At 38.8% G+C, this 144,179-nt stretch overlaps 1 protein-coding gene and 1 non-coding gene across 2 annotated transcripts; one reads left to right on the forward strand and one right to left on the reverse strand.

Annotated features, from left to right (window-relative positions):
- Window positions 1–12,037: 12,037 nt before the first annotated feature.
- PXDN (peroxidasin) lies at window positions 12,038–107,456 on the forward strand. Its single transcript, XM_075747251.1, has 23 exons — window positions 12,038–12,392; window positions 42,745–42,816; window positions 44,419–44,490; window positions 51,398–51,469; window positions 58,401–58,472; window positions 59,063–59,134; window positions 62,064–62,233; window positions 63,580–63,697; window positions 65,793–65,962; window positions 66,871–67,143; window positions 68,479–68,595; window positions 69,773–69,931; window positions 73,302–73,414; window positions 74,383–74,539; window positions 78,280–78,388; window positions 78,826–78,983; window positions 84,040–85,543; window positions 86,345–86,479; window positions 88,802–89,010; window positions 99,706–99,826; window positions 102,342–102,474; window positions 103,725–103,838; window positions 104,491–107,456. The coding sequence occupies exons 1-23, from the start codon at window positions 12,166–12,168 to the stop codon at window positions 104,611–104,613; spliced, it is 4,470 nt and encodes a 1,489-aa protein (XP_075603366.1). The 5' UTR covers window positions 12,038–12,165; the 3' UTR covers window positions 104,614–107,456.
- TRNAK-CUU (transfer RNA lysine (anticodon CUU)) lies at window positions 72,762–72,837 on the reverse strand. Its single transcript has one exon. It is a non-coding gene; the product is annotated as a tRNA-Lys (tRNA).
- Window positions 107,457–144,179: the final 36,723 nt, after the last annotated feature.

The following is a 144,179-nucleotide window of genomic DNA, read 5'->3' on the forward strand; positions in this document are numbered from 1 at the left end:
TGGGACATGTGCAATCAGTTATTCACTTAACACTTTTTGTGGAGAAAATCAGATCTACGTGTGTGAGTTTTCATTGCAGACACTTTTTTCAATGGAGGCATTGATGTCTAAACAGAACATTTAACCCTGACAACAATAGACTTGATTTTCTTAACTACCTCTCATGGACTGCTAGGAATAATTTTTGGATTCTGTGGGGTTCACTGACTGCACATTGACAATCACTGCTCTTGCAAATGCTCCCAAAGAGCACCATCGGTCAAACTGCCTGTGGAAAGGATCAAAAAAGAAGAATCAAAAGCTGCAGAACAAGTACCCAGGATAAGTAAAAAACAAAAGATATAGGACAGAGTCAGACCATCAAAAATGCAGACATTTAAACTGGAGAAAGTAACAAAGCAGATAGGAACAGTTGTACTGTGGTATCACAACTATTCCAAGAAGAAAAAGGATGTGTGGTACTGTGGAGCTGGAGGATGCAGGCATGCCCAGGGGAAGTTGCTCAGAAGCCATTTTGTTTTTCTGAGATTCACGTATTAGCACTTGCATTTATTCCTTGTTTTTGCATTAGGCTCTGGGCTCTACCCTGTCTGAAAATTTTGCTCCTTTTGCTATATGATTTAGGCTGTCAACAAGAGAAGCTTTAATCTTAAATTAGCTTCAAATATGTGTTCCTTTTATGATCTGAAAATAAGAAATTCTTAACACTAAGAAGTCAACCAATGTTTCATTGAAAAAAACAAAATTCGGTCTCCTACTGCACACCAAATGTTAGGGCGACACACATGTCCCATTGAGCACGTCTGAGAAGCAACCAACTGTACTGTTGTGATTACTGATCAAGTTTCTTTCTCCAGCCCAAAAACACTCTGTGTGTTGCATGACCTATATTTGTGGACACCCATATTTTTGCTCAAGCACGCAATTTTAACCTTAAATAAAGAGTGAATATCCCCCTGAAGAACAGAGCCTTGGGCCACATTATCTTCTTTGTCAGATCTTGCAGCCTCACATGAGGATGTCCCTTGCTCCTGACTCCTCTGGTGATGCTTGTCCTGCTGTGCCTCACCAGTAGCTCTGGGGCTGCAGGCACTGAGTGGTCCCAGGGGTGGTGGGACCTGCAGCAGCTTCAGGGACACCAGAAACTGCAGCAGAGAGGTCACTGGCATGACTGCAGCACTAACTGCTTCAAACTACGCTTTAGAGAACACTTCTGGTTTAGGTTCTTTCTATGGTTATTTGTCATGAAAATGTGGCATTAATTTATATGCAGCAATTACTTATAATGGGAACAGTACAAGTAGCTGCATGTTTTTTCCATTTTTGTGGTGATCACGTGCTGGCTGCGGTTATTTTTAAATGGTTTTGTTACTTGAATTAATATAAGTAAATGTGCTGTATTCAATAGGATCTGAGCAGTGTGCAGTGTTAGTAAATAATATGGTTTATAAAGAACGAGCTATTCAGTGACCTTCCTAACATATGGGATTGCTTCTACTGCATTCTTCACTGTTCATAGATTTTACAAAGAGAGAACAGAAGTGCACAAGTCATTACTGGATTTATGCATTAAGGAAATGTAACAGAATGAAAACAGGATTTTCATACATTTAAATCTTTCTCTGTATGGACCACGTTGTCCTTGTTTGAGACATTGTTCCTAAAGAGATCTATTCTCTACATGCATGAAACCTTAGATTTTTTTTTTTATTTTTTATTTCTAACATTAACACAAAAGACTAGTTTGTGCATACGTGCACATAGTCTTGAATTGTGAAGTGTGCTGCCTCACAAAATCCCTGGCCATGCCCCGAGCCCTCAGGCGCTGCCCAGATGGATGCCCAAGGTATGTGAGCCACATTCATATTTAATCAGCTCCATGTTAACACCTCCACCAACAGACATGTTTAAGCCTGGGTAGAAGTAAGGTCTCCACTCTGATATGAGTAATATCTGACCCTTGTTACTAAAATAGACATTTCAGCTCTTCTGACTACACACAACACAATACCTATTCACCTCTCATGTCTATGTTTTTAGCGCTAATCTCCTCTGATTAAAAATGCTGATACCCCAAAACTTCATGTTTCCTAGGAAAAGATGGATCAGGAGACCCTTTCTGTGGTATGCCTCTTGGACCAAGGTCTTTTAGCTCACATTTGACTAACACTTCCAGCAAACTGCAAAAAGAAAAGTTCACACTAAAATCTAGATTTGCTGCTCCGTCCAGGAAACTAGCATGTCAACAGTAATAGCAGCACATTTAACTAATTCAAGCAAATGTAACTAATCCAACCCTGTTTACGAGAAATTTATTTCTGTCAGGTGTCAGTTTTTCTTATTCTCACCTCCTTAGTTACATGCTACTTTCTTGAAAAAAAAAAAAGTTTTTAATCTTTTGAAGTTCACTTCCAGTTATTCCACCCTTTCTCATTTGCACCATCTATGGTTATCAGAATGTATGTGAGGACAGTTCCTGAAAATAACTTAAGTTGAATTTCCTTATCAGGAAGCAGGTCTGGAATACACTGTCTGGAAGAATAATTCATTCCAGGAAAAAGGAAGGAGTGATCTTTTTAAGCAATTGCATTTACTGTAGGACACCTGATGCAAAATATTTAAAATTAAGAGCAAAACTGTCATGTGTCTAAAAACAGATATTACATGATCACCTGAACTGCTAAGTTTTTGTAGTCATAACTTCTACGGCTGTGTATGATTATAAGCCATTCTGAACTGACTGGCATAAAAAGAGAATCTTTTTAAGGGTAGGTGAATAAATAAGCAAGAGGTGATAGCAATATTCATGGCAAAGGTTGTACATCTAATTGGACATGCTGATTCAGGTGAGGCTGTTAGCATTACACATGCGTGATCTTATCTATAGATAGGGATCATGCAAGTCAACCCATGGTGCATCTTGTCTACACATGATCAGAAGCTGTCTGAACAGAGGTGCTCAGCGGCCTGGAAAACTACTGTTCTTACATGCTTCAGTTTGAAAATCATGGCTAAACCTTGATTTTTTTCAAAATGCAATTTGAATTCACCCACTATTTGCTAAGGAATCTGATACGCATAGTTAAATGCTGATTACAAACAAATCCATAGATAAAAGGTAAAATATATGTATGTTACCTGTTATTATTAATACTCCTCTATTAAATGGTCTGGTTTAAACATTCCAAGTGTGATCCCTCAAAATCTCACTGAAGTCAAAAGAAACTAGGAGCAGGACTTCAAAATGTGAGTGTGACAAGGTCCTCAGCTGGCTTTGAAGAGGATCTGCCTAGGTGTTCTCACAGTAAGATCTCCAAAGATGACAAAAAGTATTTGAAACACAAAATGACAGGTTTTGAACAAAAGTAGTTTTATTTTTTAAACAAGGAAGGGTCAGAGCAGCTAGAAGAGAAATAAAAAAGATTGTCCAGATGTCCCCATGTGCTCCTTGCAAGTATGTCCTTACTTCCAAGCTAACCAATGACCTTCTGAGTCGCTGACAGCCCGTGCTTGCTCCCCTTGGTCCCAGGAGTCTCTTTGAACCTTCTCTGAGATGTGACTCCCACCTCTCTGCTGCGACTCTCTTAACCTCTAACTGCTCCGGGCCGCAACGTTCACGCAAAGGAGGAACCCTTCTGCTTCTGTGCCATTGGGTTTCACCTTCCTCGATATTTTTTTAATAACAAAAAATTATAACGATCAAATAAAATGAACACCATGAGTGAAAAATAGAAAATGGAATTAGGAATCACTCAAGCACCTTCTAATGTTCTGGGTTTTAAATCTAAGACCTAAAAACTTTGTGCCTTGGAGAGAAAGGGCAGGGAAAACATTAAGAAGAAGGATGAAAAAGAAAGACTGAAATAAAGAATTAATGACTGTGTCCTTTTAATTCTGATGTCTCTGCAAAAGTTACAAACTAAAATACTGAAAGTATGTTGTTCATGACGATCTTACAAATGATACTGATATTTATTTTTTTATTTCAAGGGCTAGTATTTTGTACTAAAACGCCAGTCAACTGTTGGTTTGCCAATAGATTCCTGTTAAAGAGGACAAGGTCTTTTCTTGTCTGTTTGTTTTTATTGTAAAGCTATCACCACTTCCAGTCAGAACTGGATGGGAATCATTTTGCTTTCCACAAGCTATGCAAAAAGAAACAAAGGAGACCAAACCAGCCAAATGTCCATTTTGTGGGTGAGTGTAGGACAGAATAATTAGTGAAGGATGCACATCAAGGATTGCTGAGAATATAATTACTGTCCATGTAGCTGAAGAGAATTGTATATTATGTTGATTTGCATGCAAAAGGAACCAGTATTACCACAGGTTTTAGTAGTGGGTTTTTTTCTTCATTTGTTTCTTAAGTGGGCTGTCTCTTGCTTACTCTTATCTAAGCCTTGCATCTGGGAAGACTGTTTTGCTCTCTGATGGGTCATTCTAAAATTCAAGGGCCAATATGAAGAGAACATAGACCGTGGACATGAAATTTTAGTCATGAAACAATAACCTGAGTTACAAATCAAGACCTCTGATTTCACTGCTACTGTGACTGAAATGTCGTAATTCAGGGTTGGCCACCTGAAGCAAAAAACACCCATTATTGTTTTGTTCTCTTTTTAGTACTTATTTGTCTGTATTCCCTTCTCAGGAATGTCTTACTGTCTAAAATTACTGAATCCTAACCAGAGATCCTGTAACAAACAACAACAGAACATCAAAGGTGACTAAAGGAGAAAGATCAAACAGGAATTAGCAATCCAGGGAGCAATTAGAGGACATCAAAACTACCCTCAGGGAGAGAACAGGACTGAGCTAGCCCACCCTAGTTGAAAAGTCCTATTGAGTTTGATCAGCCAGGAAAACATGGATGAGTTGAGGGAGGTCCGTTGATAGCCCAAATCTCAGACAACGTAGCTGAACACACCTTCTTGCCTCTTAGTGTACTTTGGTATCTAACCTGAAAGTTTGAGGAACTTTATCTTTCCGGTTTAAACATAAAAATTTATGTGGAAAAAAATTTTTTTTTTCTTCTGAATATCCTGTTAAAGTATCAGTTTACACTCTGCTTTTGCAACATACTTCCTTTAACTTTTACTCTAATGAAACTATGATAAGTTGATTTTGCTCCACAACTGTTGCATTTCACTGTAAACTAAAGCCAGGACAACTACAGCAGACCATTCCTGTCCCAGATTGTGTCATACTGGTAAAGTTGCTAATGACTCACCTTTTAGGCTCATGAGGCATCTTATCCAAGCCAGTCACCTAGGCTCACGCTATTGTTAACAGTGAGATGGACATTTCCAAAGGGCAAGTCAGCTGATGACAAAACCACAGAGATGTTGGCTGGAGGGGATGTCTGAAGGCTTCTTGGTCAGCCTTCTGCTCAGACAAGACTATTGCTAGCACTATCTCAGATCATCTCTGGCTTTGTCTAATCTCTCTTTGAGAGAGAATCTTTGAGAATCTCTCAGAATGCAGCGTGCCAGTGCCACACTACCATCCTGGTGAAAAATATTTTTATCGAATGTCCAACCTAAGCTTTTCAAGTCACAATTTACAACCATTGTATATATATATCATCTGCCACTGCAAAGCATTATTTTGCTTTATTGTTAGGTTGGGGTTTTTTTAGTTTCTCCTCAAGGTGTCATAGGTCTCTGTTGGACCACACCTTGCCCCCACTTCACCAGATGAAACAAGCCCAGATCCCTCAGCTTATGACCATAAATCATGTACTTGAGGCCCTTGGGCATCCTGGTGGTCATCTGCTTGGCTCCTTCCAGTTTCTCATAATCCCCTTTGATATGGAGAGCCCAGAACGGGATGTGTCCTTCCAGGCAGGACCTCACATGCACTAGCAGAGGAGGAAAGCAGCTTCCCTTGATCTGCTGATTATGTTTCTCCTGATGACACACATTCTTTTAAAATTAAGAACAGAAAATGTTTACAGTGCTCTGGAGAGTTCAACAGGGCTTGTCCAACACTGCCTAAAGGACCCTTCCTAGGATTTGGTATCGCCTTGGCTGGGAGCTACAGGGTGTCCCCAAGGTGGCAGGTCAGGTACTCGCAGCCAGGGCCTGTCCCGACTTGCAGCCAGGGCCTCTCCCACCCCTCAGCCAGTAGCAGAGCAGACGGAAGCACCGGGACAGCCCCAGACCTGTGCATCAGGCACCTCCCTGGGGACAGGGACAGGCCAAGGCTGGGCTGGGTTTTTGACCTGTGGGTTGGGATCAGGCCCACTGGGGGAACCAAGGTCTGACACGGCCCTCGGATAAGATGGCTGGACAGGGCCGTGGGGATGGGGCTGGGCTGGAAATGGCAATTAGCTTAAAAAGTGGTGCTGTTTGCCCTCACAGGGGGCCCTAGCTTTCCTCACAGCATCTCCCTCTCCTCAGGGACCAGCTCTGCTCTTCCCCAGCTGGCCCTGCACCTCAGTCTCCAGGTTCCCAGGCTCAGGGCACCCAGGACCCCAACGGTACTCATCTGGGAAATGGGTACAGTCCTACCGAGTTTGTCTGTCTTCAGAGAAGGAACCGTTTTTTATTTATGTCTGTAAAACATGTGGCTGGGTGGCTCTGATCCTGGCTGAGGCCCCCAGGCACAGCTGTAGTACAAATGATAGCCTGGAATCTCTTCTGAGTGAGGTATTTCCTCAGTGTAGGCAAGGGATTAAACTAATAGCACCCAGTTTCCCCTTATACTGATATTAAGGAAAATTACTCTGTTGGAAACCAGGAGCTCATTGGTTCGAGTACACTTTCCTTTGGGCAAGTCTCTTCAGGGAGTTTTCTTATTCTCCTTTATCATTACAGGCTAACTCTTCCACTAGGTACACCAGCTGGCTATTGAGCAAGGACTATGGTTTCCTATGTTGTAAGCAGCTTGCCAAAGCAGGGTTTAATATTATTTTTCATTTTTATTTAATATTCTTTTTCAAGCATATCATTTTAAAGACTAGAAAGATAAAAAGTGGGTCATCCTGTTATGCTATCTACTTGTCAAGCCAAGCTTCACTAGCCAATGTAGGATTTACCCTAAATAATGGGTTAGCAAGGTCCATTTCCTATAGCTACACCTAACAAACTCTCTCTTTGAAAGGGGGGACACATTAAAACACGTTATCCAAAATAACAGAAATATCTGGCAAGTATAAGTTATACCGGCTAATTTCAGATATGGTAAGCATCTTTCCTTGGACACATACACTAGCACCAGGTAGCCTGACTGAGGTGAAAACTCAAAGTTACTTTGGAAGACAACCTTTTCTCTTTTTGCCAGTTTATATAGAACCTATCCCAGGAATTTCTCATTATAAAGAAACTAACAATGCATGTTCAGGTGATCTGCAAGACACAAGGCATGTTCCAGAGAAAGGTATGTTCTTGTTTGAACTTGGAAGAAACCTTTTTCATAATGTAACCAGTGAAGGAGTAATTTTCCCTGTAGATTCATACTATATTCAGGAAAGGAGCATGGCAGCTTTTAAAGACATCAACAACAATCACTTTCCCAACTGAGAGGAAGAAGGATATGTGAGTCTGGCTTCTGTGGAGACTATATCCACAATCTTTGCTGGGCTAGCAGGTGTCATAACCTTTTGAATGCCCTTGGTCAGAGAAGTTGTTACATTGCCTCTGATTGATCTATTTACTTTGCATATATAATAGCAATAAAAGGCACAACTATATGCTTTCAAAACAAATCTGAGTTTTGCTTCTGCCTTTAAAAAAATAAAGATCAGGTGTGTTTAAGCTTTAGAGTCCCATGCTGGTAAGTTATAAATTATAATAAAAGCACTTTAAATAAAAGTTTTTATGATTCTTTTCCATCAGTTATTTTGACAATCTGTTCCTCTTAACTGTTACTGTTACTGTTGACAAAAATGGTCTTAAATAATAAACTGGGTCATGATTCTGTGTCTGCCAAAGTCAATGCAAAGCGTTTCCACTGTCAGGTATCTAAAGACACATTGAAATGTCTTGAATGCCTCATTTTATATCCAGAGATACAATGTTAACATGGAGATATAAAATCAGCTGGAGAGGATTTGAGCTTATCTTTCTTTTATCTGAATTTTTAGCAAAAGAAGATATAAAAGTATTAACTATTTGATCTTTTAGAAAGCTTTTTTTAATTACTTCAGCAAAGCAAAAACTATAAAACTAAATTACTGGTATGGAATAAAACCAGCAAGTGGCAGTATTTGACAAAAATCTGAGAGGTAAGTAGGAAACTTTTAAAAGCAAATGGAGATTTACACTCTATCTAACTATAAGGTAAGCACTTCTCCTAGCATTCAGAAAGAGCTCTCATTTCCAGCATAAATATCTTATTTTTCTGTTAGGTCAACTCCTCAAGCAGAGAAATTGGAAACAGAAGACAAATTTCCCATGGATATTTATATGCAGGGTCAACAAAAATGACCCTCCACATTTTAGAAAAATTCTTCTATGTAAACTGGCTAAGAATAGAAAGATATATCAAACCCATTTGGAAATCTTATTTATCAGAACTCTTCCCTGCCACCAATTTAGAATAGTATGTAATCGATATAAAAATCATTATACGGGGTTTTTTGCAGTGCATTTTATAAAAGCAAATAAGATGTAGATAAACCAGGGGAAAAAAGAGACAAAAGTAATTTTAAATAATAACAGAGGTGCCAGAAGCCAAAAAGGATGCTAGCATTATTGAAAAGTATAATTATGGAGTGATGTCTATATTTTCACAACAAAAACATGCAAGGACCGGAAAACCAAGAGTTAAATTAAATTCATAGCAGAAGTTTTTCTCCCATCTTTAAAATGTACAGTTTCATGAATACTATGAAATATCACACAGAAGAAGCCTTTGGGACTGATTTCCTACTTACTGAAGTCACTGAACTCTTTTTCATTGATTTCAGCTATGGTAGCCCTGAACAGTTTGTGATTCAAGTTTGCTGAAGACAGATTTCTTACTCCTATTATTTTATTACACAAAATCTCTTTGTGGGTGAAAAAAAAAAGAAATAGAAAAGATTTGAGGATGTAAAAAAATCAATAAAAAAACCAGGAAACACCAGAAATTTGCCTTCCCCCTTGTGCAACTGCATTAAAATAGTCTTCAGTTACTTAATAAAAGACTTTTTCCACAAGTTTACTACTTTATTTAGTTCAAAGAACTAGTCATAATCTGGGGATGAAAACTCTCTTATTCCAGAAAGTTTGTGAAGAACAGTTAAGAAACTGTGAGGATTTCCAAAAGTTAGCTTAACTTACAACACACAATAACGCGAATACCTTTCCTATGCAGCTTTAAGTAAAATGGATTTTCTTTTTAACCCACTCTCTAAGCATCTTTTTAAACTCCCCCTTTACTATTGGAGAAAATATCTTGAAAGCTTTTTTGGATCTTCTTATTCACCTCTGTGAAGACTTTTCAATCTACCCATGTTTCTCTCCTCTCTTCCTTGCCAAGCTAGCATTTTACAGACTGAAAACAAGACGCAGTTCTTGGCCTCAGAAAATGTAGCCTTGACTCTAATCAGTGCACTGACAAGGAAGGAACTGACTGCTGTCTCAGCATCTCAATGAATGTCAAGTTGATCTGCATTATATTTTAATTAGAAGCATTAATATTCTATCCAGTGTCTAGTACTGAGCTAATTGGACGCCACCTCACACCCTACCAGATTCCACAGGGCATGAAAAAAGTCTGCCTTCAATGACTTATGAGGCATTAATAATATATTAACCAAGAGCCTGGAGGTTACATGTAACTTCAAGTAAATGGCAAGAATGTTATATAGCATGTTAAGGCTAAATTGCCTAATTAGAGTGAAAATATCTATGCACTTTTAATCTCATTCTCAGAATTACATACGTATAGCATAGATACTTCTACTGCATAGTAGAATAGTCTAGCAAGTCACCAAATGCTAAAAACTTTTCAGAAAGAATTTAATTCCTTATAGAAAACATAATTTTGACTACGTATTTTATTTTTGAAAAGAATCATCATAAAGCACCAAAATGCCACAAAATAAACCACCATCCTATTTTCCTAAATGCTGTGAATATCCCAGTTTAGTGATATCCCTAAATTACTATGTTTAATTATCTAACCTCAGATGTTCTGCTGCTTTTAGTATGGGTGCTGCAGGATGACAGATTTACAGCCATCAAGATGCTCTAATGTGAGTGGCATTTCCGGGACAAAAACTCACTTGTGTCAACACTTGCACTTTGTAGGTCAAAAGTGCCCTAGCTTTTCCTGGACCAGGAAACAAATTGAATTTTCAGATTAAGACATACATATATCCCAACACTGATTACAAATGCAGACGAGGTGATACACATAGCTGCTGCTTGCTGAATTGACATTGAGGTGATGCTCATTTTAATCTGATTCTTCTGAAAACTCCCTTCTCCATCAGACTGGTACCCTTCACTGTAAAACAGGTGACATGTATATGAGTTTCTCAGCAACTTCGTGTGTTGAAATAGCAGAATAAGCCTAGCTCTGCAACAGTATTTAGAAATGTACCTAATTTAGAAGTGTGTCTAAATGGTAAAATTCTTCTAGGAGTCTGTGACTATCCGAGAAACTGTGTAATCACACTAGTGATGGCACGTCAGTCAGCCTCCCCTATCTCCAGGCACAGATTGAGCCCTTAGGCTCCCAGTTAGCCAGCCTCCAGCTCACTGGGAGGTTGAAGGGTGTTTTAAAGGACTCCTTAGAACAAGAAAAACATTTCTATGCTTCCATTAGCTAGCTCCTTTTTAAGATATAAGCAGACATGACATGCTTTAGAGTGGAGAGACATAGTGACTCAGGAAAAACGTAGTCAAAGAGTACTTCAGAAAGTTACAGATAATGACTCATCTCAGCATACTTTGATCCTGGGCCCATTAGTGATTTCCAGCACTTGTAGCACACTTCCAGGCTCTGATTTCCTACATGAGGCATTTGACTTGGTGGTAAAAAAATATGCTCATATGCTAAACCCAAGTTTTCACAGTGAAATTCCGAGTTAGAATTACTATAGTTATGCTTTAGGCAAGAATGGCCTCTACATTGTTCCTTGAAGAAAAAGACACACAAGCAACCCTGCAGAAGTGCTGTGGTTTATTTCTGGGGTGCAACAAGGGGTGCCTACACCCATCATTTGTAAGAGAATGTGGTGTTGTTACACTTAATAGGTTAGTTGTGATCATTGTTATTGTCATCATAGAAATGGCATTCCAATGTTTTCACCTGGGATAGTCAAAGCACGGAGAAGGTTGGAGAAAAAGTTTATACTTTGGACGTGACATCACAGAGGAATGACAACATATTTAGGGCAATGTTAGAAAACCCAAAGGTAATCTAGTTTTGTGTTCTCATGCAGGATTTGTTTGAGAACGTGCTGAGAACGTGGGAGCTAAGGCTGCAACCAATTATTCTTATAAGTACTAGTTCCATATTCTAGTGGTCCTCTCACACCTCCTTGCCAGCATACACACCTACCCAGAAACATCAACTGAATGTAATTCAGGAGAATTCGACAGATTTTTCTGGTTTGGCAGTAAAAGTTGCAGCATTAATAGTCCAGGGATTGTGTACGTGAGTCTTTCAGACCAGGACAAAAACGGGACTTAAATTTGTCGAGCTTGCTTCTTCCCTAAGGGTTTCTTTTCGTTCTCTTTTTTCTTCATCTCTCCTCTTTGCTTTCTGTTCTCTTTTCCACTCCTTTCCTTTATCTTTCCCTTTCTTTTCCCTTCTCCACTCCTCTCACTTCCCTTCATTTCCCCCTCCTTCTCTCCTCTCCCGGGATGCACGCAGTCGCCTGTCTCAGGGGGTACCTTCACTCCCTCCCTTCCCGGGGATGGAGGCGAGGGCCGGGGAGCAGCAGCCCGGGGCGGGGGGGGGCGGGAGCGGCCGGGCCCCTCGCTCCGGGGCGCAGCGCTGCCCCGCGGTGCGTGCGCAGGGCGGCGCGGAGCCACCGCGGCACGGCGGCCGCCCAGCCCGCCGCCGGCCGGGGCGGGCCCACCGCCGTCCCCTCCTCCAGCCTGCGCGGGGGGACCGGATCGCCCCGCCGCCGACCAGAGCAGCAGCCGCGGCCGGGGAGCGGAGCGGAGTGGGCGCGACGCGGACCTGCCGGAGCCCCTCTCCTCCTCCTGCCCCGCGCCCTGCAGCATGGCCCGGCGAGAAGCGGCGGCCGCCCCCGGCCTCTGCCTCCTGCTCCTGCTGCTGCTCCGCAGCGGGGGGTTCGCCCCCCCCGCCGCCGCGCAGCCCCCGCCGCCGCCGCAGCAGCGCGGGAGCGTGTGGTGCCCCAGCCGCTGCCTCTGCTTCCGCACCACGGTGCGCTGCATGCATCTGATGCTGGAGAGCGTCCCCGCCGTGTCCCCCCAAACCACCATCCTGTGAGTAGCCGGGCGGGGGCTGCCGCGCCGGCTGTTCGGCAGGGCGAGCGGCGGGCCGGCGGGCAGGGAGAGGGGCGGAGGGAAGGCAGTGGAGGAGGAGGGGATACCTGCGGTGGGAGGCACTTTGGGTGGCGGTGGAGCCTGAGCCCTTTGTCTGCGGTCGGGGGAGGGGGGTTGGACCCGCGGCGGTGCCTCTGCCCGGGCGCCCCCCTCGTTGCTGGCGGGGCTCCTCGGGGAGCGCCGGCGGGGCGGCCCGGGGCTGCCCGCGGCTCGGCGGGGCTGGGCTGGGCTCAGCTGAGCTCGCCGCCCCGGCCCCGGTGCCCCCTCGGCCCCGCGGCCGGTCCCGGGGGGTGGCGGTGCCCCCGCGCGCTCCTGCCCGGCTTGGGCAGCTGGGGGGGGGGGGGGCAGGGGGGGCGGGAGGGGGTTCTGGCCGGCGACCCTGGTTTTGGGGGCGCATTTAGAGGTGGGTATTCTGGTTAACCTGCGGGCATTGTGTCTCCAGCTTAATCGTCCCTAGAAGGATTTAGCTGCTTCCTTAGTATCCTGCTTGAAAACATACTCACTTGGCAGGAGGATCAGCATCTGTAGCACTTTCTGTTCAGTCCTGAGACACGGTGGGGATGTATGAGCAAACCGGGACCCAAACCCTGGGCTTACCGAAGACTAACTCGGTTCACGTTCCTGCAAAGGACTGAGGACATGCGAACTTAAGAGTTCTCTGACCTGTTTTTTAATCCAGACGCTAATGTGTCGTTGAAGTGCCCGGCCATTCCTCCATAGGGTCTGGTCGCTGTTCTGAGCAGGATTATGTCGGTAATAAAATTCAGTATTGACAAGGATTAACATTTATTTCGTTCACATTGATTTTACTGAAACGGTGACCTTTCCAGGCATATTTGCCTGTAATAAATTCAAAGATCTAAACGAACATCACACACTATTTTGTTTCAAGGCTTACTGTGAGGAACGGATTTGTTCCACTGACCTGCTTATATGTTACTTGGGCTCAGAAAGCTCTTGGCACCAGCCCCGTCCTTCCCTTACACACACACACAGCCGTGGAAGCTGAGCAGAGCTTGGCCCTGGGAATTTTCTGCGGGGCCTCCTGTAATAAATTGACTTGTGACTTTGTCAGTATTTTCAAAAGGGATCTATAAAGCCTTGGTGTGTTTCGGCTTCCAAGTATTATTTAATGTGAAGAGTTCAGTCATTTAACATTAACTGAGTCCCTCTTTGGCAAGAAGCGCAGCCTTTTGGCAGAATGGGATTAGTCCTGCAGTACTTGTAAACCTTTTAGGGAACAATACAGGAAGTGGGTGGTTAATGTTTCTTACATTTGAAACAAAGTACATTTACAGAACACCTTTTGCCTTGAGATTACAGGAAACTGTAAAACTAGTTTTGTGAATCATTTTAATGGTTAAAAAAAAAAAAAGAAAAAAGAAAGTCTTTAGATTATGGAGTCAATTCTTAATGGTTTGGTTTCATGCTAAAGGTAGAAGGGCCTGCAACAGCAGCAAGTATTAGATTAAACCTAGCCAGGGTGGAGCTCCCCTTACGGTGGGTATTTATAATCTTGCAGTGAGTCAGAGGAGAATGTGTGAACAATGCAAGCATTATACTTGCCTAACCCCACTAATATATCAAATTGTCTAGTATTCCACATCTGAATTATCATTCTGGTATAATGCAAGCTACAATGCAGCAGAAGTAATGCAAAAGAAGTTAAAAACATTTTTTTCAGCTTAACAAAGAACAATAATTCTCAAAATACTCCTGTGGATAACCAGCATTCTTCAAAACATAGTGGTGCCCTTACTTCTCATCTAGTAATGGGTATTCTGCTTTTTCACCAACTAGGGGACTGTTAGAATAAGTAATACTATGTCTGTAAATGCACAACTTCTCCTTCTGCTACAGTTCTACAGAAGGGCTGTGAATGGGGAGAAGACGGGCCAGAAGATGGTCAGGCAACATGAATCTCTGGGACAAAGAACAATGGTACAAATTATTTAGTAATCAAGAGTTTGAAGGTACCAATTATACGTACACAGCTTTCCTATTGTATAGGAATTGCCTACCTCTAGCTGTAGGAAGTACTTTCAGAATAATTATTACATGTGTGAGGTACTTATTGAATTACCAGATGGTTTACCACTCATTTTTACCTTATGCTATCTAGAACTGCAGTTCTGCACAGCAGTGTTATGCTTCATGGAGGTAGCCCATCACCCACAGAAGACTTTCTACACTCAATAGTTTTTTTAAACATGAAAATAAGAAGCAGTTATTTTATCTCTGCTTTGACTCTCACAGTTTGTCTTTTACGAGGAGCCTGTATATTAAATGTATTTTCTTTAGTAGCTAATTAGAAGTAATGAATTAATTTCAGTTGAATACCTTCCCCTTTAAAACATGGGCTTCCGAAATCCTGCAAAGTGTGCTGGTGGGTTAAGCCCATTTTTACTGGCATTGGTAAATTCCACATTCTTTTCTGTTTTATTTCTTTCTTAGGACACAGACTGACCATGCAGAGTAATTTTGTGGAAAAACATCACCATAAGTTTTTCCTCCTTTATAAGTATATAGTTATATTGTTTTTTGCTGAGCACTGGTTCTGAAAACTGTCCCATTTTGGAAGCTGAGTTGACTTTGCTCTACTTCACATATAATTTGTTATATGGATTAAAACAGCATGGGGCCCAGACCAACAGTGCAGCCAAATGTTTTTCCCCACATATCAAAAATGTCTACTCCTAATCTCAGGCTCTCTTTTGAAAACTGTTCATAACATTACTAGTTGCTGACCTTGCCAGTGCTACTTCTGGCTGTACATTTTCTCACTCTCTCCTGCTTCCCCCACTTTCTGGCACTTCTCCCTTCTCTGCTGCAGGCTGGGATCCACGGCTTAGATTTCTTCTGCAGGGTGGATTCTGCCAGCTTCAAAAGTGCTCGTGGAGCCTTGCGTGAGCATGTGGTTTCACCCAAGATGAGATTATTACCCAGGCTCTTTGTAGGACTAGGGCCGGTATCCCAGTCAGCAGGTCCTGTGCTGGCTTCCCTTAAGAATGGAGACCCACCTCCAAAGCAGTTTGCAAAACTACTTCATGCCTTAAGTACAGTCCTGGAAGTTTCCTTTCATGTCTGACTAAATATAGAGTGCTCCTGTAGGTTCGGAAATTGCTGAAACATATTTATATTAGACCATTGAAATGATTGAGGAATGTAAAATTCTGCATACAGTACTATTGCTGTCCTTTCTTGCCTGAATTGTATCCTATTTACATTTATTGATGGGATTTTTGTGTTTTATAGCCATTTCTAATTCATGGTGTCTATAATTCTGACAGGGGTCCTTTGAGTATGGATGCAATATGTTACTATTTGTATCTTGCCTAAACATAACCAAAGTTCAAACCTGTCTGCAGGGCTAGTTATGCATATTCTGACCAATACTAAAATTTGTTCAAAGTTTTTCTTGGCAGCACCTGGATGCTCTCTGATTTTTTGCTAGCTGTACAAGCATAAATGCATTCACTGTAGTTGGGTCTCAAGCACTGAACAAGAATAGAAACTAACGTTCTATTGTAAGCAGAAAAGGTAAAAATTGACAAAAAATAAATGTCACAAAAGAAAGTAGACTTGATTTGCACTAACAATGGCATGCAAATTATTGAGGAAAAAATATTTTTAAATAAGTCACTCATAATAATATTTGCTATGGGTAATTATTACTTTGGCTCTCCTCTATGTCTGTTAGGAATAAAACATCTTTTTAATATGCGACTGTAATTTGAAGTGATCAGATCTTAATAGGACTTTTTAAATTGCAATCATTCCAGGTGACTGTCTTTTGAAGGTAGTCACTGAAATTAAATTGAAGGCAACAGTCTCAGTGTTGCTCATTACTGGTTTTGTTTACATGCTTCCAACATTCTACAAATTGGCCTGTTTACAGTGCATACATATTTATTTATTTTAATTTCTGGTTTATAGTGTAAATGTCAGGGATCCACCCAAAGGGAAAGGAAAAATTGTTAATTGTTTAATTCTATGGTAGCTTTCTGGACAAGTGTAAGAGGTACTTACATTTTTTTCATAGCTCCATGACAATTTTTGTGGAATCTGGTGAGCACTCACAACGCCAGTGAAAAGCATTACTGATGCTTTTCAAGAGCATCTATCTTAATACAATTTAAAAAAAAACAACCACCAACTTAATTACACAAATCACACATTTGTTTGGAGTGTACATGAATTACCAAGAGGTGGGGTAATGGAAACATAATGACATTTTGCATTTCAGTGTTGATTTGTGATAACGTTATGTCTCTTAACAGAGGCATTTAGGGAAAAGAAATGGGTGATATGCATGAATTCTGTCAGTTCAGGAGTCTCTGGGCTATCATAGCAGAAGGATGCATGCTATTTGCAGATCTGCTGTTTGCAAATGATGCACTATCAGTCAGCAGACCACCATTCTCATCTGAAGAATGCAGGATCCGTGCTTCCGATCAGATCTTTGAAACCCTTTTAGAAAACTTCCTGTAGATTAAGCAATTAAGACAGCAAATAAATACACCTTGACACTGTGAAGGACAAAGGATTGTAGTCTCAAATCTATGAGTACGCTTGATCATTGCTGAGCATCAATTTACATATATGAGGTAGTAGAGAGATACAACACTGGTATAAGATTTTAGTTAAGACACAGAGGTTTGTACATATTTAGTGTTCAGAAAAGAACAGATACTGAAGGTTTATTTGAAGTGTTTGAGAATAACTGAGTACAGACACAAGTCTTGACAGACTCATGGCGGGGCAGCAAACTGCATTAGTGATGATTTGCTTGAATTACGCAAAGCAGGAGGAAAGCATGAGATTATTTCAATAAAAATTATCTTAGGTCTCTTCCTTCATGGAAGTTTTATGACCAAGTGCAGACTTCAATTTGAGATTAAACCACCTACGTTTAGGTCTCTATACACAGGAGCCTACAGCCATGTTTGGTGTCTGAGCTTCCCTTCTAGTGAGTAGCAACTTAGCCAATACAGTGGCTCACCTGAAAGGGGACACCTAGGATTCAATTCATTTGTTAACTATAGTATCTTGCACCATTTGAATTCCTTTGAGAAAATAATTTCTAGCCCCCAGCTGCCTCATCAAAAAGGACACAGGCCTCCCATTGGGCCTGTGTGATACCTGCTTGCTCCCAACCGATGTCTCAGATAGCCTAGGACATCTAAACCCACAGCAGGCACCACTGTTTGGACAACTGAATTAAGCTGCTACTGTTTGGGCAGTTTATTCATTCTCCAGCCTTCTCCAACATAAGTGTGTTGACTAGTCTTCTGTTGACAATAAAAGGAGTTTAAACATCCGTATGTCTATGTTGATATTTATTTGTCTAAACAAAGGCTTAAAATGTTTTTCAGAAGAGAATGTTTTCATAGTATTTTTGACAGAAAGAAACTACTTGCAAAAATCAGGCTAAGGAGATATACACAATACAGAAAGTAACTTACTTTCAAGTATGCTAATTGTTGCTAAAAGGAGAATATTTCTCCTCCATTAAGCTCTATTCTCTGAGTACCAACAAATCAAATGGATACTGCAAAAGATATCAAACCTCCCCAGTAAAGCAACTTTGGATGGTGTGTAGGATGTGAACCCTGCTAAAGCCACTCCCAGGCAATCTGTCTGTACCGCTGATGGAACTAGCCAGAACCAAGGCATGAATGCATTAAGGAGACATTTGTAGAGCTTGCAGAATGTGCTTGGTCGTTAGCAGGGGGCAGAAGGGCACAACATTGAGGGAGTGTTTGGTATATACTGGGAGACATTAGGCAAAGCTGCTGAGGGATGCAGCAGAAGGCCCAGACGAGTCTTCATTTCAAGAACGTATCTGCGAGTCGCTAGATCCACTGGTGGGAAAGTATTTTTATCATCTCAGCAGCAAGTTAACCCTCATCAAATCCTTTGCTGAGGAATGGGAAAACGTGGAGCAAAATCATACCCGTCATTTCCTGCAAGCATCTTACTGTATATTTAACACACCGTCACCAGAGGAATACATTGCCTTAATTAATAAACAAAATTTCTGGGTTTCATCTTTTTTTACTAAGATATATTTTTGACCAGTAAATACTTAATTTCAGTGTTAAAATGTTAAATATGTATTTATTTACATAAAGATGCCCATAATGAGTAAAACCAAATATCCATTTGACCTAATATCTGTTCTCTGAGAGTGACTGAAAGTGCAGCTTATAAGCAAGTAGAGCAGCATATAGTGGTTCATACCTATAATAATTTGCAGCTTAGGGATTTTCTGAGCTAAAGATTATTTCTGTATTATATGTAAATCTTGATGGATTTCTCCTCTACAAACTCTTTAACCTTTTTTTTTCAACTTATTTCACTGTTACTTGCACTGATAACTTTTGGTGACAAGGCGTACTACACAAACTACATGGTGTAAATCGCTCTCTTCTTTTATTTGAAGCCTGCAAGTTGCTAGCTTCACTTGATGTCCCCCGTTTCTTCAGTTGGAAGAGACAGCAAATACTCGATCCCTCTCTATTGTCTCAATTCCAGCCATGATTTTATGACCTTTGATCCTAAGCCTCTCCATTCATTTCTTTTTAAAGTTGAGGAGTCTTCTCACTGAAAGGTCAGTGTTCTTAACCCCTCATCATCTGAATTGCTCCTTCCCGACTCTGCTGCATTTTGAGGTGAGGGAATTGTAACTTTCTCTAGTATTTGCATGGACAGATCTGGTATGTGGGCTAACTGGGGATTTATAGAGCAGCATTAGGATGGCCTCTTGATTTTATTTTCTGCTCCTTTCCTAATAATTCCCAACATCATATTTCCTTTTCTTGAACTTTAGTTTTAATGGAATTATCAAGGGTAGCTTAAGGTCTTGTCCAAATGTAGTAATGCTGAGTTCTAGTCACACCATTTTATTTGTAAAGTTTGGTTTTCTCCGTATACATGACTTTGTACTAATATGCATTAGTTCTGCACTTTAATAGCCATTCATGGACTGTTGACAGGTCCTTCTGCTGTTCTTCCTAGTCAGACTTTGTTAAAATAGATAAATTTCATAACCAAAACTTTGTTGTCTCTGTTGTTCATCCCTCTTCCACTTATGAATAAATCGAACAATGCAGAACCAGCACAACTCTGTGAAACTGGTGACCTTCCCTCACTATGAAAATTCACCATTTACTACCAGCATCTCTTTATATGCTCATCTGCACTGTGTAGGATATTTCCTTTCTAGCTGTTTCAAAGCTTTGGGAGTTTGGACTGTGGTCAGCACAAGATTTTTTTTTTGTTTATTCTACTGAAATGTTTTAGAAAGCCATGAAGATTATATAAATCAGTGGATTGCTTGGTATTGTTGTCTAGGCTCCCAGTTGAAAATCACAGTTTTAAATGTTTTTCTGGCTTCCTGATTCTGCTGGCAGATAGCTTCAGTGCCTCTGCTGTTACTCAGTCTTCCCAAACAGCAGCAAAATTAAAAGTGACGAGTTATATCAATTTTCAGCATTACTTTGGGGAATTTAGGGGCATGAGGGACATTGAATAAGAAGTAATTTTTGAGTAGCAGAGACAAACATGGGATTACTCACTGCAAAGAGTAAGAAATGGTTGCTTGGACATAAGTAAATAGACTCTTTCCCAAAGAACACTGGTAAAAAAAATAACAGGGAGATGCCTATCCCTTGCATCATCAGGAGGGTCTGGATTGGAGACGCAAGGAGAAGGGTGAGTGTCTTGTCTAACATTGTGGTAAACACATGCCTAAGAGAAAAAATATGACTAATAAATATTCCAACCACCTTCATTTTTCTGAGTAGTTCTTACTGACTTGTCTCTCAGGCAAGGTCAGTGCTCATTAAGATGTGAGATGAGGATGTGTGTTGGTTTTGCATGGCAAGGTTTTGGTAGTGGGGGGGCTACAGGGGTGGCTTCTGTGAGAAGCTGCTAGAAGCTTCCCCTGTGTCTGATAGAGCCAATGCCAGCGGGCTCCAAGATGGACCCGCCACTGGCCAAGGTCAAGCCAATCAGCGCCTCTGTGATAACATATTTAAGAAAGAGAAAAACAGTTAGAGCTTTTTTGCAGCCAGAGAGAGGAGTGAGGAGAAGATGTAAGAAACTCTGCAGACACCCAGGTCAGTGCAGAAGGAGGGGCAGGAGGTGCTCCAGGCACCGGAGCAGAGATCCCCCTGCAGCCCGTGGTGAAGACCATGGTGAAGCAGGCTGTCCCCCTGCAGCCCATGGAGGGAGGATGAGGTGCGATTCCACCTGCAGCCCGTGGAGGACCCCACGCCGGAGCATGTGGAGACACCCAAAGGAGGCTGTGGCCCGTGGGAAGCCCACGCTGGAGCAAGCTCCTGGAAGGACCTGTGGCCCTGTGGAGAGAGGAGCCCTTGCTGGAGCAGATTTGCTGACAGGACTTGTGACCCCGTGGGGGACCCACGCTGGAGCAGTTTGCTCCTGAAGGTCTGCACCCCATGGGAGAAAGCCACGCTGGAGCAGTTTGTGAAGGACTGTAGCCCGTGGGAGAGACTCACGTTGGAGAAGTTTGTGAAGGACTGTCTCCCGTGAGAGGGACTCCATGCTGGAGCAGGGGAACGATGAGAGGAGTCCTCCCCCTGAGGATGAAGAAGCGGCAGAAACACTGTGTGATGAACTGACCGTAACCCCCATTCCCCGTCCCCCTGTGCTGCTGGGGGGGGCGGAGGTTGAAGCCGGGAGTGAAGTTGAGCCCGGGAAGATGGGAGGGGTGGGGGGAGGTGTTTTAAGATTTGGTCTTATTTCTCATTGCTGTACTCTGTTTTGCCTAGTAATAGATTAGATGAATTTCCTCTCTCAGTTCAGTCTGTTTTGCTTGTGACGATAATCAGTGAATGATCTCTCCCTCTCCTTATCTCGACCCATAAGCTTTTCGTTGTACCTTTTCTCCCCTGTCTGAAGAAGGAGGGGAGTGATAGAGCAGCTCTGGTGGGCACCTGGCCTTCAGCCAGGGTCAACCCACCACAGGATGTCATTAGCCAGCGGAAAACTTGGTCATTTACATATTAAATAACTGTCCGGCTGTCCATATGTGCTTGTGGATTGGCTTGTGATTAAACTAAGTTTCAACTAAAAAGCTGAAAGTCTAGGAGAAAAGAAAAATAGAAAGTATAGCCAGTAAAGAAGAGAACTCCGGTAAGAGAACTTAGTAAAGAAGAGAACTCAGGCTCAGGGTAAAGATAGAAGGAAGCTGTGGAAAGAAAACAACATAATATAATAGAAGAAATTGCTGTTGCTGTTATGACATGAAAAAATAGCAGACAACTATTCAGAAAATAACAAAAGAAGAAGAGAAATAGTGCATGATGTGTAAAATTGCATAATATTTTATTTTTTGAATTACAAAATGTCCTTTTACAGGAATATTTTATTGTGCATAATGGGTAAAACGAGAATGCTAGATTAATGTTTTCAGGCCTCAATTCTATTTTAAGCAATTGAAAAGCAAACTAAATTTTCACCCATCTTGACTCATCTCTCAAAACGATATTTTTTCAATTGTTTCTTTTCGGATTCGTATTTCTGAGACTTTCAAAGCTTATTGTAGTTTGTTTTCAGTATTTTTCTCCACTTCATATATTATTTTGTGATCAAATAGTTTGTACACTCTAAATCTCATCTTGCAAATGTGAACTTAAGCTTAGCTTTGTATACATGAGTAATCCCCAAGCTTCTGATTCTTCCTGGGCTTGGACATTTGCTCAGTCTCTTTCCAGCAAGCCAAAGTGTTTACAGCCTTATAGGCTAAGGCTTCACTTACAGAAAAGGTCCATTTATCAAGGTGACATTTAAAATCTATATCACACAAGCTAAATATTTATAGTTGGTTGTCTTTCTGGAGAAGTTTATGTATAAAAATAAGTTAATATTTTAAATACTTGTGTGTATGTCTGGGTTTATATATACATACACATGCTATACATATTGTGTATGTGTGTGTGTGTGTGTGTGTATATACACATAGCAAAATGGGAACAACTGAGCCAAAAATGTCTATCATTTGTTCCATTTGGATTTGATGAGAAAAAACAAAACCAAAACAAAAATAGCTTTACAGGCTTTATTATTGCAAACATAGGCAGAGTTTCAAGACAATCCAAAGAGATGGTGCAATGAGAGCTGGCTGGGCTGGAATAGAATGACTCAAATATTTCCTTTTCCTTCCTTTGCTTATCAGGCTGCCAAATTTGATTTTGGTACGAATTTATTACTGTTGCTAATGAAAGTCAAGTGATTCCTTTAAAAAGAAAACTGAATGTTTAATTTTTTGCAAATAACAAAGATTCTCAGACTTCTTAAGAAAGACAGATGAGGAAGAGACCAGTGTGGACTGTCAGCTTCCTGTCTTTTTGTTTAATCTGTGTTTACAAAGATTAGCAAAGATTAGGACATTGAGGAGTTTGTGCCTGGCATGGCTTCTTGAACCTTGTGAAAGTTCGTAGAATGAGAACTCTGAAGTTTGGTGCAATGTAGTGTTCTCTCTTGTTTTTTGTTTTCCTGAATTGTTTTCTAAGTTTTGCTAAGCAAAACAATGAGCATACGTATTTAACTCTAAAATTAGTTTTAATAACTGTGACATTGTTCCCTTTTTTGTCGTGATCTGTTGCTGTTCAGACTTTCAGATCTTTTATTCTCTTTCCAATTGCCGCTCCCTGGATCTTTCAGAAACATTTTCTTTCAGCATTCTTTCCCCTTAAATCACTTATTACAACAGTCTGCTCATTGCCTGGCTGATCTAAATAAGGAAAAGAATATTACTTTGTACACAGCATTACCTTAACTAATGCCTGGTTTTGTTAAGCAGGATGGTGACTGCTAAGTGTCAAGTTATTTGCGTTGTATTAGCCAGACTGATGGATTTAATAGCCTTTTATTAGTCATATGGCTGCTGATTTCCTTCACAGGAGAAAGAAAGGTAGAATAAGCACTACCGTGATTGCTTTGACTTATCTCCAGGCAGTGTGAGCATCATACGTAGCTGGGGCAGCATGAAATTCGGTGCAGACTTCCCAAAACAGTTAAATTCAGAGGCTTACATAGCCTCTGTCCAAGGTCCACTGTGCTCTACAGAAGGTAAATATTTTGTTTTTACATGGTTTTGGTTGGCCACTTCAATATAAAATCTCACTCTCTGATATCTTGTGGTGGCTTCTATTTAATGACTGATTATCATGATAATCAGATAAATTTAATCATAATCAGATGAAATCTATCATCAATATTCCAATCTTTAAAGTGTATCTGAATCAAAGTCTTATAATGTTTTAATGGTGGGTGAGGAAACATTTTTTTTCCAATTTTTCAAAAATATTTTTGAAAATATGTGGGGCAGTGCGTGATCTGGTGCACGGATATCTCTAGTGAGCCATTCAAAACTCAGAATAAATACCAATAAATGCCGCATTACATTGTCTGCTGAGCTAATGTAACAAACTGGAGCAGCAGTGTGATGGTGTGGCATAAAAAATAAATAAAAGATAAACAGTGATTGATTTGCTGCTGGGAATCTACCTATCAAAGCAAGATGCCTTTTAAGGGATATTTTTTCACTCTTTGGGATAACAGCTAATATGGGCTCAAGAAAAGAGTTCTGGTTTGATGGCGTTTTGATAAACTCTCTGAGAAATTTGAAAGGTGGGAGTATTTTAAGCTATTTTTAAAGGCATAGACTGAATCATAAAATTCAGATCTTTGACTGCGGTAACATTCTCAGTCCAATAAAAAAGGCCCAGGCATTTGGTTTAAAGTGCCAGAGGAAGGACAGACTTTGTCAGGCAGGAAGAGCTGCAGAGCTGCGACAGGGCTGCAGAGCCAACAAGAGCAATTTGATTATGCAAGTAGGTGGTTTGCTCTGGCCAGATTCAAGTCATTAACTTTCTGATTTAATTTTATTGGCCTGGGCAAAGCTTAAGTAACTGTAACAGCACCTATGTAGCGGGTAGAATCAGCTAAAATAAATCAATTAAAATGTTCACTAGTTAGACTTTTATGTATAGATAAAGCTTGTTTTATGTGTAGATTGAAGACCTAGTTGTCCAGAGTGTAAATAATTGCTACCAGGCAATTATGGAAAGTTTATAAAGACCTTTCTTCATACAGAAACACCTCCTACACTTTTTTAAAGGCAATTTTTAAAGCTCAGGCTATTCTTTTTCCTGAGTTCTTTATGAATAAGCTCAATCACTTGAAAATCCTAACATTTTGATACGTGCCAAAACATCTTTCTTGATTCAGTGGACAGTTTTGAGTCTTAGCCAGAAAATATTCCAAGCTTCCTATGAGTGTTTTCTGAAATGTTTTGTACTGTGACAACTCCATGTTTTTTCTGGAGTAGATGTTTTCTTTTTGACATCTTTTATTTTCCTTATGCAGTTTGGATACATCTTGCATGTGAAGAATTGCATAAAAGTAGTGGAAACAGAAGAAATATTGTCTAAAATGTAAAAATAGTCTGAGACACAATATTCATTGGAGATTTCCAACTGAATACTTTGGCAAAGTAATTTAAGTGGCAGAAAGTGAGATTGATAATAAAAAAGATGTAACTATCTTTTGAAGAATTTTGTGGGTATGCCAAACACTTTAGATTGTACAGGGGAAGTTTTCCATTTTTGCTGAACTGCAATGTGATCAACACTTAGAAAACAGATATAAGAGGGAAGTAGATAACTTGTGGACAGCCCACACACTCAGGTACTCCCGTGTATTATGTAGGTCAGTTCTGTAACTCCGCAGCATGTGTTTATAAACCCTTATTCATCAAAGAAAGAAACTAGTTGTGGTTTGGCACTCATCATTCAACAATATCAAGTTGAATTCAAACTAGTTTCGTCTTTTCAATATTGGTAACATTTTGAATTCCCACAATATATATGAAACCAGTAATATCTGTGCAACCCAGATTCTTCAGGTAACAGTTTTCTGTGACCTTTTATTTACTTTTTTTTTTTCCTGTGGTTATCCATGAGGAATTGCTTTGTAATAGCATTAGCTTAGAGAAAGCTGTCTTGCTTGTCAGACATTGTGACAGAATTTGTATCCTGTTTCTTTTTTGTTTGTTGGGTTGGGGTTTTTTTGTTGTGGTTGGTTTTGGGTTTGTTTTTTTTTTTTAGCCATAACTACCTTCCCAAACTGTTTTCCTGAAAATCAGAAAAAATACATATCTCAACATTAGTCTATAATAATAAATACTTCTTAGTGTGTTACCTGAAGTAGAACTTGCATTTATAGGATCCTTAAATATTAAAATATCTTTTATTTTCTTATTCACTTTTGCAGGTTGACTTTGCTTTGAAAATATCCTTATTTCTCTGAAGGGATATTTCATTTTTCAGAAGCCAATCTTCTGCACAGTACAAACAAAAAATTGCTTTTAAAACAAGCTGATTATTAGAGTGGAATTAATTTATTTTTTAACTTTGAACTTTGGACATAATTGGACGTGATGGTAGATGCCCATAAAATAAATTCTTTTTAAGATCTGGACTGACATGTAAGAAACTTCCAATAGCATCAGGATTCAAAAAAACTTGTTGCATGCCACTGTGGATTTAAAATTTGCTTTTTTTTTTCTCTTGGTTTGTGTCTCTTTCGTTCCGTAAATCTGCTGGTTTTAACTGCATAGTGACAAAGCTTCAGTGGGTGGGAAATATCTATTCAGCTCAGCCTTATCTTTAGCCCTATGGTTTGCACATAGGAAGGATTTGTCCCTCCAGAGACCAGAGCATGTGTATAATCTCTCAGGAGAGATTTCAACCATGACACTACTGTAGTAGCACAGTGTCTGATGCCTGAGGAAACTTTGCCAGCAGAAATTAATGTGCTTAAGAGGTTAAGTGCTGGGTTGGTGGCTTGCAGTCCTCAGTCTCTTAAATTCTACTTAAAATGTCTTTAGTATTTGTGAAAATCCCAGCCATAAATTGGTATTTGTATGCCTGTGGATCAGAGGGTATATTTGTACTTCTGACCAGTCTTACAGCAATGCTGGTTTAGCTGTGGGTCCAAGTGGATCCTTTTTTCAGGTGAACTTAAAATTTGGTAAATAATATTTGTGGGAAAGAATTTTTTCACTGGCTTTTAAGCCATATGTATGGCAGTGTTCTTAGTCAAGCGGAATACTAGTAGTTTATACATTTCCAAGACATGTAAATATGTATTTTTGTGTAGTAGAGACATTCTAAGAATCTGTTATTGAAAGCTGAAAAGTAATTAGTAGATATATCTACTTACTGAAACTAAAAATTTTTTTAACTTTTGGTTGCAAATAGTACTCAAATTTCTTTTTTTGAGATGACTATACTGTATATTAAAAGAAAATAGTAATGTATTTAAGTAGCTGGTCTACTCAGTATATTAATGCTAGTACGTACCTAGTTGTTTTGTTGCAAATTTCTGTTTTAATTTGCAAAATAGAGACTGTATCCTTTGGCAGTTAAAAAATCCCCACCCAGCAACACCCTGTGAGTTGTACTTGGGTTTCTTTTGGCTTCTGGGTGCCAACAGTAGTGGCTTGTTCCTGCCCTGGCTCTTCTCAGTTGGTTCTCAAAGTTAGCTGAAAAATAAACAAGAGAAAAACATTTGGTTTCCCTTGAATCATTTCCCTGATTTTGTGGCCTGTGATGTGGTGTCCGTGGCCACTCGTATTGGCCCCAGTGAAGCGGTGGCCTGACAGGCGGTGGGGGGGAGGAACTGTTTCCTGAGGGAACCTGTCAGCTGGCCCCTGGGGCCTCACCAAAATAGGCCTGTGCTCAGGGAAAAACTGTAAAAATAAGCCAAGTTTGTGATACACCTTGAAGGGCCAGGTTCTGCACATGCAGGAGACTGTAAATGCCCCTGCTGAGACCTCCTTGCAGAAAAAAGTCCCCTTCCACTTTCCCTCCTTGCCAGGGAAGTGAGAGCCACCTGCCCCCGCTCCCTGCTTCCCCGGGCATGCTGATCCCACCCAGCAGCAAAAGCAAAAGTCTTTCTTTGGAAACTTTTAGAATTTTGTCTTTCCTGAATTCATTTTTAATTAATCTCCCATGTATTGAGTTGTCATGCTAAGTGTTTATTTTAAAACATTTGATTTTTCTAAAAGGCAGCTTTGTATTTAATTTATGTTTGAGAGATATTTCTAGGGTGGGGTTTGTGGGGTTTTTTTTCATTTGACTTTGGAAAGACTAATCAAATGTTTTAACTTCTCCCCATTTTTTGCACGCACACGTGGTTGAAAGCATTTTCCTTTCTGTTTGAACACTTGAGAGCCCATGTTAGCTCTAATGTCTTACTGGGAAGCCTGTGAGGTTGCTCTCCACGTGGCCCAAATGGTATTTATATGGCCTGAGTGATAGCTAGTTTCTAACTGATAAGGTGTTGTGGTGGGTTGACCCTGGCTGAGGGCCAGGTGCCCACCAGAGCCGCTCTATCGCTCCCCTCTTTCATTAGACAGGGGAGAAAAGGTACAATGAAAAAAAAACTTACGGGTCGAGATAAGGACAGGGAGAGATCATTCTCTAATTATCATCATGAGCAAAACAGACCGAACTTAGAGAGGGAATTCATCTTATTTATTACTAAGCAAAACAGAGTAGAGGAATGAGAAATAAAACCAAATCTTAAAACACCTCCCCCCACCCCTCCCATCTTCCCGGGCTCAACTTCACTCCCGGCTTCAACCTCCGCCCCCCCCCAGCGGCACAGGGGGACGGGGAGTGGGGGTTACGGTCAGTTCATCATGCGGTGTTTCTGCCGCTTCTTCATCCTCAGGGGGAGGACTCCTCTCATCATTCCCCTGCTCCAGCATGGAGTCCCTCTCACGGGAGACAGTCCTTCACGGCCTTCTCCAACGTGAGTCTCCTCCACGGGGTGCAGACCTTCGGGAGCAAACTGCTCCAGCGTGGGTCCCCCACGGGGTCACAAGTCCTGTCAGCAAACCTGCTCTGGCGTGGGCTCCTCTCTCCACGGATCCACAGGTCCTGCCAGGAGCTTGCTCCAGCGCGGGCTTCCCACGGGGTCACAGCCTCCTTCAGGTGTCTCCACCTGCTCCAGCGTGGGGTCCTCCACGGGCTGCAGGTGGAATCTCTACACCCCCTCATCCTCCCTCCATGGGCTGCAGGGGAACAGCCTGCTTCACCATGGTCTTCACCACGGGCTGCAGGGGGATCTTGCTCCGGCGCCTGGAGCACCTCCTCCCCCTCCTTCTTCACTGACCTTGGTGTCTGCAGATGTTCTTACATCTTCTCACTCCTCTCTCTGGCTGCAAAAGCCCTCTCTAACTGTTTTTGTCTTTCTTAAATATGTTATCACAGAGGCGCTGATTGGCTTGGCCTTGGCCAGCGGCGGGTCCGTCTTGGAGCCGGCTGGCATTGGCTCTATCAGACACAGGGGTAGCTTCTAGCAGCTTCTCACAGAAGCCACCCCTGTAGCCCCCCCGCTACCAAAACCTTGCCACGCAAAACCAACACATTCCACCCCTCGCCTCTGTGAATCACATATTTAAGAATTACCATTAAAATATACATTCAACACAAAACTTCACAAACACTAATCACATCAACAAAGAAAAAGAAAAAAAAAAGAATTCCCCACACCAACATCAAAACAACACTATCAAAACACCAAACAAGAGTGGACAATCTACACACAAAATCTATCTCTAGTCCCTTCACAAATATATCACTCTCAAGTTACGTTCAGTCAATGTTTTGCCCGTTACCTCTTCCAATTACTATCCTTATCTCGAGTCTCTCGTGCCCCACGTTGGGCGCCAAAAAGGACTGTGGTGGGTTGACCCTGGCTGAGGGCCAGGTGCCCACCAGAGCCGCTCTATCGCTCCCCTCTTTCATTAGACAGGGGAGAAAAGGTACAATGAAAAAAAAACTTACGGGTCGAGATAAGGACAGGGAGAGATCATTCTCTAATTATCATCATGAGCAAAACAGACCGAACTTAGAGAGGGAATTCATCTTATTTATTACTAAGCAAAACAGAGTAGAGGAATGAGAAATAAAACCAAATCTTAAAACACCTCCCCCCACCCCTCCCATCTTCCCGGGCTCAACTTCACTCCCGGCTTCAACCTCCGCCCCCCCCCAGCGGCACAGGGGGACGGGGAGTGGGGGTTACGGTCAGTTCATCATGCGGTGTTTCTGCCGCTTCTTCATCCTCAGGGGGAGGACTCCTCTCATCATTCCCCTGCTCCAGCATGGAGTCCCTCTCACGGGAGACAGTCCTTCACGGCCTTCTCCAACGTGAGTCTCCTCCACGGGGTGCAGACCTTCGGGAGCAAACTGCTCCAGCGTGGGTCCCCCACGGGGTCACAAGTCCTGTCAGCAAACCTGCTCTGGCGTGGGCTCCTCTCTCCACGGATCCACAGGTCCTGCCAGGAGCTTGCTCCAGCGCGGGCTTCCCACGGGGTCACAGCCTCCTTCAGGTGTCTCCACCTGCTCCAGCGTGGGGTCCTCCACGGGCTGCAGGTGGAATCTCTACACCCCCTCATCCTCCCTCCATGGGCTGCAGGGGAACAGCCTGCTTCACCATGGTCTTCACCACGGGCTGCAGGGGGATCTTGCTCCGGCGCCTGGAGCACCTCCTCCCCCTCCTTCTTCACTGACCTTGGTGTCTGCAGATGTTCTTACATCTTCTCACTCCTCTCTCTGGCTGCAAAAGCCCTCTCTAACTGTTTTTGTCTTTCTTAAATATGTTATCACAGAGGCGCTGATTGGCTTGGCCTTGGCCAGCGGCGGGTCCGTCTTGGAGCCGGCTGGCATTGGCTCTATCAGACACAGGGGTAGCTTCTAGCAGCTTCTCACAGAAGCCACCCCTGTAGCCCCCCCGCTACCAAAACCTTGCCACGCAAAACCAACACAGGTGTGATGAAAACAAGGCTGTAAGTTGAAACATGTTCAAAAATGGAAAAATCAGATTTAATTATTACTTTAAAAATGGCATTAAACTGTGAAGAGTGAGGTAGCACAGAATTGTCTTCGCTTATATGTAGAAATGAACTTTTTGGCCTTGGGAACAACATGTAAGTGTGTAAAAACATTTTCTGTCTAAAAGTGTTTCATGCTTCTTTCTGGTATTTTTAGTACTTTGTTACTACAGAGATATTCAAAAGTGCTTTCTAATTAACTGTTAATTTAATACTGCCAATATTAGAAGTGCTAAGAAGAGGATGCATGACATAAAGCAAAATAGATGTGAGGCCACTGGAATTTTAAATAACTAACGAACACACACAAGACCAGTAACATTTATCTGGAAATTTCAGACACATCTGTAATTTGCAACAATCCAATTTTCCAAGGTTGTTTTGTTGTTTTGTTTTTTTAATCTGGTCAATCCAGCTTTACTTTGAGTAGAGAAAAAAGAAAAGAAGTATCCAGAAATGTGCAGGGAAAGAAGTTGTAGGCATTTTATTTAGTTCAATCCTAGTTTTGGCATGTGAGATAAAATGAGCTGGGTGTTGATTGATTCTACATGTTGTAGGATATGATTAAAATATATAAAGCATAATATTTATTATTATATTTTATTTATTCTCTTGATGCGTTCTGTAAGATAACTTTTTCCCTAATGGGTAGGAAGTGGGAACAGGAAATTAGTAGCTCTAAAATGACTTTTATTTGTTTGTTTATAATTTTGATACTGATGTTAGGATGGATATAGCAAGAAGAAAAAGGAAGGAATAATCTGTTCCCAGAGATTGCCTTCACCAAAAGTCATTCAGTGGGCACTTCAAGGTTGAATGTCTTTCAGTAGCTGCTTCTGTTGCTCTTTGTAGGCAGAAAGCAGCTTCTCTCCTCCCAAGAGACAGGAACGCACCAATGCCTGCGCTGAGGCTGTCTGCACTGGTGAGGAACGAGCAGATGAATATCGGAGGAATCCTAATGCAGCCCCGTCACTCCCAGTTCTTGATCTGAGTTTGGTTTGCCAGGAGCAGGAGGAGCTGGAGGCAGAGCAAAAAAATAGCTAACTTATCTGCTCTAGCAGCCCGTCATTAACCTCAGGAAGCAGAAAATACGATTCCAAGAGCTGCAGCCTTTTCAGTGAGGTGACCTGGGATTTTCCATAAAGTAGAAGGAAGAGCTGTTGCTTTGTCTGAAACCAGGAAGCCGATCTGCAGCCAAGTGACAGAGTACCTGAATTTTTGTGTTTGCACTTTATACGCACCACTAGTGCTTTCCATACTAATAGTATAATGTCCTTGGCATTCTGTAAGAACATGTTTCCAGATAAATAGTAACAACACCTCTGAGTCCATTTGAATCCAACATGGCAATCTCTGTATTGGAAATAACTGGAAAGTACATAACAGTTGGAAATATGTTCCAATAAAATTCTCCTAGTAGAGAGGGAAGAGTGACGCATAGATTTTCAATGAATAAAGGCTTTTGATTCAAATTTAGATGTTATTTTTAGGTGCAGTAATTCCTTCAATTTTCCACATCCTTTGGCTTGATGTTGATTCTTTTTGAATTGAAGGAGACAAAATGGGCATTTTTTAGTAAGGTCATTGGCATTGTAGATGCTGGATGTTATTTATTAGTATAATAAATATAATGCAAGCTCACATGCACTGTACCAATGAGGAAAGAAAAGCCCCCAACACTGCACTGATGGGGAAATCACACTTCCATACTAGTATATTAGCCCAGTCTGTTACTGCTTTCCCAGCCCTCGCTCACATCCCTGTGATCCCAGGATCTTCTGCTGCTGAGAGCTCATTGCCCTCAGCTCTGGGCTGATACTCGCCTAGTGTGCAGGGTGTACCCAGCTGGATCAGAGCTAGAAGGAGGCTTAAGAAGTGATCTGAGCTCCAGCACTCCAGTAAAATGCAGGTGACTCTTCTGCATCACTGTGTATTTTCTTCTATGAATATGCATGCTCATTTTCTTGCATTGCACCTGCATTCATTTTCCTAACAGTAAAGAAAAAAAGGAACTAATCTGACATAGAACAAAATTAGAAAAATTACAAAGAATTGTGAGTATATTTTCCTGCCCACTCACATTTTTAAAGAATTAATTAATTAATTAATTAATTAACGTCCAAATCTTTAACAACTGCTGCAAAAAAAAATTGTGTATGAACTTCAGTGCTTAACTCCTGTGGACTTGTTTGAAGAGAAATGGTCAATGCTACTCCTTAGTTTCAGCTGTTTACTTCTAGTGAGCAGAAACTGAGATGAACACGCTCAAGCTGGAAGCAGGGTGAGACTATCCCATTTTTAACAGTGAACGTAGTTAACTACTAGAATGACTAGCAAGTCATTAGGTTTTGCTTGATTCATGGTCTTTCTGAATCACAGTTTTATATTTTTCTCAAAGGGATGGTTCAGCTCTGACGGCAATAATTGCCTTAAGACAGGAACTTCTGTACTGTGGTGTGACTTGTCCCTTGTGGGAGGCCAGGGGATGATAATATTTCTGGCTTTCGGTTCTTTCCTCTGAGAATATCAATATTTCATGGATACAGAGTTTAGACTTAAGCATCCCTGTGAGACAGAGAGGTACGGAAACATTATTTATTTAGCAAAATGGTAGATGGGTGTGGGGGGGAAGATTTAGTTTATGACTAGCATAAAAGCAGTATTTCTGTGGGGTTTTTCACAGTAGTAATTCACACGACTATTAACTACAAAACCAAATGAAGCTGTTACCGCATTTGTTTCAGTAGTTCATGGTATGCCGTAAACTAGTCAAATTCACTTTTTGGTGTCTTCTTTAGCCTACTATAGACGAGAAACTCTTTTTTTAATTGAAAAGTACATTTGAAACAATAAATATTGAGAAGGAAAGTGAGAAGAGGTTTCATCTCCAACTGTCACTAATCCTCTAAAAATATTTCGATGTATCAGTAGCTCTTTACAATACAGACTGTGCCAACCATTAGTTCACTCTTTGCTTGATCCAAGACCTTAACCGTCATGTATTTGCATTAGCACAGCACTCATGCACAGCTATCGTGCCTGATTTTATTGGGCATGGCACAAATGCAGAACAAGAAAAGCAGCCCTTTCCCAAGGATATTTCTGTCAGAAATAATCAGTAAGGTATCATATGGCTGTACTGTCGACAGCCTTTTCATTGTTTGGTTTTAGAAACAGATCCTTCTGAGAGGAATAAAGACAGATTTCGCCTTTTCTTGTTATTTCTTCAGACTGTAGAAATAGCATTACATCTCTTTGAATTCTACCCATACTGTTAAAAGGAGATTTTTTTGGTTCTGTGTTTTGTTTTTGTTTAAGATAGCATGAGATTTAGAAACAATTATAAAATAAAATTTCAAATTTTAAAATACAATATTTCTGTAGTGGATGGATTTTGGAAGACTCTGAAGATGGATAAGACAAAGAGCCATGATCATACCAGAGTAAAATTTCCATGTATAATTCTTGACAGTTAAGCCTACATGCCTAAAACTTTGAACCAGCAAATCCTGCTTGAGTCCTATTAATGGCACTGCATAGCTGGTTGGAAAAATTGGCAACAAAGGCAGCAGAGGGATCTACAGACTTAGTAAGACAATACTCTATTGCTTTTCATTGAGTTCACATTTAAATGTTTTCCTTTCAACTCTAATGGCAAAATAATTGTTAGTTAAAACAAATCCTTAGCTCTTGGAGAAGGCTCTGTCATAAGCTCTCCACTCACCAAAGCTGTATCTGATAAACATATTTTTTAAGACTTATAAACTCAAAGTCCCTTTCAACAAATCTTACATATTTGTGCAAATTAGGCGTTATTTTAATTAGATAGTTGATGGATCATCCAGATGTAATTCTTTATATTTTTGTAAGCATCGTTTTATGATCAAGGTGAGTACTGCCGAATGTTCGGCATCCTGTTCTACAGATTTCAATATTTTTTGTGATCTTACCATTTACTTTTGTTACTAAAATTATGGTATGCTAAATATTATTGACTATGATATACCCATTCACCATGTAAGAATTATGTTTTAGTTTCCTATTTAAAAATGCAGTGGCTTTATTTTATGTGCTGAGTACTGATGTACAGATAATAAAAATCAATGTAAATTAGAGAAAATCACATATTGTATCTAGTAATCAGACTGGGGAAGAATTCATCCAGTAAATGAATTGCCAAGAAAAAGGAGAACAATGTAATTTTGTTTGTAAAAGAATCACTAGGACCAAATCTTAAAATCAGGCAAAAAAAAATCTTGGTTCCTCTGGTCGTCTAGAAAATGTTACGCTTCCAGCCATGAGGATTACTATAAGTAATGCTATAGCTGAAAGTGGGGTTTGGTTTTATTTTTTTAAAGTGATGGCCTTCTTTTTGTTTGTTCAACAGTGACACATTTTTTTACAGGGCAGTAGTTAAAGCAGCATTAAAGTGCCATTGACATCATCCAGTTACTGCACTGACTTGATTATATAACCTCTTTTGTGCAATTTTCATGCTCTGCTCTGTTTGAATGTTTTTACTATGCTGATGGCTGTTTTTCATTTCCTGGTGGGATGACCTTGAATAAAAAAAGAATAAGAATAAAGTAGACATAAGCAATGTAGTCTTGCTGGCATTTGCAGATCTTTTGTTCTGTGTTGAGATACGTAGTAGTTTGTCATTTATGGTATAGGTAATTTCTGCTGGGTACTAATTAATCTTCAACAGTCAGAAAAACACTAAAGTTTTTCTCTTATTTTATTCTTTTGAATTTGCCAATGGCAAAGCGATCCAGTTATGACAATTCCTACCTTATTAAAACATCTGAAGAGAGTTAAACAAATTATAAATACAATGGTCATTATTTAACTTAGATTATTAATTTAACCTGTTAAAGCTAATAGATCTATGAATCTATTAAATTGCTCCCTCTGTTTTTAAAGAAAAATAAGATTAACTAGTTTGCACTTTTTCCCTTCATACAGCTGAAGGAATTGTTATTTTTCTGTTTTAGCACTTCTTGTTGTCAGTCAACATTTCATAACTAGCTGTACAGAAGAATAAGAGAGTGCGTTGTCTTTCACATCTACATCTTTTTCAGCCTTTTAATATCTCTCAGTATCAGAGCGATTATACCAATGAGAAATCTATCCTTTCAAAGTCATTTGCATTATTCCTGCTGATTCTTACCAAACCAAAGCCACTGCCTCCTTTTAATTTGTCGAATTAAAGTAATAAAGGTTATATTACCATTACAGTCACACGCAGAGGAAGAATTTTAGCTTTAAATAGTTTTCAATGGAGCTTTTAAAAGAGTCTACATTTGGGGCAGGGAGTTGGGCACGGGGCTAGTTCTTTTATGGTCCACACTTAACATTTGAGAACCTTTCAGTTTTAAAGATACTTAAGACAGTAGTATCGTTTCAGATATTTCCATTTTGCTGCTGTGGTGATTTTGCTTTTCAGAGGAAATATCTCTGAATTTAAGTTAATTCATGTTCTAAATCAATGCTGAAGTGCTGGTTAACCCTTGAAACAAGGTAATGAGATACTTACCTTCACTACTAATAAAAATAAAGATTTAATTTCATTGGCAAATGTTTCAGTATTTTTCTTTGTAATGAAGATTGACAATAGAAGTCATTAGTGTGTCGACATCATGCTTCAAACATCAATGTATTATATGACTACTTTGATTTCATCCACATTGCCTTTTTCTTGTCCAAAGCTAAAACACACACAAACATTTTCAATTTAAAGTATGAACTCAGATGCTTTCAATATGATGGGCTATTACAAATGCATATCTTCTAAACTTGAGTTTAAATGCATTGTTCTGTTTTGCCAATGGTAAAATCTGATGCTTTGGCTTTGTTCTGTCTTGATGGATACTGTTTTTGGAGAAACTTGGCAGTCCTACTTTTTTTGGAATTCTTTTTGTTTGTTTGTTTCACCTAGTCTGATTTTCATGTAGTGTTTTCATGACCACATGAATGTGATCTACTATATCTGAGAGCAATACACTGGAAAATAGTCCTCCAAAGGAAATTTAATAAGTGTAAGTGTAATGCAGTGTTTGGTTTGTTAAGTTGATTGCTTCTAACATTATTAAGCAAATTAACAGAATATTTTCAGTTTTGGACAAGAAAAAGTTATGACAAGTGCCGGGAGATTACCAAATGATTAAAGGGATGTCCTAAAGTTCAGAAATACAGGTGATGCGCAACAGCAGATCTACCCAAAAAGTACTAAGTAAGACATAGTCTCATGTCACAGAATTATTTGGGGTTTGTACAAGCAATGAATGCTTGGTTAGGCTAGCTACTTGTCCTCCTCAGCCTCAACAGTAAAACCAGTAACAAATAAATGTATTATTTAAAGTTTATTCTTTAATCTGAGAGGGAAATAGGATTGAAAGCCTATTTTTGCATTGACCTTTATAGAAATCAAGTGGGCTATAAAAAGAAGATGAAATTACACATCATGCCTAAAATTTTTCATTTGCATATAGAGTTCTCCTCTCAAGCAGTTTTTAATAATAGAACAAAAAGTGGATGGGGCTTTGAACAACCTGGTCTAGTGGAGGATGTCCCTGCCCATGGCAGTGGGGGTTGGAACTAGATGATCTTTGAAGGTCCCTTTCAACTGAAACCATCCTATGATTCTATGATTCTATCCACAACGATCTGCAGGCTGCCACCTTTTGAGGTGCAGGACAGGAATACATGATATTGTCTCGGAAGACCTACTTTTAATCATTTTTATTTAGAATAGTTCATGACTTTTCTCAGTTTGATGCAGCAACAGAATCTTTACAAGTTGAACATTTGGGAAAAGGAATCTGAAGTAAGATCATTAAAGTACACCAAGTCTAATCTTTTATAAAAGTAATGAAATGTAAAGCCTTAACTCTCCTCCCCATATGTTGTTTTGCAATAATTAGAAAGCAAAAGAATAAATGAAAACTGTACTTACTGTATTTTCTATTAAAAAGTTTCAGTTTTAATTTCAGTGCATGGCTTGTTCTGAGAAAAACAGTCCCTTCTCTAAGAGGGATTCCTGTACTTCAAACAGAGTGATAAGAAACTGATTTAATTGGCTGTTCTTTTAAGTTGCTTAATGTTTAAGTTGAATATATTTGAAAGCTGTACAGTTTGCTGTATATCCTTTGTAATGTTCGTACTCCAAATGTTTATAATGCCTTTTAGTGTTATTGCTTTATTTATTTTAAAAAATATTTTTTGTAAACCTGCAATAAATTTATGTGCCCAAATGTTGTCTTGTCCTATGAGGTTGTTAAAAGAGAACCCACAGTTTTCATTACTGCGCACTATCAATGCAAACTTTAAATAGGGCGTTCTGGAGTGCCAGGAGATGCCACGGGAGCTTTGGATTGTACAGGACAGTAACAGCTGCTTAATGGTTTTTAGTATTTATATATTTAGAACTTTTCACTGTGTTTAATTAGATAAAAATATTGTTAAGAGTTAATTTTCAATGCTAAATTGGAAATAATATAAGTAAGTTTACTGTTAAGAATGGACAATTTGAGGGCGGGACACTAATGGACACAGTTCAAATAAGGATTTTATTAGGAACAGAATTTATTTTTGTCCAGACAAAAAGTATCCATAGCACAGCTCGTTTGCTTTGTCACGGAAAAGAAAGCATATGAATATTGTATTTATTTATACACCATACATCTAGATCTTACAGGTTCACATAAAACCTCGTTCACATAACGGCGCATAGGAAGCCTGCTAAGCAACTGTGCACCCCATACTGCCTGGCATGCTTCCTGACCCACGGCCGTTTGCCGTGCTGTGGGATCCCAACGGTTCCCAGGCACTGGAATACGACTCTCAGGGACATCCAGTTGCTAAATTGTCGGCGTGCTCCCTGGCACGTTCTTGGCCCACGCAGCCTTGCGCTCTGCCGAACATTTCCTGGTCGCGCTCCATGAATTAGCACAGACCAGATGATACGAGGCCAGGAAAATAATCCTGAGAGTATTCAGTTTACTTGGTATTGTCGACATGTTGTTTCATTTGTGTTATTCAGGAGAGATGTAATGCTTCAATGTGACGGGCTTAGCTTCTCTGGAATCCTGTATGGCTGAAGTATATTTTTATAACGTAAATTGTTAAGCTGTGGAGGGTTGCAAGAAGGAGGAAAATGGTAACCATTAGTATCTAGGATGTTTTTGTGAATTGACAGAAAGACGAGTTTTAGGGCTTTATGTAGAAGGGAAAGTTCATTTTCATTGTAATGACTCTCCTTTTTTAAAATATGTATGTACATGTGGCTGTGTTTGAGAACATGAGCTAAGAGATAACACCATTAGCAGTGTTTTGGGAGGTCAGGAAGAATTTCTCTGAAGGAAGATGCTTAGGTACAGGACCACAAGCTAAGAGAATTCAATACAAGGAAACAGCAGTAGCATACTCTTCACTAAAAGTATTATTACATTGTTTAGGTATAATTTTAAAGAGTAAATATTTTCAGTGTGAAACCATAATAAAGGAGGCAATCTGAATTAGGAGTTAGGTGTACTCAATTTTTATCTGAAAAACTGAATGCATGACATTTAGGTTTGGATTATTATGCAAAAGTTATTACAATACCCTAAAATCTCATGCCATCATCTTAAGTGATTGCATAATTTTTATTGGTCATTTCATTTATTATTTAGAGATTAGGAAAGGGGAAAATGACAGTCAGCAACTGGGGTGGACTCCCTCAGTCTGCCGTTTTAACCTTCTGATGTATTCTGGCCGGTCAGTGGAAGTCAGGCTCGCTGAGCCCCAAAGCACAGCCAGGATGTAGTCAGTTTGTACGAGCGAAATGGGGAACAACAAAAAAGGTGAAAGAGAAATGAATGGGCAGGGAATAGGTTTTTGTGAGTAAAAAGTCATGTGGCAGCATGGTTGGGCAGGAACTAGTCTGAAAAAAAGGGACAAGAAACCTCATCATGCTGATTAATCACACATTATTTCAGCAACACAAAATGTCTTTGAAGATCTGGATCATAATGGCCTGCTTGAGCTACCAATACTCATTTTTCAGTCTAACACAGTCCTCATTCCTGCCGTTCACTCTCCGTGGGGATGTTTCCCTGCTCTCCGGTTGCTGTTACGCTTTTGCTCTGAGCTCTTCTTCTGTCCCCTGAAATACAGTCCATTCCCATAAGCTGGATGTGGGGTCTGTGCCTTGGGAGGACGACATTTCAAGCTTGAGAAATGGTGCTCCTGTTCAGTATGGAATATTTTTTTTTCTACAATGGTCTGGCAGTGGTGACTGAGACTTTTTAAAATTTTTTTTCATCATCTACTGAAACCTTAATTAGCTTAGAAAGAACTGATGGCTGTCTGGTTCTTCCCTGTCTTGTTGCTGTTCAGTTAATTATGTCCACTTCTCAGGGATTTACAACTTCAGGCTTGTTTCTGATCTCAAACATCCTCCAGAATAATTGCAGCCATTCCAAACTTGCCAACATCTGCATCCTTAATAAGCTTTTTTCTTTTTTGCTACCAACCTTGTCTTAAAATATTTAATACTTTTTGGCAGATTTCTGCCCAATTCTACTCGGTACAATCTTTCAGTTCAATAACTAGTCTTTGCTTATCTTTTTCCCTACTGGTCGAACACTCGGTTTACAGAAATTTCCTCTAAACCATATTTCTCTGGTTTGTTTATGTGAATGGCCTGTATCAAAACCCTTAAACTAAGGTGTGCAATGTGTATTCTATTTCCTTTATCCACTTGGCTTATTATCCCGTGACATAAGGATATTAATGTAGAAGAAAACTCCCAGTAAAGTGGAATGACATGTCCAATGATGCTTACATGAGGGATCTGCTGTGTCTTCTCTCCACACACGCTATGACATTCAGTGCTTGTTTAGAGAATCTTGGCACCTGAGATTCCGTGATTCATAGGCAGCATCTCTTTCTCATCAGGGACACGTGTGTTTTGTGGGTGGTAAGTGAGTATTTCTTGTGTGAGTGATGAGCAAAATGTAATGCTGTTTGGCTATAACTAAAGAAGGTGCTTTTGTAAAGAACAAATTCAAGCTATGATAATTTGGGCTTCTCAATCTGGAAGTCCTCAGTTCATCTGGGAGTTGAGTAAGGGGCATGTCTACAGGTAGTTTAACTACACATCTAAATAAGTGATAGCAGTTTGCATATCTCATTTATTCCAGTCACTGATCAAATATTTTGATGGAGTGTGATGCAAACAGAACCACATGTGTGATCCTTTCCTTACCAATGAACAGTAGGCCACATCCTAAACCACTGATGGGCTGATTCATGAGGAACGATGCTTAAGTATGTACTTCGCAGAAGATTTCAGGCAACTATACCCCCCCATTATCTACAACCTCAGCCGGTGGGGTTGTACGGGATTAGTATGCAGCTGACTTTTTGTCTGCTTTTCTATGTTTCCTCTGACTAAATACCTAAGTCTAGAGAGACTTCCTGATAACATATTACCTGTTAAAATGCAGTGCATATTTATGTTTTAATTAGGACAGGTTTTGGTGCTAAGGTTGAAGTTAAGACATGTTTATGTCCTACTTTTTGGAAGCAATTGGTAAGTGTGTGTTCTAGAAATGACAGTGCAATAAGTGTGATCGTAGTCTTTCAGATTTTACTTTCCATTTGCTTCCCTTCTGTTCGCTCGTCACAGACTATAAGGTCCTGGTGCCCTTGGTCTGCTTCTAGGGAAGAGGACAGACCTACTGCCCTCCTTCCTTTCCCCTTGTCCCCATCTTTCCTCACAGTCCCTGTCTCACCTGTGTGGCCTCCCAGGAAGCCTGTTCAGTTTGCTAATCAAGCTGAAAATTGTTTCCTGTTTTTTTGGTTTTGTTTTGGTTTTGGTTTTTTGCATGAGTTCATTGCTAGTCCAGTTGAGTTGATTAAATCAGTTTCTGAGCCGCTGAGAACACAAAAGCCAGTGTCAGCAAAGCAGCAAGATGGTGCAACTTGGGGCCAGGGAGGGAAAGGAGAAGGGCAGAGATGGAAAACACTGCTGCTTCTTTCAGCTGGAGAGACATGTGAGACTGGCACAGCCATGGTGTTTCCCAACATCCCTGCGCTGCTGCCACCTCTCTCCCTGTCCCTGCTTGCTCTGCAGCACCTCACTTGAGAAGTTGGAGTTTTCCTCTTCTTGAAGAAGTTCTCATTAAGCTATGGATATGATGGGAAATTGTGGATGGTAGAAACAAGTAAGAGAAAATAAATAAGAAAATCAATAGCTTCATGCAGCTAGATTTACAGGTTCTAAAAGCAGGCCAACATAAGGCACTTAAGCCTCCTTACCCAAAACAGTAGAATGGAATAGCTTAAAAGTCTTGAAAGCTGTCTCTTTTTTCCTGAGCTTTTTTCTGATCCCAGTTTTTCTCTATCTGTTTCACTGCATTATTTACAAGCAACTGTTAAAATATGAAGACAGTTCAATGTAGTGAAATACAATTCAACATCCCATTACAAGATGCTTCACTGTGGAAGAGAACATCCTTCATGATTGTCCTGGTTTTGGCTAGGATAGAGTTAATTTTCTTTCTAGTAGCTGGGATAGTGCTGTGTTTTGGATTTAGGGTGAGAATAATGTTGATAACACACTGATGGTTTAGTTGTTGCTAGGTAGTTGTAGTGCCTACACTAAGTCAAGGACTTTTCAGCTTCTCGCTGTGCCCTGCCAGGTGCACAAGAAGTGGGAAAGCACAGCCAGGACAGCTGACCCAGACTGGCCAAAGGGACATTCCCTGCCATAGAACGTCTTGCTCCAGATAGAACTGGGGAAGCTAGCCGGGAGGCGGGATCGCTGCTTGGAAACAGACTGGGCATGGGGTTTTTTTCCCACCTGTGGTGAGCAGTGCATTTGTGCATCACTTGTTTTGTATCATAGAGTGGTTTGGGTTGGAAGGGACCTTAAAGATCAATCTAGTTCCAACCATATGATTATGATAATGATTATTCTCTTCCTTTGATATCCTATTAAACTGTCTTTATCTCAGCCCACGAGTTTTTTTTCCATTCTCCCCTCCATCCCACTGGGGGTGGGGAGGGGTGAGCGAGCGACTGCATGTTGCTCAGTTACTGTCTGAGTTTAAACCATGACAATGACCGCAGGTTCAACTTAGATACAGTCTTCAGCATTGACTGCTGAGGCTGGATTTGGTAAATCCTCTACCTAAACTTGTCAAACAGTGTTCGGATTTGTTTTGCCTTCTCCTTTGGTCAAAAGCTGTGGTTCATGGATGGAAGCTAGTCATAGTGGTCACAAGAGACTTGTGCTTAGTTCGGTTTTCATATGAAGAAATACATAGACTTTTTTTATAACATGATTCTTCTTTCTTTATTCTACAGAGACCTAAGATTTAATAGGATTAAAGAAATCCAGCCTGGAGAGTTTAGACGGCTTAAAAACCTGAACACACTGTAAGTTCTTTTTCAACCCTACTGCCCTTTCCCCTTTTGATTTAATATGATTAATTTGATAATATGCCAAATTTGCTCATTTATCATAGGTAAGTAGTCTCACAAATTTCAGCTTTAATATTTATACATATGAGGGAAGTGGGGTTTAAGTCCAAAGTATTTGAAAGCAAGACAGGTATGTGTCTATTAAAATAAAAAAGGAAATTATTTACATCCTAATGTTTTATTAACATTCTTTAATTGGAGGTAGGAAAAATACAGACATTTACGGTGTATTTTTTTCCAAATTGTGATAAATGACTTTGGTGGAATATCACATAATAAATCATGGAGTTAAAAAAAAGCTGTTCAAAGGCTCAGATGTGCAAATGTGTTGCAGTTACAAAGTATTTGACAAACTCTATAATGTTTTCAACTTTCCTATTCTAATGTGTTGACCAGGACTGGCAGAAGTTGGAAGACTTTGTTCCTACTGAACTGCCTTTTACATAGGTCTTCGTTACCATATATGTTTGTGAAGAAAAGTCCATGTTTTCTAAGACTTTTTACAAACTCACAAAGCAAATACTATAGTGTGTTATAGTTTTAACTTAGTATCTCCTCTGTCATTCCTTCAAACATCACTTTTGAAACAAAGGTATGCATGTTTCTCTTCTCTATATTAGCAGACATGAGGAGGAATTAAGATAGACCGTTATTTTTACTTTTAAATGTACATAATTTATGATTGCAAATTTGACTGTTTTCTAGAACACAAGTACTGTGTGAACTAAAATACAATAGTGATATCGGTGGGCTTTGGATCGCTATTATCCATTTATTCTGCAAGCACATAACCACAAACCTATTGAGATATCTTGTATTGTACATTCATACTAGAAGAAATGATAGTACTTTCCTTCAAAAGTATATTGTCCAAATCTGTGCTACCGAGTCATTTTTACTAACTAGTCCTACTTCCAGTCACTTTTGATCATACCTCTGTTTGCAGCTGATCCCCAGTTTTGAATTACAATTTCTGTCAGATAGCAAGTTTTAACTGTCCAAATCACTGATCTGAGATCCACAAGTACTGAATAAACACAGGATTCATTAAGTTTGAATTCCCTTCTCTTCATAAAACCAGTATATGAGGGATGAATGCAAATCTGTGAATCTGTTGGGTTTCTCTATGATGTAAAGGGCCCAGTACACAGAATATTGCTAAGAAGCATCTAGGAAAAGTCACTTTAATGCACCTGTTAATGACAAATCTTTATTAATACCAATTTTATCAATTTCAAACCTATGTGTAGACTTGGGACCAAGATTTTTTTCCCTTCATCTCAGATACCTACAAAAAGCCACGTTATTTCAGTTTATAGATTTTTTTTCCTTTTTTTCTTTCTGTCTATAATTTTTTCAGAGTTTTCTCCTGCTAGGTAGGAGCAGCTGTAAGCACATCACTTTTTTCTTCTTACAGTTACTGTTAGGGGAAAAAGCATTTTGTTTTGTTATTTATTTAAGTTTTCCTTTTAATGCTGTGTTACACCTTCTGTTCCACTTTTTTCCCCCTACTGTTCCTGTATGTTAAAATAAACAGGTGTTTTTCTTTTTTTATAGGCTTCTAAACAACAATCAGATCAAAAGAATACCTAGTGGGGCATTTGAAGACCTTGAAAATCTGAAATATCTGTAAGTTAAATGAATGTCATTTTTTGCATCAATGTGTAAATGAACTTCTTCAATAGAAAAGTGTTTTAATCTGAGATTGTGTTTTATTCTGACTCACTATATCAGGAGATAAACTGCTTTGAAAATCTGTGAAATTAATTTATGGGGTGGGGAACCATGAATCCTTGTTTCTGTAAGTAGATGCTTTGAGATTTGCTAATATAAGACTCTGATATCTATAGGCAGTAGATTTTAAAGGACTTTCTAGTTGCTGCTTACTATATGCAGCTTAAAAGATAATTTAGAAAGGGATATGTTTTAAGGTTTAGGAAGTCACCTCTTTAAAGGTTCACTGAGGCCTTCATACAGGTACTTTTTAAGTTTGTGTTTTGAAAAGTGTTTTAAAACCCACTAGTCCAAGATTTGTGTCTGCAGAAGCTTGTAACCTATATAAGCTTTTTAACTACTCCTAAATTATTCACTGAATGCAGTATAAATTCATAAGAGAAAAATTAAGTCAAACACAACATAGACAAATACCTATATGATTTGCCATAAGTTCTATGTCTTCAGGCACCCTGTATATTTTAAGACTAACTTCTCCCATTTTTAACAAACATATCAAGTGTATTAATTATCCAAATACACAGAAGACATCAAAAATGTTACTTTTATCTGTATAAAAGACTAAAGCTGAATAGTAGGTTGTCATGGATTCTCAGCTGTAGTCTCTGGAATCCACCTTATGTAGTGTCATGTAGAAAAGTTTCCCTCTATTGTCTTGGAAAATTGATCATTGCTTAAATGCTGTACAGATAAAAATGGTCACTTTGAGATTTCATTGTTTTGGAAACAATTCAGAAGCTTAATTTTTCATCTAGTTTTCATGACTGCAGCCTGAATAGCTCTAAGGAGGAAGGAGAAGGGAGGAAAATAAAAATCACATAAATTTGTGCACACACATTACCTGGTTTTCCAAGCTGTGTTTGATTACATTTCCTGGTCTTGTTTTTATGTGTATTGTCTTTCAGTAATAAAATTGTTTAATCTATATACAACAAGAGGAAAAAGAATATTGAACAGACTATCCCCAATGAATTATATAAAGTCCATGACGATTGTGTTTGTTAGAAGATGTGTTTGCATGGTGGATCTGGTAGTGGAGTACGTAAGGTCTGCTAACTCAGGATGGCTAAGCCTCTTTTCATAGTCAGCAACTGTGCAGAAATACTACTTCATTCTTACTAGTTCTTTGTTTTCACATGCTTGCCTTTGTCTAGCTGTAGTAAACCTGAGATAAAACTCAGCTATGCGCTCTGTTCAGTTCAATGAAAGAGTAAAAAGACATAATTGAACCGTGATTTGTTTTCATATATGTGTAGTAATGTTTATCTACATTTATCTTGTTAAGAGGAAGATCTTTTTCTTTTCCTCTTGTTCCCTGGAAAATTTGAGTATAAAGTTCAGTGTGGTAGTTCATTTAACTGCAGAGAGCTCTTCTTTAAAACCATCCCTTGTTTTGCTAAAATAAACTTTAGGGAGATCTTTTTTTCTTATTTCAATGGCTGTGATAGAAAAGTTTAGCTTTAAACTGTACAGTCTTAAAGTTATAAAAATGCTCATACTGGTCAGATATCAATACAAAAGGCTTAAATGTACCAAATAAACACAGTTCAGCTGTGAAAAATTCAGCTGAGTAAGTACATGGTAATTGTATTCTGTGGAACAAAGGGAACAAAACAGACCATTTTTTCCCAATAGGATCAACTCAAGTAGAAATTAGTGGTGAGAGATTGTACCAAAGTTAGAAATATTGTTCAGAATTTAATACTATAAAGCCAAATCATCTGGAATAATTGAGGTTTTGTGCGGCCTGATCCTATGGATATTTGCAAACCTAACTTGTATTGCCGTGTTTCATAAAATGAGATCATTGGTCCATGATGTTACTTGTGTTCTTATGAGAACTCAAGTACTGGATTGCGGATCAGTCTGAAAATCTATAATTCACAGAGTAATTTTAGAAAACCTGCCATTTCTCAGTGGCTTTGATTTAGCAAAATATAAGGAGATATAAAATGTGTAACTATTAGTAAATATGAACATATAACTATGTGTAAAAGTGCTTGTAACTATATAGGTATATATAAAATATGCAATTACAAAACACAATACAGTATATTTATATTAAAGAAGCCAGTGTCTGAGGGAGAGATGTCAAGGCCAATTCCTGTATCTCTGCTGCAGATCAGTTTTTGTACTTTCAGACAAAACTTTTTTCCAGCAAGTCAAAGAAGCATTAGAATTTTCATATGCTTCTTTGTACTATTTCTTTCTGAAATTGAGCTTAGAGTTTTATGAGGTATATATGTTTTCAGAATTGTCTGTCTGAAGAACAAATTTTGACAAAGAGTAATGATATTTTCTCAATTTTCTATACATTAAAAATATTCATAATTGTAAAAGTTGGTCTTTACATTATAAAAAGAAAATTATGCACATATGATTTTTTGAAGCTTATTTTTAGCAATATTTTTTATCTTGTTCTTTATGTAATTGAAATGTTGACAGTTCTATAAACAATTTTGCGTGATCTTACTGTCTGTGATAATAATTTGTCTTTGAATTCATATACTAAAAGTTGGAAAGTAAGAAATGTAATTATTGTTTTGCTATGAAACCAAGAGGATACTTTTTTTTTTCTGCCTTTCTGCCTGCCTGTCTTTATTTCATATACCTTAGTGTTGGCAATATGGCTCTTTAGTAAGAATCAAAATGGCATTAGTAGCTTGGACCTCATCCATCATATAGTTTCTTTCTACACTTCAGTGATTCTGTATAATTTTGGGGTCTTATGTTCCCCCTTCTGCAAAGGATACTGTAAACATTCCTGTCTAAAATAAGCATTAAAAGTTGTCTTCATATGAGCAAAATAATTGGTAACATGTTTGTAATTTGTTGCTGCTGATACAAGATGTATGTGTATACCTGATGTGTATGGTACACTGAATATATTTAATTGACTTCCTGTGAGTTATTCAGTTTACTGCCTAGAGGTGGTAGTACAGAAAGATGAGAAAGAAAATCTTCCTGACCTTATAATATAGATGCAGGCAGATTTGGGGAAACTTGATAGGATAATCCTTCTTGATCCTGAAAGTCAGCAGTTTATTCTCCAAGATAGAAGATAATTGGGCATTGAAGGTAGACCCTACTACAGTTTTAACATGTATAATAATAGAAGATTTGGCATCAGCAGTGGAAAAAATGAGGTTAAGTTAAAAAGAAAGAATTTAGGGAGGAGATATGGGAAAATATAAAATACAGATTAGCATTTAAAAAAAACCTTTCCAGATAAAGAGAAGGTACTTGGTATTTACAGGGCAGTAAACTAGAAGCTAGTGTGAAGGAAGTGAAGGAAATAAAAATGGAGATTGAAAACAACTTTGGCGACAGCACTGATACATGTTCACTTAGTAAGAAATGGAGAGGTGAGGAATCAGACGTGACAACATTGCAATAAGCATATGATAAACGGAAATTAAGACTGTATGAAATGTATCAGTTCTGGAAATACTAAAAGGCGACATACCAGATTTGTTTTGCCTTTTGTGAATGAAGTAATAGTGGTAGAAGATAGGTTGTAGGTTTGCCAAAGAGCTGAGTTGCTGACCTCACTCTTCCAGAAATGGGATTAGGTCACATTTCCTTCTGTGTCTTCTGCCACTGTTGCTGTCATGGTCATGTTACTTTGTGCTTTGAACACCTCCAGTGATTCCGGATCTCATTTCTTTGCAACTCACATTGCTGATTCCACCATCTCCTTTATGTTTCTATATAAATGTCTCTTTGCTGTATTTATTTACATGTCAGGTTTAACTCACAATGCCTGATATTGCTATTACTTTTTACCTTTTTTTATGACCGGTTCCAGACAAATATGTCTGGATCTTACTTTCCTTAATTCACATGACTTTTAATACAGGCCATAAAAAACCACAAACAAACAAAAAATATCCTCATAGGAGATCTAGCAAACTTTTAAATTAAACCTCCTTTTTTTCTAATTTTCTCATAACTGGTTACCTATTTGTTTGTTCATTTCCCAAGTGTATGACTGGTCCTTCTGGCCTCTATCACCCTTGCTTGCACTTCTGGAAAATGGTATTTTTTTACTCTTCTGAAAACAGTTAGTAGTAGTTGCCAGAAAATAATTTAATGTCTTAATAGAATATATCCCCTTGTCATCTTAATCCACTGTTTATTCATCCTTTGAAAAATTCTAATGGTTCAGTTGTGTAAGAGAGCTTTTAGGTAAAACAAATGAGAAATTACTTTTTCCCTAATTATACTTTAAGTCTGTTTTCTGCTAATGTAACTGGGATAAATTTTGAAAATGTTTTTGTTAAAGATTAGTGCCATATTTACAAAGTTTTACTTGTTAGGCACAGCAGCATTTTAGAAAGACATAAATACTTTTTGTGAGTGCTACTTATTTGTATCTTGTATTCTGTCATCTCTCTCTTCATTAGGCAAATATTTATATATTTTTCTTTCTGTTAATATCCTCAGGGAAATATCTACACAACTAAATGAAAGTCTGGTTAAATTATCTGTTGTAGGACGTACAATTTTGTAGCCTTGGGGTTGCTGCGGTTTCTCTGTGGAGGAGGGACATGATGGACTGAGGTCATTTGTGTCCTGCAGCTGAGGGTTTTCTAATCAGCGTGGAAAAAGTTGTAGTTTAAAGTTGAATCCCAAAGAAAGTCCCACCACAGTGGCTTGGTAAGAGCTCCAAAAGGGGACATGAAAGGCTACTCCCTTCCCTGCAGTGTGGTGGTAAAAGTCTGCAAAGCTTCAAAGTCATTATCCCAGTCTTCCTCTAACCCACCTGCCTTACTTTGTCTGCAGAAAGTAATTAAAAGTTACATGAGTTATTCTGGTAAAACTTGTTTTAAAAAGTTGGATTAATTCAGATTTCTTGAATAAAATTATTCAAATGCCCACAAGAGATACTTAGCTGAGGTTGATTATTAAAAGCCTCCTAGTCCACTCTGGTGCACTGGTCCGATCAGAAGTTTCGTACTCAAAGGAATAAGAGGAATTTCAACACTGCCAACTGGAGTGTATTAAGAAAGGTAAATAACACTTTAGCTGTTCAGTCCTTGAAATTTTCTAAGGAGTGAGAAGAAATGGTGCATTTAAAATTCTTGCTGGAAAATAAGATAGGAATTTAATATCATACAGAGAGGAAAATTAAGGAAAGATGAAATTGTAATGACTATGATCCTCAAATTAACTGGTAAATTTGAGGCAAAACAAATATTTGAATACCCTTGAAATAATAGTGTTTTTCAAATAGAATAAAAACCAATTCCTCATCCAAAATAAGAGTGATACATCTATTATCTGTCTTTTCAGATTATTTTTTTACAGTAATTCTACATGACTATTTTTTTTCCAGTTAAATTTGTTCAGAATTTTGAGCATTTTAAAAACCTCAGAAATTTTTGCTTACTTTTTATTCTGTTATTGGAGGAACTCTGCTCTTTGTTCAGATGCGTATCTATGTTAATTAAGCACACCCAAGTCTCTGTATATTAATGTTTTGGAATCTCAGCAAGCAATGCACTGGAAAACTAAATTTAGGCTCAAGGGAAAGATACTACTCCATATTGTTCCCCAAAGTTGTCATGAGTTGAACATCAGATACCTACAACTTTTTTCCTTGTTAGGGCCTATCATGAAATGTTGCCCATTGTCAAGTCAGTGTAAAAACTGCCACCAACTCCAGCAGAACCAGTATTTTATCTGTTGCATCAGAAGAAGTTTGCAATACTTCCTTCCAGTAAGTTACTGAAAACTGTAATAATAGAAAACCCAAAACCACTACTAATAAAATGCCTGCTAATAAAGTCATTTTTAGTCCAAAGTCTCTTCATATCTTTTTCATAGAAATCCATGCCTGATTAGCTGAGTTACACATCATTTGTCAAATAATTGTTAGAAAGTTCTTACTGCAGACCTGTTCCTAACCTAACACAAAAAGAGAGACTGACACTGAATCCCAACAGTATTTTTGTTTGCTGCCTCCATGCAGAAACCGCGGTCATCAGCTAAACTGTGATTTTTCTCCAACACCCTCTCACTAAACCATCCTTACTGTTAAAAGCATGATGAACATGAGCACATACACTGATCCATCCTGATTTGTTTTAATTCTGTAGAAAAGGTATAGACAGCACACGTGAACATACTGGTACTCTGCATATGTTTATTTTTATTCTGTTTATATTATACAGTATCAATGGGGACCTAATGTCCGTCTTCTACACAGTGATAAAACAAATATACAATGATGTTTTATGGATGCGATACCAATATTCTAACTTGTATTTTTTTGTAAATATTCAAAAGGTGACACAGGTGGAGCTATAGAAATTCTCACTGTTTGTTCTCCAAGTCCAGTAAAAAGACTAATTCCATCATAATTTGAATATTTGTACCAGTATCCAGAAGAGATATTTTAAAGAAAGTAAGAGGCCGATGGCATCCCCAGTGTGTCCTGCTAAAGGCACTCTGATGCAATTCTGTCCCATTAAGTTGAATTTATTTTGTCTTTTGGCAAGCCCATCAAGAAACTGAGGGGCAAAGAAACAGTAAGTAACAGTGAGCACTGGGAAGCCCAAACCATCTGGGTGACAGCCTCAGGGCCTACACGGCCCTAGGCTTTTATCTTTCCTGGCAAACATTTGGGATGAAATCTTAATGACAAAGTATTTTTATGTGTATGTGTTTAGTTTTTGTTTTGTATTTTTTTCCTAATATGTAGTTGAAAAACTGTCTTCACGTTCAACTTAATTCTTCTTTTCCACCTTCATGTAGCTCTCGTTTGTGTACTAATATTACTGATTGTTTCTTGTTTCAGCTATTTGTACAAGAATGAAATCCAGTCAATTGACAGGCAAGCATTTAAAGGACTTGCCTCTCTAGAACAACTGTAAGTGCCTTTTCTCTTCTGTGCTGTCATCTCCAAGGTTCCCCTGCAGAGGAAAAGTGCACGCCTTGATCCGTACATCCTGCCTGCATGCTCTGCATGTCTGCACTCCCTGGGTTGTTAGGCAGAAAACCCCATAATCATTTGCATGTGGAAAAACAAAATTGATCTCTGTGTCAAATTCCTCATTTCTGTGTTTGTCTTTTATTTGTGATTTGCATTCCCGGTGTCCCTATACATTGTTACATAGCTTTGATGAAGAAGCAGCATTATTGTGGAAAATGTTGAAAATGAATGTGTATTGCCTAGAGAGAGATTCTGATTTCATTTCTGTAGGTTTTATAACATTGCAATTCCTCTGACTGCAGCAGTTACTCTATTTTATGCCAGCATAACTAGAGCCGAATTAGTCTCTTGAAGTTTAACTCAGTTTCGTAATATTTTAAAACAAGAAGAGATTTAAAAATTAAAACCTTACTATTATTGATACATGTTAATCATTGCCATATACAGATGTTTAAAAACTAAGAAGGTTTATTGCTTGTAATGTAGTTGTTTTGGTAATGTCTTCTAGAAAGGATGATTAAAACCATACTCCACCACACATCATAATGACCGAAGATTAATTTCTATTGAAAAAGAATGAAAAATGCAGTTATTAGCATAACAGAACCTGATTGTATTGATTCTATGAAGTTTAAGTATGTTTTCTTTTATAATCAGAAAGCATTGCTATACATTCATTTTGGTTATGTTTAGAAAAATGGAAAGAGTTATAAACTCATAACTATTTCAGTTTGACTGCTAAATAACAATACTAGACCAATGAGTTTTGTAGCATATAAATTTTGGGGGCTGAACATCTTTCTTCTAGGACCAATATAAATTTTGAAACTCCTGACATTTATCAGTGTATTACAAATTTTCTGTAATATGTACCAGTTTCCCTGTTACTATAAACGTCTAGTGGACATTAATGGACACGGTGTGTATCTGAAATAAAACGGTGCTTCAGATGGGTACAATATCATACAAGCTCATTTCAGAGGGCAATAGATGCCTTTTGAAGGAAGAAATTTTATACAAAACAAAAGTGATAATTATCAAACATATATAAATATGTCATTTGTTTCCTTAATGTCTTTCTCTTCCTCTTCCTCCTCCTCTAGAAATGATTACTGCAGCATATTGACAGCAACTGGTAGGGCTTACTTGCATGCTAATAGCAATTCTTTTTTTCTGTGTAGAAATTGAAATATTGAGGCCCATTTATTGAATTACTAATGCTTCCAAAATAATATTCTTCCCCGTGCCGCAAGCCTGATATGCTGCAAGTGGCAACAGTTGCCCTTTTTTCTTTTGCTCTATTTCCTGTTGATCTATGTCATGACTGAAGAACATAAATCATTCTGGAATATTAACGCCTTCTGAATGTACATTTCCACTAGGTTGCAGTTAAGCCTCTCTGCCTGCAGTGATACCATGCTGTATCAGCTTCAGCTCTAACTTGAGACATCAGCATTATTCTGTATGAAATTAAGTTTTCAATAAGGATTGAGTCTCATGGCTAGCTCGGAAGTATGGAAGCGGAACCTGGCACCTTGCTGCTTAGTGACTGCCCTTGTGTCGTGGCATCAGTTGGCACAAGCAGCGCCCGCGGCTGGTCTGGTGAGCTGCTGGGAGGGTTGCTGCCCTGCTGCATGCTCATCAGAAAACTCTCGCTTCTTTTAGAGCCCGTCTCCTGGGCAGATCTGAAAAAGAAGGGTCGCCAGGTGGGAAAATGGGAGCATAGGATCACAGGCCTGGAAATAAATTGAATAGAGTGTATTCATTAAGGTTTTAGTTTATAAGAGTTTGAGGGAGATTTGTCATTTATACATCTTTAGCATAAAAATAAGTTCTGACTCTACAGGGTCTGTTTTATCACACTATCTCTGGAGAAAGACTGTTCACAAGATAAAAATCAGACATTGCAAACAAATTTTCAAGTCCTCTGACCTCAGTTTGGGACTGTATTGACTGCTCAGTACAATGTTTCTGCATTTGAGGCTTCCACAACCTCAAGTTATCAAACACATTTTGCTACTGGATGTGTTGACTCAGCCAAATGCTTTCTCAATGCTTAGCAGAGTTCTCAGAAGGAGATGCTGCTGTCCACGTCTCGGAAGACTTTGATTCACAGCAATTTCTTGTACTCCAATGAAGCATAATGACACTGATAGTTGCTTTTTTGGTTTTTTGTGGGTTTTTTTGTGGGTTTTTTTGTGGGTTTTTTTGTGGGTTTTTTTGTGGGTTTTTTTTAACTGAACAGAAAAGCAAACATTTTTCTGGTTTTGTTTTATTTTTGGTTTTGGGGGTTTTTAAAGATAAACTGTAAATGTTGTTTGATTTAGGAGGCCTGTTGCATGTGTAAGGGAGGAAAAAACCCAGTATGTGCTGCTGCTGGCAGGATCCTGCTTAAACCTCTGCGGAAGAATTCTTAGCTGCTGATGTAGTAGAAATATCTTTTCTTCAGAAATTTCTGCCAAGGGAATACAATCTTTGAATCAGATCTTGAAACTTGCTTGTGCTAGAGTAAATTCTGAAAAAAACTTGGCAGTTTTAGATGCTTGAACACACTGAGCCATACATGTTTCATCACCTAACTCTTCAGTCATGGCAGGGCATGAAGGGAGAAAATCAGCTGATTAAAAGTAGCCGCTAAGTACCAGCTTAGACCCTGTTGAATCTGCAAAACATATGTTTGGGTCTGGCAAATGCGACACATACCAGCAGGAAAGTTGCATTTTTTCGGAGCAGCAACTGGAAGGCAGCCAGAGCACCCGAAAGGCAGCGAAAGCTGCCTCTGTATGCTTGCGCTTAGACAACCGCTATATTATGCCTCTGTATGCCTGTGCTTAGACAACTGAATCCCACCTGAAATACCTGGCTTGGGAGGTCCTGAGTTTGCTGTATCTGGATCCCAAGATCGAGCTCTAAATGCAGATGTACATGTTTGTTTTTACAATATTTTTCTTCCAAATATCTACTATATTTTTTGAGATGTCCTCTTAAGAGCTATATGTATCAGGGACAAAAAGTGTTCTCTGCAGTCCTTAACTAGTGGCATCCCCCAAATACTAATGGAATTATTTAAATCTGTTTACATAATCTTAGTGGAATACTAATTATGTGTTTTCTTTTAACTTTCATATTAACATACTAATTTTGCTCTTTATAAGCTGTTACTAGAGTTATTCTGTAGTTTGTGTATGTATATATGAACATATATACATATTTTGGGGGAAATTAATAGATAAAAATTCTATCTTACATATAGTGATGCAACTTGTTATATTAATTTTATTTCTCTCAATTCAATTTTCAGTAGCTTTGAAATGTTGCTATGATTTTTTTAAGTTTTATAGTACAAAGGGTTCCTGGTTTTTGCATAAATGTATGTGAACAGTTATGCACATTTAACACAGTGGAGTCTGATTAAAGTCTCATTGCTGCTGAAAATACCTATGGTATACTCTTTAAAGAGAGGATTCCATAATCTTCTTACATACCCTGTTGCAGTATTTTAGATTGTTACCATAACATCTAATTTAAATCTCTTTCCTTGGGGTTTAAGCCTGTTACTTCTTTTCATAGCCCTGGGCAGGGAACGATCTTTGATAAATGTGGGAAAAATCTATTTGTTCATTGTCTTTCAAATAATTGCAAATGGCAAACATACTATTTAAATATTTAGAATTTTACTGTACATGTTCATCCTCCAAAATTAATAATAACAAAGGTAAAATCTGAACCATGCTTATTTGATCAAATCTGTATATTCCTGTAGGTGTGTTTGGTCTGGACTTTTTTTCTCTCTAAATATTTCCTTTCCTTCTGTTTCATCCTTGATAATGAATTCAGAATTAAATAGGAAGACACAGGAGTCTTTAAAAATCATTCTTACATGCTTTGTCTTTTAATTTCCAATATGAAAGTCTTTTTAATATGAATTTTATTACTTCATACTACTTTTTTTAGGAATGTTTTATACTCCGAACATAGAAGATGTCTATAAAAACATGTCAGTGTGAGATTATTTCCTGAATATCATTACCTTTAAAGTGAATTTCCAGCCCAAGAAATTATCATATTAATTAAAATATTAAAAATCCTTAAAAAAAGCATTAATGGGGTTCATACAAGAAAAGAATGTAAGTGATAAACCTAAGTGATAAAATGTGATTAAAATGTAGGTCGTAAAGCCAAGGATTTTTTTATTGTTTTTATTGCAGACTTACAATGCAATCTGGTTTCTGCATCTATTTTTTTACAATTACACATGTTGCTAATTACTTTGACCACATATTTAACACCTTGTTCTGTTCATGAATTGCCTGACCAAGTTGCTCAGGACTTTTTTGAGGTCATAATTTAAAGACCTGCAAACCCCAAATAATTTGTAATATGAAGCAGTTATGAGTATTTTCCAGTTGGATTTCATTATCTGATTTTTTTGAGCTACTTTAGGCAGCGTGATTTCTGATGAGGTAACAACTGTTACAATGTGGTTCCGTGCCTGAATTATTGTCGTTGTATCTGTGATGATTTGAGGTTGTAAACAAGGCAAAGTTTATAACAGAAATACTGTTTTAATTAGAACCGATTAATTTGGTTGGAAAAACAAGATGAGTTTTCAGGCACATGAACGATTATTTACATCTGTAATTATAGTAGTCCTGAATACTAAAGCGCAGTTACGAGCTGTTGCTTTGAGTTTAATGATGTATACATCACTTAAACTGTTTTAGAGAGGTGTCCTCTCTTTTTCTGTCTTTGCTAATCTCACCTCTAATCCATGGACCAGAGGAAGGGATTGTGTGCCTCAATGTGCCTGCTGTTCCCAACCTTATTTGTTGCTCTAGTAAGAGGTATTACTTGTACATACAAATCTTGCCTTGTCAATGCCAAAGAAGTTCAAGAGATTAGTTTATTGGGAAGATAAGGAGATAGATTTGCAAGGTACTTATGCATCATAAAAATGCAAGAAGAATTAACAAAGTTAAAAAGAAAAAAAATCCCTGTTGGCAAGAAGTGGTGTATGTAATTTTTTCCAAAATCAAGGCTGCTTCAGAAGAAGTAACAAACCCTATAGTTGTGTCTGGTTTTTCCCTTTGTCCTCTTTCACTGCAGTGATCCCCACCTTGCTTTGCCCTCCCCCATATGCTGCTGATGCTGGGAAGGTGGGAAAACAGAGCCCCAACTCCTTGGGAGCCGTGCCTTCCCACCGTGCAGCTGGGCCCATCCTGCCTCTCCTTCCTCAGGGCTGGACCTGACTGAGGTCTCTCTTCTCTCTGCTGGCGATTTGAATGAACCTTGCAGGAAATATCTGCTTTTGAGATGTCTGTCTTTCTAATTTAGATGAAATTGGCCTGTACTTTCGAAAGGGAGATGAAGACTGGCAGGCACAGTGCTTCTTGTTTCCTTATGCAAACAGGATCATACTCTATGCTCACTGCAATTTGTGGCCACGCGTTGCACTGGCAGTAAGCAGACTTGACACTCCGATGTGCCTGATCACATCCGTGCTGATTTATTGGCTTTTTCTGTGGTCCCCATTCATTGCTCCCTGGCATTGCTCGCTGGCTCGTGCTTGGGCCGTGCTGCTGCTGACGGGGGATCTGGGAGACTGCCAGGCACATGCCTGGCTTCCCCGCCGCACGCGCCTTCCAGGGCTCGTTGCAACACCTCTCTGCTGTAATCGCCACTTCTTCCCGCTTTCCTCTCTCTGCGGCGACCATTCAGCTCAGGGCAGGGAGTAGAGCACATGCAGTGTTTCAGTGCAAGGGAGTTTCTGTGTCTTTTTACTTTTCATGCTGAAGGTGTGATTTTTCAGGAGGTTTGGAGAGGCTGAGATTTTCTCTTTGTTTTTGAATGATGGGCTTTTTTATTCTCCAGCCTACAGTGATTTCTATTCATGCACATCCTCCAGGTGTTCCTAAGTTTGTCAGAGGTCAGATAGGAAACTTTAGGAGATTTGGATACATTTGGATATCATCAGCATCCAAAGTCTGCAAGGTTATGGTGTATCTCCACAACATAATCAAGATTTGAAGTTGTGGAGGTACTGCCTCTGCAGTCCATTTTCACAGCAGCTACAAATTAATAATCTGGTTATTGTCTTGTTACATTAGATTTTTTTTCAGTTTTACAGGATTGACTGCTGTGTAATATTTGTTGCTGTGTAATATTAATAGCTTACATAAGCATCAACAGAGCATCAAACAGAGCACAGATGTGGTGGTTAATTGTATGCCAATTGCTGGGAAGCCCTTTGTCTAAAAACAATTACATCAAGCTTGGTTTTATGTTATGAATTTGTTTGGCTTTTGAGAGCATTCATAGCTTTAAATGCCAGGATTCATGAACTAGAGCAGGTTACTTCTCAACATCTTTGAAATTTTCACTTAATGTGATAGCAATGAAAACAGTTGTCCACTAAAAATGTTATTCTGCTGGAAACTGTAAATGTTTTCTAAACAACCTGCAACATTTTCCTGTAAAAAATAATCATTTTCTTTTTTTACATATATATGTATTCAAGTACACATACAAATGAAAATTGGACTTGGCAAAAGAGGATTCAAGGTACTATCTCTAAAATCTCCAAAGTAATGGTTTTCAAACAATTTTTTTTTTGCAGATACATGTACACACACACACACACACACACTCTCTATAGTGTGATCTACAAATCCTTCTTGTTTGTCACATCTTGTATCTCTCATATTCAAGTACAGGATTCAGATGATAGCAGAAAAAAGTTAAGCCACTACACCACTATCACCATTTAGAGGTGTAAACAGGATGTAAATAATAACCAATGTTTTATAATATTTAAGCTTCATTAAGAAAAATGTTTCAGTATTTTTCTTTTTGTTTAACATATTTTCAGGTATCTGCACTTTAATCAAATAGAAACGTTGGAACCTGAATCCTTTACCCATCTTCCAAAACTTGAAAGGCTGTAAGTTTGTTTTTCTTGGGGTAAGATTCAGAAGAGTCAGCTTACTTCTTTGTTTGAATTAAATAAAATGTTTGAAACTAGAAAATAATATTTTTATCATTCTCATAGGTTATTTTTAATCTAAATTTTGTATTGTAACTACTATGTAGTCTTTGCCAAGAACACCTTGGTCAGGATGACCTTATAGGCGTGCAGAAATGAGCATTGCATACGGTGTATTTTTCTGTTGCAAAACTATTTTCCAAAGAGCTGTGATCAATGTTTGGCCTAAAATAAATGTTATGAATGAAGAAGTAGGCGATTTATATTATGACTTTTTTTTTTTTTTACGTATCTCATTTGAATGTTTATGAGCTCTCTCCTTTTTGATTACTTTCTCTTTTTATGGCTTTTTTTCCCCCATATGGACACACCAAATACACCTTGGATGTCCTTTAAAAAATAGCAGCCAATGAATTGCTGAAAAAAGTTCAATTTATTTTATTTTTGTAAAATTACTTTCTCTGAAAGGTCTTTCAGAAGAATGTACATGAAATGAGTATGTGTCAAAATCTGAATTTTTACATGTGTATTTCTGTGCTTTTTAACAGATTTTTGCATAACAACAGAATATCTCATTTGATTCCTGGAACATTTAGTCACTTAGAATCTATGAAGAGACTGTAAGTAAATTGAATTATTATTGAACTAAAGAAAGTTTAAATAATCTAATTATACTGTACCTCATCTTGCAATATTTATCTTCCTTGAAAAATGCCTTTCATTGTGTCATTGTTTTAAATATTAAATAATTTTACCAAAGCTGTACTCCATTTGTGTACGTACACAGACTGAGACCATTGCTTCATATCCTACCATCTTCAGTGACTGACTAAATCCTTTTCTTTATTTCCTGTTTTGGAATCATTTGTAGTCATAAGGTCTTGTTTTGTAGACCAAATAATGTACACAGCTGTTGTTGGGGTTTTTTTTGTTTGGTTTGGTTTTTGTTTGGGTTGGTTGGTTTGTTTTTTCCCCCTCTTCTCTATGTCATACTGGATGATCCTTCTATGTTCTTTCAATATTTGATTATTGTGGTATTTTCTTTTCATTGTTTCACTTGTCCTTATCTGATGATTAAAACATAGTTATAAAAAGGTACTCGGTGGCATAAGAAGATAAGTATTACTTTCAAAAGCCACTCCAGAAGCCAGTTCTTGAAGTGCCATTCACTTGGAAAATTAGACACTTCTTGGTCCCTCAGTAGCATTTGAAACTGGATCTTGATAAGAGTCCCTTTCAGAGAGTTTTCTATCCCTCACTCAGGTTCTCCATCCATCTAGGATAAACATTGTTTAAATTATCGAAGACTGCCGTTTTGAGGAAGGCAGTCATGCACTCATACCCCCCTTCCCAGGAGTGTGCTGTGCGGCGAGTCACAGTGCTAACTCTACTGGGAGAGCACACCAAGCTGTGTGGTGCAGTCGACACGCTGGAGGGAAGGGATGCCATCCAGAGTGACCTTGACAGGCTGGAGAGGTGGGCCCGTGCAAACTGCATGAAGTTCAACAAGGCCAGGTGCAAGGTCCTGCACATGGATTGGGGCAATCCCAAGCACAGCCACAGGCTGGGTGGAGAATGGATTGAGAGCAGCCCTGAGGAGAAGGAATTGGGGGTATTGATTGATGGGAAGCTCAACATGAGCCGGCAGTGTGCGCTTGCAGCCCAGAAAGCCAACCATGTCCTGGGCTGCATCAAAAGAAGTGTGACCAGCAGGTTGAGGGAGGTGATCCTGCCCCTCTACTCTGCTATGGTGAGACCCCACCTGGAGTACTGCGTCCAGCTCTGGGGGCCCCAGTACAGGAGAGACATGGAGCTGTTGGAGCGAGTCCAGAGGAGGGCCATGAAGCTGATCAGAGGGCTGGAGCACGTCTCCTATGAGGACAGGCTGAGAGAGTTGGGATTGTTCACCCTGGAGAAAAGAAGGCTCCAGGGAGATCTAATTGCAGTTTACCAGTACCTGAAGGGGGCTGGAAATTGGAAATAACTGGAAATAACTCTATCCTTGCCAGAACCAGGACAGGGGCCTACAGGAAAGATGGTGAGGGACTGCTTATGAGGGAGTGTAGTGACAGGACAAGGGGTAATGGGTTTAAGCTGAAGGAGGGTCGATTTAGATTAGATGTTAGAAAGAAAGTCTTTACTGTGAGGGTGGTGAGGCACTGGAAGAGGTTGTCCAGAGAGGTTGTGGATGCCCCATCCCTGGAAGTGTTCAAGGCCAGGTTGGATGGGACTTTGGGCAATGTGGTCTAGTGGAGGGTGTCCCTGCCCGCAGCAAGTGGGTTGGAACTAGGTTATCTCTGAGGTCCCTTCCAACCCAAACCATTCTGTGATTCTATGAAAAGAGATTGCAAGGGAAACAGCTGGAAGATTGTCCTGCTGGTTTAGGACAAGTGTGAAACCATACCTTTAACTGTGCACAAAAGGCAGAATAAAGTAAATTTTGATGGTGAGTGCACCTTCCAGTAGTACCTGCTTCACACATACCTTCCTTGAAGTCCTGTGCAGTTCAAGCAAACAGAAAGAGATGCTTCTTCACATAATGCCTAAGTAAAGGGGAGTTTTAATTGTGGCTATTAGTGGAACAGGACACTGTGCTAGACTGACCTGGTGTCTTCTGACGTGGGACAGCTTATCCCTAAAGGTGACTTTCATGTTCTGCATTTAAATTCTACCAATAACATGTAATATACTGGGAGACATTTGTACAGTCACTTGTACAAATAAGTAACTTCCTTAGTCTTGCCTGTTTTTCACAGGAGAGCAGGGAATAAAAATTTCTGGGCATTTGTACAACAGGTTAAAAAAAGTTATTAAGAGATAAAATTATCAAAAAGTTTATTATCCCCAAAGATAAACCAAACTGAGATTGCTTTGCCATGCAACTTTATTTCCAGTTTAAATATAGATATATTTAATGGTACAGGTTTCTGTATTTAATGTTTTTGTTTTTCCTACAAGGCCCTTAACCAGAAAGTACAGTGCTCCACATAGTAACAGGGCCCTCCACTACTGGAAAGAAAGTCAACAGAATTTATGGGTTCTCGTTATCTGCAATAGGCAGGTGTTTTACAAAGTTACTGACCCACTGAACTTGACAAGAACTTAATGCTTAAATAAAACTGTGGGTCTTTGTCTCCGTTGCCTGATCAGCAAAATGGGTAGTTGTAAAACTGTCAGGTTAGCAGTGAAGTTACTACAGTAATAAGTATTAAACAGGAATAAAATGTGGAGAATGGTGTAAGTTCCTTATTTAAGCAAAGTTTGTATAATGTCTAAATAAAACTTGATTTATTCACTGAATGCTGGGGTTAAAAAAGAAATATTATTTCGATGCTTGCTGTGTTGAACACCATGCAGTAAAAATTATATGCATTTTTGTAAAAAGACTACCAGAATGCATATAAGCAAGTGACTGTCACCAGTATTCCAGATTGCCCCTTGTCTCTATTCACAGAAGAAAGTGCTGCTGGTATTACAGAAACATTTTGATCCTAGCAAAATAGTTGGAGCTTGCTAAGAGGTGTGGTGGCTGCTTCTTTTTTTGTGCAGACGTTTGGATTCAAACGCTCTTCACTGTGACTGTGAAATCCTGTGGCTGGCAGAGCTGTTGAAGACGTACGCGGAGTCAGGTAATGCTCAAGCAGCAGCTACCTGTGAGTATCCACGAAGGATCCAGGGAAGATCAGTGGCCACGATAACACCAGAAGAACTGAACTGTGGTAGGTTTGCCAATTCCTGCTGGCTTTTGTAGCGTGTTCAATGTACCCAGACATTTTTTAAATTTTTTTTGTGGGGCGGCATGTTAAAATTTTTTCTTCTTTTTCTCTTTGATAACACTGAGCATTTCTGGTCAATATTGGGTATTTCCATAAATCTCCCTGTGTTCCTTCTCGACTTCTGACAGAACTGATTGCTTTTGTCCCTCAGCCTATCTTTAATGAAAGAAATATAGCCATGTTTGAAATTTCCCATTGAGGAACTAAATGTGAATGTGCAGAAAGAGTTTAGTTTTCCTTTTTGTATTTCAATTTTAGTTATAGAAGGAGTGTCAGCTAGGGTCTTTGGTGTTATGTTAATATTATTTGGTGTCCTTTATTCCTTTTTCTACAAGGGAAAGGGAAGAAAGAAGCCATACAGAATTGCTCCTGATTTCACAAACCTTATTGTTAAAACACTTGTTGATATTATTGGAGTCAAGGTTGGGCCACTGGATTTATTTCTTACTCAGCTGTACTTACAAGGAGTGCCCTGCACAGGCACTGAAATCCTGTCGCTGAAGGATTAATGGATAAGCACTTTTACAACAATCCTTTTGTTCATCTGTATTCCTTCAGCTTGGGAGTGCACAGGCTGTGCCCTGTGGACATCCCGGGGCTCAGCCTGGCACCTCTCCTGTTCCAGAGCCAAAATGCCAGTTTCTCATCAGATGAAGGGCATTTGCCTGCCCAGCCACGTGATGAGGTGAAGATATGAAATAAGTAAATTGTCCTTTTGATTATGTATTGGATATAAATCTGATCATGGAATTATGACCGTAAGCATCTACAAAGTTCTTGAAAAAGATAGTAAAAAGGGGATTCGGTGCAAGAATAATTCACATGGCATCCTACCAGCTCTCTGCACATCTAAGACGCCTGAATACGGAAACTGCAGGAAGCAAGCTGGACAAATTATTCTGAAGGAGGCAGGTTAGGCACTGATACTTATCTAGAGAAAGGTTTTTTTAAACGGGACTTGTGCTTGCTACTTTAAAGTTTTTCCTTCATAAGCAAATTGAGCCTCTGTTCAAATAAATAAAAGAGCTACTTTAGAACCTGATACAAATTTGCACAATCCATTTCCAGTCTGCTAAGAAGTCCTAAGGAACAATGGAGGAGGCCAGAAAGCCCACAGTCACTTCTGCATGGGGAAAAGTGCGTTTAATCCTGATTAAGCCTATAAATATTTTAAGTTAAAACATTTGTGAAAAGTTTTTCTACAAGGTGTATGGAAAATTTTTTATTTACCATTCTTTAATAGTTTTAAAACAAGTAAGAGTTCCTTATATGCTTTATTGTTGATACAGAGAGGCCAAGAATTACATCAGAGCCTCAGGATGTGGACGTTACCTCAGGGAATACAGTGTACTTCACTTGCAGAGCTGAAGGCAATCCTAAACCAGAAATTATCTGGCTTCGAAACAAGTAAGTTTAGAAGAGGAAGAGAGAAAACTGATGTGCATGTTTGTCTGGGTGCATGTCCACACACCTTACTTGCTAATATATGGACTAGTTACAATAGAAATGTTATAATTAAAAGAAATATATGAAGTAATAATGGCCCAGATCTGTTTTATTAGTAATTCTAAACACTTAAAAGCTGATAACTTTAGAAAATATTAATTCATGACTATAATACTATTGGTAAGATTTTCAACTGTACTTATACCTGCAAAGTTGCTCACACCTGTAAACCTATAAATCATTTGTATCTAAGTACCAGGCAATCCAATATGGACATGTTGCACATGCAGTCTGTGGGTTTAGCTAGTATTTGCAGACTCTGTGCAGTTCTGTTTGCATTACATTTTGAGGCAGAGCAAAAGCTACTTTTTTAAAGGACTCCAGCTTGATAAGAGTTAGGTTTCAGAGGAGGTCTTCCTTAAGGCCAGCTTCTCAGAGGCAGCTTTCCTCCAAGGTGTAGCTCCATCCCAGAAGAGGGGAGGTATTTCAATTTCCAGGCTCCCCAGGCCAGTACATGGAGGGGAGGCAAGTGCTTATGTCACAAGATTGTAGGGTAACTCAGGTTGGAGAGGATCTCAGGAGGTCTCCAGTGCAGCCTTCGGCTCAAAGCAGGTTCATACTAGGTTGTTATATCCAATTAGGTCCTAAAAGCCTCCAAGGGTGGAGGTGGCACAAGTGCTCTGTGCAACCTGCTCCATTGCTTCTCCTCACTGCTTAGGGGATGGAGGAAAGTGCCTATCAAGGACGTGCATCTTTCAGCAGCCCAAGGGCCAGCCTGCTACAGAGTGGCTGCTCAAGCTCTGCCCAGAGCCTGGCTCCCTCCAGCAGCGCTGGGCACAGCTCGACTGAACCAGCCACATGGTAGCGCATTGGCTCCCTTAAACTGATGTTAATTTACAATGGACGCATGAATTGTGAGTTTGCCACTAATTTATTCAGACTTCGGCTTAGTAATGCTCTTGTACAAATGGAAAACCTGATCTGGAAAATAAATTCCCTCACATTTTGTATTAGCAAATGAACCATTTTAGTTTGTTAGCTGCTGATAAAGTGGAACGATATAGAGTCCTGGTTCTGTAGCTTTGTGCTGATGTCAGTAAGAACCCCACATGCAGCAAGGGTACAGCGTTTATGGAGTATGTCAAGAATAGAGTCTTGAGCTTGGATAGTATAATTATTTCATTAAAATTTTCTTTGGCTCGTGTACTTTTTATAATAAATAAAGAAAACATGTATTCAGAATACACATATGAAAGAGTTTTAAGAAGAAATTTGAGCTTGGGGTGTGGGATTATTGACTCTGGCTTGTTTCCTGGCTGCATGAATGAGAGCAAAGCTCTTTGCAAGGTAGCTGAATATGGCAAGATTTCAGTCAAAAGCCGTTGACCTGTTGAGCGGTATGTTGAATAGATCAGCAGTCAGGCTGGGTTTTGTACATAGGGGGTGAGATCTCATCCCTCCTCTGTGCTTTCTTCATCATGTAGTGAGGGATGGAGCGAGAAAGAGTTCCTTTAATAAGAACTCCTAAGCATTCTTAGTTAATGTCACAGAAATGCATCCATGACGTAGCCTGAAGACCTAATCTTAATTTACAAATTATAATTGGGTTCATTAGTGCTCCTCAAGCAATCCAGACAGAGGTTAGCACAAAGATGATTTTACAGCAAATAACCCCTCTCCTCGCAGAAAGTATCTTGAATATTGAACTTACATGATATACTTCCAGTGGAAACATTTTAAATTGATTTGCCAGTTAGAACAGCCTTAAAGGAGAATGAGACCAGGTATTTATATTTTGTTAACTTTTTTCCCTTGTTATGGTATTTTGTTTTTCCATTTTGAAGATGTAATACTTGTATAAGCAAAATTGGTTCATTTTTTGGTTTTCCTCTTCTTCTCTTTAGGAGACAACTAAAATTTCTATTATTTTACTTAACACAGTAAAAACTTCTTTTTCCCCCAAGTTATTTCGGGTAATATATTTTGTTTTATTATTTGGCAGTTTTCTGTGCTTATGATTTAAAGGTTTAACTCCAGCAGATTCTTTTCTTCCCAGTAATGAGCTCAGTATGAAAGAAGATTCCCGTCTAAACTTGCTAGATGATGGCACGTTAATGATTCAGAACACTCAAGAAACAGACCAAGGCATTTACCAGTGCATGGCAAAAAATGTGGCTGGGGAAGTGAAAACTCAGGAAGTTACTCTTAGATACTTTGAGTCACCAGGTAAAGAACATCAAGTCTGAATTTTGCATTCAGATAGAGAATTGTTTTGATAAGAAGATTGCTAAAAATAAGATGCTTTGGCTCTTTTATGTTCTTGACATGTTGATTTCTTGTGCTTGGGCATCTTAAGAACTAGATCATGAAGTTATAATATCCCTAGAACAAAAATGCAAGTCAGCCAATCTTTATTGTAGTATGCAATTCTGATGGTAGTCGTGCAGGCTGTTTGTAGAAAGGGTAGGAAAAGAGGCTGTTGGCATTGCGACATTGCTCAGTGCAGTAACGTTCTCTCTGGATACCTGAAAACCACAAGCTTCCAAACAGGCCACTCATGAGAGCTTTGGCACACCCTGTGCAGCCTGAATCTCTCCCTAGCCAGGGCTTCATGTTTGCAAGCACTAAATTCCTGTCCAGCACTGTAACGTGTTTGAATTCCAAACTTTGCTGTGAGAAAATTTTGCTTTGACACTCAGGTGTCAGGTAAACTTAAAATATCACTGCAACATGCATATGTCGTTGGGAAAAGTTACAAAAATGTAGCTTAATCAGTTTTGTCTTTTTGTGCACTTACAGTGATTTTTAGCCAGTTTGTTTTCTAGGTCTCAGTGTCTATGCCTCTGAAGAGGACTTTATAAACATCAGCAAATGAGAAGGAAATGTTTGAAAATTGTTGTAATGGGAGTTAAGAAAAAATATCAGTTAATTATATGAGCTTTTATTTTTTACCTATTGATATTTATAGATGTCTGCAGCTAGATTAGGCTTAAGGCGAGGCAGAGTTTGCACCAAAAGTATCTTGGAACAAAGCTATTAAGAAACCCCTAGATTCCCCAAACTATTGCAATATTCAGCTAAATTAGTGCTATGTGAGCTAAAAGTCATATTTAGGCATCGCTTTTTTCTCACAGCCCGGCCAAGTTTTGTGATTCACCCGCAAAATACCGAAGTGCTAGTTGGAGAGAGCGTTACCTTGGAGTGCAGCGCAACCGGGCACCCTCAGCCACGCATTACCTGGACCAAAGGCGACAGAACCCCTTTACCAAGTGACCCTCGCATCACGATAACTCCATCGGGAGGACTTTACATACAAAATGTGAAGCAGGAGGACAGTGGCGAGTATACCTGTTTTGCAACTAACAGCATAGATAATATCCATGCAACTGCATACATCATAGTCCAAGGTGAGTAACGTTAAGCTAGGAGTGACATGCTGTAAAACATATTAGGAAGAGTATATTGCTTCAAATTGTGTGGTTTTGTCTTTTTTTCTGAATTGTCAGAGTGAAACTAAAACCGTAAGAGTTTTTTCTGTTAATTACAGTATTCTAGTGTAGTCCATAGGAAAGTTGCTATACATTTCATTCAGAGTAATATATTATATACTCATTCTCTGAAAGCTAAGTTTCATTGATTATTCTCAGAAGTTAATCATTGGTGGTTTGAAATGTGTATTTCTTATTGTACATTTTGTTTGCCTATAGGAATAAACATACAGTGTCCAGTTTGTGGGGGACTAAATGTTTTCTGTAACAGGTAGCAATCCTAGAAATTAGAATGTGTGTCTGGAGTAGTAGAAATGGAGTTTCAAGTACAGATCTCTGCTGCCTTTCTTAAATACTTGAGTGAGTGTGGAGTGTGGATACATTTTCTCCTGAGTTTTGTGGAAACTATCATTGCCAGCTGAGGTGTTAGCATAGCTTTTCTGCAAAACAAAAGTCAAAGTACTCTAGCTTACTGTGATCGCAATAAATTTGGTCTGCATGTCAATAGTATGACTGTAAGTATTTTGAGAACATAATATCAAAAAGCTTCCTATATTGATGGAGAATATTTTTTTTGCAAATGTTTTAATGCTGAAACTTTTATTTGCTAAACATTTTGAGTAACTTTTAAGTTTTCTTCTGTCGTCATATTAAGATCTCTAGTTGGCAGACAATTTTAGTTGCAAATGCTTTGTTAATGAGTTCAATTTTTAAAGCTATACACAACTTGTCCATGTAGTTTGTGCATTTATCATTCACCAATGGGTGATTGTGTTTGGAGAGCTGAACAAATTCCTTCTTACACTGCTAATACCATGGTGTTACAGCAAAAACTGGCGTGCACTCCACTCACTGCTTTCCTTTTGTGTAAAGAAAGCAAGCGTCTCAGGATGGTTTTGACTACATTGCATTTTCTTCACAATTTAGTTGAGGATTTTTTGAGAGAAAGAGAAGGTGTTTTTAATCCAGGGAACACTCCATGTTTGATGCTACAAGTCTTACTATGCCTCTTATTTTGGATCTGTGACAGTAGATCTCAGAGGTCTTCACTGACACCAGGGCCAGGTTGTGAGGGAGATGTTCCTGTTGCACAAGTGGCTACCGTATAGCAGTCACACTATCAAAGAGTTCCATTAGCATCTCTTTTCCCACCGATTAGAGCTATTTGAGTCACGCAGGAAACTGTATGTAATTTCGGACAGTCATGCATTTTTCAGTAATTTTTTTTTAACCAGTTTGTTTTCTCTTCTGTAGCTCTACCTCAGTTTACTGTCACTCCTCAAGACAAAACAGTGATTGAAGGACAAACTGTTGACTTCCCTTGTGAAGCGCAAGGCTATCCCCAGCCTGTTATTGCCTGGACTAAAGGAGGTAAGCTTCCTCCATTTTTACTTTTAATCTGCTGGAATAGTTTAACTGTCATTTTGGAATCACTGATGCATTGAAAGGAATTGTGTGTATTTGTTTAGATGCCTCAGTCTCTGAAGGAAACAGGGCTCATCTCTTCCTGCTTTAGCTAGAAAAGGCAAGGTGTCCCATAGAAGCTAACTGCCCAAGCATTTTTCATTATTCAGTAAAAAAGAGTCACTAAAAAAAAAAAAAGGTCTCCCGAACAGATTCCTAACAATAGATATGAGATAATAAATCACATGTGGCAATACCTATCACTGCTGGTTTACTGCAGAAGAAATGGAGATGGCTGTCATTAACTGGCCATCTGAAACTAGGTGGGATGTGCTCTCTTCAGAAATCAGAACAGTCCAACCTATAAGTGTATTTCTGTCACTTAATGCACATTGACAGGAATGCTGCGATGCGCTCTGCTGACTGTTTTCTCAGGTTGAGGCTGTAAGACATTAAGCCAAATCCAGCAGGAAAAAATACTGTAGTGGATGTTTAATAAGGAAGTAAATATTCCAGTTGAATCAAATGCAATAGCTCTAGCAGGCAAAACAACTGTTATGAAATTCTAAATTATGGTAGATAAAGCAGATTTTTAACAAACTCTTGATCATTTTGAGCTGATAACGTCCCTGTTTCTCAATCTACCAAGATTGCTCCAATCAAATGAAATATCCGGAAAGGAAGAATAGCATACGGATACTGATGTGCCTTTTATTTCATTTCTATTACATTCCATTTTTCAGGGCTGTACATATTTTGCTATGAATTCTCAAGATAGCCTAGGCAGATGAGATGAATTGTGTCTTACACATACGGCAATAATATGAAATGAACAGTAATACATGTTGGTGTCCTTATGATGCCTTCTTATTCAGCTGCTTTATCATGCTCCTTAAATTAAATTCATTTCTACCACAAACAGAGAAGACATCAGGATTATGATTGTGTGCATATGTATGTTTTATTTGCTTTGCATGTTAATCTTCTGGAAAGTAAAGGTTTCAGCTTTTTTTTTTTTTTAAGAGACTATAATTTTTCCAATGTTTTATCCAATTTAAAATCTTCTGGATTTTCCTTTTTTTGACACAAAGGGACTTTGTTCTGCACTGCTATAAACAGCAAATGCTGTTGCTCTGTGTTTCAGGAGGCCAGTTGTCTGTTGACAGAAGACACTTAGTTCTATCCTCTGGAACCCTAAGGATTTCCAGGGTTGCTCTGCATGACCAGGGACAGTATGAATGCCAAGCTGTCAACATTATCGGATCTCAACGAATTGTTGTTTACCTGACTGTACAGCCTAGAGGTGTGTTCTCCTTGTACAGCTGCTGGGGAAAAAAAAAAAAAAAAGATTTAAGCTTATGCTAGAATTCACAGTACTGTGATTTATTTATTTTTTTCCTAAAATATGACTGAGAATTAATTATTTTTGATGGCAGAAAATGTTAATGTGAAGTAGTTTATCTTTGTTTAGAATTAAAAAAAGCTTTTGAAACAGAGATTGAATAGTTCTTGGGTTTTTCTGCAGGACTTTTGCTGCATTTTACAATGAATTTAAGTTGCTGGGTTTTAATTATAAGATGCTTTATTAGTTTTTATAAATTGAGCATGTGGGACTGTGATCTGTGTCATGTCACCTAAAGACTACATAAGCTTGCAACTAAACATGGCCTTTTTTGATAAAAGCTTGTTAGAATGAGGTTATATCTTTTGTTGTTTAGAAAAGTTGCTGTTCAGGGTATTGCTAATGTTTCACATTTCTGATCATTATTTCTGAGTATATCTATTTTGAGATTTCAGGTGGTTTTTAATAAATAACATGTATGGATACTTACCAGTATTTATACAGAATATCATTCCTTTAGAACAGTCTGTCTTCTGTGAACGAGGTTTATCTGATTTACTTTTTTGTAAAGAATGGAGGTCTGCTTTGTGGATGACATTATTCCTATGCTCAGGAAAGTGTTTTATTTTGTGAAAAGACTTATAAGACTTATAAGATTCTATGCTGTTAGGTGTTCAAAAAACATGTAGACGTGGCACTTCAGGACATGGCTTAGTAGACATGGTGGTGTTGGGTTGACAGTTGGACTTGATGATCTTAGAGGTCTTTTCCAACCTTAAAGATTCTATGATTCTGAGTAAATAGTGTTACTAACATAACGTTTTGATGTCCAGAAACAGAACACAATGAAACGTCATTCCTTATACCTAAAATAAGCAGACACAGAAAAAAAAAAAAACCACTCCATTTTTCTTATGCTTTTCTTCAAGTAAATTCTAAGTAAGCTACTTCTAGGATTAATTAGAATCATATTAATATTTAACATTTAGTTAAGTACTTTGGTATTTAACTAAATTCAAGGAGATTAAACATTTAATACAAAGCATTTCCTGTTAATGACCTAATTTTAAACAGCATTTTAGTGAAAGAGGCTCAAATGTCTTCCTGAGCTTAGATGTTTGTCAGAAAAAGCTTCCATTGATTTTTCTTAACTAAGAGTAGTACTAGGAGATTGATTTGTCAAAATCAAGATTTTTTTTCACCTATATAAAATTGTTGACTAAAATTCCATAAAACAAAAGTCAATTTTAAAAAGTTTTATAACCTTCCAGCTGTGTTTGTTAAACTTCACTGAACTTCAGTAAAGTTTAATAAAATGATTGTTGTGTAACTTGGGTTGCAAAATCCACACCAAAAGATAGTAAATACAAGATTGAAGGCTGCATAATTGGAGCTCTCCATACATTCATTGCAATGCTATTTTCAGTTGTGTAAGAAGAGAAAACTTTTTCTTCTGGGCTGCTAACAAAAGGACTGTTCATCTGAGGAATGTCTAGTCAGTGGTCACTGTGGCTAAATCTGTATTAATGAATACAGATGAATGGTCCAGGTCTGTCTGGTGGCATGACATGGCTCACATCCACAGAGCCAGACTCTTACCTCCCAGTGCCAGACGCCTGCCTCTGGATGCCTTGTTTGAAATGGTTTCTGGTCCTTGATTACCATTTGTGTACAAACAATTTCACACCAAGGACAGATTTGGTTGATAGTATAAATGTATGTATGCTGGGTGGCTAAGTACTTCTCTGTAAAAGCACAACCCCCTTCCACCCCCCCACCCCGCAAAAAATACTGATATATTACAGCAGAAATACAGTTTTTCATGTCTTCATAATCTTGTATGTGCTTCTTATGACGATACCTGTCTGCTGGATGTCAATCTGGATTTGAAGGAAATTAGGATTTTAAAATGCATTCATTTTCTTCACACTGGGTTTAGGTAACTGTACCCTGTGTCCTTAAAATTAAAGGTGATTTTTTTATATTTTAAAGCCTGGGACTCGTTGATGTCAGAGGGTAAGAGCTCTGTGAAGGCTTAGCACCTCAGCAAGTTGGTCTGGGGGAGTCAGAGTTGAATAAGTTGTGGAAAGTTTTGCTTTTATCATCTAAGAAATCTCTGTTGTTGCTATTTAAAAAATTAAAACTTGAAAAAATGGCTAAATCTGAACAAAGTCACCAGAATTGATGGAATATCAATTCTGGTGACTTTGTTCAGATTTAGCTGAGTAGCTAAATTTTTTTCAGAGCTTTTAATTTGTGGAACTGCCCTGGTTTCAGCTGAGAGGATTGATTTTCTTCATAGTAGCTAGTGTTTATTACACAGGGCCAAGGCCTATTTCTGCTTCTTGCACTGCCCTGCCAGCGGGATGGCTGGGGGTGCACAAGGAGTTGGGAGGAGACACAGACAGGACAGGTGACCCAAACGGACCAAAGGGATATTCCATACTAGATGAATAGTCATGCTCAGTTTTTAAGGAGCTTGGGGGAAGGGGGGGTGGGGGGGTGGCGGCATTCGGAGCAATGGCATTTGTCTTCCCAAGTAACCATTACGTGTGACGGAGCCCTGCTTTCCTGGAGATGGCTGAACACCTGCCCACCCATGGGAAGTGGTGAATGAATTCCTTGCTTTGCTTTGCTTGTGTGCGCAGCTTTTGCTTTACCTATTGAACTGTCTTTATCTCAACACTTTAACTTTTCCAATTCTCTCCCCCATCCCGATGGGGGGGAGTGAACAAGTGGCTGCGTGGTGCTCACCTGCTGTCTGGGGTCAAACCACAACAGTCCTTTTTGGCACCCAGTGTGGGGCTCGAACACACAACCCTGAGATTAAGAGTCTCACGCTCTACCAACTGAGCTAGCTAACTGGTTTGACATCCACCATCCTGCTGGCAGGCAGTGCAAGAAGCAGAAATAGACCTTGGCCCTGCATAAACACTGCTCAACAACAGGTCCATAGAACAAACACATCTCTATATTATCAATGCTGTCTCCAGCACAAATCCAAAACATATCCCCACACTAGCTACTATGAAGAAAATCAGTCCTCTCAGCTGAAACCAGGACAGGTACTTTTTTGGCAACTACTAGCCTGTTTTGTTAGAAGTTAAGAGTACTTAAAAATCAGCCTGAAGCAGACATCAAGAATAAGGAATTTTATCTCTAAGACAAACTTATAGGCAACTACAAACTTGCAGGCAGAATAGGGTTATAGATTAAGAAATGTTGGGTAACTTAAAAAAAAAAAAAGAAAAAGCAGTGCTAACCTCTTTTTAGATCGTCTTTTGCACAAGTTGTATTTCCTACGTTGCCAATGTATCATTTGTTTTTTTAGTGACTCCTGTATTCGCCAGCGTTCCCAGTGACATGACAGTGGAGGTTGGCACAAACGTGCAGATCCCGTGCAGCGCTCAAGGAGAGCCGGAGCCAGTAATTACATGGAATAAGGTACTAGATATTTTTCTGGTTGTTGCGGAAAGGCAGTGGCCTTTCCATGTCTTCATAACTAGCTATTTAAAGTGCACATCATCAAATTATTGCTTGCTTTGGTGTCTGAAAACATTACCTGAAGTTTGACCAGCAAATCTTCTTTAATACAGAGCATGGGTGTAGATACCAATTCTGAATTTTTTTTTTATATATATATATATATATATATGGTTATGCAAATCATTATACAGACCAGCTAAAATTCATAATGCAGGCCTTAAAAGGCCTATGTATTTTAGTGACAGTTCTGTGAGAATATCCTATTAATATTCACACTTTCAATGACAATATAGATATAAAGCAATAAAAAATACTGTATTGCTGAGCCCTTTGACACTGTTAGATTGACACTTTGGTAACCTCTCCGTGGCTTTGATTTCCATTGGTGCAATAATTATATCAACGTATTAGTGAGAGTTATTAGCCCAATTAACAGTGAATTAATGGGTTGCTAATATTGATCTTCAATTTTCCTGATTATCTTCTTCTCTTCAATTAGTGAGCATTAGAAAATGTATTTTAATGTACCTTAAATAGCTTCTAAACACATAACCCATGAAGAATTAATACACATGAAGCTCTTGAGATCTTTTTTGTTTGGTTGATTTTGAGTAAAATCAAATATATATGTTCTCAAGAGGTGCTATCTTATTTTATGTGATGAGGACCTGTAACTATTAAAATACTTTTATTTATAAAAATGAGTACTTTAAAAAGTAAATAAATACACTGTGCAATTTAGAAGTACGTGCGAGTCCTCCTGTCAACATAACTATGTGAGTTCTTTCTATAAATTTGACTGTTATCTTAGCATATGAAATATAAATATAAAATAAAATGTAAAAATAAAAGTGAAAAAGAAGACAAAAATTCAGGTTTGAAAATAATGAGTATTTAGAGGAACTAAACGTTGTGCTTTGCTGCAGGATGGAGTACAGGTAACTGAGAGTGGAAAATTTCATGTTAGTCCAGAGGGATTTCTTACCATTCGTGATGTTGGCACAGCTGATGAAGGTCGATATGAATGTGTTGCCCGGAACACCATAGGATACTCCTCTGTTAGTATGGTGCTTAGTGTTAACGGTAAGGTGTATGAATCAGGTATGAGTTAGATTAGTAGTTTTATTCTAATTGCTTAATTTGTAAGATGAAAAAAAAGTTAATCAAACGTGCGATTACTTCTTTTATTAGTATTTTATTAGTATTTTTCTTTTTCTTCCATAATCCTCTCTTGTTCTTTTTTTTTCTTTCTTTTTCTTTCCCTTCATTTAGTTCAGGCAACTATCTGCACAGATGTAAGATGGGAATACGTCAGCCAAAATGTCTCTAGGAGTTAAGCTTCAAAACAAACAATGCTTTGGGCTGCAGTTAGTCATACTACTTTCCTCTTGAGATATTATTTGAACCTATTAGAATTAACTAGCCAAATACAGAGCCTAATCTTTAGGGATAACTTCACAAAAAGTCGTGTGGCATCTTTAAAGGGGCACTTACAGCACTTGGTTGAAAAATTAGGCTGCAACCATTGTGAAAGAATTTAGGAAAGTCATAATGCTCTTAAGAAGCTAAGGGGGAAGACAGGGGAAAAAAAGAATATTTTGAGCTTACTTAATTATTTGAAAATAATAATGGCAAGTAATAGTTATCGATTACTAATATGTAATAAATAGTAATAGAACAGCCAAAGAGGCTAAGGAAATAACTTTGTTACACAGATTAATCCTAATGGTTTTCTGACTTATGGATTAAAACTGCTGATTTTTCAGACTCATTTTGATGGAAAATATTAAGGAAACTGTGATTTTTTGTCTTTCAGTAGAAAATATGATGCAATATTTTTGTATCATTGAAAAATGAGTATTGAGCAGCAATTTCTTTAACATATTGGATATTGTTTCCCACTGTTATGTCAGATGTTCTGTATTTTGTTTACTAAATTCATAAATATATATCAGTGATTTTTCTGATGTATTGATTACCATGATACCAATCACATGGTATCAACAAAACTATGATGTTCCCTGGCTTAAGTTGCTTTTAGTAAACTATGAATCTATCCCCTCCTCTATCAAAAATAATATTTCTTTAATCCGTAAAGATGATTTCTGAAAGAAAAATTACAGGACTGGGAATAATGGAATGATAAGGTTTCATTTACCTGTATGAAGTCTGCAAATGAAAGAAAGTCCATAAAAGTTATTAATCTTGGTTACTCTGGAGATACATAGAAAAAAAAAAAACTTGTTTGTTTGTTTGGTTTAGGGTTTTTTTTAAAGAATAGCTAGATCTCAAATTAATAAGAGTTCTGAAAAATGAAACCATGAATTGAACTATAACCCCAATGGAAACCAGTTTCATTCATTTAGTGCGGGTGTCAACTGCTCATTCTCATCTGCTGAAATTAGCAAACCACAAAACTGCAGTATTTAATTGTAGCGTGTTTTTTTTTTCCTTGTAAACTGTAGCATCAATAAACCTAAAAGTAGTGTAACTACCCTTGATTAATCTGCATTCAATCTGAAACTGTAAATGATGCTTCTCCTTAAAACTAGTGGGATATCAGATACTGTTTCTGTATGGTTGCTATAAAAATGAAGCTGTCAGAGAAGCAAGGAGGACAAGTGGACTGATTATAGGTACAGGTTACTTGCTATCTGGATAGTATTAATAGTGGCGTAGCCAGAAATGCCTAAAAACTTGCATGTCAGCATTTCTTTTAAACAAAGATAATGTTTTATGAATTTTCCTAATGCATAACAATCTTTTCTTAACACTGAGAGAGAATCAAGGCTAGTGTGTAGAAGCTGGAGGGCAGGTTTTGCTAGCCATGTTTGATAATATTTTAAAGATGCTTTTTTTTGCTGTTTTCTTTTCTCCTTTTCTGTTGTTTTATAAAAGTCTCTGGATTAAGTGTAAGACAGGATGTGTGGATTACGTTTTCATTGCTTAAAAACATTGCCATTTCTCTCCTCCCCCCACAAAAAAAAGGTATTGTGTGAAAGTCTTGCAGGGAGCTTTAATTTTTAATATTTATCAGTTTAAAAAGACAACTTCTGGCAGCAAATACTCTAAACAAAAATAAAGTACAGTATAGTTAACATGTGATCAAGGTTTATGATTCAGCCCCCATGTACCATTAATCAGAACAGCAGCTCTACAAAACACGTATCTAAAGTGAACACCGAGATTACATCTATCGTAGACAGCACTAGGGAAGGTAACCAGCCACCAGATTTTTACAATTTGCAATGTTGCAGTGTTAAAATGGTTCATGGCACACAAGCACTCTCTGAAACACCTAAAATGAGGGTAGCAAACCTGTAAATGATATTTCTCCTTAAAATAAGTCACTTATCTGATAATGTTACTGTATGGTTGCTGTGAAAATGAAGCTGTGAGGCAAGGAGGACAGTTGGTAATTAGGACAGATCGGGGACTATTGCCATTAGGCACTGTGGAAAGGATCAGCTCATTTTGGATGCCGGGAGTATGTTGTCTCAGGCTCAAGGCGGCTGGCCTCAGGGCAGAGAAAGGGGCTTCGGCTATAGCTATAGGGTGCCAGGGACTGTTTTATTTGACAGTAGAGATTGTTACATTTGATTACCCAGGTCTAGACTCCGAAACTCATATAGACACAGCCTAAGCTGCCAGTTATGAAGGAGTAATAAAATATTGCCTAGAAAAGAAAAAAGAAAAAAAGCCATGAAAATCTTGCAAACAACATTTTTTTTTATGTCAGCTGATTTTGTACATCTGCTGATTTTATTCCAGTGTATTTGCTTTGGACTTTTTCCCTACTTTACCCTTCTTCCTATGTGACTTTTCCAATCTAAACATACTCTGGAAATTGTTAGCTGTTACCCCTGGATCTGGTAGTTCTTGGTTTAGGCTGAAAGGAAGGTTATTAGCCTTAGATACGTTGTACAAACATGCAGCTGCAACTGAGTGCTGTATAAAAAGGCAGATGAATGGGGCTATGCATTAGTGAGTTTCCAGTGTTATGCAGAGTTGTTAAATAGCTTTTAAGCATGTGATTTTTAACGTAGTATTTAAAAGCTAGATAATTTTAAAGTAGAAAACAAAGTAGTGATCAAAATAAATAAAATATTTATATCCCTTTAAAATTGATGTGTGTTGTTTACTAGACTAAGCTCAGGACAGGAGCAATGTTAATTTACTGTAGCTCTTTGGGAATATATAAAGTTCTGTGGGTTTTTTTTTTTAATTTTGTTTTTTTGTGTTTTGTTCTGAAATCTCTTTGAATTTATGATGTGATGCATGTGTTCTAAAAGGCAAACTAAGTCTGTCAGTATTTTCCACTTGTAAGACATTCCTGTAAACCCTTTAAATTCTTACATTGAATTCAGTACTAATTGAAAACAAAGGGAATGCTTGCATTGATTTCAATGCATATAGGTCAGGCTCTTGATATCAACACCTGAAAGCTGATAATACACCACACCAGAAAAAACCCCTTAATAATAATTCATTTTTTCTGTGGTCATTTTTACTTGAAATTGTAGGACTAATTAATGGACAGTTAAACGCTGTATGCATTTATCTTCACTTTGGTTTAGAATTATAAGCAAGCTGACTTTTAAACTTACATTAACTTCAGTTTTAAATGAATTTTGCTCTACTATAATATGCTTTGACAGAATTCCAATATGGTTAAGAATTTTGTATTTGGACAAACTAATGCTTAAAGAACAAGGGTTTACTTTGTACAACTGAAATGATGTCGTGTCTAGACTCTGTTTTATAGAAGTATCTTTTTGTGTGTGGCCATTTTTGCAATAACACGTGAATTCCTCTTTCTGTAGTCCCTAATGTCAGCCGGAATGGAGATCCTTTTGTACAAACATCAATTGTGGAAGCAATTGCAACTGTTGACAGAGCAATAAATTCAACACGTACACATCTGTTTGACAGGTATCCCCTTCTTTTTTTTTGTATTAAGAAGTCAAAATTAATTTTGTATGTACTAGAAATAATGGAACATCTATTAAGCAAGAAGCCATTTTATTATTTAAATGACATTGTTAACATCCAGTTAGTTCTGGGAATACTCACAGTTTAACGTGTAAGGTTTCCTATTGTTTAAACACTCCTGTTGAGATCTGTACTCGCTGCAGCAGTTTTTCTGCTGAGATAATGTGTATTAAAAGGCTACTAAATATTTACTTGCTACTAAATTTTGAAAGGTTTATTATTTTATTAAATTGTTTGTTTGTTTGTTTGCCTTCCATTTTGAGATGAGTAACCAAGGTATGTACTAATCATGTTGCTGAACATTTACATGATTTATGTAGTATTGTTATTTTCTAACTCCTGTGTATACTTACTATTTTTTTCAAATTATCTATCAGTCGTCCTCGTTCTCCAAATGATTTGCTAGCCTTATTTCGATACCCAAGGGATCCATACACTGTTGAGCAAGCAAGAGCTGGGGAAATATTTGAAAGGACATTACAGCTTATTCAAGATCACGTACAAGATGGTCTAATGGTTGACCTGAATGGAACAAGTCAGTACTCTTTCCTTATTTTTCTGTGTTGAAGTGTATTTGCCTTCTTAAGTCATTATACTTCAAGAAACATTCATTTTCCAAGTCGGGGTCCCCATTACATTAAAATCAGTGGAGTATTTGACTTTGCGAAACTTTACCAAATATATGTTTGCCGAATTTAGTCCTTGGTTTGCACACTGCTACATTATGGTTTAACTCTGTTTGTTTGAGCTCTCAAAGGACAGTGTTTTTATTTTTCCTCACGCTGACATATTAGGGAAAAATTCACGTTTAGATAACATGTTTGTTAACTCCCTGTGTGTTAATTTGTTAGGACCATTGTTTCCTAGCAGAGCAGACTTTTCTGTTATGTATTAAAAATAATCAGTATTTTGTTCATGTTTCTTTAAGCAAAACCATTTAGTATCAGCATGCCTTGGCAAGGAGGAAAGATGATATAACAAGAAGGATTTGTATACTTTACAAACCAAGGTTTCTGGATGTACCACAATAATATTCTAAGAATTATCTGCCATTCATTCTTTAAGGGCGTATCAAACTAAGCTAATTGTTTCCTTTAACACTGATCTGATGTAAGGAAAAATACAGTTTATGCTGCTTTTTATAAATAGCAGGAAAATGCGGCATTTAATATTTCTACCTTTTAGTTATTGCGGTCCAAGTTCGAATTCCCGAAGTCCAGCTGGAGCATATCTAATGTGTGTAGATATGTGTGTGGATAGGCTTGAGACATAGGCTGAAGCATTTGGAAATAATGACAGAGTTTAGGAGAGCTTTTCAGACTTGAGACATAGCCAAAAGCTACACTGAAGATCTAGAGGAAATATTTTTACTTATTATATTCTTTTTGATGTTTATAATTGAGTATTTATTGTAACTTCCGAAAACTTTAACTCTGACTGTAAACTACGCAAGTATTTATAAGACCAAAGACTGCAAGCTTTGTGGAGTACTGTAACATTTGCTAGTAAAAGAAGCTTGTTACTCATTATTAGAGCTGAGTAAATAATTTGTGATGAATAGTTTACCACAAAAACTTACTCAAAATTCTTCGCAGCCTTGGGTTTTTTAAGAGCAACTTGATTTAATTTGGTTCTCTGATTAGATGCATATGCAAGCATATTGAATATAATACTAGGACTATATGAAATCTGATGTGTCAGAATTGCTTGACTACTTTTCACTAGGATTTGTAATAGTGAAATTCAATCACGTAAAGTTTACCAAAAATTGGCATTAAATCATACAAATACATATTAATGAACACAAAATGAGGCAAGTTTCTGTGATACTGGAAATTCTGTTCACAACCAGAGCTTCTTTCTCAGCCCTACAAAATCCATAGAAACCTGGCTTGTAGGGAAAGTTGAATAGTAAAATAAATCTGTTTTCATTTAAATAGCTTAATGTTCAGATTTAATACTCATATATGTCCTTATTTGGTTTTATTTCAAAGTGTAGAGCCCAATGAAAGGTGTTATTTAGCACTTTTGCATTGGGAACACTTGAGAAACTCGGCAATTTCACATTCAGAGACTTTTTTTATGTAAAATCTTGGAATATCCCAAGGAAAGACTATGGAGCCAAATTTTCCTGTGCGGTGCCAGACTGTATAACAAGGGGAATGGCCACAAACTGCAGCTTGGGAGGTTCAGATTGGATGTTAGGAAACACTTTCTCTCCAGGAGGCCAGTGCAGTACTGGAACAACTTATCCAGAAAGGCTGAGGAGTCTTAGTCTTTGGAGGTTTTCAAGCCCACTAGACGCGGATACAGCTGAGCTGATCCAGTGCTGGAGACAGCCTTGCTTCAAGCAGGAGCTTGGTCTGGGTAAGAGGTCCCTTCGTCATGGTTTAACCCCAGCCAGTAACTGAGCACCACACAGCCGGTCACTCACCCCTCCCCACCCCCAGTAGGATGGAGGGGAGAATGGAAAAAAAACCTCGTGGGCTGAGATAAAGACAGTTTAATAGGATGTCAAAGGATAATAATAATAATAATAATAATAATAATAATAATAATATCATCAAGTGATGCACAAATGCATTGCTCACTACAGGTGGGAAAAAAAAGCATGCCAAGTCTGTTTCCAAGCAGTGATCCCACCTCCCAGCCAGCTTCCCCAGTTCTATCCGGAGCATGACGTTCTATGGCAGGGAATGTCCCTTTGGCCAGTCTGGGTCAGCTGTCCTGGCTGTGCTCTCCCAGCTTCTCGTGCACCTGGCAGGGCACAGTGAGAAGCTGAAAAGTCCTTGACTTAGTGTAGGCACTACAACTACCTAGCAACAACTGAAAACATCAGTGTGTTATCAACATTATTCTCACCCTAAATCCAAACCACAAAAGTATCCCAGTTACTAGAAAGAAAATTAACTCTATCCCAGCCAAAACCAGGACACCCTTCTAATCAATATTTCTATGACTCTATGAAACATTTTCCTTGCAGTTTGAAAAAAAATAGCTAATATTATGTAAATTGAGCTAACCAACTTCTGAGCACTGGAAATGCTCAGCACCCAGCCTTTTAGAAAGCAAAGCCAGAATTAGTGCCTACAATGCGAGGGGTAGTTAAGGGTCTGAAACTGGCATTTATGGCAGCATCCACTCTGCTCAGAAAGCCATCCAATCTAATCCATAGTTGAGACATTCCCTTCAACTTGAACTTCTAAAAAGAGAAGCTGAACCTTTTATTTTAAATTGCTAATGAAGGTCATTCCACCCAAAACATTTGGAGTCAACTTTTGCTCACAACTTTGTTTCAGAAATGTGGGTGGCAACCAGGATAACCACAGCAGACAAATGTTTATGTAAAGACTGCATGAATAATGATCATAAGGAAAGAACTTCCATGATGAATGAAGATCAGTTAAAAAGGAGTGTTATTATAAAGAAGATATGTTTTCTAGGTGTAGTTTTAGAATTAAACTGCCCTAGTAGCCAGCATATTATCAATAATATCATCAAAGAGTGTATTTTACTGCATTACCCAGTGGCACTTACTGGTTTTCTCTGTGGTTTATTTTTCTTTTTCCTAGTCTGGAGTATTCCATAAAATAATTTAAGTATGTCTACAAGAACAGGTTAGTTTTGCCTAATGCAAGCACTAGGTCTCCAATATCTTTGCTTTGACTTATAAACCACTGGGAGTACACGTAGCCTGAGGCTGAGAAAACATAGATACCCTGACTGAGCACAGGTCCTGTCCCAGCTGAGCCGCTATGAGCAATCCAGTCCATGTCAAGGCAAAGACAAAGAGGAGCTTTAGGTGGTTTGTTTGAAATTACCCTGCATTGTGGCAATTGGCATACAGCAGCAGTGTTTCTAGTGCACGTTTATGTGCTCAATGTAGATGAAGGTTGGTGTCTTTACAGGCACGCTGGGACTGAGCTCAGACTAAAAGGAACTTTTCCCAACTGTGTACAAGTAGCCTGCCCTGACCTCTTGCAAAACTGCATTCAGGTCATATTCTTGAGTGATTACCATCATGAGCCTGTCAGAACACAGTACCACTATACACTCACTCATTTCCTTTTTTCCTTCTGTCTTTATTCTGCTTCTTCAGTTTTACTCCTGAATGCAAGCTTTCCAGATCAAGAGCCGTGGTGGTGTATGATGGTTGCTAGTCAGCTAAAAGTACATCTACACTGCTAAATATTCTACCTCCTGGGCTCTCTTCTGGATCCTGGAACCTCGCTCATCCACACTGTATATCCATTAATCACTCAAGGTGTGCCCATGCTTTGGCTCAGCAGGGCCCGTTTGAAGTGAATCTCTCAGTTGTCCCCACTTATGGTGATTTGGTGTGAGTTGTGGCATGGTCTTGAACAGTGTGGATTCTTTTCAAATTAAGTGAAAAACGTAGTCCAGAGCCTCCTGGACATTCAGTCCAGGAGCACAAAGTAAAGCTTTTCTGCAGGAAACCTACTCCTATTGCACAATGGATACAGTAGGGATGTCTTTCTCAGCGTCAAAAATTTCACTCTGCAGACACATTTCTCTTGATCTGCACTAGTTGATGTAGCCCACATTAATGACTCTTTTCCCTGAAATGAAGCCCAAATGTTTCTAAGAAGAAAAATCACTTTTAGAATGACTCCTAACAGACAGCATGGACAAGGCACAGCCTGACTGTTCTGCTATTTGCAGTCACTCAACACTGTACTAGGAGAGCTTATGGTCTTCAGTCCTTCCACATGCTGTCATACCACAGCAGAGATCATGCAACACATAGCCTTAGTTTGAAGTTATAAAAACATAATTCTAATGAGTTATAGGATCATAGTATAGGATCATAGGATCATATCATATTTTGTATATATTATTTTTCCGTGAACTGAGAAAAAAATGCAGGAAAGTGATAAGTAAGTTGTAGTCCCAGAGGTGAATGGTGTGGATTGCAGAGGAAACCTGTGCCAAGTGTTACGCAAACACCAGTTTTCTTTAGAAACTAGTTCTGAGTAATGTGAATATGAGTTACTCCACACCACTTGTCCTGAAGATCACTCCTCTGGTTAGCTGTATTGCCTGTGATTATTTTCTTTTGTGTTTTTTGTTGAATTTATTTTCTTAAAATTGTGCAACTTTTGCTACAATAAAGCAAAACAAAATAGTAATGTTCAGTGAATTATCAAGTCTCAAAACATAAAGTCTTGTAAATCCATGTAAATCTTACCGACAGTTTTTTTAAATGCTTTTACTGACACAGGGAGAACCATGCCATTTTTCTGACAATGAGGCTTTTATTTCTTAAAATATCTCTGCTTTCTTAAGTGACCAAATAAGAAATTAGTTCCTTTTGTAAACATTTTGTAAAAGTTATACTTGAATTGGCATTTTACAAAGCTCCCTCCTGACCTAATAGTGGCTGTTGCTTAAATGACCTAATGCTCTAATATACATATGTGATTATTATTGTTCTTTTAAAACAATAGGGATATTTAATCTGGTGGAAAATGCAATATAATAAAATAACATTTCAGAGAAATGCATGATCTTTGGGGACCATGAGTCTATGAAGTGTTTGATTTTTCTCTCTGTCTCTCTTGTGGTTTCAGGTTATCACTATAATGACCTTGTATCCCCACAGTACTTGAATCTGATAGCTAATCTCTCAGGCTGCACAGCCCATCGACGAGTGAACAACTGCTCAGATATGTGCTTCCACCAGAAGTACAGGACGCATGATGGAACATGCAACAACCTTCAGCATCCCATGTGGGGTGCTTCTCTGACAGCCTTTGAACGTCTGTTAAAGTCAGTCTATGAAAATGGATTTAATTTGCCTCGGGGAATTGAACCCAAGAGGCTCTCCAATGGCTACGCGCTCCCAATGCCTCGCTTGGTTTCAACTACTCTGATTGGAACAGAAACAATAACTCCTGATGACCAGTACACTCACATGCTCATGCAGTGGGGTCAGTTTCTTGACCATGACCTTGACCTCACCGTTGCTGCCCTAAGTGAGGCCAGGTTTTCGGATGGTCAGCATTGCAGTTCAGTTTGTACAAATGATCCTCCGTGCTTTTCAATCATGATACCACCAAATGATCCCAGAGTTCGAAATGGTGCACGCTGCATGTTTTTCGTACGCTCCAGTCCGGTTTGTGGAAGTGGCATGACATCTCTCCTGATGAATTCTGTGTACCCAAGAGAACAGATCAACCAGCTGACTTCATACATCGATGCATCCAATGTGTATGGCAGTTCGGACCATGAGGCACTAGAAATCAGAGACTTGGCAAGTCAAAGGGGTCTTCTGAGACAGGGCATTGTACAGAGATCTGGCAAGCCCCTTCTTCCATTTGCCACTGGCCCACCAACAGAATGTATGAGAGATGAAAATGAGAGTCCCATTCCCTGCTTTTTAGCTGGTGATCAGCGTTCTAATGAACAGCTGGGTCTTACCAGCATCCACACATTGTGGTTTAGAGAACACAACAGAATTGCCACAGAGCTACTGAAACTCAATCCACACTGGGATGGTGACACAATATATCACGAAACACGCAAAATTGTTGGTGCAGAAATGCAACACATAACATTTAGCCACTGGCTACCTAAGATCTTTGGAGAGGTAGGCATGAAGATGCTTGGCGAATATAAGGGTTATGATCCCAGTGTTAATTCTGGCATAACTAATGAGTTTGCAACTGCCGCTTTTAGGTTTGGTCACACACTCATTAATCCTTTTCTGTATCGACTGGATGAAAACTTTGAACCTATTCCACAAGGCCATCTACCTCTTCATAAGGCATTCTTCTCTCCATTTCGGATTGTAAATGAAGGAGGCATTGATCCACTTCTAAGGGGATTGTTTGGTGTTGCTGGTAAGATGCGTGTCCCATCACAATTACTCAATACAGAATTAACAGAAAGACTCTTCTCCATGGCACGTACTGTGGCTTTAGATCTGGCAGCTATGAATATTCAGAGAGGCAGAGATCATGGAATTCCTCCCTACCATGATTTTAGAGTTTACTGTAATCTTTCTTCAGCTCAGACTTTTGAAGATCTGAAAAATGAAATTAAGAATCCTGAAATCAGGGAGAAACTTAGCAGGTGAGCCTGAGGTGAAGAAAAACAATCAATTATCTAAATGTGCATGCAAAATTAATAGCTAAATGTCTTATCTAGAAGAAAATATTTCCTAAGAAAGGGGTAAAGGGATTTTTTCAGAAACTTCCATCCTTACCAGGAAATCGATGTGGAAAATTCCCACATCCAGATAATATCTCCACTTCTACATCTCTGCGAACAATAAGAAGTTAATATATACTGTATGTGTTCATGAAATTATTAATTTGAAATGCTTGGTTTTACAAATGCTGTTAAATATGAATGTTATTTTAATGTAAGGTCATATTTAATGCCAGTCTCATGCAAATATTTACATGTTCAGTTCCATCCATTCCGTACCCTAAACCAAACGGTAATATTGCTCACTGTATTTCATGTGGACATCCTTTATTACCAGTAATCTGTTCAGTCTTCAGCTACCTGCCACCCCTAGTTTATCTACCCAAAATCAAAGACACAGAATTAGTTTCAGCTACAGTAAAAGAAAAAGTGTACGGAGGGGCAGGAAAGAGAAGCTGTTGAAAAAGAAACAGTTCTAAGAAATCAGAAGAAATCTACTAGGAGAAAGGAAATTGTGGGGTAGACTGGCAGACCCCCATGATGTTACTCACATATACAACCTACATTGCAATATTTGTTGCATATACATCCACAGGTTGTTCACAAATTATGTAGCACTATCACTGTCATTTTTGCTGTGACTTCTTCATATCTCTTGCCTTTAGTTTTACCACATACTGGCTATTTTGTAGGTGTAAAATATTTGTGGTTTTCTCTTCATAGGTTGTATGGTTCCCCACTGAACATAGACCTATTTCCTGCTCTAATGGTAGAAGACTTAGTTCCAGGGAGCCGACTGGGGCCAACTTTGATGTGTCTCTTAAGCACACAGTTTAGGCGCATTCGGGATGGAGACAGGTAAATTGAAATACCATGGAAAGCATTTTATTGTCATTTATGTTTTTAATATATAACTGAAAAGATGAAGAATACAGGTTTAAAACATTGTTAGAAGCTATGATTAGTTTTTAAATCTGTAACTTTTCATGCTGAATATGTCATACTCAGCTCCAAAAAGCACTGAAGGCAACACAAACAGCAAAAGTTTCCTTTTAATAGTTATTCAAGTCACTTATCTTTCTGAAAAATGGATATTACTCATGTCCTTTCGTTGGCATTTAATTATTTTATTGGCAAAGGAGTTGTGGTGGTTGAGACACTTTCACCATCTCCGTCACTTAAGCATAGGTTGGAAAAGTGTCACACTGTGTATATACCTCCTATACATACTTCAGTAAAGCAGTCTGTGCACTAAAAGAGTGTTAAAAGCAGACAGGTTATCCCAAATAACACAATTTGATAATTGTTCTTAAATTACTTTAGATGCACATGATGCACAATTTCTCCTTTTCCATTTCTACAGTACCTGAAGCAAGAAAATGGCCATTGCTGTTGTTACAGCAGCCAGATCTCCTTTGCATACTTTCTGCACACTCTTTCACAATCTGAAAATCAACATTTCCCTCATTTTAACATAATTCGTGACCTAGAATTCTGGGGTTTGCATGGCACGAGGGTAAAAAGACTTATACTGATTGGTCCCATACTAGAGAAAGGGAAACAGAGGAAGAATTAGGAAATTAGATTTCATTCACTTTATCTACTGTCATTTGCTTTATTAAAGTTGTAAAATTGCTTCTTAAGGTAGTATAAAGGTTTTTTTGTTTCTGTAGTCAATAACACAAGCCTTTTTGTATGATTTTTTTCCAAACAACTTTCTTACATATAATCTGTTTAAAAATTAAGCTGTGAAACATAAAACTCATGCCTGGAGGCAGAGGGAGTAAAAGGAGAAATATATGCAGTATGAGCTCCAGATTGCTGGTGACAGGTACCTATTTGTGTCACGAGAGGATAATGATATTGCTTTTTTGTGTGTGTCTCTCTGTATTTTTCCAGAAAAAGTCTTTTTTTTTTTTTTTATTTTCTGAAACAACATTTAGAAACTATAGGAAAACATTGAATATTTAGGAAATGGGATTCTGCTGTCCAAAGAATACAAATGTTTTGAAGCAACATGCCAGCAAATAGTAAAATATTATTAGACATAGTGAAAGCCACTCTCGCCTCTTCGGAAAGCCTTTGCAATGGGCAGAGGATCAAAGCTGCCAGCATCATGCAAAACAAATGTGCCTGTGCAGGGAAAAGGAGTGATATTTGAAGGGTGCCTAACTTCATGTCAAGATGGAAATTTCAGAATCTGTTTTTCTGATCCCAGTACTTGGAAATACATTGTCCACTGTCCAGTGCCTTACGAAAATGATACAATAAGTAGGTAAAATGAAATTTGTTGACCATTCTTCTAAGTTTAGTATAAAATTGTCATTGATTTTCATAAAGTTTAAAGAGCCTCCTACTTATTTTTGGTTGAAATAGGTGGGAAAAAAGTATCAATATAGAATTATAAATTTACAGTTTTTTGAGATGTAAATGATATCACAATGAGTAATTTTTATATGCTAGAATAGTGTAAAATGTTTTCAAATCCCAGACAGTAACTTAAAATATTTTCTATTACAAGAGCTGGCTTGCTTTTCATAGTAATGTATTATTTATATTTTCTGTTGATAACAGACTTTTAGCCATTATGTATGAAAAATAAATTATTTGAAACCACGTTTCCTCCTTGAATATAATGAATTAACTGCACATATATTAATAAGTCCCTGGATTAGTATTGTCATTAAAATAGTTTTACAGAAAAATAATTCCTTAGTAAATTAAACAATCTCACTTATCTTGATAGTAAACTAGGTATAGATTAACCATTGTTCTAATCTCAGTAATTCTATCAATTTTTTTTCATACCCATAGGAAAGTTGCCTGGAGAAAGAAATCTATGGTAATTTAAGCCTCTACCTTAAAAGAACCCTAAAATTGGTAGTCTATGCCATTTTAGGTGTCCATAGGTATCCAAGACATTGAAATGGGACTAGAGGAGAAGTCAAAGGATTTGTCGAAGACTCGAACCCTTTCAGTGTCAGCATGACACCAAGTAGGGCTGAAGAAGCACCAAGCACTTATGTTTTGGGATCTGAATCACTCCCTCAGATACAATGTAAAGTTGAGAACAGGATTTATGGAATAATTAATTTCATTCTGAATACAGTACTGCAATATATCTGGTAACTGTATAGTTTATTTTTTTCACTAGCAAACTTGTCTTTTCTGAGATTACAGGTTATGGTATGAGAACCCAGGTGTGTTCACGCCTGCTCAGCTGACTCAGATCAAGCAGACATCTCTTGCCACAGTTTTGTGTGACAACGGTGACAACATAACCAGGGTACAACATGATGTCTTTAAGGTGGCTGAATTCCCACATGGATATAGTAGCTGTGAAGATATTCCTAAACTGGACCTCAGGATGTGGCAAGATTGCTGTGAAGGTCTGTATACAGGTGGATTAATGTGCGCTTTACTTAATGTCTGTTTATCTTATTTTAAGAAGATATTTGACTGTTGTTCAGTTTTTGTTAAGATGTTACAAACTCAAATCTGGAGCAGAGCATTACTATTTAACTTCCTAAAACAAGAATAAGATTGAGAAAGATTCTTATTTACTGAAGTGTCTTCTTTGAGATGATGCCTAAGGTTGGATTCTGTCTCATTACTGATTATCTGTGATGCTGGACAATTTATTTGAGATAACCTTGAGAGCAGACTTTGGCCTCTTCAGGGATCTGCTTGGTAGAATACCATGGGACAAAGCCCTGGAAGGAAGAGGGGCCCAAGACAGCTGGTTAATATTCAAGCATCACCTCCTCCACGCTCAGGAGCGATGCATCCCAACAAAGAGGAAGTTGAGCAAAAACACCAAGAGGCCCCTGTGGATGAACAAGGAGCTCCTGGGCAAAGTCAAACAAAAAAAGGAAGCCTACAGAGGGTGGAAGCAAGGGCAGGTAGCCTGGGAGGAATACAGAGAAACTGTCCAAGCAGCCAGGGATCAGGTTAGGAAAGCCAAAGCCCTGATAGAAATTAGTCTGGCCAGGGATGTCAAGGACAACAAGAAAAGCTTCTATAGGTATGTTAGTGAGAAAAGGAGGACGAGGGAAAATGTGGGTCCCCTCTGGAATGAAACAGGTGACCTGATTACCCAGGATATGGAGAAGGCTGAGGTACTCAATGACTTCTTTGCCTCAGTCTTCACTGGCAAGTGCTTGAGCCACACTGCCCAGGTCACAGCAGGCAAAGGCAGGGACTGGGAGAATGCAGAACCGCCCACTGTAGGAGAAGATCAGGTTCGAGAATATCTAAGGAACCTGAAGGTGCACAAGTCCATGGGACCTGATGAAATGCATCCGCGGGTCTTGAGGGAACTGGCAGATGAAGTGGCCAGGCCACTCTCCATCATATTTGAGAAGTCCTGGCAGTCTGACGAAGTTCCCACTGACTGGAAAAGGGGAAACATAACCCCCATTTTTAAGAAGGGAAAAAAGGAAGACCCAGGGAACTACAGGCCGGTCAGTCTCACCTCCGTGTCTGGCAAGATTATGGAGCAGACCCTCCTGGAGACTACGATGAGGCACATGGAAGATAAGGAGGTGATTGGTGACAGCCAACATGGCTTCACTAAGGGCAAATCGTGCCTGACAAACTTGGTGGCCTTCTACGATGGGGTTACAGCATCGGTGGATAAGGGAAGGGCAACTGACGTCATCTACCTGGACTTGTGCAAGGCATTTGACACTGTCCTGCATGACATCCTTGTCTCTAAATTGGAGAGACATGGATTCGATGGATGGACCACTCGATGGATAAGGAATTGTCTGGATGGTCACACTCAAAGAGTTGTGGTCAATGGCTCAATGTCCAAATGGAGAACAGTGACGAGTGGTGCTCCTCAGGGGTCAATACTGGGACCAGCACTGTTCAACATCTTTGTCAGCGACATGGACAATGGGATCGAGTGCACCCTCAGCAAGTTTGCCGATGACACCAAGCTGTGTGGTGTGGTTGACACGCTGGAGGGAAGGGATGCCATCCAGAGGGACCTTGACAGGCTGGAGAGGTGGGCCCATGCGAACCACATGAAGTTCAGCAAGGCCAAGTGCAAGGTCCTGCACACTGGTTGGCGCATTCCCAAGCACAGCTATAGGCTGGGCAAGGAATGGATTGAAAACAGCCCTGAGGAGAAGGACTTGGGGGTATTGATGGATGAGAAGCTCAACATGAGCTGGCAGTGTGCGCTTGCAGCCCAGAAAGCCAACCGTGTCCTGGGCTGCATCAAAAGAAGCGTGACCAGCAGGTCGACGGAGGTGATCCTGCCCCTCTACTCTGCTATGGTGAGACCCCACCTGGAGTACTGCGTCCAGCTCTGGGGGCCCCAGTACAGGAGAGACATGGAGCTGTTGAAGCGAGTCCAGAGGAGGGCCATGAAGCTGATCAGAGGGCTGGAGCATGTCTCCTCTGAGGACAGGCTGAGAGAGTTGGGATTGTTCAGCCTGGAGAAGAGGTGGCTCCAGGGAGATCTAATTGCAGCTTACCAGTACCTGAAGGGGGCCTACAGGAAAGATGGTGAGGGACTGTTTTTCAGGGTGTGTAGTGACAGGACAAGGGGTAACGGGTTTAATCTGAAGGAGGGTCGATTTAGATGAGATGTTAGAAAGAAATTCTTTACTGTTAGAGTGGTGAGGCACTGGAACAGGTTGTCCAGAGAGGTTGTGGACGCCCCATCCCTGGAAGTGTTCAAGGCCAGGTTGGATGAGGCTTTGGGCAACCTGGTCTAGTGGAGGGTGTCCCTGCCCATAGCAGGGGGGTTGGAACTAGATGATCTTTAAGATCCCTTCCAACCCAAACCATTCTATGATTCTATGATTCCAACCTTCTTGTCTTCATTAATTGCAAAGCTTTAAAGAGGAGAGGTAGAATAGTGTTCCTTGCTTATTAATAAAGGAATAAGGTATAAAGCAGTTACCACAACTGTTATTAAGTGAGCTGTCATTCCATATTTTATATTAAATAGACATTCTAAACATAGCATAGATTTGATCATTTTATGGTGTGGATAACTTTTTTCCTGTTTTCTTCCTTTTGTGGATAAATATTGTTGTTCCTTGCCATCTCCTTCAGAAGTTAGGACAGCGGGGTGATTTGTTTTTATTCAGAAGTAAACTTTTTTCTCCAGAAACAACGTTTACTTAGCTGCATGAAGCACAGGACACTGAGAATCCCATGTTGCTTGGTAGCCTGTATGTCAGCTCTTATCTCACATACAGATTTTTACATGGCTTCCCTCCAGCCATCATCACATCAGACTTCACTGCATCTATAACATAGTTAGAAGACGTTAGAATCTTCTGGATCACACAGATTTGCAGAATGATTTGCTGTAGCTTCAATGACAGAATACTTTAGAGGACAATGATCTCCTTGACAGTGTTGTTATCATTTTCTTTTAACAAAACTCAAATTACATGCCCTGGCTGAAAAAGTATATTCCGGAATTTTGGGAACTTCTCTGTGTAACTCTGATTATCTAGAAATTGCTGTCAAACAAATTAGTTACTGGAAATAATTTGCTCTTATTAGGGAGGGTAATGGTACTATCAGTTGACAATTATTAGAATCTTACAATATACCTATTAAGAAACTAGCTTTAAATACCCGTATCTTGTAGATTTGCTGATGAAGGGTATCTAGATCTGAGTTCTTCACCTTTTCTGCTGCTGATTCTCTTGAGTTTACTACTTCTGAGTAGGCTATTCAATATTCTGTCAAAAGATATGCATGAATAAAGAACCGGTGTATTAGATTTCTGAGAGAGAGATCACACTCTTCCTCTAGTGTCCATTTAACACTTTGGGAAGATATAATTGTCCTCGATGACAGTTTTTTGGTGATAGAGCCCAGAATTTAAGGCAGTAGGTAAATTTTAAACTTAAGGAGGATGTCCCTTCAGCCTGGTACAGATACCGTGAATGCTGAGAAGTGTTTCTCACTAGTGCGACTTTACCATAAAAGAACAAACTCAGGTATCATTAAAAACAAAAAAAAGTAGATAGAGATTTACTATTCAAAGATATTGCACAATTTAGCTTTTAAGCTGACTACTGTATTATCTTGTCCAGTAAACAACTCTTTAAATAATAAATCACTGTCTAAGAAAATTCTTCTTTGGAAGACTTGGCTCAAAATGTCAGTCATCTATGTAAGACTAGGAGAAATAAATACTTTAGATTTCAATGAAATCTTGTACAATTTCCCCCAGGTATCATTTAATTCAGGCCTTCCTTACCCTAATTTTTACCAGGTTTCTTTTTAGGTTATTTAGATTTTTTTAAACAATATATTTACCAGGTTTGCCATTCCCAAATAGATAATAGATTATAAAACAAGATATGGTTGATGCATTGTAATTTTCATACGAAGTCTTCCGTAATCTCATCAAAATAACCCTGACATATACCAGAAGCATTGACAGAAAATCAGTTCTCACTCTTCAAATGCTTTACCATAAGCAAATACATCATATTCTACTAGTTCAGGATAAGGTCACTTTGCCATGGCTCATGCAACTTGGTATACAGTTTCACAAATACATTCATTATATCGATTTGGAAAAATTGTAAAGCTGTTCTGAGAAATTATGAGTTGATTCTCTAAAAGTTGTGTTATCACTGAGTTTTCTAGAGCAGATGTTATCTTTGGAAAGTCTTTAGAATATTCAGCCATTCGGCAGCCTAGCTTGTATTTTCATTCAAGAATGTTGCTACCAGAGAGTACTACTGGATGCAGTACAGCTAGACAACTGCCAAGCAAAAGAAAGGGTAAATAACTAAGGTTCTTTAAAAAAATTGCCTATCTGTATCCTCTTCTGAACTCTTGAAAGCTATGCAGCGGTTAATGAAGAAAAAACGAAGTATGTACAGCTTGCACTGCTTTCTTGCATGGATAAATGGGTGTGATGTTTTCTGTTGGAATCCAGGGTTAAGCAATTAATTTAAAAAATTTTTTTCATTTTGTTGCACTGGGGACTCACCACTACCCTGAAGTGAGGGGAATACACAGCATATATTCAGGAACAGCATTTACTTTAAGTTAAATAATTTAAGTTTGTTCCTTTGAATTTATATTTTTGGTTGTTTATTTAGAAGAAAAAAATATGCCATTATCCACATTTAAAATACTTCTGATTGTTTTATAATTAAAATTTAGAATACAAAATACTGTTCATTTCACTTTATGTATGTTTAATAAGCGACGCATATGTTCAGCTGTTTCAGCATGGTTAAAAAACACATCTGTTTTTGTTATCCTTCCTGTTTTGTTCAAGTCAAAATACTTTTCCATATGAAGAATAGAAAAACTTCTTAGCTTTTTGTAACCAGTTCTTGGATTTCTTGAGTAACACTAGCATTTATTTCTTATAAAACAGAGCATTATTTCTTTATACAATAATACCAGATTACCTTTAGATTTCAGTTAATGAATCATACAACAGAATTACTAGTTTATGGTGGGAAAAATAAGGGGTTCCACTGAAGTACACAAGTTTTTCTTTTGGCTTCCTTCACTTTCTGTCCTGCTTTGTCTTGTCAGAGATGGTGAGGAATTACTGCAGATTTACTGCACTTCTTTATTTGAGCAAAGAGCATGCAAAGTTCAAATTTTTCAAACAAGAAACTTTTGGTGCTTTTTTCAGGCTCTCTAGTGCAAAAAAAGACTTTTTTTTCCTTTTTTTTTTTTTTTTAAATTACTCAGTGTACACTTCTGTGATTACTCTTACTGACTTTGTATCTCACTTCTGAACCCAAAACACAGAAATGATAAACCTCTCTTCTCTCAAATGTAAGTAAGTATACTGTTATGGATATGCCAGATATTTTTCTGAGATGAATTATGAAAAAGAAAGACTAGAAATTAGGTGCAAAGACATATTGGCTCAAATGGAAACACGATTCTACTCCAAATATGTAAATTTGAAATGTTTTGCATTGTGAGTCTCTAAAAGTTTCACACTTTTTTTTTTTTTTTTTTTGTAAATCAAAATGAAAACTTTCTTTAGCCCTTTGTTTTATGTCAAACAATGACCCAGTAGGAAGTGATTCAGACAAGATGCAAGTCATCTTCATAAGCATAAACTGATTTAGGAAGACAATTTTTCTTAAGTGGTTCTCAGTTAACAACCAACATATCTCCTGTATCAGATATTGTTCTTTTTTGTTTAATTCAGCAAAACAGCCTTATACAAGTTGTGATTAAACATGTTTAAATCCCACTGAATTTTATTAGAAGAGTTAAGATACATTCTTAATCTGAATGCATTTATACATGGTCTTCCAGTAGGATAGACCTATATTTTATGAATTCCTGCATTTTAAAATCAGACGAACAATTATGCCGTTTGTACTGGCCACATTCATCTCTTCGATTTAAGCATTGCATCCAGAAAGCCATCGACAATTTGTTTTAATGATTGTGCTTTATTCCAAGTTAAAAATTCTCTCGCTTTTTACTTCCATTTATCTTATGCATTTCTTGTCATGCCCCTTCATCTTCAATAAAAATACTAAGCAACACTGGGCTATGCACTAAATGCTGTGGAAGACTTTACCATTTTAAAATGTTAACAGCAGTCTCAGTGTGAGACTGCAACATCTTTTGTGACAATGGAAATTCTTTACCGAGAATTCTTCAAAAGACCAAAATGATGCAATTTATGTCTGAAAATGTTTTCTCTTTACACAGAACTTGTGGTTTGCTTCTGTCATGTCATATTCATTTTTGCTTTTTACATTCGAATGTATCTTTTTACATTTAAATTTGCATTTAAAGACAGTGTCTATTAGCATAATAACAATTCAGAGTATGCCAGGCTACTAAAATAAAATTCCATGGTCTGTAATTTTAAAGATTACATCCTTTTTTCTTTGAATAGTAGTACATTTAATGTAGTCCAGCATTTCTGTATGATTATGAATTTCGAGAGAAATCAGTATTTTTAGTTATATTTCATCTAAACCAAGAGTATTTTATCTTCTTCAGGTATCCATGATCAGTAAGATAGAGTTCTAATTCATAAACTTAAAATCGGGGGACCTTAATCTCTGACAGTGCTTTCTCTTTGCTAGCAGGGGTCTCATGCCAGTAGTTGCCAACCATAGTGAAAAGCGACAGGGAAGGAAAAGGCGTCATTCATTGTGTTTAAACCCCAATTCCTGAAAGAGGCCCCGGATCCTAAGGTCCCAGCCTCTCGAAGTCCTGGTGCGGGCAGTAGGGAGAGAGATGCCTCTGCAGTGCAATTCAGGTTGCAATCTCCTCCTGTGTCAATGTCCATCGACCGTAATGGCAACATGGGTAGGAAAGTGTCCTAATAAGGGTGTCTTGGAGATTTGTGCAAAACTAGGCAGTTGGAGGCTTTCCTTCTTCCCTGTAGACTGCTACTGCCTTTCTAAGACACTGATACCTTCACAGTCTAATGGGCAGGGCAGTTCTTAGCATCCTTACTTTTCAAATTTCCAAATTTCTGTGGATTTTCAGAATGCCCGACATTATTTTTTTCTCACTGATCTTTGATATTTATATTTCCAAAGATGTGTGGTTTTGATCTGCAAAACTTTCTACCTAGTCCTGTTTATTTTTTCTGCTGGGGAAATCAGATTTGCTTTGCTTTGGAGTCAAGTACCTAAGGGTTCTTCTGTATTTTCCTGCAGGCCATCCAAAACCTATTCATATCACAAAGACATGATACGTTTTTAAATGTCTTTAGACTATCATTAGCCATATTTTAACAATTTATATAGTCACGTTCCCTAAATTATCTGGATATTTGCTTTCCCAATGATGTCTGAGCCTTCTAGTTTTGATAGCATCAGTTTGTGAGCTTCTAGGTCAGCTACAGAGAACATATTTATAATTAGAATTCCCCAGTGTATCAGCTGGGAGATGAGAGTCTGGGCTGTCACTTTTTCTTCTGCCTTCTATACCATTATTTTTGTCCAGATGTTTAAATAATGTTTATGCAAGATGCATCTGTTGCAATCAGATTACTGTTGGATTTGAGACCAATATACTACATTTTCCCCCCTGCTATTTAATTTATCTTTTGTTAGAAAGTTTTATTCAACAGAAGAAATGAAGGGGAACAGTGTAGTGTGAAGGGATGTGGCCTGTTTAGCAATAACAAACCCACCTATTTTGAGTTAGGGCTTCATTTGGGCTGAAAAGACTTTTTCTTATGTTGTGCAATTTTTAAATTGCTGCTTAAAAAAATCTTTTGACATTTCAGACATTTTCAGTGTTTCTCCTCCCTTTTACTGCTTCCACTGGCATGACTAGGAGTTCTTAAATACATACAAATACTTACAGTAGTGGCAACTTAATTCACTACAATGAATCTCAGAGAACTGAAGTATTATCAAATAGAAGCACTAGTTACATTGGATGTTCTTTTCTTTACATTCCCTTAGTCTCTCAAGTTGTTTTGTTTTAATCTACTGTTAGATTAATTCTTGTGACCCAGATTTTGAGAGGTGGTTCACTGGAAATTAAGAGTGCTTAATACTTCTAAATGTCAGGTTAAATTTCTATCCAATTTACATCAAAGGTGCATTTGTAAAACCTTGTGGGAAACAGAGGATTTTCTGAAGATGTGAACATGGCTTCCATATACAAATGGATGATCTTGACACTTGCAGTGTAACAATACCTAGATTCTGAAAGAAAACATTGTCCACAGAGAAAAAGAATTCTTAGGTTGCTTTTAAACATTCAGCTTTTGTGCAGCAAATGAATTGAACTGAGTATATCTAATTTGGGGAAATTTTAGGTAAGCTGAAAAAAGCAGAATTTTAGGCTTATTAGAATTTTCTCATTTACAACTACTACTAAGGTATTCTTCATTAAAAAAAAAGAAAAAAATAAACTTCTTGGTTTAGGCTTTCTGAAAGCTAGACCATTCTGTCCTGCACCTCTCAGCAGTGACAATCCTCTTCCTCATACCTGCAATAGAAACTAAGAACAAGAGTCATTCATTTGGCAAGTTGACATATTTGAGTATTTAAAAACTACAGAAATGTCAAGTCTGTGGACTTGAAGCTGCCACTAAACATATGGTTCTCATATTTACCAGTCTAAGGTGACAAAACCTTCCCAGAATTTCAGACCTTTGTTTCTAAAAAACAGCCTAGGAATAAAAAAACCAATAGGCCATTGTGTTATTGTAAAAAAAAAAAAAAAACCTTAAATCTGTATTATGTGAGATGACCTTAGCAGTTATTAAACAAAGGGGATAGCAGAAAACTTTCACAAATTGCTTCCAAGAGAAACTGAGATTTCTATGACACTGAGGAAAACTTTAAGCAACAGATTGCTTTAAGAAAAAAATTCTTCTGACCAAAACTAGTTCTTTCTCCAGTGTCTTCTTTCAGAGTGTGACCCCTTTTCTCACCGTACTAAATATAGAAGTGTCTCAGTGAGTCAAAAAATGCCTTTGTGTCAAGCATCTTACAGACACGGCGGTCTGTTCCCGTCTGAAAGAGCTTAGTTTCTGAGTGGGCAGCAAGAAGATGGTATGAGAAACAGCAGAACACACAAGAAGAATGAATAATATGTTGACAGTATATATCATCTAGTTCTTTGGTGGTGCTGTTATTATAGGAGGAAGGTAATAAGTTTACTCAAGAATGGGACAAGCTTCAAGGAAAGAAAAGGGAAGGAGAATTGTGTGGATAAATTGTGTTCAAGGATGATCTGTAGGTATTGTTCTTGAACTGAAAATCAATCAGTAGAGGCGTTTTTGCCAGTCCTTTTTTCTTCTGTCTTAAATAATGTTAAGACATGGACAAACTAAGTTTTTCCTAACAGAGAAATTGTAATAGTCTAATTTAAGTAAAAGTCCAGTACAATTAGAAGTAGTTCAAGATAGTTATTTTTGTATAATCACAGAGCAACTTTACATTTGTTTCTCAAGTTGCTCAGTTCAACAGTGTTTTGAGGCTCTCTTCTTGACTTGAAATTTGTGAAATAATTTGTGTTAATGCCTTAGGTATTCCATGTAGCTACTACTACATTCCATAAAAATACATTATAAAATGTTATTGACTTTCTGAATAAATTTGTTTGGATGCAAGTTAAGAGAAACACTAGGGAAAATGACTTCTTCCCCTGTTCAGTTGCTTTCATGGTTCATTCTGCTAATACCAGACTTAGCTTGGATACGTCCATGGGATTCTGTATTTCAGCTTTCCCTTCTGTTTTCTTAGCAGATTCTTTGCTTCTAACAGTTGAACACGCTGTTGGTTCCCGCTGCAGCTTGGCCCATTATAACTTTTTGGTTTAAAGCTTCTGTGAACAGAAATGATAAAACTTCTATTTTCTCATTGTCTCGTCTCCAAAGTGCTGTTCCAGTTTTGTTTTCCTTTTCTTTTTTAAATGGGACTCCTTCCAAATACTCACTGTGTTTGGAAGGCTAAATAAAGTGAACTGAAGGAAAGACATACTTCATCCTCTGAAGATGTCCTCTTAGGATCTTAGGAGAAGATTTCTGTCATGATTATTCTCGGGCTTGAGATTTTCACTGTATGATGGGGTCTTAGGGTCTAAGTGACTGGTGATACCTTCAAATCCCTCAAATTTGGAAATAGGACTGGTCAACCAGTAAAGCGTGTCTGCAAGTATTCTCCAGGATTTAATTACAGATTCTCTTTCAAATGCCAAAAAATAACAAATAAATAATGCCTGGAATAGGTGAGGAAGCAACAGGCTGGTTTTTCTATCATTGTTTTCCTCCATATGTAACTACCCCATTCTGAAAGCAGAAAATAATTAAAAGCCAAGAGACTGGAAATTTCAGAAGTGAAAAGAATAGTTTAAGTAGCACTGACATATTTGTGAAAATCATCTTTATTCCTTTGGTTCATACCAAAAAGCTGGTCTGTGAATAATCAAATTCTCTGCATCCAGCTGGCTTAATTGTTGTATCGCTGAGACATATTCAGCTGCCATGAAAATGATTCCAGAGGGATCAGACTGAATGTATTAATTGCCTTTGCCAATTCAAAAGATACTGTAAAACCATATTAATATTATAACTGCTGAGTTATACTGTAGTTTATAATGTGTAATTTCTGGTCTAATTTCAGACTGTAGAACTAGAGGACAGTTTAATGCATTTTCATATCACTTTCGGGGAAGACGTTCCCTTGATTACAGCTTTCAGGAGGACAAGCCCTTAAAGAAAATGAAAATGTCCAAAACAGTAAGGTAAGATTTTATTTTTTTGTTTTAAAGAGGAATGAAAAAACATTTGTTTTCAAAATGGAAAGAAACTGAATGATTTCTTTGTAAGTGCATGCCACTTTTTTCTAGTGTGTGCTTTCTCAAATTTATGATTGATGTATTTCATTCTGACACTTCTGCATATCTGCTAACAGTAAACCACTTTTTTCCCAAGCTCAAATTTGTTTAAGACCCTTTGTGAGTGGCACAGTATAGTGCTTTTGTTCTTCCTGTGCTTTTTATGAAAAGACTCAGTAATGAAGCATAATTTGGGGGATTTGGAATCCCACATTCCTACTGTGCCTGCAGTAGCCAAACTAAATTATTTCCTTTCCTCCCTGGAGCTGCTAGGTCTTCCTGTAGAAATAGGAGGAAACCAAGTGTTGGTAACACTAGCATAAAAATTTGTGATAATGGCAGGGACTGGCTTCTAGTACCAAAGTACTCAGAGCTGGAATGGAGAACAGGAGTGCTACAGACAATGTTGTTTATAACTCCCTAATCCTCAAAATACTCTGGCAAGGAAGTAAATCACAATGTCAGTCACAAATGATCAACTGCACAGGGTCCCTGCAATTTTCAGGGAATCAAAACTTATCTATGAATTAGTAAAATGAAAAGAGTTCTGCTCAGAGCAAACATTTCTTAGGAAGATCCTTCATGATGACTGAATTTGAGACTCTTGAAATATAGCTCTTTCCATATAGCACGTGTTCTTTTAGCAAATAAAATTATCTACTTGACTGAGACAACCAGGCAGAGTCTACCCACTCTGGCAAGGAAAGCAGCTAGACAGATATGCAGACAGGTAAATTTAATTCAGCAGTTTCAAGTACTCATATGGACGTTATAGCACAGAAGAAACATCACCGTTATATTTTACTTTATCGATAGAAAGCTGTCCTGAAGTGACGGAGCCTTTAGGTGTTTAGGATATTAGACAAGAAAAGACAGCAGCTAAGTGTAAGATTACTTACAGACTGTAGAAAAAGAAAGGTTCCTTTGAAGTAATCCTTGAAGAAAGATGTTTCATGTGTCTTTCCAAGTGAACTGTTAGAAGTTTTTAAATTTATGAAACAGCAATTAACTTTTTAAAGGTGCTAGTCCCATAATTCTAAAATTGTAGAAGGGTTAAATTAAATAAAACTGAAAGCAAGAAAAAAGTAAATGCTTATATCTGAGAAGCAGCTTGTTTTCTTTGAGTTGCTTTTTAACTGTTTCAGAAATGAAGCTCAAAAATCTACAACAGGCCAATTACTGATTAGGACAACAAAACAGTAAATTTACAATACTTTATTAATAGCATAAATAAAGCTAAAGCAACCTCAGGTCTTTAACATTATCAGTTCTCATGCTCATTGTTGTATTTAAATTGCATTTGTGGTGAGAAGATTTTTTTCTCCTTTTTTTCCCCATCTCATTTTCAATAACTTGAGCAGGTGGGGAAGATTAAACTTTTTGTTATACAATAGCAGCTGGTTTACTTGAATTTTGGCACGTTATGTTGTTTAGAGTTCTTTTTCTTTAATTTAGATGAAAAACTATGAGAAACTAAGTAGCTTGAACACCTGCCAATACGTACTGATTTAATTTATGCAGAAAGATTATAAATCATGAACCCTATTTTATGAGAGAGGATTTCTTTGCCAGTTCTTTCTCTGGGTATCCCTTAGCTCCAGACAAGATACACTAACAAGATGGGAATGTGTGTATGGATTCAAGGCCCTTAATATAATAAGTGACTTAATAATTAGTGTTGTCCATGGTTTTAAATACATGTTTTCTTAAGTGCTGCCAGATAATACATTATTAGTTATGGACAGTTCCTTTGATAAATGTTTCCCATCAACAGATTGAATTGATTAACGCAACTTAGTGTTGTACATCTCTTATCTGATATCAGCTGGAAAGTGCTGTAGACAAAAAACTCTAGGTTGTGTATACGATAATCAGTATTGATTTCAAGTGTTAGTTAAAATGGGAAACAGGAATATGTTCATATCTAAAAGTATTTTTCATTTATTTATGAAAATCAACCTTTTCATTTAAAGTCATATTTCTTTAAATACACATTTTACTAATAGAGGGAGAAACTATGAAACTGAATGCAAAATGTGAATTTCATGTTTGGAAATAATACTTTTTTAAGAGTCTCACTTTGTCTGCTTTCATATTGGAGGCTTAGGAGATTTCCAGTGAATTTAAGGTGATGCTCTACGGTGTCACTGATGACAACTTTCTCTCTCCCCTGGATGAAATACATACATTATTTTTCTACGTAGAAGAAATTCCCTATTGCTAATGATATTAACAGTAATCCACAGCTCACCTGATCTGAGCCTGTCTTCAGCACCGGTGGGTCTCGTGTGCTGTTGTGGTTCATACGGTTCCTACATTTGTTGGTTGCTCTTCTTTTACAGTTTTGCTAAGTGTTCTAAAATATTTGGCCAAGTAAAAATGAGTTAGATGAATATCCTGACTTGGCATTCATTTGTTGCAGTTCTGTGAAACAGAGTAAATATTTTCGTAATGCCACATCAGCATCTAATGAAAATACAAACATGCCTGCAGTGAATGACTTCAAAGAATTTGTTCTGGAAATGCAGAAAACTATTTCAAGCCTCAGAAACCAGGTAAGGTGCTATGATGGCTAGTTTCAAATTGCAGGTTTAATTTATAATGTTTGCCTAATATCACTCCTCTTATGTTTTTAATATTTAGACAACCACTGCAGCCAAAACCTGCCACATAATATCTCAAACAAAACACAACACAGAACATGGTGTGTTATTATTCTTTATTTCTATGTTATTTTGAAATCATTCTGAAATATTCTACAATTAGACCCTCTTGACTTTTGAACCTGAAATCTTGTGTAGCCATTGTATACTAAACATGGGATTAGTCTTTCTCTAAAAATTTGTCTGTAGAGTTAATAGAATCTTTTTTTCCTATATGAAATGCATAGAATCTATGTAAAAATATGATTAAACTGTAGACTTCATAAGAAGTTATATGCCAGACTACAGCTGTAAACATAGTTAAGTTCTAGATCACTTAGAGGAGACTTTTACGATGTGGTATAAATAAACTCTTTATTCAGAATAACTCAGTCGTAGTGGAATTCAGTTTTGACAATGCATACCATACAGGAGAGACAAATCCAAAGTAGGCCAAAATGTTTGCCTAGAGTGATCAAGTTCCTCTAGATCAGATTTTCCATGTAATTTACAGATACAAATCATATATTTATTTGCATAGTAAGTTGATTCCATCTTTGATGGTATTATTTAATCATTGTTGCACTCATCTTCAGCGCTCCCATTTTGACAGTGGAAGTGCTATGTTAAGACTCAATACATTTCAGTCAATTCTTCTGTCCTTTTTGGATGTAAAAAAGATTGAGAGATTGTTAAAAATTGTACTTTCCCAATTACTGTTCCCAGGAAACACACAATCAGCAAGATAACCTAATCATTTAACTCCTTTTTTTCATCATTAAGGAACAAATAGAGATAGTTGAAAATCCAAGCAAACATTTTTAAATTTTTTTTTAATATAAAATCCTTTTCATTCAGACATACTTGAAAGTTTAGATTTGTCTTTCCATATATGTCACGTGTACTTTGCTTCCCTTTGTATGCTCTAGTTGTATATTCCAATGGTAGGAAAGATGTATCTTCTGATAGTTTTCTTTTGAAAGGCCGTTTCCATACATGTTACCTGTTTCCAATCTTTTAGCATTATGGAAACTAAGTAGTGAGAAGAAAAACCCAGACAAGTATTTATCATGGATTCTGTAGCATAACATAAAAGACAGAATACCTTGCATAGATAAAAACCTTTCTTTGATTAAGTCATTAACTTTTTTTAATGTTTTCAGATAAAAAAACTTGAATCACGCCTCAGTAAAACTGATTGCACTGATGAAAAGGGTAAATCATATTCCAGCAATGAAACCTGGAAAAGGGACCCTTGTACTGTGTGTGAATGCAAAGTAAGTATGTGGAAATCCATTTTGAGATACAAATTATATTAGATTCTGCTTCTAAAACAGCAGTTCCAGTTTTGTTCCTGCTAATTTCTGGGTACTAGTTGCTAATTTTATTTTTTTTTTTTTAATAGATCTTCAGTTATTTGGTGCAAAAAATAATATTGTTCAGATATCCCTGCCCTTGACACTGGTTTTCAACCAGCCTTTATATACTTTTATTGTATTTCCATTTTCATTGATGTATAGTCGTACTGGCAAAATTAACTGCAAAGTGAGAGACTTCTTGAAAAATTCTACTAAAATGCATAAAAATCAATAAAAGCTTATCTACCTCAGTGCTAGATTTTAATTTTCTTTTATCATGGTGAAATTTGAAAAAAAGGTAGTAAAAGAAATATATCAGTACGTGGTATCCCAGAGTTTCATGCCTGAATGTTGGATAAAATGGTATACAGCTCCATTAAAGATATAATACAAAGCACCTTCTCAATATAAGTTTATGCTGAAATAAACTATGTGCGGTTAATCATAGCAGCCCAGATCTTAGAGAGGATGAATGAGAACATGTTCTTCAATAATATGAAAAATGTATTTCTTTTTTTAGAAAATGTAGCTAAGTATGTTCTGGTTTTGTCACTCTTTTTTCCTGACATAGGTTGGTCAGATTACCTGTTTTGTAGAATCATGCCCGCCAGCTGACTGCGAAGCACCTGTGAAGGTTAAAGGAGATTGCTGTCCAGTCTGCTTAAAACAAAATATTAATAAAAAGAAGCCATAAGTCTGCTTTTTAAGAATTTAGGGTGCATACTTCTCAAATCATATCAATGCCTGCTGATGGCAAAACCAGGTAACAACAGTCTTAACAACAGCAATAAATCAAGATTTACAACATTCTAATGGTGCTGTAACAGTATAACATAATGTATCGTTTTATTTTCTGCCCATGAAGGTAATCACAATGCAAAAAATTAATGAAAGGGAAATTAGCAAACAGGTCAAAAAGTTAATTGTGTGTTAAACTTCTCAGGTTAGACAAACTGAAACTGGTGCTACTTTAAAAGAACACTGTCAGGTAGTTTTAGGTACCCAACAAGACTGGGCTGAAGACTTACTTCAAAATGAACACTTTGTTTCCTATCTTTAATTAGCAATGTTAAAAGTTTACTATCCCTTTTCAGTACCAGTCTGACTCGATATTTAGCTCTTCGTTATTCTTTAGTAAATGCAGGGAAAAGGAAAACACAAGGACACTGTGCCCAAAGCAATGCAGTAGAGGGCCAGTTTCTGCAAACCCACCCAGGCATGGAAATTCTCTTGAATCACACAATCATTTCTGCTTCTGGACCAGCAAGGAGATAAAGAAAACTACACGACACCTTTCAACATCCTTTCATTAATTCAAGGAGCAAACTTAATCAAAATTTTGAAGCCAAAAAAGCTAGGATTAGTAAGGAAATATAAATAAATGTAATTGGAAGATACAAAAAGCAACTGAATGTATACTACAGATGTAATTGACAGTGTTCCTTATTCTAGGAAAACATACATAACAGAGTAGCATTGGATCTTAAAATGAACATAATCCTTTTTGTCAAAAAAATATGTAAATGCTTGGCTTTTTTTTTTTGTTTGTTTCATTTATTTTGAATCATTGTAACATGACCATCCAGTCCGGTTTTAAAGCATGCTTCTCTTGATCTCAGATCAGCTTACGTATTTGTATGGCCCTGTTATGAAAATGTGAAAAGATGTCACATGCCATTTTGTATACAAGGATTCCTACTGATTCACTGTGCATATGGTCAATAGACGTATATTCCTGATTATATTGTGGCACTGTTTGTTGAAAAAAAGAACAATCAAAATCAAGCATCATGATTAATTGTGGATTGACTACTTTTTCTGACAAGGTATTTGATTTTTTTAGGTTTTTTTTTTCCAGTTTCATCTAATGCATATATATTTTTACCTCAATATTTTTATCATTCATGTTAAAAATGTTCTGCCAATGGACTTTATTTCCCATTTAATAAATGTTTAACGTTATAGAGTATATGTCTACACTAGCATTTCAAAGTTGTGTACTTTTTAGAATACAAACTGCATATTTTTGACCAGGAATTATATATTATATTCAGTGAAGGACAACTGTCATACCTCATTTTACAGCTTTTTTTTTGTGTTTATTCAGAATTGATTCTCTCCCAGAATACTTAATATGTTAGAATTTATGGCTCTGCCCTTAAGTCCTAAGTCAGGACTAACTAGAACCAGAGCTCTTCTTTAGTTCTACAGTTCACTGATTTCTGAGTCTATTGTTCAAATTTAGGGAACAGAGATTTGGGTATCAAAGAAATCTGCACAAAATTCAACATTCTCATATTAAACATTTCAGATTATGTAAACAGACTGAATACTTAATTATTGCATGGTAAATCAAATACCTGTCTAATAACTAACTTAGCACAGCAATATGAGTTCCACTATAATATTTTGGCACATAATTTCTCTGATTACTAACATTAATAATTTCTAATTTGATAAACTGATACCGTGACACACATTCAAACTTTGGTGTATCTTTAAAGCTTACTACAGAAACTCATTTCATACTATGGTAGGAGCAATATGTACATGTGAGTGGTGTGTTAAAGGTGTGTGGTAGAGGTACACATGGAACTACAATTTATATTTTTAAGAATATTTTAATTGATTTTATATACAATGTTTTGACTTATGTAATTTTCTATGTTAATACTTTTAGAAATTGTGTGTGGCGAGCATGTTTGAGTATCATATGGTTCCGAAAGGCTGTCATTCCTGTACTCCTTTGATACTCTGGTATTTTGTTGACTTTCATTGAAAGTCCAAACCATATGTCTCGTCCTGTAATTCCAACTCAGATGGAACTCCCATTGACCTATAGCAGGAATTCCTCAAAGAGGAAGGATTGTGGAGCTAAACCAAATATAATCTAACTGTCTAAACAGTTAAATAAGGCAGTAATACATCCAGCTGGTTACTACTTGCATTCTTTTATTCCAATTTTATATTAAATAAACTTTCTCAAGATTTCCGCTTATAGGAGAAGAGAGTTTCCATTTATACATTATAAAATAGTACCTTGTATCTGATTGTTCCTTTTCTCCAGCCTCCAGAGTAAAGTGGGAGGTTTTCTTCGTTGTTCACTGTTTATTCATATGGTATATAAAATGGGCTTAGGACTCTGGATATGCTTAAACAAGTCTAATATTGAGTTATTTTCCACCATCCATCTGATCATAAACCATTCAGGAAAAACAGGTCTTTATCCACAGTATAAAATGTAATCTGTCATGGGTTGTACTAATTCAGTTTTATTGCAGTGTCTGCAGAATCAGCATTGATTTTAACATTACTGAAACAGTGGCCAATGGCTCGATGACCATTTTGTCAGTATCCACTGTGAGAATATTGCTGTAATATGTTGCAAATTTTACATATTTATTTTCTTTTTTTAATGTTGCCTAAAACAAAGTCTTTGTTGTTTTTATTTTAAGCAGTGAATTTACCAAAGAACTGTTTGCACTGTATAATGAATGCTTTTCAGTTAAAATAAAATGGGCCACATTTCCAAGTAAATTCCAAGTGATTTCTTCTTGATACATATGTTGTTTAGATTATTTGCTGAAGATCCCAGTGTGTAGGCTTTTATCAAAAGATCCATATTACTTAAGTTATGCAGGATTGTCATGATCTCATCTCCATTTCTCAGAACGAAACAATGAACTAATGATCCATGTAGATTCAGTAGGTTCTTTAATATTATGACACATAGAATTCAAGTATCTAGTCACTATTTTCTTCTAGGTGATGGGAAAAAAATACACATAGACTCAGAAAGGATATTTTAAAACACATTTATTTGTTAGCACAAATGTGTATTTAAAAACTGTTAGTACTGCACATTTTTTCCCATTGTGATGGGAATGTCATAATACATACAGCTTGTTCTTACACAGTTTCTTCACTTCCTCATATCTTCAAATAAATCCAGTCATGACTTGCCTTCCAATGCACTTGATTTTACATTCATTCTTTATTCACATCATTTCACAAATGGATATCCAAGTTCACGCAATCTCAGCTCAAAATCAGTCTCCTGTGCAAAAGACATCCTCTTATTTACCTTGTCTTGTTTCTCCATCGTAGGATATATGAATTACCGGTGAGTTACTCTCGTCCTTTGGTGAGGTGTTAGGATCTCTGGGGTCAGTTCCTTTCTTAGATCCACCTGAGATTCATCTGTTTCTTCATGACTTCATGAAAGTAAAAGCGTTTTGTGATACAATATCATTGCAATTAATACAATGCTAAGTGGCCTTACAGTGAAATGGGAGAAGTTAAAGATGAACTTGAAGACGTAGAGTTAAGAATCGTTTTCAGGTTGCAGCTGACTGTGCTTCACTATAGTTTGGCTTTGAGTATTGCATAAGGCAAATCTAGGAAAGCAACACTGCAATAGGTTTATTTGTGTATTTTCCAGCAGGCTGCTGAAATATCTTGTCGCTCTTCCAAAATGTTAATGAGTAGTATTCAGTCACTATCCTATAAAAATTTGAGGGCAATCAGATTTTTTATTTCCAAATTCAGATAAAATGTTTGGCAAAGTACTGGTATACATTTTTCTAGTAACTTAAATGGGTAATGCGTGCTTCTTTTAATAGACATAGTCAGTTCCTAAGTTTCTAAGCCTAATCTAATTATACTCAAATATTTACATTTCAACTTTTTTTTTTTTTTTTTTTCCCCCCCCACCATGAGGCTAAAAAAGGCAGAGACTGGAAGAGAAGGATTTGTTCCAGTATATAACTTTATGTTAGTCCAAACCAGACAACAGCAAGGGTTCAACACAGTTAATTGCCAAGAAGTTTGCTAACAGTTATTAAAAAAACCAACAACCACAAAGTTTAGACATTTAGAAATAATACTCTTGGGCTGATTCTGGTATATTTTGAGAAAGATTCAGTTATATTTGAAATAAACTGAGTAAATTGAGTTTATTCCTTTTGGTTGATTACAGCTAAGAATCATTTGGCCACAGTATGATGAAAGTTATCTTTATAGGGGACAACCTCCCATACTCAGTAACTTTATTTTGTAAAATAATATTTTGCTGCCATAGTGTATGTAATTATATAGTCTAAAATATTTTTCCTTATATTTTCTTTTTAATCCCCTACTAGTTTCATGCTTTTTTTCCAACAGTATTTACCAACTCAGTAATCTTTGCAGTGAAATTTTGACATGTTGGGACTGTTCCATGGCTTTAGTGTGGAAATTAGAATAAGGCAACAAAAGCTGATATATTTGACTAATTTTCTCAAAACTTCTGCATTATTCTGTTGTCATATTGTTAAAATAGATTAAATGTTTTTTATATGCAAGATAATACAATTATAAATTTACCAGTAGAAAGAAAGACTATTTACTGTCCTCACATTGTCTTTCTCATCTACAGTGTGGAGTTCAGTGAAGTTATTTCAGAATTCACTACACTAATTTTTATTATGTACAAGAAAAAATGAGATCAGATATGTTACAAATGGCTCATTAGATAGAATATGTCAGCAAAAAATACCAGTATGACCATAGGCACATATTCATGCTAAAAGTTTGTCAGACTCTCAGTGGAAGGAAACAATGTTATCCTTACCAAAACTAATGGTAACCAATAAATTACTAGAGATGTAATAATTTACTAGATGCTAGTACTGTCCTAATCAGCTTTGCATTATGATGTACCTAATCAGGAGATTGTACAGAGTCATGAAAAGGCAGCGTTGTCTGCTAATACTGTATTTTAAAGGAGACGTCCTGGCAGTGCCAGGCTGTTATTTTGCAATTATCCTGGCTGCTTCGTTTCATGCAATAGTTCCTTTTCTTTCCTTTTTTCGCGCTTAGCCTGCTGTGACATGGCAAGGAAACCTCTGCACCTCCAACATGCTTTTCCTTTTGTTTTCTGCCCAACATCTTTGCTGTCCACCAGCAGTGTTATGAATGGTCCTTTCACTGCACTTACCATTCCAGCATGGTAATACAGATCAGATACGGCTCAGTTACAAGAAGATCTGGCCAGCTGCGTTCAGCTGAAAAGCTATGGATTGAATATCTCTGTTTAGATTCAAAAATGGAACAGAACACCAATTCCTGCACTAAAGGAATAAACCTCATTGTTGCATTCAATAAAGATGTTTGTGTCTATTTGATGCCTCCCTCAGTGATACATTTTTACATTCCCACAAGTCACATGCTTTAAAAATGTTGCTGTGTTGCCAAAATAAATCCCATTACCTACTTACATCTTTATGAGATGTTGTCTGTTGTTAACCTGGCTTGCAGCCATTCCAAGGATCAGCACAGTAAAGTGTTTCATGTCTCTTTTCATAGAGATTAGCATGAAAAAAGTACCTGGAGGGAAAAAAGTAATCAGGAATTGTCCTGAGAAAGGAAAAGAAACTATTGCTTTGTTTTGATGGGGAGAAAAAAAAGAAAGATTTCATCAAGTACTCGGAATTTTTTTCAGGCAGAATCAATGGTTCATCAGGAATACAGGAATTGATTAAACACACATATATTTATATATACAAATACATAAATAAAGCAACACATATACACATATGTAGACTGCAATAGAGTCCCCAGGCACTGGGAATCAATTTCACCATTTATTGGACCAGCTACTGGAGTGGTGGTAAGGCAGGCTTTTAGTTCCCCACCTCCACTCTGAATCATTGCAGCTCTTGCATTGGAGATAATTTTTTTTTTTTTCTTTTTTCCTCCCTCTATGGTTTCATAGCTAAGGGCCTTAAATATGAACTCGAGACTACAAGCCAAAAAAATTATCAGGGCAAGCCATCAGCCTGACTCCTCAGAATGGCAGGTGCTATGTGGCCAGAGGCCTGAGTGGGATGCTTCGGGGCTCCTGTCCTTTTCCTGTGCCAGCGTGACAGATTTGGCACTGTCTGTTACAGATTTCCAGAACATGGGTTTCACAGTTCCAGGGAATTCTGTGAGGAGACGTCAAGCTGAGGGCTTGCTCTTTCCTAAGTCTCTCTTGCTGTAGAAAGGCATCTTCTTGCTACACATGGGAGGCAAGTGTGACAGCTTTCATAGGTGGAGAACAATTCCAGTTACCAAAGGAATACTCAAGCTGTTTTAATCAAGGGCTTTCTCTCCCTCTGGGTGAAACTGAGTTATTTTGCAACCTATGCTTTTATTTAAAATCTCAAATGCTGTCACAGAAAAAAAAAAAAAAGAAAATTAATTAAGCTTTGTAGAAGGGGCCTTCTTGAATACAGTACAGCAGATTGGAGACATTGTAGGAGCGAAATAAATGTTTTCTTTCAGCTGAACTGGTTTGGCATGGTTGCATACAGCCTTACTTGTTGCCAGACTATTCTCTTATACTGAGAGTATAAGAGAATAGCCATGGGATTATTTGGATTTCCTTTTATATCAACAATCAATTCAGGCAATAACAAACAATAGCTGCCTTGAGGTCAGAAAATGACAGCTTGTTTCTGTTGCAGGCAAATGTTAATGTGGATTTTAAAATGTTCACCTTATGTTCTTTCTTTTTTTCTGCGCTGGAATGCTATTGTTCCCTCACATCTCACCTCACAAGCAGCAAATATTTTCCATTTGAACTTCAGCTGTACTTAGGAAACATGTCACCTTACTTTGTTGAGATCGAGCATTTTGCACATTGGGAATGATTAAGAGGGGCATAGCTCCTACCTATTGCTTTAGATTAATGGATTTTTAAAGCCCGGAGAAGTCACTGCAGTCTGGTCTAGCATCTGCACAGCACGTTAAACTGAACTCATCCAGTCTTTCTTACATTAAGACACCATCTTGTGTTTGAATAATGATTTAAAAAGACATGCAGTCTTGACTGAAAATTTTAAAATGTTACTTCTGCATCACCATAATGTAAATTGTAACAGTGGCTTACTCACTCTCACAAAGAATTTCAGCCTACAATAGTTTATGTGTGTATGTGCAGGTATTCACTGCTCATCCTGACCCTTAGTTCCACTTCTACTTGCAAACTAGATCGTGCTTCTTATTTCTTATTTTAAAAATTTCAAGGTTTTATGGGTGCACATTCAGAGTTCTAGATGACTCTTACTCACTAAATTACACCAATAATTCATATTCAGCCGGATCCTAAAGCTGCCTTTAGCTATTTTATAGCTCCAAATTATCTAAGTAGGAGTCACGTTCTTTATTCCCCCATGCGTGATCTTGTATTTAACTGCTTTATACTAATTGGATAAACTCAGTCTAGAAAGCAATCAAAGTTTATCTGTAATTATTTTAATTTTCATTAGAGAAAGTCATTTACTTGAGGTTTCAAATTATTTAATCTGGTATAGATGTTCTGATGCAGCTGCAGGTGAATCCCTCTCTGACATTCCTTGTAGCAAAAATCAGCCAAGTATGACTGATCACACTTGAGAGAGCAAGAAATTAAATGAAAAATAAAGAAAAGCTGAGCTCCTGCTTCCTTTCTGTGGTGAGAAGTTGTTCACAAAAGAAAAAAGGCTGGTGACAGTTGCTGTTTTTTTTTTCCCCACCTGCTAATTTTGCTTTGCTCTTGATGATACACTATTCTAAAATATGGCAGCTTTGCTAGGAAAATCAGGATTTACACGGTAGTAACATACTGTGTAGGTTGTGTGTTCCTAGTGATAACCTTGTCTTTCCTTTCCCTTTCAGGCCACGAACTTGTCTGTATTGTAGCCTGCAGTTCTGTCTTTAATTTAAATTAAATTAAAACAAGAACAGCCCACACTTATGAAAGAGCAGAAAAATACAGTCGGGGAAAATGTTTATGTTAGAAGTTTAAAGAGTTTGGGCTACATTAAGCTATAGCTGTGGTCAGGAATTTTGCATATTTTAGTGTTGGATTTGCACCACTGGAAAATAAAATGCCTTGTTGGCCTACTGAACAGCCATGGTTTGCAGATGTGAGAACTTCCCAGCGCCAGTGAACTCCACCACAGCTCTGGAAAATTATTCAGACACAGATGAAGACCTGAGTTCATTCAAGCCTTGGTGTCTCTGTTGAGTCTAACACTGCAACTAAGGACCGGTCTTGGTGGGTTTTGTGATAATTACTTGTTTGCAAAGGGGTAGAAAACAGTATCTCTCTGTTCTGTGCAGAATTACTGGTAATTGTTTTGCTTCTCCATTACAAACACTGCAAAACATCTTACCTGTCTTCTAGAAGCATTCAGATTAGCAGTAGTATATAACTGTGGCCACCTGTGGTGGGTTGACCCTGGCTGAGGGCCAGGTGCCCAGACAGAGCTGCTCTATCAATCACTCCCCTCCTTCACTAGACAGGGGAGAAAAAGTACAACAAAAAGCTTGTGGGTCGAGATAAGGACAGGGAGAGATCATTCTCTAATTATCATCACGAGCAAAACAGACCAAACTTAGAGAGGGAATTCATCTTATTTATTACTAAGCAAAACAGAGTAGAGGAATGAGAAATAAAATCAAATCTTAAAACACCTCCCCCTACCCCTCCCATCTTCCCAGGCTCAACTTCACTCCCGGCTTCAACCTCCGCCCCCCTCAGCAGCACAGGGGGACGGGGAGTGGGGGTTACGGTCAGTTCATCACGCGGTGTTTCTGCCGCTTCTTCATCCTCAGGGAGAGGACTCCTCTCATCGTTCCCCTGCTGCAGCGTGGGGTCCCTCTCACGGGAGACAGTCCTTCACGACCTTCTCCAACGTGAGTCTCCTCCACGGGGTACAGACCTTCGGGATCAAACTGCTCCAGCGTGGGTCCCCCCCGGGATCACAAGTCCTGTCAGCAAACCTGCTCTGGCGTGGGCTCCTCTCTCCACGGATCCACAGGTCCTGCCAGGAGCTTGCTCCAGCACGGGCTTCCCACGGGGCCACAGCCTCCTTCAGGTGCCTCCACCTGCTCCAGCGTGGGGTCCTCCATGGGCTGCAGGTGGAATCTCTACACCCCCTCATCCTCCCTCCATGGGCTGCAGGGGGACAGCCTGCTTCACCAGGGTCTTCACTACGGGCTGCAGGGGGATCTTGCTCCGGCGCCTGGAGCACCTCCTCCCCCTCCTTCTGCACTGACCTTGGTGTCTGCAGATGTTCTTACATCTTCTCACTCCTCTCTCTGGCTGCAAAAGCTCTCCCTAACTGTTTTTCTCTTTCTTAAATATGTTATCACAGAGGCGCTGATTGGCTTGGCCTTGGCCAGCGGTGGGTCCGTCTTGGAGCCGGCTGGCATTGGCTCTATCAGACACAGGGGAAGCTTCTAGCAGCTTCTCACAGAAGCCACCCCTGTAGCCCCCCCGCTACCAAAACCTTGCCACGCAAAACCAACACATTCCACCCCTCGCCTCTGTGAATCACATATTTAAGAATTATCGTTAAAATATACATTCAACACAAAACTTCACAAACACTAATCACATCAACAAAGAAAAAGAAAAAAGAATTCCCCACACCAAAATCAAAACAACACTATCACAACACCAAACAAGAGTGGACAATCTACACACAAAATCTACCTGTAGTCCCTTCACCACTATATCACTCTCAAGTTACGTTCCGTCAATGTTTTGCCCGTTACCTCTTCCAATTACCATCCTTATCTCGATTTTCTCGTGCCCCATGTTGGGCGCCAAAAAGGACTGACGTGGTTTAGCCCCAGCTGGTAGCTAAGCGCCACGTGCCGCTCGCTCACTCCTTCCCCAGCGGGATGGGGAGGAGAACGGAAAAACAACGGCAAAGCCATTGGGATAAGGGCAGTTTACTGGGACAGCAAGGGAGAGGGAAAACAATCAACAACAGTGCTGATAACAGATAGTAACAATGGGTGATAACAGAGAACGATTTACCGATCCCAGGAGCAACCGACCAGACGCTCGACCCGTCCTGGAGCCACGCTGACACGCCCACCACCAACACACTACCTTAAAACCCATAATATTATTACTTGGAATATTAGAATATTTATACACAGAAAAGTTGTTTGCATGGGGTTTTGTTGGGGGTTTTTTGGGTTTGGGGTTTTTTTTTTGTTACTAATCACTAGTCTAAATGGTAAAATTAAAAAGGGATATTTTAGAACAGAAAAAGAAAATGCAAATACCACAACAATCACACATTTATTTTGTAAACCAAACACTGAGTGGTTATTAATTATTACTGGAATACAAACTAGAGTGTTCGTTCATTCCAGGCTTAACAGAAAATGGTATAGTTTCACAGATTCTTGCAAAACAAACAAGATAGTACTAAGTCTGGTGTGAGGAAAGCTGATGGCAATGACTGTGCTATCTCATTTCAGCTGTTTTAAAATCATATTCTTTAATTTTCCTATGAGATTATGGAAAATTTAAGCACTTACTTATGATTTAAGATTTTAATAAGGTATGATCTTGCAAAAGTGCTATAGAAACTGCTTCCCTAAATGGACCACTATTTTTCTATTTTGCCTTCCTATCTTCAGCCAGCCAGGTGGTTTATTTTTTTTTCATTCTGAAATCCCATAAAAACCTGTTAACAGGAGATAAAAGACAGGGCTGGAATCTTGTCTCCGCTAAGCCAGTGTGGTAACGTCATCGACACTGCATGGTCGGTCCTGGGAAGGGCCCTCGTTGGGCCGGGATTTCACCTCGAATAATCTAATAATATTCCCATAGTTCTGTACATTGTGTTTTCAGAAGGAGAAGGAATTTGGTGTCTTAAGATCAGAGGATCAGTTTGAACAGTGTCATTCTGCTATGGGTCAGTACGATGGCACTGAACAACATATTTTTACTAGGAAGAAGTCCTATCCTCTGTACCATCCCAGGCCCGTGTCCCGACTCTTGCTTCTTTACACATGTGCCCAGTACAACAGAACTGAATAAAGAGAAAAGTTACAGTTGCGGTTCCTGAAAACAGAAGTGTCCCAAGGAACATTTACTAACAATGTACTTACAAATCTTTCCTAATTAGGTCGCTAGAGATAGTATGTGACTACATTTTAAGGACAGGGTTTCACTGAAGGAATTCCTTTTACAGGAGACCATCAGGTTTGTCATTTTATAATAAAAGTTTTGGTGACTTTATCCTAGAAAATATTTTTAATTTTTTTCTAGGTCATTTTTATTACACAAGATCCATCCCTGTGAGTGCCTAGCTACAAATGAAATCTGTGTAAAAACTAACTTATGTGGTTTTGGCCAGATTTCAGGAAATCATTGACTTTTTAGAAAATATCTGTAACTCTCCCAGCAGATACAGCGAATTCTCCTGGGCGGCTTGCCAGGCTGTCAGGGTGATGGCTGCTATCTCAGATCTCAGTTAGCACATTTTTGTCTTCAGCAAAGATTCCCAAAGCTTGTTACATCAGTCTTGGCACAGCACACCAAAGAAGCATGCACAGGATCATGACTTACATGAACACATTTCTCTCTCAGGCCCTGAATAAAATCTCTGGCAATCAGGCAGAAAACCCATACTTCCCTTTTGTCTTGTAAACTTGAGAACCAATTAGTTAAAATATCTCTAAGGAATACATGAATTTCCAGCTGTAGGCAGGAAGGAAACTTACACTGAATATTGTATTCCTTTGTTACAAGTGTTTTCTTTTAATTATTAAATATTTTATATTTTTATGAGTTAATGTCTGCTGTGACTGTAGTGATTACATGTACTTATTTCTACGATGCATATGATATTTCTTATGCCTATCTAGTGACATCTATAATCCACATGCCTCTTTCTTACATGACACTGGTCACCCTGCACCTAAAAAAAATTTCCAAAGTATTCTGTCCAAAGTACTCTGTCAAAGGGGGTGGATCTAAGAGAAAAACAGCATTTATGGTACCACAGGGACTGGTTTCATTCGGGAGGTTAAAAGACCTCTTACCAAACAACCATCATGAAGTGACCAAATAAGACAACAATTCACAGTTATTTTGAAGGATTTGGAAAAGTGGAAGGAGGGGATTGATTCTTCCAGTTTTAGAGGATAAAAAGGGTTACTGAGCATTGAGCAACTCTATTCAGTTCCACAAAGTGTGGAGTAAGCCCTGAAGTAAACTGAGGAGATGCTTCTGTTAAGTTCATGGTAAAATTTCCACAAAATTAAGTGTGGGGTGCATAATAAACAAATAAATAATAAATTGCTTATTTGCAAGAATTGCAGCATATCTAAACACACCATACCTGCTTTTATTTTTATGCTGATTTATTCATCAGTATCTAGAAAGCTCCATTCTGGGAAAGAAATACCATGGTGTAAGAACTATCTGCAGTATCTGAAATGGGGTTTTTTTAGGTGATAAATTGCTAGTACTGTGTTACTAAATTGTATACCCCTTTGCTAATGATATTAACATGACAGTATTATCCTGATCAGGAGCCTTGTTCCCACTATCTGATATTAACTTAAGCGCTTTTTACATATTGATCCATATTTTAGTTGCTTTTCAGTAACTGGCTTCTTATTCTCTATTACAATTCTGTTTCCCTGACCTGAAGGCAGCACAAACCTGTGTCCTAAGTGGAAATGTGCTGTTTGGGAGTACTCTACAGGTTGTATACAATATCCTGTATTTGATGTGTTTTATATAAATGATGTAATGAAAATCAAACTTTATTTTTTATTAAAAAGTAAATGTCAGAGGTAGAATTAATTGTCCAAACTAGAATAAAAAAGAGAGAGAATGGTTTTCAACTCTTCCAGTCAAGCTGTGAGTTAGTCCAAGAAGTTAAATGGAATTTAGGAGGAGGTTTTGCTGTTCAACACATCAAAATGGGTTGTGTTTTGAATGAATAATTTAAAAGGCCTTGGCTGCAACATGTTTGTAGAGGTTGTTTATTAGAAGTGCTCTAAAGAAACCATCTGGACTGCTGGATGGTTAGAAAGGACGCGTGGCTAACAGACCTGCTGGTCCTCCTGTCTCCAGAGTTGTTGGATTCTACATTGATACTATTTTTTTGATCCTAAAAAAATATTCTGGACCAAGCCAGAAAGAGTGAAACATCTCTTAACCATTGTCTTGCTGAATCGTGAGCAGTTAATTGAAGGCAGGATGGCCTTGAAGATAAGAAACAGGATGGTTTTATTCTTGGATTAGCTTTCAGCGTGCTTGGGCAATTCATTTAATCTTTCAATGTTTAAATCTCCCATCTGTAAAAAAGACATAATAATGCAGGCCTGTGTAAAGTCTTTTAAAATCTACCGAAGCTCATCAGTGGTCTTTTGTGTCTCAGAGAAAGCTGACTGTCGTTCCTTTTTCTATGTTATTTCCCTTTCCTGTTTGTTTTTCATTTTTACTATCTTTGCCGTTATTTCGAATAGGAATTTGGTTGACCAAATGAAGACAAATCTACCATTCACAACACCTCCATGAACTTTTAACCAGAAGGGGAAGCTGAGTCTTCGATGATCTGATTATTACAAAAGTTTCCCAGGTCTGAGAGTGGCTGATAATGCCATTGTGGTGTCTGTCACTTCCCACCAGCTGCTCTGCTGGGGACATTAAGGGTTAGAAGTGACATTCTCTGTCCTTTCTCCCTTCCTTTCATGTACATGGAATTAGGCATATGGAGAATTAGTAACAGTGAGACCATACTTATGCATATCTAATTCCTGTCAGATAGCCTATAACCTTAAAAATCAATCCTCAAACCACTTACCCAAAATTAAGCTGAAGAAAAAATATCTGTTAAAAAAGTTTGAAAATAATCATAGAACATCCCAGAATTTCAGTGAACCCAAATTAACTTAAAATCCTCATTGTCAGACAAGACATACACAAGCATGTTGGCACCGCTAGCAGATAGAATTAAGTTTTAATCAGTTTAACTTTCTGAGATGTTGGATGAGTCTTCAAGCCCATCTTTCATCTGAATTCCTATACTTTCAGACAGCCTTAGGCCTGAATTTGTCTGGAAAACATTGAATTCACGGCCTTTGCCATCCTTCCCTTCCTTAGGTTTTCCCAGGCGGAGCTGGGATCAGATGAGACATGCTTCCACTTTCTCAGCACACTAGAGCTTCCGCAGCCATGCAATGTCCTGTCTTCTTCAGCAGGGATTTACTTCTTCCAAGTTCTGCATCACAGGCATTTTGATAAAGTTGTAGAGATGCCTCCTTTCATAAATGCACCTGATAAGGAGCAGGATTCTGCTGCTGAATTCAAACTCTTCTGACTTGAGATACTTATATCTTTATAGGCATGAATTACATTTTCATTCACATTCCCCAAAAGGGGTTGAGAGCTTTATTCCATTTAAGAGGTTATATTAGAGAATTCCCTATAAAAAGTTGAGCAGAGTGTGGTGGGTTCACCCTGCCTGGAGGCCAGGTGCCCCCCAAAGCCGCTCTATCACTGCCCTTCTCAGCTGGGCAGGGGAGAGAAAATACAACGAAAGGCTCGTGGGTTGAGATAAGGACAGGGAGAGATCACTCACCAGTTACTGTCACGGGCAAAACAGACCCAACTTAGAAAAAATTCATCTAATTTATTACCAATCAAATCAGAGTAGGATAATGAGAAAATAAAATCAGATCTTAAATCACCTTCCTGCCACCCCTCCCTTCTTCCCAGACTTATCTTTGCTCCCAGTTTCTCTTCCTCCTCTCCCTCAGCAGCACAGGGGGACAGGGAATGGGGGTTACGGTCAGTTCATCACACGTTGTCTCTGCTGCTCCTTCCTCCTCAGCAGGAGGACTCCTCACACTCCTCACCTGCTCCAGCCTGGGGTCCCTCCCATGGGCTACAGTCCTTTATGAACTGCTCCAGCGTGGGTCCCCCATGGGGTCACAAGTCCTGCCAGCAAACCTGCTCTGGCATGGGCTTCACATGGGGTCACAGCCTCCTTCAGGTGCCTCCACCTGCTCTGGCGTGGGGTCCTCCATTGGCTGCAGGGGAATCTCTGCACCCCATCATCCTCCATGGGCTGCAGGGGGACAGCCTGCCTCACCATGATCTTCTCCATGGGCTTCAGGGGAATCTCTGCTCCGGTGCCTGGAGCACCTCCTCCCCCTCCTTCTTCACTGACCTGGGTGTCTGCAGAGTTGATCCTCTCACATATTCTTACTCCTCTCTCCCAGTTATAGAATCATAGAATCATAGAATAGTTTGGGTTGGAAGGGACCTCAAAGATCGTCTAGTTCCAACCCCCCTTCCATGGGCAGGGACACCCTCCACTAGACCAGGTTGCCCAAAGCCTCATCCAACCTGGCCTTAAACACTTCCAGGGATGGGGACTCCACAATTGCAATTGCTCAATTGTGTTTTTTTCCCCTTCTTAACTATGTCATCGCAGAGGCACCACCATCATCACTGATGGGCTCGGCCTTGGCCAGTAGCAGGCCTGTCTTGGAGCCAATTGGCATTGGCCCTATCCAACATGGGGGAAGCTTCTAGCAGCTTCTCACAGAAGTCACCCCTCTAACTCCCCACTACCAAAACCTTGCCATGCAAACCCAATACACAGGTAAAACTAAGCAGGGCATTTCCTAGATATGCTCTTGCTCTCTGTCAGTCTTCAAATTCCTTACCTCCTTTGCCTGGGTGGTTTTACTAACATTCATATGATAACCATCAGTGATCTTGTTACACTATGGCAAATTTTCTGAATGACCATTAATTGCTTGATGTTGTAATATCAAAAGTAAATTTATATGAATATATATCCCTAATAGGAAGAACAAGTTTCTAGTCATCAAGATGCTGTTAACAGAAAATACTGTGTAAAACAGTAGACACAGAATAAATATAGTGTTTTTCAAAACCGTGGAAATCTGTCTAAAGATGTCTGCTTTATAAGAAATGCCACTAAAATTATGGTCAGAGAAAGATGTGAGATAAAACCCCCTTGGCATGAAAGGTGAAATACCTTTCACATAAGATTTCCTTTATTTACAAGTCTGGATCTTCACAGTTTGCTTTTTCCACATTTCCATAAAATTTATCCAAGTTTTCTATTTTTCAGGAATGTTTACAAGGTCCACAAGAAAAAGTTGTCTTAGTGCTGGGCAAGACCAATTCTGTGGGAACCACAATGTTCCTGATTAATAACTCTTGTGTCTGTGTGTTTATTGTTTATTTTTAAAATTGTCAGCATAGATGTTTTATTACAGTTCAGTAGAAACATTAGTATTATTTTTACTGTGATATAAAAAATAGCACCATCAAAAAATCTTATAATGACCTCACTTTGAGCATCTCAGGAATTTACTGTTACATAGGGATTAAGCACTGCACTTTTGTTCTTTTAGAATTTGCTTCAGATTTGTATTTTGATCACAAAGATCATGTTTTTAGTAGCCTGATGCTTTTCTAATGGTGAAACACATTGCATGACTGGGTTTCCAACGTTGCTATTCCCATGTTACAGAACAGCGTTTCATAAGACATCCCCAAATGAAAACCAGCATTAGTGTCCAAATTTGCCTTAGCTGTGGAGTAGTCCCCACCGGCCTTCCCAAAGTGCAGCATTGGCAATTCTTTTTACAATACTGCCATTGTTTTGCAAAAATATAAACCCTTCATAGAATTAAGGGGTTACTTTATTATTGGAACCATCAGTAGGACCTTACAAAAGAGATGTGTGTCCCTAAGCCTCACTGAGGAACAGGATGTCTTTGAAAATTAACAGACCTTTGCATGTAGATAGCTGGTCTAGAACAGGGAAGATGAAGAGGACCATGAGGAAGAGGGTTATCAGACAAAGGAAGGTATTCTTTCAAGCAACTAATTTGGATATTTGAATACAAATTACGCTGATGTCACAAGATTTTCCTGCCTTTCCAAATGTAGCAACTTTTCTGGTTTTGATCACTTCATTAGCTGCTAAATGTAAAAATCATGTTACTATTTGATTTTATATGTTTTATATATCCAGTATCCACTCTTTGAGGAATTCTCTAACATCACTCGATGCTGAAATCTCTGAGTAGTGCTTGCATACACTAGATGTTATAATACAAACAGTGTCTTTATAGATTAAAGTTAATAGTGAAATTTCCTTTCCTGTGAGTTGATTAGGCAAATCTGACTAAAGAAATGTCAAAAACTGATTTATTCATATCTGTAGAAATCTTGAACCTAAGTTGGCTTTGTATTCTGCCAAAGTAAAAGAAAAGCTGAAAATATGCTGATGCTAGTATATAAACCATACTCATTGTATCAGGTGTTTGGTCACAGAACAACGAATGATTGAGATTGGAAGGGACCTCTGCTCCCACCCTGCTCAAGAGGGGCCAGCAAGAACCAGTTGCTCAGGATCATGTCCAGATGGCTTTTGAATATCTCCAAGGAGGTAAACTACACAACCTCTCTGGGCAACCTCTTCCAGTGCTCAATCACCCTCACAGTAAAATAAGTGGTTTCTGATATTTAGAGGGAACTTCCTGCGTTTCAGTTTGTGCCCATTATCTCTGGTCCTGTCACTGGGCACCACTGAAAAGAGCCTGGCTTTGTCCTCTTTATACCCTCCCTTCAGCTGTTTATATACATTAATAAGATCCCCCTCTGAGCCTTCTGTTCTCCAGGCTGAACAGCCTCAGGTCTCTCAGACTTTCCTTATAGGAGAGATGCTCCAGACCCTTAATGTTTGCTCATGGTCAGCTCGGTGTCTACCAGGACTCGCAGGTCCTCTTCTGCAATGCTGCTTTCCAGCTGGGTGGGCCCCAGCATGTCCTGGAGCCTAGGATTGTTCCTCCCGGCTGCAGGACTTTGCAATTCTCCTTGTTGAACTTCATGAGGTTCCTGTTGGCCCATTTCTCCAGCCTGTCGATGTCCCTCTGGGTGACAGCATAACCCTCTGGTATATCAGCCACTCCTCCATTTTTGTTTCATCTGTAAACTTGCTGAGGGTACACTCTACCTCATTATCCAGATCATTAATGACATTAAACAGGATCCATCTATAGTCCATCTATGCTCATTTATGACCAAAGCGATTGGTCACAGGGTACTGTGACTTTTTGACCTGTGGGTAAATAAGAGGTCCAAATTGCAAGTGTGAAGGTTCTAGGAATCTACAGAAGTCAGCACACCAGCTGGCTAATAATATGAAAATATTCAAAAGTAACTGTCTAAAAATGGAAGTACTTCCTTAAATAAATATTTATTTTTAAGGTACTCAGGTCCTGCAAAAAGATCTGAAATCTAAGTGTTGGATATTCAGCTTAATATAATGCATAATGAGAGTTAAGAAACTGAAAATGGGATGTATGAAAAAGAATATTTTGAACAGTGAGCAACCTACACTAACCTGAAGGGACACATAAGGTTATGTGTTAAATATCACCCCTGTCTGGACTTCATATTCTATTTGTCATGGAGCCCAAAGCACCTTTCCTTGTTCTGAGGAACAGCATTGAGCATACACTTTAGCCATCCTTTTAAAGCAATCATGTCTGTGAATTCACATTTTCCTTCATATATAACAGAGAAAAGGCATGCTACTGCTAATTTTCAGCTACTTGCTAACACTTAATTTAAAACTCTATTGAGACTGTATTTTTTAGTTCTTTTACGGTAATTTGATGACTTGTAAAGTGGCAGAGGAGTACTTGAGAGGTTGAGAACTAGGTGTTGTCTAATATTAAATATTCATGGAATGAAGGCAGAGAAAATTCACAGCAGTAATAGTGAAGTCACTGTAGTGACTTGAGAACAACTTTATCCCAAGGCCAGGCTGCTCTAAATGCAACAACAGCTGAGTGTAAGCCAGGGCAACGATGCTGACATGCAGCTGTCTCTAAGGGATTGGGATGATGAAGCTCTGTATGACAGTAAATAAAACAATGCAAGGCTCCATACCTGCAAACTTGATACTTTTGTTAGAAAGAACCTGCACACTTTTAGCTTATTCCGACTAGCACTTTCCAAAAAGTTAGCACGATCAGGCCAATCAATTTTAAAGGCTGGCAATTTTTAGACATCTAAAAACCAATGGACTAGATGATGCCTGGGATAACTGGCAGCTACGTGAGCTGCTTGAAAACTACAGTTGTATGTAGTTCCCACATTAGCTGACAACCTGTATTTGGATTTAGCCCTGCTGTCACTTCTCTGATGCACCCTTCAGCTTGCCTTCTCTACTGCGCTGCCATCTTGGTTGCTTCTTCTTTTTCCCCTCCTTGCATCTTTAACTCCTCATCTTAATCCTTCTACTCCCATTAGCTTTTTATCCAAGTCTGCTCATCTCACTCCCACTTAGGCTCCAAGATCAGCTTAGTTGGAAGAATCAAGCATGTCAACAGGCCCCAGCAGAGCAATTTTGAGTCTAACATAAGCAGACATTTCCTGTAAACCTGATACCTGGATTATTTCCATGATACAAGGATGACAAATGGCTCACTAAATAATAGACTTTGTAAATACATTATAATTTCAATGAAATGTTTCATAGCATTTCTGAAAAGGCAATAAGAAGTGAACTGTAGTGCAATTCTCTTCACAGCCAGACCTAGTTCTAGGTCCATTTAAGATGCTGAAAAACAAACTGGGACATGATATCATCACCAGATGTTGGATATATAACTTGATGTATTTCTTGTGGTTAGTGGGCTGAAGAGCTGATCGAACCATTTCCCTTTTTATAAGAGCAGTGATACATCTGTTAGAAATTGCACTAGGACCTTTGGGATTTTCAAATGCAGTAATGCAGTTTTGCAGATGTAGCTAATTATACATTGCTAGATAATGAAAATTTTTGGGGGTGAGGGGAGAGGAATATATTCCATATTTGATTTCTTAGTATTATAACTAAATGTCTTTATATTCTAGCTCACTTTGCAAAGGGCAGGCTTGAAAAAGAAACATCTTATTTGGTTTGGTTTTTTAAGAAGTGCCAACTACTTCTCTCACCTCGATCTCTTTAGACTGCACTTGCCATATAAATGTCACGACATTTCAAAGATGACATGAACTGACTATGGTAAAGAGTTGGTCTTACGCAATGGCCAGTACACAAGAACAATGCAAAAATTTTTTAGTGATGCATAAAAATTTGTTACAAAATCATATTTTAATCACTGTTCAATGTCTAAAATGCAGAGACAAAAGAAAACTTCAGCTAAACTTGATATTCTCTTGATGATAGATGCAGATTGTTTTCTTTGAAATTTTGTAGTTCCAAAGAAATGCAAAAAATAATTTCAATGGAATATATAGGGCTAAAAACTAGTTCTTTGGAAATCCCAGTGTATATGTATTGGAACTGAGCTGTAGCATGTAAAGGAGAGCTAGATTCAGGGTTGTAAAGCCTGCAAACACAGCTGGTCAGAGAGTTGTGTCTTTTAGAACGTTATCTACCCAAACATACAAGTTTTAGGCCAGCAGCTTAGGATGTTTGGTGAGGCAAATGTTTTTTACATTTGCTGCTAAAATGTGTATATCTTGGATAAAATCTCTTGTCTCTGACAAGTGTTTTTGTTGTATATACTACCTCTCCCTATTCCCAGCAGTAGTTAAGAAAGACCTTACCTCATTTACCAAACAGTGATGATGTTTCAGGTCAATTTGTGAAAACAATTCAAGTAATACCTTGTATATTTGTGTTGGGTTTGCGTGGAAAGGTTTTGATAGCGAGGCGGGGTGGGGGGGGGGGGGAGCTACAGGGGTGGCTTCTGTGAGAAGCTGCTAGAAGCTTCCCCTGTGTCTGTATGCCAGCCAGCTCCAAGACAGACCCACTGCTGGCCAAGACCAAGCCAATCAGCGCCTCTGTGATAACATATTTAAGAAAGAGAAAAACAGGGAGAGCTTTTGCAGCCAGAGAGAGGAGTGAGGAGAAGATGTAAGAAACTCTGCAGACACCAAGGTCAGTGCAGAAGGAGGGGCAGGAGGTGCTCCAGGCACCAGAGCAGAGATCCCCCTGCAGCCCGTAGTGAAGACCATGGTGAAGCAGGCTGTCCCCCTGCAGCCCGTAGTGAAGACCATGGTGAAGCAGGCTGTCCCCCTGCAGCCCATGGAGGGAGGATGAGGGGGTGTAGAGATTCCACCTGCAGCCCGTGGAGGACCCCACGCCGGAGCAGGTGGAGACACCCAAAGGAGGCTGTGACCCCGTGGGAAGCCCGCGCTGGAGCAAGCTCCTGGCAGGACCTGTGGACCTGTGGAGAGAGGAGCCCACACCAGAGCAGGTTTGCTGGCACGACTTGTGACCCCGTGGGGGACCCCACGCTGGAGCAGTCTGCTCCTGAAGGTCTGCACCCCGTGGGAGAGACCCACGCTGGAGCAGTTCGTGAAGGACTGTAGCCCGTGGGAGAGACTCATGTTGGAGAAGTTCCTGAAGGACTGTCTCCCGTGAGAGGGACCCCACGCTGGAGCAGGGGAACGATGAGCGGAGTCCTCCCCCTGAGGATGAAGAAGCGGCAGAAACAATGTGTGATGAACTAACTGTAACCCCCATTCCTCGTCCCCCTGTGCCACTGAGGGGGGCGGAGGTTGAAGCTGGGAGTGAAGTTGCGCCCGGGAAGATGGGAGGGGTGGGGGGAGGTGTTTTAAGATTTGATTTTATTTCTCATTCCTCTCCTCTGTTTTGCTGGGTAATAAATTAGATGAATTTCCTCTCTAAGTTCAGTCTGTTTTGCTCGTGATGATAATTAGTGAATGATCTCTCCCTGTCCTTATCTCGACCCACAAGCTTTTCGTTGTACTTTTTCTCCCCTGTCCAGAGAAGGAGGGGAGGCTCTGGTGGGCACCTGGCCTCCAGCCAACGTCAACCCACCACAATATCTTAATGTGGGAAAGCTCTGGTCAGCCTGTGAAGACATTTTAAAACAATTTTTAAAAGTAAAAAGTTTCTCCTTTGCCACCTGGGAGATCCTAAAGTCAGCTATACAAAAATACTTGTGTTTTCAATTTTCATCAACAAAAGAGAAGGCAAAGATCAGTCATTTGCTCAAACAGCTCTTCTCTTCTGATTGCTAATCTGATATTTTGTAGATATAATGCAGTAACTTAGTTGTTCATAACTTATAAATGAAAAAGACAAAGGTAAGTCAGCCACTAGGCTCATCCCTTGCAGTCCTCAGTTCCATAGATTGGGATGGTTTGTTTGGATGATAAAGAACATTATGGCTGTGCAAGTCCAGCCTCAGTTCTCCAGGGTAGCGTCCAGGGGAGGCCTTCTGGCTGAAAGCTCTTTTTTTGAAACCACAATCATGAAGGTTTGCTCCTAGACAGAGGAATAAGAGGAATCTGAGACAAAGAAATGTGGCAGGTATTTGATATGTGCTATAGCTTGGGCAAAACTGAGGGACACCACAGGGATGCTTTAAAGGCTTCAAGTAAACATCCGGGTTCTGTAGATCGGTCTGTAACAACCCGTGGCTTCTGCATGTAGGAATATTTATTATACAGAGTCATTAAGAAATGACAGCTACATAAGAGAAGCTCCGTCTTGAGCCATCTTTGGCATTTCTTGTTAGGGATGCCACAGCCCTCTGAGGCCATGCGATCATAAGTGAGCAGAGCAGCAAACGGAGCCCTGTGAGCCCTCTGCAGCTTGCTTAGCAGGATCTCATCAGGTGCCCCTGATCCCTGTCTGAGGCTCTGCTCCAACTCCAAAGAAGTCACTGTTAGTAGATGAAGGTCGCTCAGTCAGCTCACAGGCTCAGGGTTGCAGGACACAGGGTTCTTCTTTTTATCCTAAAGACAGATAGACACCTGTCTTTCAAAGGAGGGAACAAGGTTTATAAATTATTTTGCCACATTTCATTATATTGAGGGGAAGCAAAGGAGAACTTCAGCAAATGATAGGACTGGTGATATTTGTATACGTGAAGTAGTTCATCTGTTGATTTCAAGGACATTTGCAGCAAGCTGAACATCCCTCTGTCTGGATAAAAACCTTCTCTGGGCTGCCATTTGAACTTGGCTACTTTTTTTTTTTGCAGAGATCTTTTGCTCTCAACCTCAAGTGTATACTTCAAGTGTGTCTTTTCCCCAGTAAAAGAATTTAAGAACTTAAAATAACCTCCTGAATTTCCTCTAACTCCTGCTAAAGCTGTCTAGTTTACACTTAATTGCACACAGGTTTGAGGTTTTCCTCTCTTCAGTTTCACGTTTGCAAGACAGGTCTGAAAAATACATTCCCAAATCCTTAATGTTCCCCCAAAACAGGACACTAGGCAAGCTACTGTGTGTTAATTTTAAGCCTTGCAAGTCTCCTGACATTTTTATTTCCTTGAAAGAAAGCAGCAATTATATGTTTAGCCATTTGTTTTGCAGTTGAAAAAACCTCAGAAATATTTTCTCTTTTATTAACCAGACCGGTTTGTGGACACAAGGGAGTCCTTATAAACCAGCTTTTCTCAATATTTTACTTTCTTCCAGGTGGCTGAGGAAAATAATGCATCTGTTCCAAATCTCAGCAGACCCACACATTACAGACGTCACCGGAGCCCTAAAACAAACATGTTGTGTAAAGCTGGAAATGTTTCAAGAGTTCTCACAACTATGAATTCATCTGATATTCACTTGAGAAACGTAACGGCTTGGAACAAATTATCTTTTCTAAACTAGCTAGCTGTAGGTAGATTTTCCTCTGTCTGTATGTGTGTGCAAAGGGGTAAGAAGGCAGCGGGGAGACAGATTGGTTCAACAGTGTCCTGTGCTGAGAAAAAAAGGGACAGAGGATGTTCCTGGCAGCCCAAGATCTATGACTGGGGATGAGGTAATAAGTTACCAGTCCTCGGTTTTACTCTTCTCAGGTGGTTTCAGTTGTAGTATCTATTGATTTAAATTGTCAGCAAAATATACATGAGGAGAGAGCAAGTTCTCAATAACTCAAAGCAGATACTTTCTGCCAGAATTAATTCCCCTGTTTACTTTATTGAAGCTATTTATACATTATTTCATCAGGAAAATCCCCCTTGTGACACACTTCACGTTTTCAAGGAGGTCCTGGGAAATCATTATGACCTCATGGTGGATATTTTAGCTCGTTTCTTCCTGGGACATAGCCAACATCTTTCATGTTTTCTGTGACAGGCCATTTTATAAAAGTTTTTTTTTTTTAAAAAGATTTTTTAACATTTTATCCCTATTTAAACAACAACAAAAAAGTTCCCCTTAAAGATACCAGGCTGTTCTATTATGGCAACCTCATTTTTGTATCTTATCTTTTCTTAATTGTTTAACTTTATAAATGGCAATGTTTAAGCATTTTTATCTCTTCAGAAGTGTCTATACTTTTAACTGCCTAGTTATTATTTTGAGGCATGATACAGTAAAAATGATTGTGTCAAATAATTGTGTTGTATTAGATTAGTATTTAAAAATTTCACCCCTTGTCAAAGATCCTTAACAATACCATTCCTTATCAATATAATTAGAAGACCTGTTTTTAAGTAGTCTAAATAATACCTTTCTGAACATGAGGAAAATTATCTCTCAGGGATAGCACCTGAGGGAAATGACAAGATGCATGAGAAAACAGGGAAAAGAAAGAAAGAGAAACAGAGATTTTACTGTACAGAAAGCTTATGTTGTTGATACAGCCAAGGCATTTTTATGTCTACTTTTTAAAGGTGACTGTCTACATTATTTTAAATCCCATAGCTTGAACTGATGCCAGCCTGTCTCTATTTAGACTGTTTCTTGTTTTTAACTTATGCCTGTTTCCAATTTCTGTTTTATTGTAACCTCTTTTCAGTCTTTTTGTATTTGTTTTCTCTTATTTATATTCTTCATTAGTTCCACTCCTATTTTTGGCCAGGAAGAGTGTGGCAGGGGAAAGCAATGATTGTACGGCTTTGTACAATGGTTGTACTGCCTTTGTACAACTTCCTGAAGGCTTTCCCTCAGCACATGCAGGAGTGAAAAACAGCCCTTCACTTGGATACCTGAATTGCATGCCCAGCCCAGGATGTTACCAATATTTGCAGTCCTCATATTGATTAACAATGAGGTCTCAGAATCCAAAGACCTTGCTCTTTCTCTTCTTTTGTTATGCTCTCCCAACAGTGTGTTGGAAGTGATGAAGTCCAGCCTAACAGGAGAAAGAGGACAACTTTGTGAGCCCAGCACCTTTTTACTGTCTGATCAATCATGTGTTCATGTGATTGAAGTGTCCCTGCAGACCTAGGGACTTTCACTGATTTTATAAGGTACACTGAGAGACCTCATGCTGTTTGGGATGCCTGGAGCATCCCACTGAGAGTAGCAAGAGATGAGTTTAGATAAAGAGGAAAGGAGATAAAAGGGGGACAAGACTGCATACGTCCTTGCTTTGAAGCTTTGTCAAAACAGGATCTTCCATCTGTCCTCTTCCTGCTGCTGCTAATGGCACTCTTTCATGGCTGTTACTTTTCTGAGACTTGAGTTCTCCAATGAGAGAGAAGGGGTGTTCCGAGTAAATAAATGCAGCAAAATTAAGCATGGGGAATTTAGGTTCCCTGCATCAAGATATCTGCATCAAGTGACAATAACAAAAATGATTAAAAATTCTGCCTCATGAGATATAAGAGATGAAAAATATAATTTCTAGATGTGGAGAGCATATTGGTACATGCTATTTATATTCCGTAGAAGTAGAGTTCTTTACCAGATGGACATGAACATGTCCTGGACATGTCCTGCTTTTCACTTGAAAATTTTATCTGAATGAAATTTGAGGACTACGGGGATCTGTGAGGACAATTTCTCTTATGTTATCCACTAACTATAGCTACTACAATGGAGGCTAGTAGTGCATTATGTATATTGCAACTGCTGTATTAACTGTATTGTGCATATTGTTCACTGATAGCTCATGTTTTGGATGGGCCAGAACTGTTGCAAATGTACAGTTCTGCTCAGAGAGATCAATCTGTGCATCACGTATGCAGAGGGCTCCATGTGTCCTGGATCTGTGTCCAGCTCATTCCATTTGTGTTATGGAGCACATGTACACGTATTTCTGCCTAGGAGACAGCAGTCAAAAACTGCCTAGACAACCTTACTTAAGGCAGGAGAAAGGGAATTTGCAACCCTTCTGGTCTCAGAAACTGTAACTGGTAGTTCAGTTACATCTGTTGCTAAAATCTGGGAAGTGGTATGTTGGAAGGAAGAATATATTTTCTTTATTTAACAAACTAAATGTGTCGGATTTTTTCTTCCTCCTTTTCAAGTAATGGGAGAGAGATATGTCAAGGGACAATGGCTGCTGAAGATGATGAGATGAAGAATTTCTACATTTTTATTTAGAGCAAGTGTTTCCTAGGTCAGAGAAGTAATGTGAAGGGGCCCTTTCAGTGGCAGTCATTGCTCTGGTGAGCTGCAGGAATGACCTCTTCAACCTTTAGAGAGAAATGCAAGAAAATGCTTTTAAGGGATCATGTATTTAGTAGGAAAGACTATTTTGCTAGCTTGAGCCTTGTGGGATGCTCAATTAGTTATTTAGACAATGATTAAAATCAGCTATAGCATGTATCTGGCTATGAACTGTTCATTATTACAGTTATTAATATATTGTATGCTAGTGACATTTTTGTGTTTTGGAGTATAGACATATGTTTTTAGAAACTGTATTTAACATACATGGTTTTAAACGTTTGGTACAGATATGATGTTCAAATGTAAAATCATGTCATGAACTTAAATTACTATGCCAGGTGTTCATCTTCCCCAGCTAGTTCCTCCAATTCTCTGCTGAATATTCATGCTCCAGATCCTCTTCCTTTCCCCTGTGTTCCTCAGGAACTTTTCCTTCCTGCTCTCTGAGATCTCTACAGCAGAAACAACATGATTCCTCATCTTCAGTATACCTAGCTAATCTTTTATACATTCAATTATGAACAATTCATATTTTTCACTTGTGAAAATTCACATAAGATAATGCTGTGACAAGAAATTCAGCTTGGTGAGCTCTGATGGGAATGCTGCAGAAGTGTTATGCTGATGGTAATTGGTATTTCTGCCCTGGAGTAAGGAAATCCCACTCATGCCTGGCAGTGGCTTGGATGCACTCCTGAAGATGATTGATGTTGGGCGCTGGGCAAAATGATGGTCATGGGAGAAAGTGAGAATTTAGGAAATGAAGGAACAGCAGTAGAGCCACCTACAGTGCTTAGGAAGTATTTGGAGAACTGCTACTTGTGGTAATTTTATTGTGATCATTGTATTACTTAGAGCCATGGGACTTTGTTCAGAGGATATCCAATTAGAAACTCTGAAAAAGGAGAGATTAGTCTGTGGAAGTCTTGGCAGTAGCAGGGAAATATTAATTACAGGCTGAAAATTACCTCTGTACCTCAAGCCCCGTCATAAACCCACAGAGCCTTGGGACAGTTCTTTATTTTTCATCCCCTTTGTGACACTTGGATCTCTGTTTGCATACTTAAACTCATAATCACCGTGTACGTTATTGCTAGGAAGCTGCAGAGATCATGCCTTTTCTTTGCTGTAGTCAGGAAGGGTCTGTTTTTCTCATAGCATTTTTTTTCCACTTGTCCTCAGAACAACTTATTGCTCCAGTGGTTACCATAGGGACTAGAAAGACATTCAGCATATTCTTCCACACTGTTTTTGCAGGCTGCTCTACGAGCCTGCACAATTCCAGTAGTGTGACACCATGTTATCTTTATTTATTTAAGACTTTATCTCCTCTCTTAAGGAAAAATGCATTATGAAATCTGGACAAGTTCACAAGAACCAACAAGTAGCACTAGCGGTCTCATTAACTCTTCTTCCCCCCCCCCCCCCCCCCCATTTCTTCATTTCCTTTTTTAAAAGAAACTTTTTTTAAAAAAAAGAAAAAAAGAAAGAAAAAGAGAAGTCACTTCAACCCTTTCGATAATCTCTGGATCCAGAAGCAGAGATCGCCCCTTAAGCTAAAAGAATTATAATTACTTTTGTCTTACCCTCTTAGACTTACAAGACATACAGATGTAGTCAAGATTAGGGAAAGTTAACACAAAGGCCATTTCAATTGTGTTCTGGGACTAATAGAACAAGAATCCTTCCTCGTTATTAGATCAAAGCTACTTTATGCAAGAATGTTGTATTTATGTTCTAAACTTGGATTTCACTCAGCAAATGGCTTTAGGCCCAAGCTTTGGTGATTAAATTAGGTACTTAAAGTCTGATTAAGCATTTTAATGAAAAAAAAAAATTAAAAAATACTTGACCCATGGTTCACATTACTTCTGCCCTATTTTACTGCAAAACATTAGTTTTTTTTCAAAAGTACCCTGGCGGAATATGGTCCTGTTTATTTTTCAGTGCACCTAATCATTTACATGTCAAGTGATTTTGGATGTTTCAGCGCTAGGGCAAAGATGCAAGGCACTTTAAACTGTCTTCTGCTTGGCCTACAAAATTTCAGGTATCTAAAATCACTCAGCAGTTTAGAGACTCTTATCCTATCTTTAAAACAGTGCCCTCTTTAAGTGGAAGCTTCTTGTAAAATTGTGCTGTAGATCAACCAGTAAAACCTCTATCCCTAGCATAGGGATATATTCTTAAATGTTTTCCTTACATTTTCTAGGCCTTGGCATTGTAATAAATGGTATTCTTATCCTTTTGGAAATAAAGGAAAATTGAAAAAGCTCCAGAAACGTTCCAGTCCAAACTTGTCCCTTGTGAATAACTGTATGTCTCAAACTAGACATTCTCTGAAGCTGACCTTCCCTGGGCATTCTTTCTAAAGCTGACCCCATTTTTCTTCTACTGTGAAGGCACTTAAAGGCTATCTGTCCTACGGTCTGACCAAGAGAGAAGTAGTAAGGTTTAATTTCTGGGCATGGGTCAGGAAACTGCAGTAGACCTAGCAGAAATCTCCTATTTACTGAAAATTCCCCCTAAGAAAGGAACACCTGCTTAGATGCATTTACAAAAGAGATGTGGCTGTCTAAAGTGCACTGAATGTCCAGCTTTCCCCATGCAGTCTCCAGGCTAATGAATTTTAGCTCTGTGCTGCAGAGCTATGCTATAGCCTAACTACCATAGCCTTTCCTGCTCCTCTCCTTCATTTGAATCTTACAGCATATTTTGTCCCCGGATTGGAATATGCAGCATGTGTTTTTGTGGAGAACTTCACATCTTCAATATTTGCTGGACACTCAGCAGGAACCAAGTTGTGTGCTTAATCTGATAAGCCCTCACGACCCTGACTCTGTGAGCTGTTCGCACTATGAGGTTACGTGAGAATTCATGCATACTTGGATGTGATGGGCTTCTAAAAATATCGCACTCCAATGTACATGCACACTGACAGCAGAAATGCCAGACATTCCTCACTGCTCGAGGCTTTTCTTTTGAATGTGTGTGCATACGAAAAAGAAACCAGTTCGAGGAATGAAACCGCCTCCCAGTAAAGCAGTACTCTTAAGAATTCATTTAGCAATTTATTTGCTAATTGTTCATAGATTCTTTGTTTCAAGTAATTGGCAGCTGCAGCCTGAAGTACTGCAGATATTCTCCTGTCCTTGGCTATTCAGTCAACTGGACTAACTGTGAAAAAGTCAAAGGAGTGACTGAGGGAGGGCTACAGTCAAAGGAAATTTGCTATTGAAACAAAAGCGAATCTGCGTCTCTGCCAGACTTTCCACGGACAAAAGGGTATTTGTTTTCCCTTTGGTACCCACGGTGGCATGGCTTTCATTAGAGACCTAGCGGGCCAAGGTTACAGCTGTACAGGATTGCCAGCCAGCTTTTGCAGCCAAATGGTCTAAAGCAGTCCGTGAGAGCACAGCTGTCTCATAGTACAATGAGGTGAGGAACATATGATGAATAGCTAAGTCTGTGTCTGTGGGTGAAGTGGGGAAGGAGAAGAGATCACCGAGGCTATTGCAGAATGCAAGAAATACAAATTATTCTGAGACTTTGCTGTCAGTTAAATGAGCTATGCATCTGATAGTGCCTGAAAGAACAGATGGATTGAAACTAGGATGTCACATCCAACTCATCTGTGGCCAAGAAGGGTGGGGAAATATTTAAATTCCCAGCTTCAACATCACTCTTATGCTTATGGTTTCCAATAAGATCCCAAAGATGGAAGAGCCTGTTTCCCATTTGAGATGCAGCCAGATTCTCAAAAAAACCAACAACTCTCAGGAGATTTCATGACATTTTTTCCCAAAACCTTGTAACTGTTAAAAAAGATTTTGGCACAGTTGGTTCTGCCACCAACCCAAACTGTAATTCTGGTAAGCTTAAACCTTCACGCTTAAGCCAAGATAAAAAAACCTTTCCTTCAGCCCATATTTACTAGCAAATATATGTGATATTTTGCTATTGGTAGAATTGTCTATATTTGAATTCAACAGTAGTGAACAAATCATTGCATTTATTGAATTTTATGTGTCATATTTTGGACTTAAAATTGCTATGTGGAATCAATTATTTTTAAATATAGATATCCTTAAAATCACTCAGGTGTGTGTTAAAATCAGAGCATGTCAATTTTTTTTGTTCCTTTGAAACTTCCCAGGGCCCTGAGAGCACCAACAGACCTTACTGGCCCTGCCCAGCCTCCACTGACTCCCCATCCCTGCCTGTAGGCCCAGGGCCCCATTTCAGCTCAGCCCAGGGCTCTCTGTCTCTTCCCAAACTATTTGGCAACTGTGTGTTTGCATCCATTTCCCTGGCCCCATCTCCTTTTGCTCTTGATGGGAACTCGGGCATCCATCATGGACCTGGATCTAGGGCTGTCGATGGACCCTGCTACCAGCCCATGGCTCTGCCGGCCGTGCTCAGCCCCTGTGGGACTGCGCCCTGTGGGTGAGGGCATGGCTGGCACTGGATCACTTCGACTCCAGTGCCCTGAGGCAGCAGCTGGCCCTTGTACTCCCTGACATCAGATTTTAATCAGTGGATTTCTTTTTTCTTTTTTTTCTTTTTCTTTTAAACAGAAGTGTATTTTGTGTACAACTCCGTAGCACCATTTAGACTTCAGCTGATCGTTACACTCTGATTCTGCCTTTAAAGAAACAGAGGGATGGTCAAGCTTCTTCATGAAATGATTTGTGTAGCTTGCTTCTCCTTCTGACTCAGTCAGCTCTTTATGTGGCGTAAATACTCTTTGTACAAACGCAAGCTGATATTCAGTGTAGGGGGAAAAAAGGTTACAAGATTGGACAATCCTCAGTATTTGGCAGTAGCTCCACATTTCCAGAGAGCCTTCTCCTGCCAAAAGTCTAGCTCATGAGGGTGAGCTAAGCAGTAGTGATGGATGAACTGGCTGCACAGACCCTGATACTGATGCACATGCATGGGAGAAATAAATCATAGTGGCCAAAAGTCTTTAGCAGGGATCAGCACCAGAAATGGCCTTGTGTCTTTCTCTCCTCCTTGTTCTCTTCGTGACTCTTAAAGGCAGAAAAGATTAAGTCATGCTGCGTTTTCTCCCCTCAGCCCTACCTAGATTACCCAATCCTAATTCCTTCTACCTTTCTTTATGGGCCATGATTTTAAGACCTTAGTCATTGTTGTTGCTTGTCTGGACTGACCTACATTCTTCTTGATCTGCACTGCCCGAAAATGGACACAGTACTCCCCCTGAGGTCATACTACTGACAAGTGGAACGGAAGAGTTACTCCACATGTTTTGCAGACAAAACTATTGTTTATCTATCCCAGTATGGTATGTTCTGTTTTTTGTAGCAGCCGAACATTGAATAATTTTCAACTTGTGACTCACTGTAGTTCAGAGCGCCTTTTCTGTAGCACCAGAGATCATAATTATTCATCCTGTCATTATACAGTTGATTGCTCTTACTTATGTGCAGAACTTGACATTCATTCTTGCTGAATTGCATTGTATTTTTCCCCAGATGATTTCTCTAAAATTGCTCAGTGATTCTGCTGTAAGCCTATTTTTAGAACCAGTCTTGTTAATGGAGGGTGGCTAAAGCCACTGTCACTGATGCCTCATTACCACAGGTAATGTTTGTAGTGCCACTTCTGTCACTCTACATTAAGGTAGCCCAGACATTGATGGCAATAAAGGCACCTCTATTTAGATGCTTGGGGGTAGATATCTGCAGGTATTTTAAGTGCTCAAACTTCCACTGCAGGCAATGAAAATATGGTTCAGTGTGATTTCTGAGTAGTTGAGGATTATTTACTTAACCAGCCCGTCAGCGCAGTGGTTCCCTAGAGCCATCTGAGATGCCCTAGGCTGACCCAGACATCCACAGCAGAATGACAGAGGGTATACAGGAACTCAGGGATGTCTGTAACCTACCGGATGGCAGCAAGATGTCAAATAGGAGATCCTAGGACCTTTCAAATAACACTGGATCCCTCTGATAAATGAAATCAACCCATGTGCATTTAATACATGGGGAACTGAAGTGTTCTCCAGGTTCCATTGACAGCACACTTTAGAATTCCATACCACATAATTGGACTTTAGCCTGTCACGCTGATAGATACTTATGTGTTCTAATTGCAAATTTAAGACCTTAATATATCCTAGGAGGAGGAGGAACTCCATTGCTGAGAGGGGAATGCTTGTTTTCATCCTCACGTAAGTGCAATGTAAAGGATTTTCTCACAATTTCTCCCTTCTCTGAAAAAAGAAAATGGGATGCTGAGAATACAAAGGAAAAGGTAGGGATTTCACCAAAATCCTAAGACATGCTGTCTTAGGTGATGGACTTTCTACTTGTTATGGAGAAAAATTTAAATCAATAATGAATGGTAAGTTGAATTTCCTTGTGAGCAGTGTTTAAAGGTGCAAGATGATTGCACACATTTAGTGAGGGATACAGAATTTCAGCTTTGCTCAGCTGAGTTACTTGCTAAAGTCTAAATACTGACTGGGAATTTTCCTTCAAGTGCGATGATCTTTTCTAATCTAAGATTAATGAGGTCTTCACTTGGCAGAGAACTTCAGGAATGCCCAAAGTTCCCTAACATTAAACATTTTAACAAATTCTGAACTGAATTTGTTGAATTCTTTCAACATCACTTTCATGCTTTTTTCTTTTTTTTTTTTAAAGAAAAATGGATTATGATATACAGAGGAAGCAAAAAAATAAAAATTTCATTCAATATATGGCAGTAGGACTGTTGTACTCTTTAATTTTTGTCCTTGGGGTTATTTTTCATTCTAAATGAGAAAAACGTTTGTAATCCATTTCTGGATCATTAATATATATATATAAAAATCTTGCAGTATTTCAGTTTCAGGGATGATGGCTATAAGCTGCATACTTTTCTGGGTATTGCTTTCAGGAAGTCTCTTTCATGTAATTATTTGCTCACCCAGTCCTTCAGACTCATGGAAATATCTTAATCCTGATCACTAACTTCAGAATGTCCCCAGAATGGACGGCAGTATCTAGGTATCTGGCATGTGCAAAGCTCATATAAAGAGATTAACTTTAAGCTTAGCTGATCACTCTGTATTTTCTTTTGTATCACTCTGTCCAAAAATAAATTAATTTCACCTGTCCTCAAACTTTTTCTCACACTCCTTAAAACTGAAGGAAAGATTATCTTTCCATGGCAAAGCTTGGAGTTCATAGAAACAAAGATTTCTTCCAGGTCAGTAAGAATTCATGTTCCAGACTGAGGGAGGTGTTGTAGCTGGTCATGCCTGGTCTGAGGGTAGAACCTGTGTCACAAAGAGGAAGCAATGGGTGACAGAGGTCAGAGGCTGCCTTCTGCAGGGAGAGGCAGCATCTATCTGATGAGACCTGCTCTCTTGGGAGTTTCACTGCTTGCCAGGGACCTGGATCCAGAATGTTGCAGAAAAATTGCTAAGGCTCATCTGGCACTACAATGACTTCTCTTTGCTACATCAGATGCTGTTTTGTTTGATTTTAGCAAGGCCTTAATGCAATCTCACATATCATTCCCATACAGACAGAATGGATGGACCTCTTTGGTCTCAAAGGACAGTGGTCAGTGGTTTACAATCTATCTGTCTGATTACAAATTGTGTTCCTGTGGGGCTGATCCTGGGGTCAATGCTGTTTACTATCTTCATCCACAACCTGGGCAATAGGACAGAGTCATCTTCTGCAAATTCATAAAATTCAGGCAAGCAATCAATACATGATATATTGACACTGCCATCAAAAGTGACCTTGACAAACTGGAGCAATGGGCCAACAGGTACATCAGTGTAGTGGGTTGACCCTGGCTGAGGGCCAAGTGCCCACCAAAGCCACTCTGTCACTCCCCTCTTTCTCTAGACAGGGGAGAAAAAGTACAATGAAAAGCTTGTGGGTCGAGATAAGGACAGGGAGAGATCATTCACTAATTATCATCATGAGCAAAACAGACTGAACTTAGAGAGGAAATTCATCTAATTTATTACCCAGCAAAACAGAGTAGAGGAATGAGAAATAAAATCAAATCTTAAAACACCTCCCCCCACCCCTCCCATCTTCCCGGGCTCAACTTCACTCCCAGCTTCAACCTCGGCCCCCCCTCAGCGGCACAGGGGGACGAGGAATGGGGGTTGTGGTCAGTTCATCACGCGGTGTTTCTGCCGCTTCTTCATCCTCAGGGGGAGGACTCCTCTCATCGTTCCCCTGCTCCAGCGTGGGGTCCCTCTCACGGGAGACAGTCCTTCAGGAACTTCTCCAACATGAGTCTCTCCCACGGGCTACAGTCCTTCACGAACTGCTCCAGCGTGGGTCTCTCCCACAGGGTGCAGACCTTCAGGAGCAGACTGCTCCAGCGTGGGTCCCCCACGGGGTCACAAGTCGTGCCAGCAAACCTGCTCTGGCGTGGGCTCCTCTCTCCACGGGTCCACAGGTCCTGCCAGGAGCTTGCTCCAGCGCGGGCTTCCCACGGGGTCACAGCCTCCTTTGGGTGTCTCCACCTGCTCCGGCGTGGGGTCCTCCACGGGCTGCAGGTGGAATCTCTACACCCCCTCATCCTTCCTCCATGGGCTGCAGGGGGACAGCCTGCTTCACCATGGTCTTCACCACGGGCTGCAGGGGGATCTCTGCTCTGGTGCCTGGAGCACCTCCTGCCCCTCCTTCTGCACTGACCTTGGTGTCTGCAGGGTTTCTTACATCTTCTCCTCACTCCTCTCTCTGGCTGCAAAAGCGCTCTCTAACTGTTTTTCTCTTTCTTAAATATGTTATCACAGAGGTGCTGATTGGCTTGGCCTTGGCCAGCGGCGGGTCTGTCTTGGAGCCGGCTGGCGTTGGCTCTATCAGACACAGGGGAAGCTTCTAGCAGCTTCTCACAGAAGCCACCCCTGTAGCCCCCCCGCTACCAAAACCTTGCCACACAAACCCAACACAATCAGGAAGTTCAATAAAGACAAATACAAAGTCCTGATCCTGGGGCGGAAGAACCCCAAGCAATGGTATAGACTGGGGAGTGACCAGCAAGAGAGCAGCTCTGCTAGAAAGGACTTGGGCATCCTGGGGGATAGCAACTTGTACAAGTCATCTGTGCATGATGGCAATGCAGAGCCACCACATGCTGGGCTTCATTGTCCAGACAGTAGTCAGCAGGTCAAATGAAGTGAATTTTCCCCTTTACTTTGCATTCATTAAAGTTATATGTGGAGTATTGGGTCCAGTTTGGTGCCTTTCAGTGTAAAAGAAATATTAACATACTGGACCAAACCCAGCAGACGTCCAGTAAGATAGATAGTGGTCTGATGCATAAAATATGAGGAGAATCTAAGAAGAAAGATGGGCTTATTCATCCCAGTGAAGAGAAGGAAAAGGAGAGATATCTAATTGTTATCTTCAGCCTCCCTAAGGAGGGAGAGAAAGATTTAAAATCTTCTTAGATATGGTCAGTGAAAGGGAAAAATCCAGCTGGATTTGAGTATAAAATTTTCATTGTGACAGTGGGTAAGCACTAGAGGAGGTTGCCCAGAAAGGCCATGGGATCTTCATCCTTGAGACAATCAAAACTCAGCTTGGCAAGCCCCTGAGCAACCTGACCTGACTTGGTAGCTGGGCCTGGTTTGAGGAGAGGTTTGAACTAGACAGCCTCCAGAGATACCTACCAACCAGAATTATTTGATTCTAAACAACATGCAAACCAAAGCAATGCTTTGTTTTAATTTCTTTAATATTGCTTTCACATCACTTTTAATTAGGGGGCGGAGGGACAGAAGAAAAAACAGAAGGGTAGGAAGCACGAGTAACTGACGATATTTGCTTTTTTTAAATTGAGAAAAACCCCAAAAGTCCATGGCAACAACTGACATTTACTTAATTCAAACACCCTTAACTAAAATTAATAGCGTTTTTTTATCAAGCCTCTTTATCATATTTATAGAGTATTTCTTTCTTATATTACACTTCATTACTGTCAACCATGACCTGAGAAACTTGACAGATGGAGAAAGAACAGCAGTTCAGTGGCAGAACCGGGAACAAAATGCATTCCTCTCAGTACAGTATTCAAAGCTTTGGACAACTTTACCTGTTTCCTGTTGGGAGAGCTCTTTTTTTAACTGTTGTCAGTTTTAATGGATATTCAAAACCAGGTGAATGCTGTGCATGTTCACGCTTGGACAAAACATGGTCAACTTGCTAGATCATGTTAGAAAGCACTTCACTGGCAAGTATCTCTCCTGATGTAACTTCTAATTTATTTATCTTAAATTGCATTCACATCATCTGAGTCCTTATATTACATTGAACTTCTGAATAAAGAAAAAAGAAGGCATACACAGAGTCTGTTTTTTCTCCCAAGATCCCAGCATAAAATAGATATGTGAAGAAATAGCCACCATAGGAAATGGGTCTTCTGTTCTAGCTGCTGTATTATGACAGCTTTAGCCCTTGAACGTTCTGTCTCCTGTTGAGCTACTCCTTTTCCCATCTTGTTTTGTCTGGCCTGACAGCTAATTTGCTGGCTTCCTGTTCACTTCTGCCTTCCTTCAGATTTTTTTCACAGCCTCTTTTGTAGCTTTACTATCCTTTCTGCTCTCATTTTTGGATTGTGGTGGTGTGGATACTTCTGGCAGGTCATTGTAACTAATCATGTGCATGTGTCTCTGAGGAAAACATACAGTGGGATTCCGTTTTTCCTGGAAATTTTTACTGTTTGAGCTTCAGTGGATTCTCAGTAAGTTTTGACAGGACTGGATATCTTACTATTTGACTCTCTACTTTTTCATTTGGCAATCAAACAGAGAAACCCAAAAGTCAGCCACTGTTGCTTGACTTGCAAAGTGTGCATGACTTATCTGGATTTATATTTTTCCCCTGTTGGCTGAATGCATTTCTTATAATAGACCTTCTGACTTGGATGCATAAACCAATTTGTTTCCCACCTTTTTTCATATCCATTCATTTCTATGAACATACATGATGAAAGATTATAATAGAAAATGGACATGAAAGTGGCAAATTCAGTATGTTGAAACTGTGAATAATTGTGGGAAATGTCTGTGAAGAATGCTAATAATGGTGAAAGCAACAAAAGATGTTAATTATTGTCAACTAGGTGTGTGTTTAAATCCAGCAGTGACTGGCAGCAGACGTTTCAGCTTGGTGTAACAGGCTGCTGTGGCAGATACTACCTATGGGGAAGTTCCTTCTCTTTCAGCAGTTGGAAGTTGGTTCATACCTTAAAACCTCAGTACTTATATATCAAGGAAAAGTTCTCTGAATCTTTTCTATCCTCTGGATAATTTTACTATTCATACAAAGGTCCAATACTTTTTGGAAAACAGCTAAGCTATTTGGCTTCGTAATATCATGTCTGAATCTTGTCAAAATGTATTCACTCTTCACAGCCCATAAAATATACAGGAATATCTCATGACAAAGAGTAAATTCAAGTTAGCAAAATTCATGCACTGGAAACAAAATAAAACACAGTGTTTAAGGCAGAGAGAAGTTCTGCTAAATTTGTGAGCTGGAATGAAAGGAAGATCTGGATTTCTCTGTTTAGCCCACAGTAAGTGAACAGCATTGGACCAAATGTGGTGACTCAGTGTTGTTAAACAAAAGCACTAACATCAGTCCCCAAAGGAAATAGCTTGTTTTTAATCCCCCTATCCAACTCCCACTTATAGCAGTAACGGCTACGAATGAAGACCCAGGGTAATTGAAGGTTGTAGGTGTGCTAAGATGACTGCTTTGTGGAAAACTGGGAAAGATATGCACTGTGTGTAATGTAAATTGTCTTTGTTCTGACAGTATCAATCGTATAACCATAGAACCATTTAAGGAGCATGGGCTCCACTCATGAAACATAGCAGAAATGTATACATTTGTGGAGGAAAACAGAGAAGAAAAACAGCTGGTAAAATACAGTACTTTGCTGAAGATTGTTTCAGATATGGAACTGTGATAATTTTGGATGAGATCCATTCCACCTAAAACATCTATAACAATAAATTAAACAGTGCTATAGTAATTCCAGTTTGCAGTTTGGATGAAGCCACCCTGCTTTGGAGGGGTAAAAACATTTATTATTAATGACACGGGCTGTTTCATGCCAGGTTGCTTCAGTGCCAAAGGCAGCTCCTGGACATTTTTAATAGCGCAGATGTAGTCCTAAGGTCTCTCTTCCTTCCCAAGTTAGAATTTGTATTCCTAAAACTCATCTAGGTTTCAGACAGGAATCTTATCAGTCTTAACTTCAAGATATCCTAAAATTCTGTGTATCAATATTAATTATACACATCCTAACTTAGCTTGGAAGTTCCCATGACAATTTTCAGGCATTTTACATTCATCTGCAGAGGGGCTGTTCTGCAGAGAGGTTTGCTTTTGTGCATGTTTCAACAGACATCTATAGCACTTATTTCTTGTAAGATACCCAGGTGGTTAAAGCACTAATTCAGAAAGCAGGAGGCGCAAGTTTCAATGGAAAGATATTGAACTCCCCCCATTAGATGGTTACTTAATGCATAAGTCATGAGTATGAAGGAAAATATTATTCACCTCAACTCAAGCCTGCTGTGCAGTTCGGTCTACAAGCAGCTTTGTGTGAAAAGAGAGTAGGGAAAAGGTGCCCAAATGTTGTCAAGTGGCTATTGCTGGGACAATTTAGGTTTTCAGATCTTGCTTCATGGAAGCTGCATATGTTTTATTTTAGACTATTAACAAAACAAATAAAACTTCCCCGCAAGCAAGCACCAGATCCCTGTCTCTGCTTTGTCTCACCTGATTACTGGAGCAACAGCACAGGAAAGTGGTGCCTTCTCAATTACTCCCCCAGCACAAGATCTGGCTTACTTCAGTGATCAGCATTTTGCCTTCAAAACAGAATGGAAGGCAAGGAGCTTCCACCCAGCTACTCTATGTTTATTTGCTTAAAGATTTCTCTTTTGCACAAAATTGAGCCAAGAACTCAAATTTCTTCTTTCCTGCTTGAGTTCTCTAATCATTAATCTGTTAGGCCAAAGAAAAATATGTCCACTGAATAGGGTT

Source organism: Balearica regulorum, chromosome 3, assembly GCF_011004875.1.
Source record: "Balearica regulorum gibbericeps isolate bBalReg1 chromosome 3, bBalReg1.pri, whole genome shotgun sequence".
Lineage (NCBI taxonomy): Eukaryota > Metazoa > Chordata > Aves > Gruiformes > Gruidae > Balearica > Balearica regulorum.

Coding starts and splice junctions, on each gene's coding strand:
- PXDN (XM_075747251.1), top strand. CDS start 12,166: ATGGCCCGGCGAGAAGCGGCGGCCGCCCCCGGCCTCTGCCTCCTGCTC. Junction 58,473..59,062: donor CTTCCAAAACTTGAAAGGCT/GTAAGTTTGTTT, acceptor GCTTTTTAACAG/ATTTTTGCATAACAACAGAA. Junction 73,415..74,382: donor CAGTAATTACATGGAATAAG/GTACTAGATATT, acceptor GCTTTGCTGCAG/GATGGAGTACAGGTAACTGA.